This window comes from Oncorhynchus keta, chromosome 9, assembly GCF_023373465.1.
Source record: "Oncorhynchus keta strain PuntledgeMale-10-30-2019 chromosome 9, Oket_V2, whole genome shotgun sequence".
NCBI lineage: Eukaryota > Metazoa > Chordata > Actinopteri > Salmoniformes > Salmonidae > Oncorhynchus > Oncorhynchus keta.
In genome coordinates, this window is record NC_068429.1 from 39,267,647 (window position 1) to 39,382,215 (window position 114,569).

The window sequence follows — 114,569 nt, forward strand, 5'->3', positions numbered from 1 at the left end:
ATCATTTCTATAACCTACTCAGTTCCAAATCAGTGTGCTATTTAGAGCTATCCTATTGAACAGTTACATGGGAATGACCTTAGAAGTCCAACCAGAACCTTCAAGCCCAACCTCATGAGTCCGGTTCCTCTAAATCAGGTTCCTCTTCATGATTTAAAAAGCATCCTGTGACAAATGTGAATTTGAAAGCAAGTTTGGAATTGCCTGTTGTTGGCACAGATCACAAATGCTTCTGTTACTTCAGTGTGTGAGTGTATGCAGTTTTCTATAAGAGCGGGGGCTAAGCAGGATAAAGAAATATTTCATAAAGCCTCCTAAAGACTGCATTGCAACATGAGTTTGTTTGGAGAGAAAACAAGAGAATGAGACAGAGGAAAGGACTGCAAAGCTTTTTCAGGTCTCGCTCATTGAATTTAATTTTCTTATCTCACCTCCTCTCTGGTTTTTTTCCAAAATCCAAGCTCCACTTCTCTCTTTTCTTCTGCAGACTCAAGTCTTTGCACTATGCATTCAAAACTCAAGCTTACTTTCGTTAACTCGGTTCTCTGATATTTTGAGTGAGATATCTCACATGTGGAATTCACCTGAATCTCATAAGCTTGAAGAACCAATTACACATCTGTCGGAGACAGACAGGTCGAGTGGCAAATGAGGTGAGCAGCTTCCCTCGTGATAAGGAGCCACTCATTTTCAAGAATGGCTAACTTTCTCACACTCTTGCGAGTAGGGGAATGCGGTGAGTTCTCGCACTCATAATCTCAGAGAACCGTCTCTGTTGACGAGAGAGAGGCCTCCCCTTGCAGGGAGGTGCCCATGACACAAAAGAGTGTACTGGACACAAACGCTTGAGATGCTCTTTTTGTGTAGAAGTGAAGGGCGGCGGGTGGAAAGCCACAAGATCCAAGGAGAGACAATTGTAGTTGTCACTGACCTTAGGCAAAAAGGCAGGGTTGGGAAACAAGGAAACCTTGGAAAAGCCCAGGTCAAACTGTAGGCACGAATTGTGAACTGAAAGTTCATGCAGCTCAGTCACTCGCTTTGCAGACCTAAGGGCGACCAGTAAAAGCAGGGCCGGAACCAGAACAAATCAGCTGGACGGGCATATGATTCCCACACATGCCAGTGTTTTTTTCACGGGACCTTTTATACGTGCACGCACTTGCTCGTGCACAAATGTTTTTAAATGGGTTTTATAGTAAAGATATGTAATTTGACTGTAAAAATATATTACCTTACGTATGAAAACAACCAGTCATCATCTTTTCATCTGATTGTCAAACAAATCCCTTCATAGAGTTCCAAATTTGCTTACAATTTATCCCACCATTTCTACAAATCTGAATTTCAATTTTCATAACGCGCATTTTAGTGGAACAGTTTCATTTCAATAATAAAATCATTGTTGGTTAATGACCAACTGGCTTAAGTGTCTTCACTGACATTTTCAACCTGTCCCCAACTGAGTCTGTAATACCAACATGTTTCAAGCAGACCACCATAGTCCCTGTGCCCAAGAATACTAAGGTAACCTGCCTAAATGACTACCGACCCGTAGCACTCACGTCTGTAGCCATGAAGTGCTTTGAAAGGCTGGTCATGGCTCACAGCACCATTATCCCAGAAACCCAAGACCCACTCCAATTTGCGAATCGCTCCAACAGATCCACAGATGATGCAATCTCTATTGCACTCCACACTGCCCTTTCTCACCTGGACAAAAGGAACACCTATGTGAGAATGCTATTTATTGACTACAGCACAGCGTTCAACACCATAGTGCCCTCAAAGCTCATTACTAAGCTAAGGACTATAATAATATTTAGAAGATAAATACACAACGCAGAGGACGAGAGGACTAGAATTAAAGATCAATAGGAGTTGGTTTTCAGTTCAACATCTGTTTAGAATCTGTGGGGTGTCAGTCCTGGACTCAGAGTGTGACATGTTTTCATTGGTCTGTACTGTACATTGAGTCTGGAGCAGGACAGTTGTTATTTGGCCATTGGCCCAGTTGTACTGCAAGGACTTCTGATTGATCATCCCCAGGCTATGGAGGGGGTTATAAATAGCATCCTGTGTCTTTGTTCTGTGGAGAAAAGCTGAGAACAGGAGAGACTGAACATCTACCTCGCAGCATAACACCTATGGTTTGTCCTTCTCAAATGGATCTATTTTTCTCCCCCTGATTTTCTTTGGAGTTTGTGTTATTGAAGAATAACATCAACTACTAACATGACCCTGGGACGAAACACCTCCCTCTGCAACTGGATACTGGAATTCCTGACGGGCCGCCCCCAGGTGGTAAGGGTAGGTAACATCACATCCGCCACACTGATCCTCAACACGGGGTCCCCTCAGGGGTGCGTGCTCAGTCCCCTTCTGTACTCCCTGTTCACCAATGACTGCATGGCCAGGCACGACTCCAACACCATCATTAAGTGTGCAGATGACAGAACAGCCTGATCACCGACAACAATGAGACAGCTTATAGGGAGGAGGTCAGAGACCTGGCCGTGTGGTGCCAAGACAACAACGTCTCCCTCAATGTGAACAAGACAAGGGAGATGATTGAGGTTTACAGGAAAAGGAGGGCCGAGTACGCCCCCATTTTCATCGACAGGGCTGTAGTGGAACAGGTTGAGAGCTTCAAGTTCCTTGGTGTCCACATCAACAACAAACTATCATGATCCAAACACATCAAGACAGTCGTGAAGAGGGCACCACAAAGCCCCCTCAGGAGACTGAAAAGATTGGGCATGTGTCCTCAGATCCTCAAAAAGTTCTACAGCTGCACCATCGAGCGCATCCTGACTTGTTGCATCACTACCTGGTATGGCAACTACTCAACTTCTAACCTCAAGGCACTACAGAGGGTAGTGCGTACGGCCCAGTATATCACTGGGGCCAAGCGTCCTGCCATCCAGGACCTCTATACCAGGTGGTGTCAGAGGAAGGCCCGAAAAATTGTCAAGACTCCAGCCACCCTTGTCATAGACTGTTCTCTCTGCTACCACACGTCAAGCGGTCCGAAATACTTCTTAACAGCTTCTACCCACAAGCCATAAGATGCCTGAACAGCTAATCAAATGGCTACCCAGACTATTTGCACCCCCCCCCCTTTCACGCTGCTGCTACTCTCTGTTTATTATCTCTGTATAGTCACTTTAACTCTACCTACATGTACATATTACCTCAATTACAATGACTAACCGGTGCTCCCGCTACTGCATTTACAGTAGCCTCACTATTGTTATTTTACTGCTGCTCTATATAATTTTTTACTTTTATTATTTTATTTTATTTATTTTTTATTTATCTATTCTTAATGTTATTTTTCTTAAAATTGCAATGTTAGTTAAGGGCTTGTAAGTAAGCATTTCACCTGTTGTATTTGGCGCATGTGACAAATAACATTTGACTTGATTTGATTTAATCGTAAAAATTGGAATTCTAATTTTTTAAATCTAAAAGTACAAATTCAACTAGAGCACCAGCCTTTGCTATATGGACACATTGATACACCCTGATCCATTGGAGGCTAAACAAATGAGTGCATGCATAGAACTCATAGAGATAGCCTATAGGCCAACACAGGAGTAGGCCTATAACTTCCATTGTCAACTAAGTGCTTGCCTACGGAGCTGTGAGGGGAACGGCACCTCAGTACCTCCAGGCTCTGATCAGGCCCTACACCCAAACAAGGGCACTGCGTTCATCCACCTCTGGCCTGCTCGCCTCCCTACCACTGAGGAAGTACAGTTCCCGCTCAGCCCAGTCAAAACTGTTCGCTGCTCTGGCTCCCCAATGGTGGAACACACTCCCTCACGACGCCAGGACAGCGGAGTCAATCACCACCTTCCGGAGACACCTGAAACCCCACCTCTTTAAGGAATACCTAGGATAGGATAAAGTAATCCTTCTCACCCCCCCCCCCCCTTAAAAGATTTAGATGTACTATTGTAAAGTGGCTGTTCCACTGGATGTCATAAGGTGAATGCACCAATTTGTAAGTCGCTCTGGATAAGAGCGTCTGCTAAATGACTTAAATGTAATGTAAATGTAAGTAAAAATACATAAAGCCGACAAATGAAAACCGTAGAAAATATCCAGATGAAAATTTCATTCATCTCTCTACTCTCCTTTCTATCTGTCTTGACTTGAACTATTGCTAATGAAGTGCAACATTGTTCAAATCTATCAAATGGGTCAGGACCAAAGCTGTCGCTAGTGAACTTGCAACATTGTATCAACTAGCCTATCACTGGCCTTCAGAGTTTCCAGCTCCCTCAACGTTAACGTTACATTGTAGAATAATAGTGAAGACATCTAACTATGAAATAACACATACTGTATGGAATCATGTAGTAACCAAAAAAGTGTTAAACAAATAGCCACTCTCTGCCTTGATGACAGCTTTGGACACTCTTGGCATTCTATAATAATAATAATATAATAATATATGCCATTTAGCCGACGCTTTTATCCAAAGCGACTTACAGTCATGTGTGCATACATTCTACGTTCTCTCAACCAGCTTTACCTGGAATCCTTTTCCAACAGTCCTGAAGGTGTTCCCACATGTGCTTAGCACTTGTTGGCTGCTTTTCATTCACTCTGCAGTCCAATTCATCCTAAACAATCTCAATTGGGTTGAGGTTGGGTGATTGTGGAGGCCAGGTCATCTGAAGCAGCACTCCACCCTCTGCTTCATAGTCAAATAGACCTCACACAGCCTGGAGGTGTGTTTTGGGTCATTGTCCAGTTGAAAAACAAATGATAATCCCACTAAGCGCAAACCAGATTGGATGGCATTATAGCTTCAGAATGCTGTGGTAGCCATGCTGGTTAAGTGTGCCTTTAATTCCAAATAAATCGCTGACAGTGTCACCAGCAAAGCATCCCCACACCATCACACCTCCTCCTCGCTTTACGATGGGAACCACACATGCGGAGATCATCCATTCACCTACCATGCGTCTCACAAAAACACGGCGTTTGAACCAAAAATCTCAAATTTGGACTCCACAGACCAAAGGACAGATTTCCAGATTTGCTGCACAAATTGCGGGCTTCCCAAATAGAAACGACCCACATCTATTTTTTTTCGCAGCTAATGATCCTCTGTGGCTAAGTCATGCTCTCTGGTGAGGTATGATTTTATTTATTTCTGTACAGACAGGAGTAAATACACTGAGTGTACAAAACATCATGCTCTTTCCATGACGTAAACTGAATTCAGGTGAAAGCTATGATCCCTTATTGATGTCACTTGATGAATCCACTTCAGTCAGTGTAGATGAAGGGGAGGAGACAGGTTAAAGAAGGATTTTTAATCCTCGAAGCAACTGAGATAGAGACTGTGTATGTGTGCCATTCAGAAGGTGAATGGCCAAGACAAAATATTTAAGTGCTTTTGAACGGGGTACGGTAGTACTGTTTTTGACCAGACAGCATCAGATACATGGGCTCCACATACAGTGGCTTGCGAAACTATTCACCCCCCTTGGCATTTTTCCTATTTTGTTGCCTTACAACCTGAAATTAAAATGGATTTTTGGGGGGGTTTGTATCATTTGATTTACACAACATGTCTATACCACTTTGAAGATGCAAAAAACAAACAAGACAAACAAGACAAAGAAAATGGAAAACTTGAGCTTGCATAACTATTCAACTATTCATAACCTCTGTCCCAGTCTCAAATCTCTGGAAGACTGAAACAGATACCTAAGTATAATAGATTCATTTAAAAAGGCAGGTAAATTTATTTTGAGGTTCCTTGAGAATTTGGATGATTTGAATGGTCTGTTCTTTTAGTTAATGTTTTTATGGATCTGCAGGTCTACAAGTTTGTGTCTCTGTGGATATGTCTTTTCTCTGTGAATTTTCTCTGTGGATGTATTTTCTCACCTCCACTCATTTGTGGTTTGATAAGATGTCTCCAGCTGCGTCTCAGAGCAGTCTCAGAGCTCCAGGTCCATCTCTGCGCCTCTAATCTGCCTGAAGCCTCCCACCCCCCCCTCACTTTTACAAGAAAAGCACACTCAGCCAGATGTACACAATACCAATTAAGTTTATCTTACCTTTGCCAGCCTGGCTTTAATGGACGTCCTCAATTATGAGTAGAAAAAAATAGTCAATGGCGGTGTAGGGTCTAACATCAAAACCAAAGACCGCTGAAGGGAAAAGAGTCTGATAAGAGTCTAAACTGAGAGGAACAGAGGTTAAGGCCAAGGCCTTTAATATACCAAATAATTAGCTTTTTAAATCTCAAGTAAAAGTTGTTAATTCCCAGGTAGAAAGTTTATAATTCTATGTGAAGAACTACCCAATGTAACCCAGAGCAAATCCTATCAGAAGTTCATATTATGTATCCTGGCACAGTCATCCTAGGCGTATGAAACTTGGCATAACCTTAATCGAGTTTATCTCTTCTCCCCTGTGTCCTGGCAGTAACCTGGTATGTGTACGCGTAAGTGTGTCGTATGGGTTTGCGTAGGCAACGGATTGCTGATTAAGCAAGCAAATGAGTAGACCTAAGCCTCATTCATTACTGTCTAAACATTCTGACTCCAGGAGTTGATTGAATTACCCCGCAGTTGTCAAATATATTTAACAAGATGGTAGAGCAGTAACCAGAACAGCTTGTCTTTTTTTTTATATAGAGAAATAATGAGACTTATAGGCCATTATCAGTTCATTTAACAGGAAATTAACAGTTGTTTTCTCAAAAGGCCAATATGAGCCTTTACATTCAATTTGTTTTGAGTAATTGTGGTTTTGAAGTTACAATCCTCCAGAGCACTCAGAGGGCCAAAAGTCTCATTTGAGATCCAGCAGTTAAGGTCAATGTTTCTCTTGTGATACTTTATGGCACCATATGGCAAAACATTATTCATTAATAAGTAGAAACTAAAGAAAATGCCTGGCAGACTATCAGAGTGTATACTGTATATATGTAGATGCAGGGCTTGGCTACTGTCATGGTTAATGATAAATTGTATGTATAAGTGAGCCAAACACTAGTCATGACCGAAGCCCAAAGTTGTATTCAGTAATATCAAGTAATACAGTACATTACACTAAAGAGCAATACAATACATTTATGAAAAATAAGAAATCTTTAATCAAAGGTTTTTGGCAATGCTGTCCCAATGCATGTCATGTTCATTCAAACTATATTCCCAGAGAGATACTGTAACAGGGCAAGCAAGAAGCAACTGTAGTAGTTCAACTGTCAAATAGTCCTTTGGTCTTCAGTCTATTTCACATTCACATACGTGACATTCGGCACTTGCTATCTCTGCAACATTATGTCTCTTTTTTTTAGTTAAAACAGCATCCCATAAATAGTATTTGAATTTTACCTCAAGGGCATATTCCAATAACATTCTCACTAATAGAATGACTGGTTAAATTGTTGCCCTTTTAAGTGATGGACAAAGTGAGTTTCTGTTCATTCATTTCATTGCACATTTCTCAGGTTTCCAGGCTGGTGGTGAATGCCAACAGGAACTCAACACATCTACCACACTAGTCTAGCTCAGGGTAGACTCTGCTGCTGAGGAATTAATGCAAGCATTCGGCACATTCCTTTGTTTCAGAAACACATCAAATTGGGTGGTTCAGTAATCTCAGGTCTCCATTATTTCCAAGCCCAGATGAAATTGGGTCCAAGCCCAGATAAAATTCATTTTTTTGCTCATGAAAAGAGAGAGAGAAACCACTGTCAATGGATGTTGCTGAATCCATCATCCCTTTAAACGTTCAGGCTACGCTTTTCACATTAGCAGTCTTACATATCTGCATGCAAATATTGCTCAACAACTACCAATTTATGCATACCTTTATGTGATTTTGTGTGGTTGAATTTTGATCTTGTAAAGGTGTTTGGTGGTAAAGTTGTGTGTTAAAATACCTATTTAAACAGGAGGAATCAGGAATCTTACAGGTAGGCAGTTTTGAAGCTGACAGACTAGTGGAAAACAAGAACACCTTTTAAAAACAGGTATGGTTTAATTACCCACGTGGGAATCACTTGCTTAGTGACCAAGTCATTACACGAGAGGGAAGAAGAGGGGGAAGAAGTAGTCATGGACACATGTCTTTCCTGTCTGGGAAGACGGGACATGGTACAGTACAACGTAAACTGGGGAGAACCTGTTAGCAGTTACACAAATTTGTTGTGCTCTGTGTTTTGTAGGTCAACATGTCCTCCTCCTCCTCCTCCTCCTCCCCATTAATTGGTGTGTCGGTCTATCACGCGAAGAGAGAACGAGGAGCAGCCTAGCACAGCTGGTTCTGATTAGAACTGGGCCAGGGGGACACAGACAGAGAGGAGAGGAAGTTGGTACGGGTATCTCCTGTTGGAACAGGTTATGTGAGCCCATTGGTGGTACAGTATACCTTGGCACCGTTTTATTATCTTACTACCCATTACACTAGGATGGCAGGACTTTACATCTCAAAATCCACTCATACTGTCAATCAACCATTAAACAACCCAAAAAGCTAACAAAGGGTTTGATTGTCCAACCTGGGAGATAACGTCTCATCACATAATGTCACTTATTCCATTGTCTGTCCAAGAAGCACATCCCTTTCTACAGTATGTTGTCATTAAAATGGACATTTCTACTATTTCCACATGTCCCAGACCAGGATTGACCAGAGGGCCAAGTCCATGTCTCAATGACTCATCACAGGGAGAGAGGATTTACATGAGGACTGATTCCCCCCTTGTTTACACCCCACTTGTATTTTAGTGAGCAGTGTCAGGTGGAGTAAAACAAGTGGTGTTTGTGGATAATCAAGGGTGTAGTAATTTAGGGTTAATGTGTAATATCGGTTCTCTTGATGACCCAACTCACAGGGCTGCTACATATACAGATGTATACAATGTATACAGAATTTAGACACGTCAGTTAAAGGATCAATATGTAAGTACTCAAAAGCAAATGGATCACATTTGTACTGTAACTATGTTATCACAATGTTTTTACAGACTATATATTTAATCACTTCAAGTACACGATTTTGGTGCCACCTAATATAAAGGGGCATCCAGCAGGGTAAACCACATTGTTGTTGACGTTGAAATAATGAATTGTTTGTTTCAGCTTCATTTGACTGAATTTAGTCATGGATAACATATTAGTGTATACAGACCTATATGTAACTAACTACACAGTACACATTGTCTTAATTTGTTGTGGTCTTGCATCTTTGCTACGTTGTTGTTATCTGGTTGCTGCATTTCAGCCCTGAACCCGCAGGTTATGGAAAGCCTGGCATAGTTGGCAACAACACCCAAATGTGTAAAGCACCTGCTAGTTTATGTTGCGCAAAACCCAGACTGTAAAACACACAAACAAATAATGTAGTAATCACCTTTCAATCAGTCTCAAAGAGATGACGTCAACCACACACCCGCAGTTTGACTGCTTTCATACTTGGCCACCCAACAATCAGGGGCTAAGAGTACGGAGTACAAATAAAGCTTTTTGTTCCTGGCCCAAAACGCAATGGGGCTGGGGTGAAACAACTCACACACTTCACGTTCTGTCAAGCCGTAAACAACAGATCGTTGAAAAGAGTTATAAAGATTGAGCAATAATTGATCGCTTGTCTCTGGAATAAACAAAAATACATCAAGTTGACCTTTATCTCTGTAAAACGACCTTTTAGACAAGTAAATGTGACCTGAGTAGAGAATAGGTTTATACAGGGAGAGCAACCCAACCTCAAAGCTACAGTTCCTCACCCACCCCAGTCTCTTCATTAAGCCAGCCCACAAAGGCTATGGCCCAAGATGGGGAGAAAATTAGTAAATGTATTGCTTCCAAATGAATGTAGGACACAATATATCAACAGAAACTTCTGGCGGAGTAGTTTCCATTGGTTTCTTGGGGGGGGGGCTAATCCTTTTAAGTTACTAGACTGACGACCACATAGACTGCCATTAAGAGCCTTCAAGGGAAATGCACTCTATTCAAGTAAAAATAGTGTTATTGTAGGAAATACACCAAAATATACATTTGACATTTTAGTCATTTAGCAGATGCTCTTATCCAGAGTGATTTACAGTTCGTTCATTCATCTTAAGATAGCTAGGTGGGACAACCACATATAACAGGCAGAGAAAGTACATTTTTCATGAATAAAGTGGCTGTAGGGGGGATGGTCGAGGTGAGGATTATTTAAGATACTGTTTGAAGAGGTAGGGTTTCAGATGTTTTCTGAAGATGGGCAAGGACTCTTCTGCTCTAGCTTCAGGGGGAAGCTGGTTCCACCATTGTGGTGCCAGGACAGAGAAGAGCTTGGACAAGGCTGAGCGGGAGTTGCCCTCCCGTAGGGTTGGGAGGGCCAAGACACCTGAGGTGGCAGAAAGGAGTGCACAGGTAGGGGTGTAGGGTTTGAGTATAGCTTGAAAATAGGGAGGGGCAGTTCCTCTTGCTGCTCCGTAGGTAAGCACCATGGTCTTGCAGTGGATGCGCGCTTCGACTGGAAGCCAGTGGAGTGTGCGGAGGAGCAGGGTGACATGGCAGAACTTGGGAAGATTGAAAACCAGGCAGGCTTCAGCATTCTGGATAAGTTGCAGGGGTTTGATGGCACCAGCAAAGAGCCCAGCCAACAGCGATATTCAGTAGGAAAAAAATACAAAACATTAACAATATTACATACTTTCATCCTCGTAAAAGCTGATTTATACTAATGCATTATTTTGTGAGTGGAAAATGGAAAATTACCAGATGAATGGCAACCTGCATCACAAGTATCTACTCTGTTTGGCAAAGTGTGAGGCTTCAATGTGTCATGCTTCATAGCAAGTTTATGCAAGACATCACACCCTTGATGAACCACGAGTTGCCAAAAGCTGCTATACATTTTTATGTCAAACTCTAAGTCATCTTTATGATAACTGTATTGACTTGGCATCATGAATGAACACTGATACCAAATGTTACAGATATAGCCTTGGTGTAAAGTAAAGACATACAATCATCATGTCGACACGTGTTCAGCTTAACATTTGACAAACTCACATCTCCTGTTTGTGTTGGATTGGATTTTTCTGATGGAATGAGAAAAATGGCCTCCCACATGGCTGGATCTACCCTTTTCACCACAAATGGGTGGCATGATCAGCAGAGGAAAAACGCATCTCCTCAGAGAGAGATGAAATAATGTTCGCACAGAGGGGAAAAAAACACAATCGACTTCCAAAGAATGAGCAGCAAAAACAGGCTAGCTGTATAATATGTGACCTGGAAAGTACCCTTCAAACAAAGGGCTTTTACAAAAGACCAGGCACCGAAAGTATTGAAAGATATTTTAAACATATCGCTACTTTTCCAGCTCAACAACCACACGATAACACCAACTGTTGATTTTTTTAGGCAAGACATAACTTAATACATTTAATACCGAGTAGTAAAATTAGAATGTGTCTAGGAATATCCTTGGCCCTTTCCTAATCCCAGAAAATAGCCAATGGTAATACTTCTTACACCTCAAGCCACCGTAAACCATGTTATTTCATATGGGTATTTATTGATGGGAGGGAAGGGGTATTACATCAAGTTCGAGTCACAACTGAAACAAAGCGAGCCAAGGAAAACCACACACAATGGAATCTCTAGTATGTTTGTTTTGTTTCATTCCAGGCCCTCAGGAACAGAACTGACAGAACATTGTGGAACAGGAGCTGAGCGCTGCCCAGCAAAAAGACATGGCTGCCTGCGGTCACTGGAGGTAGAGCAGAAATAAGATGTGGCTCCCCGCATCAAAACAGACAGTGTGGTAATGCTAGACTTGAAGCAACAAATTGGTTTCTTCATCCCACTCTACTCTATACAGCAGACAGAGGGAGGTACTGGTGGTCCTGCGTCTCTATCGTTAGGATGCTTAATTATTGTGACTTGTATGAGTTGTAGGAGTTAGAGCACACTCTCAAGTAGCAAGTGACTGGTTATTAGAATATTATTACAAACCCAAGGAGCAGGCGAAGGAGCTGATTACTGGCTCATGTGGGAGGCACAATTTACCAGGAATGTAGAGAGGCGGAATGGGAATGAACTGCTTGGAAGTAGCGTGGCACATTGGGTAATTACCTGGTCCAAAAAGGAACTGAACGGAGCACTCTCAGATCATATCCCAATCTTGTTTAGATTTCTGTCCCCATTAAGTTCGGGAGAAATTAGCCAAAACCTTGCCATTATTTATTCCAAGATTTGCTTTGTTCATTTAAAAGGGTCACCGACTTCCACCTAGTGTGGTCCTGCACCCCCCACAGTGACAGGAAAGGGAGAACATTGAGATCAATCAGACCACAAGGAATGTCTAATATGGAGTCTTTCAAAGAGCCAACAAAATATTATTGAATAAAATATTGCTTATTTTCTTTATGCTGTATAATTCTACTGGAAAATGCATTTAATTTGAGTCATTGTACAGTATATCTCACCTTCGCTCAAATGTCCCCTACCTGACACACACAGGCACACTCACGCATGCGTACACACACACACACACACACACCTACCAACACACAAACACACACACACACACCACTCCTGTGCCACAGAGATGCAGGGGGAGAGAGGCAAGGCTGCTGGGCTCCTTTAATTTGCTATTGTTTGTACATTTGCAAGACGTGTAAATGATGAAGGAAGCAGGTGGCCCTGATCATCTGGTCTGCAGCTGTGGCTTTATGACTCACTTATACCTTGACCAAGCTCTAGCTACATCACACACACACACACACACACACACACACACACACACACACACACACACACACACACACACACACACACACACACACACACACACACACACACACACACACACACACACACACACACACACACACACACACACACACACACACACACAGCGATGTGTCCACTAAGTCAATCCTGAGTCAAAAGAGAGAGAGAGAGAGAGACAGCTGGAAGGGCACTTGCCCTCTGGGGCTTTGTAGAGTCCTCTAGAGCTAAAGCACTTTTTCCTTTCATTTGACTTTGATTCCTGGAACCCTAAACATGGATAATTTACTGACAACAAGTTGGGCAACAACTCAATCTCGCTGCATTCAATGAAATAACAATCTACAACACTAACATTCTCTGCTGAGTCTTTCCAAACTAGAGATCTTTAATTTCCTGGATTTGAATCAGATTTTGATAAGATACAATCAATGATTGTTCCTGAGATCACAAAGGTATATCAATACCTATGCCACATGCCAAAGTAAGCTTACGTTTAAAGTAAGCATGCTATGACTAAACATGTAGGCGGTACACATTATAGCTTTGCAAAGTCCAAACACATGCCAAATGACTGGGTTAATATAACAAATCTGTTACATTTACAATTGGTTACAACATCCTGAGTGATAGGACGCTTGACCAATCAAGGGACTTCCTGGGTCTTTCTTCACACTTCAAACAAAATCATTTGTAGCACCAGACCAGAGCCAATTTGCTGCGTCAGATGTTTTACGGGAAAGAAGGCCTGAGTGCTTCATTAAAACAGCCCTCTCACACTCCTGTGAAGGTCTTTCTTGCCCATTTATTCTTTCTTTTTCCATTCTTCATGGCTTATTGGGATTCCTTCTTTGGCATTTGTGTTTTGGCTGTACCGTTATGGTCATTTCTTCTTAACTGCTCATAAATTCATTTGATTTCACTGAAGGTATTTTGCCAGTGTGAGCTAACTGGCTGAATAAAATGTGCTATGTTGGCCATACAAAGACCATCAAGTGTCAAATGTCAACCTTACAGGAAGTTGTACCTTTGCTACCGTGCCAAAGCATATGTGTTTGACGGGTGAACGACAGCCAATAACCTAACTAAGACATGACGAAACCTGAAATATGGATACATTAGCATTAACTGGCCTACTATTCCTTATTGTATGAAATCACTTCTAACACCCACTGACCAGTGCACTGCCAAATGACCTTAACGATGAGCCTCACAGTAGGTTTCCCCTGCGGAACCATTTCCACCATGGGGGATGATATGGCGGAATCAATGCAGTGTATCTTTGGCCAGTTCTACTCTGGATGACAGATGAAGTTCAGCAGCTCATGGAGGTTCAGAGAGAACGCTGTAATCTTGCATCTTTGGCTTTCCCCAATTGATATGTTTACCCTGCCTAAACTGTGATGGGCATGTAGCTGATGGGAGTCCAAACAAACATTCCCCCACGCAACATGGTGAATACAATCAATATATCCTAATAGGTAGATAAAGGTCACATGGACTATAAAATGTTGGACTTAATATGTATGTAAAGAGTGCCCACTGCCCAATTCAATCAAAACGTGTCACGCCCTGACCTTAGAGATCCTTTTTATTCTCTATGTTTGGTTAGGTCAGGGTGTGACTCGGGTGGGAAAGTCTATGTTTTCTATTTCTTTGTTTTTGGCCATGTGTGTGGTTCCCAATCAGAGGCAGCTGTCTTTTGTTGTCTCTGATTGGGGATCACATGTAATTTTCCTTTTGGGTTTTGTGGGATCTTGTTTTCTGTTTAGTGTCTGTACCTGACAGAACTGCGGACTTTCGTTTTCGCGTTTGTTATTTTTGTTTGAGTGTTTTTGAATAAAGTATCATGAACCCTTTCCACGCTGCACTTTGGTCCACTCTTCCTTCTACCAACGAGAGCCGTTACAAAACGGGTGATCAGGTTACTGGAATAAGTCAAAAACAATATTATTCACGTGCTAAGTGACTGGAGCCTGTTTTGAATTCCTGATATCAAATCAAACAATGTTTACTGTATGAAAAATAAGAAACTCAGCTGCATAATTATTCAAATATTCTTCTGTTGAAATAGGATGCTGTTTATGACGCATGCATGGAACTCAGTTCCCACTATTTATGGTGATTCATATTGGAATTCAAACCACAACTAATGACACTCCAAACGACACCGATGACAATTAAAATTCTCAAAATACTTCCTGAAATGTGATGTCAGTGTGAGGCATACATACTTTAAGGCACTTGAAGTTGTACAAATACTGCACAAGAGCTCCAATATCACATCAATCACGTTAGCATAATTAACACAATTCAAGTTAAAACTGGGAATATAGGGGGATTTGATATCCCCCCATGCCAAACACCTCTGGATGGGACAAGACTGAACATGTTCCTGCTGCTGAGACTAGTAGTACGGTTCAGGCCCTCACTCCCCCACACATGAGTACTAATCTATGGCCAAAACGTTAACTCAATTTGTCAGTGTTATCTTCATGTCAACAGTTCCCCTCAAATATTTATAATAGGCCCTGTGCTCAGACGACCAGTGAGAGCAGGATGAATCTAAGAATGTTAACATGTAGGGCCTAGTTTTTCCACAGGCTGCTAGTCTAGTACTGAGAAACGGTAGTCACGCCCCAAACAACATGTTTTATAAGACAGGCCTCTTCAGGAGAGAATGAGTCATGCTAATTTATAAAACGACTCATATCATACATCTGTGATTATTACCCTATATAGATATAACATAATTCATACCATATATCAGAACCACTCACAGCTGCACTGAAGTTGGGAGATGAGACAAATGCATGAATGAGATGAGCAGTGAGTTGGAGCTAGCTGTCACACAGACTGTCCCACTGATGGACAGTTCCTGTGGGGTTGGTGACCCTGTGTAATCTATGGAACAGAGCAGCCATGGCCCTAACGCATCACAAAGGTATCCTTTATTAGTCGAAGATCTGCAGCAGTAGCAAACCCAGGGAAACCACAAATGTAAACAGAGCAGCACTTTCTGCTTTACACACACACACACACACACACACACACACACCACAATGTGTCCACTGAGTCAATCCTAAACCCTGACACAAACAATTTATGGAATGCTGTGTTTATTTGATGATTCTTTCTCATTTGCCTCTTTTGGCCGATCTTTAGGATAGTAACAACCTCACTTTTTTATTTATTTTGAAGTTCTGGCTCTACTGGGTATTTCAGGGAAACACATTGCCTAATAGATGCAGGAAATGGGGCAACACAATGTTTGCTAGGTCACTTCTGACGTGCGCTGCATCTCTTTTCCAATATTCCATTTCCATTGCTGAGTCATATCCTTGAAGGTCCAATGCAGCCATTTTTATCTCAATATCAAATCATTTCTGGGTGACAATGAAGTACCTTAAGGTAAATCCACACACTACGGAGACGGAAGGTAAGGAGTGTAGCGTAGGGTTGCAATGGCATTTTTTTCATCACAAAAGGGGCGGCTCCTTGTAATACGCTCTAGCATTTGTTATAGTTTTGTACTACATGAAAATAGTTGTTCTGCAGCCATGGGGGCAGTGTTGTCACATTGTTCCTTGATCTGATCTATATACAGTATACAGTATAGGCTATTCATCAAAGTAGCCTATTTTGCATTAATAACCAAATATAATCTCAGCGACTGTTCAAACAGTAAACCAAACAGCAAGAATCCACCCAAAAATGTATTTTGTTTAGAAGTAGAAGTAGCTAGTGATTACTGGATATTGTGAAATGGTATTACCTGCGCTTGCCAACTAGTTAGCCATGTGCTTTTTTTTCTATGACCAAAACATGATGAACTCTTTTAGCTGATATGCGAATGAATACACAAGCAGCATATCAAACAGGGATACTGTTTTAGGTTACATAGGCAAGTATAAGAATTCCTGCCAGAGCATATTTTCATTTGTTTAAATCTGATTATTTCACATGGAGATGTGGGAAACTAAAAAGGTTAACTAGCTTGTTATGTTTTTAGCTAGGCTAAAGCCAGCTAGCTAGACCTCCAGCTAGCGACTCTTCCTTGATTTTACCAAATTCAATTTATATATAGTATATATATATATATATAGTATACATATATATAGTATACATATATATATATAGTATATATATATTAATATATAGTATATATATATTAATATATAGTATACATATATTAATATATAGTATACATATATTAATATATAGTATACATATATATAGTATACATATATATATATAGTATATATATATATATATATAGTATATATATATATATTAATATATAGTATATATATATTAATATATAGTATACATATATTAATATATAGTATACATATATTAATATATAGTATACATATATATAGTATACATATATATAGTATACATATATATATATGGCCCCCCAATGGTGGAACAAACTCCCTCACGACGCCAGGACAGCGGAGTCAATCACCACCTTCCGGAGACACCTGAAACCCCACCTCTTTAAGGAATACCTAGGATAGGATAAAGTAATCCTTCTCACCCCCCCTTAAAAGATTTAGATGCACTATTGTAAAGTGGCTGTTCCACTGGATGTCATAAGGTGAATGCACCAATTTGTAAGTCGCTCTGGATAAGAGCGTCTGCTAAATGACTTAAATTAAAAAAATAATAATAATTTAATTTAAATATATATATATATATATATATATATATATATATATATATATATATATATAGATGCCCAATCGCACAATGTTCCCTCTAAAATGCGGGCAGGCGTGCAGCTCCCCTGGGACTGCCGCATAGAATAAATAATAGCCTGCACAGAGAAGCAAGAGATTGAACTTGGGGTGAAAAATACACTCAACTTTCTAGAGTTTTCCCCGTTAGTTAACACCTATCAACATGTCCCTTTACTGTGGGAATTGTGATCGAATCAATGCAATATTAGCCACTTTCAAAGCAGCATACCGAAACAAAATGAACTATGCAAGACTTAGTCTGTAAAACTAACTATGCAAGATATTTTGTTGTAGGCATCAGAGTAGACTTCTATTGCATTGACAGGCATGACTTGGCCCGTACTCTACACAGACTGGTGTGCCATAACCAATCAGAGATGCAGTAGGCCTATATACAAATAGACCATTGTCAAATATGGATCCGTGCCATTCACTTTAAACTGGACTAGGTTTACAGCATGAACGGGCGTGAATAGATTATTTTGAGATCAAAGTAAGAGCTACATGTAGTGACATGTGCACATATGTTCATATCCCTTGCTAGTTAGTGAGTTATTAACCCAGTTATAGATCATTTGTAGTCAGCAATGGGGGAGTGATTCCGGCGCTGACAGAGATGGCTGCCTCGCTTCGCGTTCCGAGGAAACTATGCAGTTTTTTTTTTTTTTTTTTACATTGGTACCCCAGTTAATCTTAGGTTACATACAGTCGGGAAGAACTACTGAATATAAGAGCAACGTCAACTCACCATCTTTACGACCAGGAATATGACTTTCCCGAAGCGGATCCTGTGTTCTGCCTTTTACCCAGGACAACGGAATGGATCCCAGCCTGTGACCCAAAACAAAGACGTCGTAAAAGAGGGAAACAAAATGGTCTTCTGGTCAGGCTCCGGAGATGGGCACATCGCGCACCACTCCCTAGCATACTTCTCGCCAATGTCCAGTCTCTTGACAACAAGGTTGATGAAATCTGAGGAAAGGTAGCATTCCAGAGGGACATCAGAGATTGTAACGTTCTTTGCTTCACGGAAACATGGCTCACTCGAGAGACGCTAACGGAATCGGTTCAGCCAGCTGGTTTCTTCACGCATCGCGCCGACAGAAACCAATATCTTTCTGGTAAGAAGAGGGGCGGGGGAGTATGCCTTATGGTTAACGAGACGTGGTGTGGTCACAACAACATACAGGAACTCAAGTCCTTCTGTTCACCTGATTTAGAATTCCTCACAATCAAATGTCGACCGCATTATCTACCAAGGGAATTCTCTTAGATTATAATCACAGCCGTATATATTCCCACCCAAGCAGACACATTGATGGCTCTGAACAAACTTTATTTGACTCTATGTAAACTGGAAACCACATATCCTGAGGCTGCATTCATTGTAGCTGGGGATTTTAACAAGGCTAATCTGAAAACAAGACTCCCTAAATTGTATCCGCATATCGATTGCGCAACCAGGGCTGGTAAAACCTTGGATCATTGCTATTCTAACTTCCGCGACGCATATAAAGTTCTCCCCCGCCCTCCTTTGAGAAAAGCTGACCACGAATCCATTTTGTTGCTCCCTGCCTACAGACAGAAGCTAAAACAAGAAGCTCTTGTCTGTTCAACGCTGGTCTGACCAATCTGAATCCACGCTCCAAGACGCTCCAAGACTGCTTCCATCACGTGGACTGGGATATGTTCCGCACTGCGTCCAACAACAACATTGACGAATACGCTGATTCGGTGAGCGAGTTCATTAGAAAGTGCATTGAAGATGTCGTTCCCATAGCAACTCGGTCCCTACATCAAAGCAGGGACCGAGAGACTGAAATACAGCTTCTATCTCAAGGCCATCAGACTGTTAAACAGCCACCACTAACATTGAGTGGCTGCTGCCAACACACTGACTCAACTCCAGCCACTTTATTAATGGCAATTGATGGAAATTGATGTAAAAAATGTATCACTAGCCACTTTAAACAATGCCATTTAATATAATGTTTACATACCCTACATTACCCATCTCATATGTATATGTATATATGGAACTCTATATCCTCTACTGCATCTTTATGTAATACATGTATCACTAGCCACTTTAAACTATGCCACTTTGTTTACATACCCTACATTACTCATCTCATATGTATATACTGTACTCGATACCATCTACTGCATCTTTCCTATGCCGTTCTGTACCATCACTCATTCATATATCTTTATGTACATATTCTTTATCCCTTTACACTTGTGTGTATAAGGTAGTAGTTTTGGAATTGTTAGGTTAGATTTCTCGTTGGTTATTACTGCATTGTCGGAACTAGAAGCACAAGCATTTCGCTACACTCGCATTAACATCTGCTAACCATGTGTATGTGACAAATACATTTGATTTGATTTGATTGTTCCCTACAAAGCACAAAACGTGTGCATTTCTAGCCATCTTTGAAAAGCGAGTCAGGTAAAGAGCTTTTTTGTCTTAAAGGAGAAGGAGTTGTATTTTGAGACAGGCTTGAAATCAAATCAAATCAAATTATATTGGTCACGTACATGTATCTAACAGATGTTATTGCGGGTGTAGCGAAATGCTTGTGTTCCTCCAACAGTGCAGTAATATTAAAAAAGTCACAACAATACACACAAATCTAAAAGTAAAATAATGGAATTAAGAAATATATCAATATTAGGATGAGCAATGTTGGAGTGGCATTGACTAAAATACAGTGGAATAGAATACAGCATATACATATGAAATGAGTAAAGCAGTATGTACATTATTAAACATTATTAAAGTGACTAGTGTTCCATTATTAAAGTGACTAGCGATTCCATATCTATTCATATAGAGCAGCATCCTTTAAGGTGCAGGATTGAGTAACTGAGTGGTAGCCGGCTAGTGATGTCTATTTAACAGTCTGATAGCATTGAGAAGCTGTTTTCAGTCTCTTGGTCCCAGCTTTGAGGTTGGAGGAGACCAGTCGGAGCTTGCCGAGGAGTTTTGTTCTTTGCACAGACCGTGCAAGCGGCAACGAATGCAGAAATGTCAGGAACCATGTAGGGCCACCAAAAGCGGTGTCGCACAATAGCCAGGGCCCAACGGGAGCCCGGCTGGCAGGCAAGCCTGGAGGAGTGAGCCCACTCCAGGATCGAGGAGCGGACTTCGTCAGGAATGAACATCCAGTTTTCTGCCCCCCCACCTCATAAACCGGCTTCCCGATTCCCCAGCTGAGTGCCGTCGCCAGGCATGAGGTGGGAAGGATGGTCACAGGTTCTGGGGTAGTAGCCGTGGGGCTATAGCGGCGTGACAGCGCATCTGGCTTGACATTCATGGATCCCGGCCAGTAAGAGTGGGAAAAGTTTAACCGGATTAACAGAAGGGCCCATCTAGTTTGCCTGGAATTGAGACACTTGGCAGTGCGGAGGTATTCCAGGTTCTTGTGGACGGTACACACAATGAACGGATGTTCCACCCCCTTCAGCCAGTGCCTCCACTCCTCCAACACCATCTTCACAATGAGAAGCTCACGATTCTCCACATCATAGTTCCTCTCCATGGCATTGAGGCGGTGGGAGAAGAAGGATGTATCTTGAGGTCCAGGGCAGACCACTGGGACAGGACAGCCCCCACTCCGACATCCGAAGCATCAGCCTCCACCACAAAATATCAGGATGGGTTAGGATGAACCAAGAGTGGAGCCATGGTGAAACGGTGTTTGAGATCCCGAAACGCCTGGTCCGCAGCTGGGGACCACGTGAACGGAACCTTGGGAGAGGTGAGTGTAGACGGGGAGATGCCAGGGTGCTGTAGCCCCGGATAAAGCGGAAATAGAAGTTGGTGAAACCCAGGAAACGTTGCAGCTGTACACTGGACGTAGGCTGGTGCCAATCCACCACCGCTCACACCTTACCGGGATCCACATGTACACTCCCTGCAGCGATGATATAACCCAGAAAGGGGATGCTGGAGTGATGGAATTCGCACTTCTCTGCTTTTACAAAAAGCTGGTTCTCCAGGAGGCGTTGGAGAACCTGTCGGACATGGAGCATATGTTCTTGGGTGGAGCAGGAGAAGACCAGGATGTCTTCAAGGTAGACGAAGACGAACCGGTTCAACATTTTGCGGAGAAGGTCATTAACCAGAGCCTTGAAAGCAGCAGGGGCATTGGTAAGGCCAAAGGGCATATCCACATACTCGTAGTGACCGCTGGCCATGTTGAAGGCAGTCTTACACCTGTCCCCTTCCCGTATCCGCACCAGGTGAGGCGTTCCGTAGGTCCAGCTTGGAGACCACAGTGGCCCCCTGGAGTGGCTTGAAGGCCAAGGAGATGAGAGGTATAGGGTAGGGGTTCTTCACCGTGATGTAGTTGAGACCCTGGTTGTCAGTGCTTGGGCGCAGGGTTTTGTCCTTCTTCGCCACAAAGAAAAAACCCTGCACCGGCGGGGGAGACAGGAGGACTGGGTCCTAAGGGAGTCTTGACGTAGCAGTAGCAGCTTACAAGCAGCCTCTCTTCCGGACAACCGAGAATCAAACACCTTTTGAACTTCCTCCATGAACTCCTCCAGACTGAGGTAGACAGTGGATTGTTGGTCCCACACCGCCATGGCCCAGGCGAGTGCCCTCCTGGACATCAGCGTTATGAGGTACGCTATCCTTGAGAAGTCCGAGTGGAACGAAAAACGAAGAACTCGCAGCTCAAAAATGAGGGAGCACTGGGAGAGAACATTTCGGCAGGTTCCAGAATCTCCAGCGTAGCTCTCCGGAGGAGGTAAGCAGTGTCCTCGGGACACTGGGGTAGGCTGGGCAATTACGGGTGTGACCTGTTGCCCAGTGGGGAATCTGCGGAAGACCCTGAAGTAACTTGTGTCTTCCAATGGTGGCGCCTTGCAGGGAGGCAGCATTGTGGAGCTGGTCTGAGTCTGCTGGGTCAGTCATGGCCAGTTCATACTATCAGGTTTCAGGTATGACTCAGATGCAGACAGTGTCGATGTAACAAAAGTTTATTTCTAGTACAGGGGCAGCCTAACGACAGGTCAAGGGCAGGCAGAGGTCAGTAATCAAGACAGGGTGCAACAGGTCCAGAATGCCAGGCAGTCTCAGGGTCAGGGCAGGCAGGGGCCAATAATCTAGAGAGATGTGGCAAGGTAGAGAACGGCAGGCAGGCTCAGGGTCAGGACAGGCAGAAAGGTCAAAACCGGGAAAGACGAAAACAGAAACAAGAACAGACAGGAGCAAGGGGACAAATGCAGGTAGGCTTCACAAAACAAAACGAACTGGCAACAGACAAACAGAGAACACAGGTATAAATACCCTGGGGATAATAGGGAAGATGGGAAACAACTGAGTGGGGTGGAGACAAGCACGAAGACAGATGAAACCAGGGTGTGACATTCATATTCATAAGAGGACACAAATTACATTTAGCTACAATTGATAAATTGCTGATTAGTTACATTTCATATGTAAGTATCATTTACATAACATTTTTTAAGTAAAACGTATTCAGTGCTCTTTCATATCACACCTCATCCTCAGCAATGCTGTTCACAGCCAAGGCATTCCAGAATTGCCTTCGATTTCCAGGCATCAAATGACACACCTTGGCATCAAATGACACAACCGACTGTCAGCTGGCTAGAGATCGTGTTGGTGGTGTAACGTTAGGGATTCAAATAACTTATGGAATGTCTGAATAAAATTATAGGGATTATATTAATTATAAGAATAATAGATTGAAGCTAGTATAAATTGCTGATCGCCTCTAATCCTCTTAAGGGAGCAGGTTGCACAAATCTATTGCATCATAATAATGCTAGCTAGGTAGGTTTTTACATTTTGGTAGAGCTAGGTGGCTGTCGTTGGCTAGAAATTGTGTGTTTGGCACACTGATTCAAAGAAACCATCAGATTAAATTTCAGAATATAATTAATTATACTGCTAATAGATTGAGGTCAGTATCAATTAGCAAGTAGCAGATCTCCTCTTATGGGAGCCGGTAGCATTGTTAGTCTATGCTTTCAGAGCAAGTCAGCGTTTCAGAGCAAGTCCAACCATCATGCTGTGCCATACAGGTCCGATTGTACCACTATCAGAATAAAACAATATGATACCAAGGTAAAATGCAGTAAGTTCAGTTACTGACGTTTACCTTGATTTCACAGTAACTTTTCCTCCAAAACACAATACAATTGAGGCAGGATACTTTCCCACATGATTAAGCATGTATTTGTATGGACAGGCGCTTGGAGACAAGAAGCAAGTACAGGGAGTGAACATTTAATTAATAAACAGACATGAAACAATACAGGACAGCGTCTGGACAGGAAAAACATAATGATATTAATGCACACATGGGGATCAAACTGAAGAACAGACAGATATAGTAATGAAGTCCAGGTGAGTCCAAAGAAGCGCAGGTGCGCATAACGATGGTGACAGGTGTGCGTAATAACGGGCAGCCTGGCACCCTCGAGCGCCAGGGACGGGGAGCGGGAGCTTACCTCCTTCGGATAGCTACGCTGGAGATTCTGGAACCTGCCGAGGTTTTCTCTCCCAGTGCTCCCTCGTTTTTGAGCTGCGAGCTGCGTGAAAATCTGACGATCCTGATGTTGCGTGGGAACCTGACGATCTGGCTGAGGAGTGGGAGCCTGATGAGCCAACCGAGGCAAGAAAACCTCTCGAACCAGCTAAGGCCTGGAATCCTGACGAGCCAGCTGAGGCATCCCCGGTTCCGTCGACAGCGGCACCTGGACCCGACATCAACAATCAAAACAAAAAAAACAAAAAGAAACTCCCCGATGCTTCCAATATTGGTGTAAGCATTCTGTAAGGAGACGAGGGAGACGAGAAGCAAGTACAGGGAGTGAACACTTAATACATAACTGAAATGAAACAAACAAGAAACAAACAAGGACAGCATCTAAACTACAACAATGCGGATCAAACCGCGAAACAGACAGATATAGGAGGGGCAATCAACAAAGTAATGGAGTCCAGGAGAGTCCAAAGAAGCGCACGTGTGCGTAACGATGGTGACAAGTGTGCGTAATGATGGGCAGCTTGGTGCCCTCGAGCGCCAGGGAGGGAGAGCAGGAGCAGGCATAACAGTATTTAATGTAACTGCCTTTCTTTAAGTTTCTGTCTTTCTGCTTGGTAGGCAGTATTGGTAGATGGGTAAAAAAAACTTTGCGTGAAAAGAAGGAAGCCTGTACAGAATACAAATATTCCAAAACATGCATTCTGTTGCAACAAGGCACTACAGTAATACTGCAAGAAATTTGGCAAAGTAATTCACTTTTGGTCCTGAATACAAAGTGTTATGTTTGGTGCAAATCCAATAAAACACATCACTGCATATCATTCACCACATTTTCAAGCATAGTGGTGGCTGCATTATGTTATGGGTATGCTTGTAATCTGGGGAGATTTTCTGGATAAAAAAATGTATGGAATGGAGCTAAACACAGGCAAAATCCTGGAGGAAAAGCTGGTGTTCAGTCTGCTTTCCATCAGACACTCGGAGATGAGTTCACCTTCAGGCAGGACAAAGGTGGTCCTGTAGCTCAGTTGGTAGAGCATGGCGCTTGTAACGCCAGGGTAGTGGGTTCGATCCCCGGGACCACCCATACGTAGAATGTATGCACACATGACTGTAAGTCGCTTTGGATAAAAGCGTCTGCTAAATGGCATATATTATTATTATTATATTATAACCTAAAATGCAAGGCCAAATCTACACTGGAGTTGCTTACCAATAAGACAGTGAATGTTCCTTAGTGGCCGAGTTATAGTTTTGACTTAAATCTGCTTGAAAACCTGCTTGAAAATCTATGGCAAGACCTGAAAATGGTTGTCTAGCAATGATCAGAAGAATTTTGAAAAGAATAATGGGCAAATGTTGTACAGCACAGGTATGATAATTGCTGCCAAAGGTGATTCTAACATGTATTGACTCAGGGGGTTGAATACTTACAGTTGAAGTCGGACGTTTACATACACCTTAGCCAAATATATTTAAACTCAGTTTTTCACAATTCCTGACATTTAATACTAGTAAAAATTCCCTGTCTTTGGTCAGTTAGGATCACCACTTTATTTTAAGAATGTGAAATGCCAGAATGACAGTAGAGAGAATGATTTATTTCAGCTATTATTTCTTTCATCACATTCCCAGTTGGTCAGAAGTTTACATACACTCAATTAGTATTTGGTAGCATTGCCTTTAAATTGTTTAACTTGGGTCAAACTTTTCAGGTAGCCTTCCACAAGCTTCCCACAATAAGTTGGGTGAATTGTGGCCCATTCCTCCTGACAGAGCTGGTGTAACAGTCAGGATTGTGTAGGCCTCCTTGCTTGCACACACTTTTTCACTTCTGCCCACAAATGTTCTATAGGATTGAGGTCAGGGCTTTGTGATGGCCACTCCAATACATTGACTTTGTTGTGCTTAAGCCATTTTGCCACAACTTTGGAAGTGTGCTTGGGGTCATTGTCCATTTGGAAGATCCATTTGCGACCAAGCTTAAACTTCCTGACTGATGTCTTGAGATGTTGCTTCAATATATCCACATAATTTTCCTCCCTCATGATGCCATCTGTTTTGTGAAGTGCACCAGTCCCTCCTGCAGGATGCTGCCACCCCCGTGCTTCACGGTTCGGATGGTGTTCTTCGGCTTGCAAGCATCCCCCTTCTTCCTCCAAACATAACATTGGTCATTATGGCCAAACAGTTCTATTTTTGTTTCATCAGACAAGAGGACATTTCTCTAAAAATATGATCTTTGTCCCCACATGCAGTTGCAAACCACTGTCTGGCTTTTTTTATGGCGGTTTTGGAGCAGTGGCTTCTTCCTTGCTGAGCGGCCTTTCAGGTTACATTGATATAGGACTCGTTTTACTGTGGATATAGATACTTTTGTACCTGTTTCCTCCAGCATCTTCACAAGGTCCTTTGCTGTTCTGAGATTGATTTGCACTTTTAGCACCAAAGTGCGTTCATCTCTAGGAGACAGAACGCATCTCCTTCCTGAGCGGTATGACAGCTGCCTGGTCCCATGGTGTTTATACTTGCGTACTATTGTTTGTACAGATGAACGTGGTACCTTCAGGCGTTTGGAAATTGATCCCAAGGATGAACCAGATTTGTGGAGGTTTACAATTTTTTTCTGAGGTCTTGGCTGATTTCTTTTGATTTTCCCATGATGTCAAGCATTGAGGCACTGAGTTTGAAGGTAGGCCTTGAAATACATCCACAGGTACACCTCCAATTGACTAAAACAATGTCAATTAGCTTATCAGAAGCTTCTAAAGTATGACATCATTTTCTGGAATTTTCCAGGCTATTCAAAGGCATAGTCAATTTAGTGTATGTAAACTTCTGACCCACTGGAATTGTGAGTGAATTATAAGCTAAATAATCTGTCTGTAAACATAGTAAACACAAAGTAGATGACCTAACCAACTTGCCGAAACTATAGTTTGTTAAAACAAGAAATGTGTGGAGTGGTTGAAAAACAAGTTTTAATGACTACAACCTAAGTGTATGTCAACTTTTGACCTCAACTGTATTTACTGAAGATATATTAATGTTTTATTTTTCATAATTTTGTTTTTACAAAATATTATACTTTTTTGTATTTATTTTGTGTAGATCGTTGTCAAAGAAATAACAATTAAATACATTTTAATCTTACCTAGTAACACAACAAAATGTGTAAAAGTCAAGGGGTGTGAATACTCTCTGAAGGCACAGTAGATATGTCCTAACGCATGATTTTGTCTGCCTTTCCCCCCTGAGAGAGCTCTTTAAAGTATGGAGGAACAAACACGAGTGTTACCTATCGCATTCATGTGACAGCAGTTGGAACCACAACCACGGAGGCCTAGAAAGATGTAACAAAGTGGGATACTTTTAGCCCTGCAGCATAATTACAACCACCTCAAACAAGAGTTACTCTTAGATCAATGTACCTTTCATTGACTGCCCATGATCTGGTCACAGAGCTCTAGGACGGGTGTAAAGGGATTGCATTTCAAAACAGACAGAGTTGAGGTCAGAGTCAGGGGATACGGTAGCCGTATATGGACAACACTCTACAAGCCAGTCACAGGAGGGTTTCAAACAATCTGAATCAACGTGAGAGGAAAATGGTCATTTTGCATTAGAATGTAATAATCAGTCCGTAAAGAGGAGGGATCACATTCTCTGCTCAGATTGATGCAATATTGTGTAAATAAATGTAGAAATAGAGGGAGAGTATGATTTCTAATGTATTATTTAAATGTACAGTTACATTACTCTTTTCATTTGCTAAAATAAGCATTTAATAATGAGATTCACTTCATCGGGTCCTCGTTACATTCTGGCTGTCACGGTTTTCATGTGGTGAAGGAGAGTCGGACCAAACTGCAGCGTGTATATTGCGATCCATGTTTAATAAAACAACGTAAACACAAATAAACACAAACACTACAAAACGTAACAAAAACCGAAACAGCCTAAACTGGTGCAAACTAACACAGACTAAGGACATCCAGACACTAAGGACAATCACCCACAACACAACCAAAGAATATGGCTGCCTAAATATTGTTCCCAATCAGAGACAACGATAAACACCTGCCTCTGATTGAGAACCACTTCAGACAGCCATAGACTTACCTAGAACACCCCACTAAGCTACAATCCCACTACATACACACCACATACAAAAACCCATGTCACACCCTGGCCTGAACAAATACATGAAGATAAACACAAAATACTTCGACCAGGACGTGACACTGGCTCAGTGACCTGTCCAATACCTCTAGATTAGACCTATCATAATCCTAGAGCTGGGGTCTAATTCAAAGTCATTGAATCATTTTACATCCATATTGCTAAAAGAGTCTGAGCAATACTTTATATCAAGGTAGGTGTTTGAAGAATTTATAAAGGGATTAAAAGAAGCTAGTCAATTTTTATTTGTTACGTAATTACCTAAAAATGGCTACTACTCACTGGGTAAAAACAGGTTTAATCAACGTTGTTTCCATGTCATTTCAACACAAAAATTAAAAATCATCAAATCAATCAAGTCATCAACGTGAGGGAATTTCGTATTTTTTCACCCAACTTTTAACCTACATGCAATAACATGGTGACATTTGTTTGATTTTGCGTCGAATTCACCTTAGTTGACAACTCAACCAAAACGGACGCCATACCCACTGATGCCTGTGACCAGTGGGTACAGCCTCCTACAAATGCTTTGTAATTGCATCATTCTCAAAAGAAATAAACAAATATTCCAATGATAATTGTACAGATGACAGATTGCTCTGCACTTCGATTTCTATGTCAGGACAGTTTTCATTCATAAAATCTCCAGTGATTATAAATATTGTGGTAATATTATGGTCATTGCGCTATGCTCTCTTTGTAACTTCTCAAGAGGGGTACTATAAACTGGCTGGTTAGAGCCCTGAATGCTGATTGGCTGACGGCCGTGGAATATCAGACCGTATACCACAAGTATGACAAAACATTTATTTTTACAGCTCTAATTACGTTGTTAGCCAGTTAATAATAGCAATAAAGCACTTTGGGGGTTTGTGGTATATTGCCAATATACCACAGGCTGTTCTTATCCACGACGCAATGCAGAGTGCCTGGATACCACACCTCCTTGTGCCTTATTGCTTAAACATACCACACTTAAACTGTTGATAACTAATATATTGTAAATCTTTCCGCATTACATTGGCTCCAGAAAGACCCCAGAGTTGGTTTGTTTTTGAAGATTCCGTTGTTGATCCTATTTTCTGTGACTGTTCCATCATATGACTGTTCCATCACAGCTAGTTTCTAAGCAAGCCGGCACTTTTGCTCTTGTTTCCTGTTGGTGTTATGGCTAACTTTGTGAGTCTGTGTGCCATTTTTATAATAGAATATACTAGCATATTCATACTTGAATATATCTACCATTTAGTCTTTCACATCAAAATCATAATACGCCATGACATTTTCTCCCCCACATTGTGAATTATGAATTGGTTGATTGACTGTGTCGATTTAAGGCTGATTGGTATTCTTGGTTTTCATCCTACTACTCAACTATATTTTGGAAATTGTGACCTCTACAACAACAACCAAGACAAGACATTGCTCTGGCTGAAATCCCCTGTAAAGCTCTCCATTGCAAATAAACACATTTCCCATACTCCAGTAACTCCACCTCAAAAAAAAGCATCTAGGCCTGGCTGGGAATGACAGGAACAGGACCGACTCAGGTCGTGACCTGTAATTGGGCTCTTGGCATTGCCTGCTCTGGTGTGTGGGCTGAGCATATACTACGTTTTCTCAAACCACTAAATTAAGTTTGCACTGCAGTTCCAGCAGAGGGTGAGTCATTGGACAATCACACTAATGAAGATTTCCTTTTCTCTGTGCTGCCCCCCCGCTCTCTCGTTCTACCGCTCGCTCTCTTCCTAGAGAGGTATACATCACTGGACGGACCAGCCTTTTAGACTATCTTCCATGTGGATAATCAGATAAGTAGGTACATAGTTCAACATTACGCCAAAGGGTAAATCGAATTAGTCAAAGAATGTTTCAATAGCGATGGGCTTGTTTGTCCATAAGCATGAAGATAGGACAGCGACCATTTCTATGTAATTGCATTTTGCTGTCGTTGCAGCGTACATGGATACAAATGCAGAGCCATGTACCGTACGTACTTGAAAGAAGACCTTTCTCAAACTTGTTATGACTTAATAGCCTGTGATGCTATGAAATATTTGATAGGATGTCTATACAATCCCCTTCTGTGATGAAGGGTATACAAGTCAAGTATGAGTTCAGAGTTTAGAATCGTTCTGCATATGTCCAGTTATATAATCAAGAATAATTGCCACATTCAAGTCAATGTTTACAGTTGAAATGTATTTTTTAAAATTTATTTGAGGGCTATGCCTATCCTAAGGCCCGGAAATGAAAAAGCCTTTTGAATCCAGTGCAAGGAGGAGAATAACTGCCTTATAGTGTTAAATTTGATCCATACTGAATTTAACACTATGGGACAGTAGGCCAACAGAAAATAACATCCATCCTTAAAATTTCAGAGATGAACCCAATGCTCAAATCCCTTCTCTTTAACCATGAAAGTGGGGAAGGTCAATAATGATGACATCTCAAGTGGGAAATGAGATTAGATTGGGCTGTATCATTGGCCTCCATCGCATCGGTTACATCAGACCATTGCCCCTTTTCCTGTTACCTCAATAGTCAGATGCTGTATTCAACAAAACCTTGTTAAGATACTCAGATAAAGGTTATGTTTGACTTTTATTTATGAGAGATACAGGCGATAAGGCAGCTATGGAAGTTAAACGCAACAGATTGTGCTGTTCTGCAGTGTAAAACGTTGATTGGTATTTGGTGTTTTGTTTGTGGTCCGTGGCCGGGATTTTTTCCCCCCTGGTACCAGGGAAACTCACATAATATACAAACAGTCTGTATGTCTCGGTCTGACTGGGAGTCTTAATCCTGTTTGCAGGTGTAGAATCTGTCTCTTTGTCCCATGTTCCTGACCCAATCGTCGCACGCTCAGGGATGACTGTAGAACCCTACACCCTCTCCCCGTGGCACGGAAAGGTATTGTCTGTCCCCCACCTTTGAAACGCCCCGCCAGATAACCTCATCGTGCACAAAGACGTGTGGGATGAGGGCAACACAAGACCGGCGTGATTCCAAGCCTGCCTTGAGGCTTCCTCCGCCGCCCACAAAAACAACAAAGGGAACCCCACCACGATAAGAGCAGGACAGGTGTTGTTTTTAAATCATTTTAGCTAATCTCCCGCGTGCTTCATCAAAACCCCACTTCTATGATTAGAAGCTGCTTCGCAAGACCATCTAATCACTGAGGGAGCCATTCTAGCAGGGGGAAAAAGTGTTCAAAGAAAGTTCAAGCAAAAGTATGCTGCTCCTGTGACTCTTCAGAAGTTGAAATACCTTCAGCGGTGACACATTGTTGCCCACATGAGGGGCTGATTTGTTTTTTTTTTGTAGCTTTCAAACACAAAAGAAAAAGAAAGTGAGTGAGAGATAGAGAGAGAGAGGGAGAGAATGTTTTCCTTTTTATGCCCAGGCTCTGAAACTCCATCCCTCTTTCATGGTGTCAGTCATTCTTTTGTGTATGGCAGTGGCGGGCCCCTTTGACACTGCGGTGGTTATCCTCTTGATACCCGACTCCCATTGAAGCTATGCTCCCTCACTCCTTTGTTCGCTCGTCACTTCTGTGCTACCTACCCAGTCGGAGACAGAGAGAACACACTGGTAACACCATGCCAAGGTCCAGGCCCCCTCCACAGCTAAACAGGCTCTCAGGTAGAGCTTTCTAAAAGGCCTTACGGCATTCTGGACAGGTACGCCTGTAGAGTCTGATCAGAGTGTGTGTTCTTAACTCTCACCCTCAGAATTCTGAATGAATAGTCTCTATCTGTGTCACTCTCTTTTTCTCACACACACACACACACACACACACACACACACACACACACACACACACACACACACACACACACACACACACACACACACACACACACACACACACACACACACACACACACACACACACACACACACACACACACACACCTGAGTAGCCAGCAAAAAAGGACTCTCCAGGGCCAGGCCTCCCTAGCTACAGGATACCAATGTCAGATCATTCCTATAGGATTTCAACTCCATTCCAAAGGTTCCTTTAAGGCATTTCTTAGGAGATTCTCACGGAACTCTTCAGAACTCCCCAGATAAGAGGCACCTCTTGTGACAACCCAAAGTGGCTGCAATGTGATGGGGGAGATAAGGGCTGGGGGAGGGGCACTGAGTAAAGCAACATTCTGGTAAGACTGAAACAGCTCACAGCTGTTTCATACCAACACAACTCCTCACTGTTTAATGGAGTCTAATAAATGTCACTAAAATGGAATTTGCAGTGTTATGTATTGACCTAGAGAAACATTCTCTTATTCAAAAGGTCAAAGAATCAAAGTAGTGGATGACTTAATAATATTATTTCAGAATTTACGGTAATGGTTGAGGGTATTTTCCATCATTATTTTATGACAGTCTCATCAGAGATTAGACTAGTAATAAAGTTGGTATTCAAAAACTCTTAATATAAACATTGATGTTTAAAAAAATACAGAGCAAAAAATGTTTCACAAATTATCCCAGCATTATTTGATAAAAATTGCCAATGTCAGTAGATTATCTTAATTGCAATGTAAATAGTTGTGAAGACATAGAGCAAGGGTACAAATTCTTGTCATGGTTTCCATATTTCCCATTAAAAAAACGGAAATATCACATCTACATACGTATTCAGACCCTTTACTCTGAATGTTGTTGAAGCACCGTTGGCAGTGATTACAGCCTCGAGTGTTCTTGGGTATCACACTACAAGCTTGGCGCACCTTTATTTGGTGAGTTTCTCCCATTCTTCTCTGCAGCTCCTCTGTCAATTTGGATGGGGAGCGTTGCTGCACAGCTATTTTCAGGTCTCTCCAGAGATGTTCGATTGGGTTAAAGTCCGGGTTCTGGCTGGGCCATTCAAGGATATTCAGAGACTTGTCCGGAAGCCACTCCCGCATTGTCTTGGTTGTGTGCTTACGGTTATTGTCCTGTTGGAAGGTCAACATTCGCCTCAGTCTGAGGTCCTGAGCGCTCTGGAGGATCTCCCTCTATTTTACTCCATTCATCTGTCTCTCGATCCTGACTAGTCTCCCAGTCCCAGATGCTGCCACCACCATGCTTCACTGTAGGGATGGTGCCAGGTTTCCTCCAGACGCTTGGTATTCAGGCCAAAGAGTTCAATCTTGGTTTCAGAAAATCGTGTTACTCATCTCATGGTCAGAGTCCTTTAGGTGCCTTTTGGCAAACTCTAAGTGGACTGTCATGTACCTTTTACTGGGGAGTGGCTTCCGCCTGGCCACTCTACCATAAAGGCCTGATTGGTGAAGTACTGCATAGATGGTTGTACTTCTGGAAGGTTCTCTTATCTCCACAGAGGAACTCTGGAGCTCTGTCAGAGTTACCATCAGGTTCTTGGTCCCCTCGCTGACCAAGACCCTTCTTCCCCAATTGCTCAGTTTGGCCGTGAGACCAGCTCTAGGAAGAGTCTTGGTGGTTCCAAACTTTTTCCATTTAAGAATGATGTAGGCCACTGTATTTTTAGGGACCTTCAATGCTGCAGACAGTTTTTGGTACCCTTCCCCAGATCTGTGCCTCGACACAATCCTGTCTCGGAGCACTACGGACAATTCCTTTTACTTCATGGCTTGGTTTTTGCTCTGACATGCACTGTCAATTGTGGGACCTTATATAGACAGGTGTTTTCAAATCATGTCCAATCAACTGAATTTACCGCAGGTGGACTCCAATCAAGTTGTAGAGAAATCTCAAGGATGATCAATGGAAACAGGATGCACCTGAGTACAATGTTGAGTCTCATAGAAAAGGGTCTGAATACTTATGTAAATGAGGTTTCTTTTTTTGCCAGAATGTGTAAAAAAGGAATGTGTTTTCGCTTTGTCATTATGGGCTATTGTGTGTAGATTGATGAGGAAAAAACATTTTTGGAATAAGTCTAACATAACAAAATGTGGAAAAGGTATTTAAAAAATGTTCAGCAGTGTGACTGTCTCTGTAGGCAATTCATCTGATTATACTGTAGTCTTATCTACTGAATAGATAACTAAGGATGACCCCAATACGGATAACAGTGTCTCTAAATAGAGTATGCAAAAAATAAATGCAAACGATGCAGATTCAGAACAACCAGCCTTCTTGCTATGGTCCAGCAATGCAATAATACCACAGGCAGCTAAGAATGTTATCGTTCCCATTGTGGAGGAGTAGAGCGACGTCAGACCATGCAGCATCATTAATTCTCCAAACATGTCTCGAGATGAGGCATTTTACTCGTCCTGGAACGCACTCAGACTGCTGGGGGCTTGGCACTGGGATCCATGCTAAACCCTTGACCTTGGTGCAGCAATGCTAGTCAACAAGTTAGGTCTGGGCCCTGACCACAAGGAATATGAAATGCAGGAAGGGTCGATGATGTCATATCTAATGCCACACTGAGAGCCAGATTTTAACCAGGATCTGCCGGGCTCACCACTAAACACGGGCAGCAGATAGCCTAGTGGTTAGAGCGTTGGGACAGTACCCAAAACGTTGCTGGATGGAATCCCCGAGCTGACACGGTAAAAATCTAGCACTCTGCACCAGTTCTTAACCCACTCTTCCCCGGGAGCCGAAGACGTGGATGTCAATTAAGTGAGCCCCATGCACCTCTCCGATTCAGAGGTGTTGGGTTAAATTCGGAAGGCATTCAGTTGTACAACTGACTAGGTATCCCCCTTTCCCTAAACCTTTGACCTCCGTGGCCGTGCAACGCCAGGCTTGAACTCTGCTTTTACTGTCTAGTATAGGTCCCTGAGGTCTAGATCCCTATGTCTGAGGAGAAACATCATGTCATCAGTTCCACCACACCCAGCAGAGACACACACAGGCAGGCCAGACCAGAGGGGAAAGATCTGGACGGCACCCTAGCTACCCTGTTGTTAACATCTCATCATAAGTAACACTTCACAGAGAGCTGAGCGCTGTTGAACTTACAATTCATCAAGCCTGATGTTTCTCCACCAAAATGCATTCTTTTTTTTTGGCTTTGAGTCAGCGTCATTATGCAGTGAGCAAGCAAGCTGTGTGTCCATAAATGACCTCTCTGGCTGTTCCCACTGAGACGTGGAAGGGTTTATAATATTTGACATGTTGGTTAAATATGATGAGTTGATGGAAAAGCTCTGGGGCCTTGATGTAGGGAGACTGTCAGCACTATTGGTGGTCCACTTGGTTGAGGACATCAGCCTTTAGTTGAGGACACCTGCCCTTAGTTGAGGACACCAACCTTCTCACTTTCTAGAAAGTGTATGCGCACGCATACACATTTTAGACTCTGGTAAGCGCTTTAGGGTTACGCACCTGTGTGGCTGCCTGGGTTTAACCTCAAAGAATGCAATAGCCCAGAGTGGTTTTGAATGCTGAATAACATGAAAAGCCAGACCACCATTCATTGTATCAACCCCTTAATTAACCCTCAATTATAAATGACAATAGATGATCCAGCCCTGTTTTCTTAATTAGTTTAAATGTACTCGTAAAGCGCTGCCATTTGTTCTTCAGTATTAAATAAACTACTAAAGCTATACCACCTATACTGAGAACCTAGGGCATGGTAAGGACCTCCTCTGTGTGTGGTGTGTGTGTACACGAGGGCGCCCACGTGTGTGTGTGTGCCCACTCAACCTTTGTGTCCTGGAGGTTTTATTGAGGTTGTAATAGACTTCCTCCAGACACAACAGCGCAGACCTTAGCCACATCACACATCACTCCACCATTTACCCATCTCTCTCAGTTGGAGACGACATTCTGCCACATTCCTTTGATGCTCGTAAAAATGGAGCATCTTATCTCACAGGAAAAGTAGACAGGTAATTTATGGTGTGATCTATGTCTCGTGTTCCAAACTGAGGAGTTTGGTGATTTTGCTGGACACAGATCCTACACATAGTTTCTGGTCCAGAAGGAGTGTGTCTGTCTAAATGTCTTCTTATACCCACGGTACTGAGGTGAACAGTAGAAGAAAGTCAACTTACTCTTGAAGAAGACCCAGCAAACCGGGAACGTTCCCAGAACATAAGCTAAGGTTTTCATATAACATTAGGAAGATAACATTCCAAAAACGTTCCAAAAATGTTTTAAAGATGCACTATGCAGAAACCCCTCCACTATCTCCTGGTTGCAAAAAAAAAAAATAATTAGCCTAATTTCAGTTTATGTGACAAAACAAGCAATTATAGGTTAGAGAATCACTATACCATCTAAACTGTTGTGAAATATATTTTCCAAAAACATTGTATTTTCAGTTGTTTGAAACTGGTGTACAAAACTTATAAGCGGGATGCATAGAAATGGAGCACATAGAACCTATCTACCACTTCTTAGACTTGCTTTCAATATAAAGTCGCCCAAAAAGTTACATATTGAAGCTTTCAATTAAATATCATTGGAATGTTCTCCTTACAATGCATAACATCTGTAACAACCACCCCAGAACATTCCCCAAACATTCTCATTAGGTTTCCAGGTAATGTAATAAGACAATGTGCCAGTAATGTTTTCAGAACACGCTGTCACAACAAAATGTGAGAGCAACATTCTGGGAATGTATGCAACATCAGACAAATGTTTTATTAAAACATTGTATAATCATCAGGACGACTGGACAGTTTTTGTGTTATGAGAACATTTGCCACAATCTAACAAATGTTCTGGGAACTTTCACATAACCAATTTTGGTTTGCTGGGGACATGCTTCAAACTCTTAAATTGCATTCTCACTTAGATCAGTGTTGCCTCTGCCATTGATTCTAACATGACTAAAGGCAGCCTCTTTCTTGAGGCATATACTTTATGCAGTCACTACAGCTCTTAAGACTCCTACAATGCTTCAGAGACAAACCCCCTCGATCTCGCATATTAACCACCCCAAAATTCCCCCAGCCCAACATTTACATTCAGAGCAGCTGGTCAATAAAAGTATCTTAAAAAGGACACTCAAACATGTTTATGTTATTCAACTTCAAGCTTAAGGAAATTGAACAGTAAAAGCAGGGGTCTAGCGTGTCTTCGTTTATCTTCATCTTCACAGTGGAACAGTTTTGGCTAGGGCTTTTAAAGAGAATCCCCAATACATCAATTCTTTAAACAAGCTGTTTTCAGATGAGATACTGTCCAAGCACATTATGGATGGGCATTGAGTGGAGAAGTAAAATAAGAAAAATGATCAAAGGAATCCTTCTGGCAGTAGAGCTTTAAATGCTTACGTTGGCTCAGTAATGTCCCATTAAAAGTAGGTCCAGGACAGGAGGTATAGCGCGACAAATACACGGATGAAATACTGAAGTAAAACATGCTTTGGTAGAAGAAGTATTTGAGGCCAAATGTATACAACTAGACCTATTTCATTTATCCTTTAGAATAAAGGGCTGATTTTATTATAGCAAATACTGAAGTAAAGCTTGATTTGAAGCAGTAGGGGACCAGATGTACACAAATACCTATTCCATGTATCCTTTGGACAAAAGGCAGCATGTATGATCATTTTATGACGTGAAAAGAGCTGTTCTAAAGATGACGATACTCCCCCAGTATGATGGTTGGTTGACGAACAAGGCCCAACAGAGAGCAGCCGCGTCCTCGGTGTCCACGGAGACAAACCACAGTGCAATCCAGTCACATTTGTGATGAAGGAACCATGTACTCCTTCACTCCAATCACACATAGTTCCATCTGGTGCTGTCCCATTCTCTTACAAGGTACTATACAAGGCTTGGGGACTGTTATCTTCCAGTGGAATCATACGCACATCAGAGAACTCATTTACGTAGACTGCTGGCCAGAGTCACTGCAGAAGGAACCAGTGAGCTACTTTTGCGGTGATGAAGGATTCCTTGGCTTTGGGGAGGAGAGAATTCATGCGATAACTGGGGTAACTTTATATTGTGTGTGCGCATGTTGGCAAGAAAGGGGTATCATTGAACTGGACTTGAAATTGAAGGTCCCAAATAACAATAGACGGATCCAGATGTTGCAGATTTTAAAAAAACAACATAATTTGCTTATCATACAGTGCAAACATACTGTAACGCAGCAATACCCTCTTGAGAAATCGCATGCTAGGCCAAGGAAAACAAATCAATTGGCTTTCAACAAGACAGAAATGAAAGGCAATCCCAAGTGGATGGTGAGGATAAGGGTGGATTGTCACCATAGAACATGTTGGCTATCCTCTTATCCTCAGTCCCTGGAAAAATGCTGCTGGCCAAACAAAAGACAGACTTAAAGTAGAGGAGGTACAGTACGCCCCCCACCTAACCCTTATTTCAGTAGCATCACTTCTCCCCAAACAAGAGGTGGTTTCCCCCTGAACGCCCTCACATGTCTGTCAGGAGGATCAGCAGAGATAGCAGGGTGTCTGAGTGCTACTTGTTATACGTTGAAGTGACCCTCATAGCAAACACATGCAATCCTATTCATTTGAAATCGTCACTTCCATGCCAGCAACTCCACCCATGTATTCGTCTCACACATCACAACACACACACACACACACACACACACACACACACACACACACACACACACACACACACACACACACACACACACACACACACACACACACACACACACACACACACACACACACACACACACAATTCCTCAGTGTCTATTACAGCTTTAAGAACTTCTAATTGCATATGTTTGAGACTAGCTATGAAATGGGTATATAAAGCTATAACAACTTTGTGAAAGTGCGGAGACTTGACCTTCCAAGTTCCATAAATGTGCTCAGATGATGCAAGCCTCAAACTGTTGTAGTGTGTTTGAGAGAAGAACGAGCAAAAACATATTTTAAATCAAGGTTTATTGAGGGATGAGCTTCCATGATAAACCAGAGAGGAAAGCACTCACTGTATCTCCCAACCATGACACTATACATTTTCTGAAAGTTTTTTTGTGCAGCAAAGCCTGCTTAGCCTTAACAATTTACAAATAGGGTCTTGTCTAAATAAAAGACAGACTTAGACTTAAAGTAGAGTATATATATATATATACAGTGCCTTGCGAAAGTATTCAGCCCCCTTGAACTTTGCGACCTTTTGCCACATTTCAGGCTTCAAACAAAGATATAAAACTGTATTTTTTTGTGAAGAATCAACAACAAGTGGGACACAATCATGAAGTGGAACGACATTTATTGGATATTTCAAACTTTTTTAACAAATCAAAAACTGAAAAATTGGCCGTGCTTTAGGGATGATCAGTGAGATACACCTGCTGGAGCGCATGCTACGGGTGGGTGTTGCCATCGTGACCAGTGAACTGAGATAAGGCGGAGCTTTACCTAGCATGGACTTGTAGATGACCTGGAGCCAGTGGGTCTGGCGACGAATAAGTAGCGAGGGCCAGCCGACTAGAGCATACAGGTCGCAGTGGTGGGTGGTATAAGGTGTTTTAGTAACAAAACGGATGGCACTGTGATAAACTGCATCCAGTTTGCGGAGTAGAGTATTGGAAGCTATTTTGTAGATGACATTGCCGAAGTCGAGGATGGGTAGGATAGTCAGTTTTACTAGGGTAAGTTTGGCGGCGTGAGTGAAGGAGGCTTTGTTGCGGAATAGAAAGCCGACTCTTGATTTGATTTTAGATTGGAGATGTTTGATATGAGTCTGGAAGCAGAGTTTACAGTCTAGCCAGACACCTAGGTACTTATAGATGTCCACATATTCTAGGTTGGAACCATCCAGGGTGGTGATGCTAGTTGGGCGTGCGGGTGCAGGCAGCGAAAGGTTCAAAAGCATACTTTTGGTTTTACTAGCATTTAAGAGCAGTTGGAGGCCATGGAAGGAGTGTTGTATGGCATTGAAGCTCGTTTGGAGGTTAGATAGCTCAGTGTCCAAGGATGGGCCAGAAGTTTACAGAATGGTGTCGTCTGCGTAGCGGTGGATCAGGGAATCGCCCGCAGCAAGAGCAACATCATTGATATATACAGAGAAAAGAGTCAGCCCGAGAATTGAACCCTGTGGCACCCCCATAGAGACTGCCAGAGGACCGGACAACATGCCCTCCGATTTGACACACTGAACTCTGTCTGCAAAGTAGTTGGTTAACCAGGCAAGGCAGTCATTAGAAAAACCGAGGCTACTGAGTCTGCCGATAAGAATATGGTGATTGATCGAAAGCCTTGGCCAGGTCGATGAAGACGGCTGCACAGTACTGTCTTTTATCGATGGCGGTTATGATATCGTTTAGTACCTTGAGCGTGGCAGAGGTGCACCCGTGACCGGCTCGGAAACCAGATTGCACAGCGGAGATGGTACGGTGGGATTCGAGATGGTTAGTGATCTGTTTGTTGACTTGGCTTTCGAAGACCTTAGATAGGCAGGGCAGGATGGATATAGGTCTGTAACAGTTTGGGTCCAGTGTGTCTCCCCCTTTGAAGAGGGGGATGACTGCGGCAGCTTTCCAATCCTTGGGGATCTCAGACGATATGAAAGAGAGGTTGAACAGGCTGGTAATAGGGGTTGCGACAATGGCGGCGGATAGTTTCAGAAATAGAGAGTCCAGATTGTCAAGCCCAGCTGATTTGTACGGGTCCAGGTTTAGCAGCCCTTTAGAACATCTGCTATCTGGATTTGGGTAAAGGAGAAGCTGGGGAGGCTTGGGCGAGGAGCTGCGGGGGGGAGCTGTTAGCCGAGGTTGGAGTAGCCAGGAGGAAGGCATGGCCAGTCATTGAGAAATGTTTCTTAAAGTTTTCAATAATCATGGATTTATCGGTGGTGACCGTGTTACCTAGCCTCAGTGCAGTGGGCAGCTGGAAGGAGGTGCTCTTGTTCTCCATGGACTTTACAGTGTCTTTACAGTGTGATTGGGTTAGGAAGCTATGAGGTAGGGATGTTGTCATAGTCAGTTTCTCTATAGAGTTGCATTGTACCTGGTCCCAGTAAGGAAGCATTAGACAGGGATTCCATCTGGATGAAGACATAAGGAAAGAGCTTGGCACAGACATGGCAGGACTTGCACTCCAACCATTTGACAAAATCGGCAACTCATAAACGTATAAATGCTAAATCAAGCCCATCATCTCATAATTGATGATAAATTCTAACAGTTATATTATGGTGTCCATTTCTTATTAAAGTCATTTAGCTTTACTTCATATCTGCTCTGTTCTTTCAACGTCCCTCTAGTGCTAAGAGGAAGAGCTTAGCTGTGTGGCAGAGGGCCAACTGGAGCCACATTCACTAAATCTTTCTTATGAAAGGTTATAATCACATGTAACATTAGTGCAACATCACAAAGCTAGTCATTACACTGTGAGCAGACATGTTGCACAAAAAAAGCATACAGTTAAGAGTTGCCATTGCTGAATATGGCTTTACATTGTACTTAATCACCCAACAGTTGCTGCTAAGCCAGAAGGAGCTAAACGCAAACGATTTTGATACTTGGTCAATTACAAAAATCTAACTACGGTATAAAAAGCGTGACACTGTTTTGGACCGCTGCACGACCTCTCCATCCCACCTACTGCTCAGTCAGACAGGCCCGAGCCCTACTGGACCAGCCACGGCTCACTAGCTGGCCCTGTGGACTTTAGCCTGCAGCGCATCGCAGGTCGTCTTGGCATCTCCAAGCAACATGGCTGTGTTGGGCTTGAAGGAGATGGGGTTGTCCAATGCAGCATAGCCCACTCCCAGAGAACGCTTCATTACAACCACCTAAAAAGACATGGACACGGGGGCTCAGCATAGACTGCAGCCGTTTACACAACCGAGAAAGAACGTCTGATACATTGTTCTATCCTACAGTGCTTTCAGAAAATATTCATACACCTTGACTTATTCCACATTTTGTTGTGTTACAGCCTGATTTCAAAATGTATTAAATATATATTTTTCTCACCCATCTACGCACAATACCCCATAATGACAAAGTGAAAGCATGTTTTAGAAATTGTTGCAAAATGCATTGATTAAATACCTCATTTATTTAAGTATTCACACCCCAAATCAAATCAAATCAAATTGTATTTGTCACATACACATGGTTAGCAGATGTTAATGCGAGTGTAGCGAAATGCTTGTGCTTCTAGTTCCGACAATGCAGTAATAACCAATAAGTAATCTAGCTAACAATTCCAAAACTACTACCTTATAGACACAAGTGTAAAGGGATAAAGAATATATACATAAAGATATATGAATGAGTGATGGTACAGAGCGGCATAGGCAAGATACAGTAGATGGTATTGAGTGCAGTATATACATATGAGATGAGTATGTAAACAAAGTGGCATAGTTAAAGTGGCTAGTGATACATGTATTACATAAGGATGCAGTAGATGATATAGAGTACAGTATATACGTATACATATGAGATGAATAATGTAGGGTATGTAAACATTATATTAGGTAGCATTGTTTAAAGTGGCTAGTGATATATTTGACATCATTTCCCATCAATTCCCATTATTAAAGTGGCTGGAGTTGAGTCAGTGTGTTGGCAGCAGCCACTCAATGTTAGTGATGGCTGTTTAACAGTCTGATGGCCTTGAGATAGAAGCTGTTTTTCAGTCTCTCGGTCCCAGCTTTGATGCACCTGTACTGACCTCGCCTTCTGGATGATAGCGGGGTGAACAGGCAGTGGCTCGGGTGGTTGTTGTCCTTGATGATCTTTATGGCCTTCCTGTGACATCGGGTGGTGTAGGTGTCCTGGAGGGCAGGTAGTTTGCCCCCAGTGATGCGTTGTGCAGACCTCACTACCCTCTGGAGAGCCTTACGGTTGTGGGCGGAGCAGTTGCCGTACCAAGTTTGTGAGTGCTTTTGGTGACAAGCCGAATTTCTTCAGCCTCCTGAGGTTGAAGAGGCGCTGCTGCGCCTTCTTCACGATGCTGTCTGTGTGGGTGGACCAATTCAGTTTGTCTGTGATGTGTACGCCGAGGAACTTAAAACTTACTACCCTCTCCACTACTGTTCCATCGATGTGGATAGGGGGGTGTTCCCTCTGCTGTTTCCTGAAGTCCACAATCATCTCCTTAGTTTTGTTGACGTTGAGTGTGAGGTTATTTTCCTGACACCACACTCCGAGGGCCCTCACCTCCTCCCTGTAGGCCGTCTCGTCGTTGTTGGTAATCAAGCCTACCACTGTTGTGTCGTCCGCAAACTTGATGATTGAGTTGGAGGCATGCATGGCCACGCAGTCGTGGGTGAACAGGGAGTACAGGAGAGGGCTCAGAACGCACCCTTGTGGGGCCCCAGTGTTGAGGATCAGCGGGGTGGAGATGTTGTTGCCTACCCTCACCACCTGGGGGTGGCCCGTCAGGAAGTCCAGTACCCAGTTGCACAGGGCGGGGTCAAGACCCAGGGTCTCGAGCTTGATGACGAGCTTGGAGGGCACTATGGTGTTAAATGCCGAGCTGTAGTCGATGAACAGCATTCTCACATAGGTATTCCTCTTGTCCAGATGGGTTAGGGCAGTGTGCAGTGTGGTTGAGATTGCATCGTCTGTGGACCTATTTGGGCGGTAAGGAAATTGGAGTGGGTCTAGGGTGTCAGGTAGGGTGGAGGTGATATGGTTCTTGACTAGTCTCTCAAAGCACTTCATGATGACGGGTGTGAGTCCTACGGGGCGGTAGTCGTTTAGCTCAGTTACCTTAGCTTTCTTGGGAACAGGAACAATGGTGGCCCTCTTGAAGCATGTGGGAACAACAGACTGGGATAGGGATTGATTGAATATGTCCGTAAACACACCAGCCAGCTGGTCTGCGCATGCTCTGATGGCGCGGCTGGGGATGCCGTCTGGGCCTGCAGCCTTGCGAGGTTTGACACGTTTAAATGTTTTCCTCACGTCGGCTGCAGTGAAGGAGAGTCCACATGTTTTAGTTGCGGGCCGTGTCAGTGGCACTGTATTGTCCTCTGCCTAGGAGCAAGACATCCTGGTCCGTGACGGGGCTGGTTTTCTTTTTGTATTCCGTGATTGACTGTAGACCCTGCCACATACCTCTTGTGTCTGAGCCGTTGAATTGAGATTCTACTTTGTCTCTATACTGACGCTTAGCTTGTTTGATTGCCTTGCGGAGGGAATAGTTACACTGTTTGTATTCGGTCATGTTTCCATTCACCTTGCCCTGATTAAAAGCAGTGGTTCGTGCTTTCAGTTTCACGCGAATGCTGCCATCAATCCACGGTTTCTGGTTTGGGAATGTTTTAATCGTTGCTATGGGAACGACATCTTCAACGCACGTTCTAATGAACTCGCTCACCGAATCAGCGTATTCGTCAATGTTGTTGTCTGACGCAATACGGAACATCTCCCAGTCCACGTGATGGAAGCAGTCTTGGAGTGTGGAATCAGATTGGTCGGACCAGCGTTGAACAGACCTCAGCGCGGGAGCTTCTTATTTTAGTTTCTGTCTGTAGGCAGGGATCAACAAAATGGAGTCGTGGTCAGCTTTTCCGAAAGGAGAGCGGGGCAGGGCCTTATATGCATCGCGGAAGTTGGAATAGCAATGATCCTAGGTTTTTCCAGCCCTGGTTGCGCAATCGATATGCTGATAAAATTTAGGGAGTCTTGTTTTCAGAGTAGCCTTGTTAAAATCCCCAGCTACAATGAATGCAGCCTCCGGATATATGGATTCCAGTTTGCAAAGAGTCAAATAAAGTTCGTTCAGAGCCATCGATGTGTCTGCTTGGGGGGGAATATATACGGCTGTGATTATAATCGAAGAGAATTCCCTTAGTAGATAATGCGGTCGACATTTGATTGTGAGGAATTCTAAATCAGGTGAACAGAAGGACTTGAGTTCCTGTATGTTGTTGTGGCAACACCACATCACGTTAACCCCTGAGACAATACTTTGTAGAAGCATATTTGGCAGCGATTACAGCTGTGAGTCTGTCTGGGTAAGTCTTTATGAGCTTTCCACACCTGGATTGTGCAACATTTGCCATTATTATTTTCAAAATTCGTCATGCTCTGTCAAACTGGTTGTTGGTCCTTGCTACACAACCATTTTCAGGTCTTGCTATAGATTTTCAAGCAGACTTAAGTCAAAACTGTAACTCGGCCACTCAGGAACAAGCATTGTCTTGTTGGTAAGCAACTCCAGTGTATTTTATTTTTATTTAACCTTTATTTAACTAGGCAAGTCAGTTAAGAACAAATTCTTATTTACAATGACGGACTACCCCGGCCAAACCCTAAGCCGGACGACGCTGGGCCGATTGTGTGCCGCCTTATGGGACTCCCAATCACGGCCGGTTGTGATACAGCCTGGAACTAGGGTCTGTAGTGACGCCTCTAGCACTGAGATGCAGCGCCTTAGACCGCTGCGCCACTAGGGTGCCCAGTGTAGATCCGTCCTTGTGTTTTAGGTTATTGTCCTGCTGAAAGGTGAATTCATCTCCCAGTGTCTGGTGGAAAGTAGAAAACCAGGTTTTCGTCTAGGATGTTGCCTGTGCTTAGCTCCATTCCGTTTCTTTTTTTTCCCAATTACAAGCATACCCATAATATGATGCAGCCACCACTATGCTTGAAATTATGGAAAGTGGTACTCAGTAATGTGTTATATTGGATTTGTCCTAAACAGAACACTTTGTATTCAGGACAAACATTTAATTGCTTTAGTACCTTGTTGCAAACAGGAGGCATGTTTTGGAATATTTGTATTCTGTCCAGGCTTCCTTCTTTTTACTCTGTCAATGAGGTTAGTATTGTGGAGTAACTACAATGTTGTTGATCCATCCTCAGAATTCTCCTACTGTATCACAGCCATTAAACTCTAACTGTTTTAAAGTCACCATTGGCCTCATGGTGAAATCCCTGAGCGATTTCCTTCCTCTCCGGCAGCGTAGTTAGGAAGGACCACTGTATCTTTGTAGTAATTAAAACAATTTAAAAAAACATAAGTCCACTTTGACATTATGGGGTATTGTGTGTAGGCCAATGACAAAAGAATCTCAATTTTAAATTCAGGCTGTAACACAACAAAATGTGGAAAAAGTCAAGGGGTGTGAATACTTTCTGAAGGGACTGTATGTTTACAAATAATCAAAAGCAATCAGTGTTTTTTCTGAAACTAAACATGCTATAGTAAATAAGACAACCCCAACTGTGATAGCACCTCTTTTTGTCTAATTTGGTAAACATTTAACACGGATCCATGAACATACCTCAACAGGGGTTTAAATGTTGCATGCACCTGCATGTAAGTGGAAGATGTAGGGGGAAGGGCTCCATTTGGAGGAGAAGAGTAAGTTTGTACCACAACTAATGGGCATTTAAGTGTTGGCCATTTACAAAATTAAGCATCATTAGTGTCTGTAGAGAAAAGAGAGAGAGAGAGAGAGAGAGAGAGAGAGAGAGAGAGAGAGAGGGAGAGAGAGAGAGAGAGAGAGAGGCCTGGGAAATGTATTGGAGCATCCCGTGATTGTGAGCATGTGTTTTTGGAGGCACAGGACGCAGCACAATAATTTAATAAGTAAAACCAGAGCGGTGCTCTCACCACTAGACTTTTATTCCCTGCTATCTGACACGCTGAAAGATACTTGGAAGAGAACCTCTGTCATACTGAGACCCAAAAATCAACAGGAGGACCGTCCGAATCTACTCAGAGAGGCAGGAAAGGGTCAGTAGTGGCTAGTGTTCCCATGGTGCGGCCCCACCCACAAACACTACTCTTAACACAAAACACACACATACAAGCATACACTGACTCAAACACTCTCCTGTGAGAGAAGAGTGTAAATCACTCCCACTATGGTTGTGCTTCAGGCCGGGGTTAGAGCAAGGGTCTGGGACACCCAGGCCTACCCTAGCCAGCCTCTCTAGGCAGGGCATCCCAGTCCAGACTCCCCAACCTCCTCATCCATAATACATGGGACAGATGGTTTTATTTGGGACAGGGGTAGGGTGCAAACAGAGGTAATCTTAGTCTGGCAATCAGCACCAGAGGATGTGGCTATGACACGGTCGTGCTAGGCCTGGACCATTGAATCACCAGCCACCTAACCGTCCACCAGGCGAGGCAAGGATACTGTACCAGAGGAATGCCCTCTGTATGCTCTGACAAGCTTGGCTACGGTGGCACTGAGGAGCCCCTCCTGGTTTGTTTATATCTACAGTTAGACTACACACACAGCCCGGCCCAGCACACCCATCCGCACCACAGCCTGACCGGCCCCACACAGCGTCATATAAACATGAGCCACAAGTGGAAGGTTATTAATTCAAGTGTCTGAGTCACTTTAAGAACAATGAAAATAACATTTTCAACAGTCCAGCAGGTCCGAGGGATATAAACACACACGTCATGTTAATACAGCCCAGTATAGTAGAGGGCTGGGGTGCTGGTAGTATTAAGCTCACAAACTCTGATTTCCCAAGGGAACCTCTAGAAATGAAGGCGTTTTAAAGTGGGGTGGTGAGCAATATGAATCCCACATTTAGGAAAAGTTCCACTCGGATGCTCCAAAATGTCATCATTCCAGAGGGAGCGAGTCACCGCTAATGGAAGCCGTGTGAGATCTGTGCCTGCTGGAGCTAGTACACCTGGGTAAGGGCTTTGTTGCCTCAGTAACAAAGAGTACAGGGTGCATGCGTGTGTTCAAACGCAAGTGTTTGTACGTAGAAAGAGGCCCTTGAATCTGGAAGTCTAGGACTTGAACAGAACTAAAGACGAATAGCTTCCTTCTGAGCCCATGTTAGATACCCGCTCCAGTATTACACTTCACCATTTGGAGTGCCGGAGTAAATCAGCTCAACTTCCAACAAGCCCTTCTGTGACAGTCAACATTTGACAGGGGCTGCAGTCCCATTCCCTACCTTTTCTTCCCCCTTGAAGTGTATACTCGTTCACTCTTCATGGATTCGATGATGGAGTTGGGGTCCTCCTGGGCTGCAGTGTTCACTGTGTCGTTTGCACCAATCACCAGAACCAGGTCCGTTTCTGAGACATATAAAAAGCACGATGTCATAGGGAATGCCCGCCTCGGCCAATAGCACGTTGAGCTGCCAAGGCATTCTGGGTGGATACCAAACTGGTAAGAGAGAAGGATTAACATCTTATTCACCTCCATCTATATGGCATATCACAAGGATGAGAAGGGTGAGAAAACCCTTGTGGTTTAAAAGTATCATAATATTTTGGATGTTGACAAAAGTTGAGTCAGAAGTACAAGATGGAGGGGCCATGATGTTAGTGCCGGGGGCGGTTTAGGTTAATGTCAGAGGTCATAAAGGGCCTGAGAAGCAGGGGAAATGGGTTAAGGATGGAGGACGAGAGGGCCCTACGGATACACACTGGAGCAGCAGGTTTATGACCAGAGAGTAAAAGCAGAGATCAGAGCAGCTGCACTCTACTCATACTGCCTGAGGTGTCTCGTTCCCCCTCTCCTGCTCTACCCAGACCCTCTGTGATCTCCTGCCATTATGAATCAGTCCCCAATTTACACACACGGCTGTTACCCACAGTAGCCTTAGGAACTTTGAATACCCTCGTGTGTAGCAGTGTGTGGAGTTAACCAGTTAGGTACCTCATGTAATGCAATGCAGTGTACATGTTGCAGTGTTGAAATGTGTGAGAGAGGGAGGGGGCGTGGCCTTTACAAGAGAGGCTAACCAGAGCAACACCACACTGTGTGAATTACATTACATTACAAATACATTAGGAACAATATCCACCTCTGAGGCTCCAAACAGTGGCAGCCCCATGCCCCGCCCTCATAGCAGCCTAACACCCCCACCCAATTATCCAGCCGAGAGGGAAGGGGAGGGGGGACAGGACTACCAAATCTGGCCACTCTCTGGCCACCCACTTCCCCCTCTAATCAACTGCAAATGCTCTAAGTAGCAGCAGCTGCTGGAACCTCAGATCAAACGAATGAAGGAAAATTACACAAGCTTCCGGTGTGCCTTTTCCCTTCCCTCCTCTTTCCTCTCTCCGGTGTGCCTATTCCTACTTTTGCGCTGCTCTCATTCACTCTCCTCCCTTTCACCTTCCTCTGTTCACTCCACAGTTAGCCTCAACCCTGTCCTTTCCCCTCCTGGCTTTTTTCACCCCAGTGGTGCCTTGGAAAGGCAGGGGTAATGAAGGGGTTATGGCAGGGGTGGGCAATCATTTTGGCTTGAGGGCCACATCGCGATTTCAAAATAGCGCAGATTTGTTCGTCCAAATCAATTTGCAGGCCAGAAAAACATACTGTATACAGTAGGTCCATTCCCAGCTAGCACATAACGTTCTGAGAACCATAGGTTTCTTAGGTGGGAATTTCAGTACTTCAGCATAACATTTCCTACAGGTTTCCTCATGGATCTATTTAAAGTAATGTTCTTAAATTGTTCCGAGAACATTAAGAAACAACGTTATTTTGGGGGAATTTCAGTACTTCAGCATAACGTTTTCTACAGGTTTCCTCATGGTTTTAAGTTAATTTCTCTGAACATTAGGAAAACTTTCCATGAAACATTAGTAATGTTCAAAAAACGTTCTGAGAATGATTTAAAGAGCCACTGAACATTCTAATTGGCACGTGTCTTTTCTGTTGCGCATTAGTTGAGAATTTCAATAAGCATTTTTTTACGGCTGGCCATGCTTTCCACCTGGCTACTCCTACCCCGGTCAACAGCACTGCACCCCCAACAGCAACTCGCCCAAGCCTTCCCCATTTCTCCTTCTCCCAAATCCATTCAGCTGATGTTCTGAAAGAGCTGAAAGATCTGGACCCCTACAAATCGGCCGGGCTAGACAATCTGGACCCTTTCTTTCTAAAATGATCTGCCGAAATTGTTGCCACCCCTATTACTAGCCTTGTTCAACCTCTCTTTCGTGTCGTCTGAGATTCCCAAAGACTGGAAAGCAGCTGCGGTCATCCCCCTCTTCAAAAGGGGGGACACTCTTGACCCAAACTGCCACAGACCTATATCTATCCTACCATGCCTTTCTAAGGTCTTCGAAAGCCAAGTCAACAAACAGATTACCGACCATTTCGAATCTCACCATACCTCAGCCACGCTCAAGGTCCTAAACGATATCTTAACCGCCATCGATAAGAAACATTACTGTGCAGCCGTATTCATTGATCTGGCCAAGGCTTTCGACTCTGTCAACCACCACATCCTCATCGGCAGACTCGACAGCCTTGGTTTCTCAAATGATTGCCTCGCCTGGTTCACCAACTACTTCTCTGATAGAGTTCAGTGTGTCAAATCGGAGGGTCTGCTGTCCGGACCTCTGGCAGTCTCTATGGGGGTGCCACAGGGTTCAATTATTGGACCGACTCTCTTCTCTGTATACATCAATGAGGTTGCTCTTGCTGCTGGTGAGTCCCTGATCCACCTCTACGCAGACGACACCATTCTGTATACTTCCGGCCCTTCTTTGGACACTGTGTTAACAACCCTCCAGGCAAGCTTCAATGCCATACAACTCTCCTTCCGTGGCCTCCAATTGCTCTTAAATACAAGTAAAACTAAATGCATGCTCTTCAACCAATCGCTACCTGCACCTACCCGCCTGTCCAACATCACTTCTCTGGACGGCTCTGACTTAGAATACGTGGACAACTACAAATACTTAGGTGTCTGGTTAGACTGTAAACTCTCCTTCCAGACCCATATCAAACATCTCCAATCCAAAGTTAAATCTAGAATTGGCTTCCTATTTCGCAACAAAGCATCCTTCACTCATGCTGCCAAACATACCCTTGTAAAACTGACCATCCTACCAATCCTCGACTTTGGCGATGTCATTTACAAAATAGCCTCCAATACCCTACTCAACAAATTGGATGCAGTCTATCACAGTGCAATCCGTTTTGTCACCAAAGCCCCATATACTACCCACCATTGCGACCTGTACGCTCTCGTTGGCTGGCCCTCGCTTCATACTCGACGCCAAACCCACTGGCTCCATGTCATCTACAAGACCCTGCTAGGTAAAGTCCCCCCTTATCTCAGTTCGCTGGTCACCATAGCATCTCCCACCTGTAGCACATGCTCCAGCAGGTATATCTCTCTAGTCACCCACAAAACCAATTCTTTCTTTGGCCGCCTCTCCTTCCAGTTCTCTGCTGCCAATGACTGGAACGAACTACAAAAATCTCTAAAACTGGAAACACTTATCTCCCTCACTAGCTTTAAGCACCAACTGTCAGAGCATCTTACAGATTACTGCACCTGTACATAGCCCACCTATAATTTAGCCCAAACAACTACCTCTTTCCCAACTGTATTTAATTTATTTATTTATTTTGCTCCTTTGCACCCCATTATTTTTATTTCTACTTTGCACATTCTTCCATTGCAAAACTACCATTCCAGTGTTTTACTTGCTATATTGTATTTACTTTGCCACCATGGCCTTTTTGCCTTTACCTCCCTTCAAACCTAATTTGCTCACATTGTATATAGACTTGTTTATACTGTATTATTGACTGTATGTTTGTTTTACTCCATGTGTAACTCTGTGTCGTTGTATCTGTCGAACTGCTTTGCTTTATCTTGGCCAGGTCGCAATTGTAAATGAGTTCTCAACTTGCCTACCTGGTTAAATAAAGGTGAAATAAATAAATAAATGAATTAGAAAAATGGGATTTCGGTCTTGGAGGTATGTTTCCTGGACGATTTTGCATTTGGTTAATGATGTTTGTCCCCAACGAGACACTGTAGATGCGGAAGCTTCACTTCATTTCCTAAAAATCATTAGAATGAATCTAAGCTAAATCTGAAATCTGTAATTATTTTTGATGTTTTTGCAGAGGATGCTTTAGTTGCGCAATTTTAAATCTAACAAAGGTGTTTGGTGCAGTATTTCTCAAGTTTAAAAAAAGCGCAACGTATTGTCTTATGTAAACAAAGACGGGGTGGCTGGGCAGGTCTATTTCACGGTCTATGCTATTGGATAGAGAGCCATCACTAAAGCTGTTCACCCCATGTTAGTGGGCAAATGTACATCGTCAAATCAAAACCCAAACTCAATGTACCCATTGTGACGCACGTATGTTCCTTGCTCAGTTTTAGACGAGACTGACTTTATTAGGAAAATGATCCTATTTACACGCATTTGCATTTCCAGAGCTCTAGATGGGACGCCTGCGTGCCAGGTAGGACCAAGAGGTTAAAGACGGTCACTTTTTAAAAACATTTACATTCCGTTCTCAGCGTCAACAAAACTCTCGATCCTTCATCTTGTTAAGTGTGTTCAGGTGGGTTGGGTGCCCACTAATAGGCCACACCTGATCTTAATGAGTGCTTGTTTCTTTTGAAATGGGGTTTGGGGTATGAGTAAAAAGTAAAACATGGCAAGCTAGCTCCATCCTGGTGGTGCAGTGGACTAATTCCATGGATAGGGAACAGAAGAGCATAAGTTTCAATCTTACAGACGCTGTGCCACAAGAAATAAATGTGTTTGCATGATTACTGCCTAAGAAAATTCCTTTCCATGTGTACTAACTGTACTTGGAGTTTAACCTGTCTCCTCCCCTTCACTGATTGAAGTTGATTTAACAAGTGACATCAATAAGGGTCATTGCTTTCACTTGGATTCACCTGGTCAGTGTTTGTCGTGGAAAGATTAGGTGTTCCTAATGTTTTGTACACTCAGTGTATATTGACTCAGGGGGTTGAATACTTATCTAGTCAAGATAGTGTTTTAATAAAAATAACATTTACACATACATTTTTTCCTGTAAATCGTACAATGAAATCAATTAATCTCACTTTATAATACAACAAAATATGGAAAAAGTCAAGGGGTGTGAATACTTTCTGAAGGTCCTGTATAAAGTGGGTAAGACAGTATGTAAAACAGTATTGCACCTGTACTGTCTCCACCTTCTAGATGGTAATGGGGTGAACAGGCCATGGCTTGGGTGGCTGAGGTCCTTGACGATATTCTTGGCCTTCCTGTGATTCCGAGTGCTGTAGATGTGCTGGTATGCAGGCAGTGTGGCCCAGATGATGCGTTGGGCTGACCGCACAACCCTCTGGAGAGCCATGCGTTTGTGGTTTGTGCAGTTGCCGTACCAGGCGATGATACAGCCTGATAAAATTCTCTCGATGGGGCCTCTGTAGACGTGCATAAGGGTCTTAGGGGCCAAGACAATTTTTTTCAGCCTCTCTCTGCTGTTTCCTGTAGTCCAAGATCAGTTACTTCATTTAATTGACATTGAGGTTATTTTCCTGGCACCACTCCCTGATGGTAATCAGGCCTACCACTGTTATGTTGTCAGCAAACTTGATGACTGAGTTGGAGACGTGTGTAGCATGAGTGAACAGGGAGTACAGAAGGGGGTTGAGCATGTACCCTTGAGGAGCCTCCGTGTTGAGGATTAGCGTTGCGCAGATGTTGTTGACTGTTTTCACCACCTGGGGTTGGCCCGTCAGGAAGTCAGACCAGGGCACTGAGCTTAGTGACTAGCTTGGAGGGCAGTATAGTGTTGAAGGCTGAGCTGTAGTCAATTAGCAGCATTCTTACACAGGTATTCCTCTTGTCCAGGTGGGATAGGGCAGTGTGCAGTGCAATGGCGATTGCGTCCTCTGCGGATTTGTTGGGGCGCTATGCAAATTGTAGTCGGTCTAGGGTGTCGGCTAAGGTGGAGGTGACATGATTCTTAAACTAGCCTCTCAAAGCACTCCATGATGGAAGAAATGAGTGCCACATTTTACATGCAATTTTAGTAATTTAGCAGACTCTCTTATCCAGAGCGACTTACAGGAGCAATTAGGGGGGTAAGTGCCTTGCTCCAGAGCACTGACAGATTTTTCACCTACTCGGCTCGGGGATTCGAACCATTAACCTAGCTAGCTAACATTAGCTGGCTCGCTAGCTAACATTACGTGTATAATCTGTGTAGTAATATTATTCGTATCTCAGAGCCATTTGCTTTGCAAGTTAAAGCCTAATGTTAGCTAGCTAACATTGAACCTGGTAGGTTAGCTACCTGCCGATTCATTCAGGGTAGTAATGTCACGAGTTGGGATTATGGTTCATTTTTTAGCTAGCTAGCTACATGTCTTAACAAAATACTCTTCTATGCAAGTATCCATTTCAATAGAATGTTCATGATGTCACTGTGACAGCTGTTGATAGACGTAGCTGGTAAATTCGCTCTGGCTATCTACTCCGATTTCAGTGCACTCCCGTCTGAGTGTGCCAGAGCTCAGAATAACTGAGAAATGTATGAACGCTCAACAAAAAAAAGTGTAATTAAATTGTTGCCATCAGTACAGTTGCAGTCACCAATGCTCTGGATAACATAAAATATCCTAACCAGCTCTGATAGGGTGAGTAAAATGGTCAAAGTGAGCTGTTCTCTCATTTGTGTCTGGAAGTAGCTAGCAAGCTAGCCAAAGTTAGCCAGTTAGCTTGGGTGCTTGAATGTTGTTAGGACAGAACACTCAAATGAACCCTTAAAGAGATGGGTGAGGCTAAAGCTTAAGAGAGAGTGAATGATGCTGAATGGGTGTAGACAAAGAAGAGCTCTCCAGTAGGTGTACCAAAACATTCAAAGGCCATTTTTTCAAAAGTGAGGTTACAAGTTCATCAACTTTCAAAGCAGAATGACTTTCCCATTGTTCCTCAATTGTGGTGTATGATATACCATTTTCTAGCCCTGAGTCTCTACTTTTACTTGCTATGAAAACCTGTCAACTGCTGTCTGTATAAAATGTCTGAAAAAATGAAGGAACACAATAAAACTTCAGAACACAGTCTGCCTGGACTTTGACTGGCACATCTTGATAGAAGTCCAAAACTGACTACCACCTGTGAACAGTGATCAAAAATGCTTGTATAAATAGCAAAAAAAATCTGACAATCCCAGAGATTCTTACCTGGATATTGATATTATGATGCTAAAAACACAAACACTTACATAAAGCCCTATGAAACGTGCTTCAAAAAATAAAATAATCCTTATAAAAACACATTTAACATTTAGGAAATAACCAATAACCAAAAATATTTGCTTAAATGTTATTTCTCCGCTTTTAGTTTTGACACACCAGGTATTTAAAATCTAACAAGAAAAATATTCAAACCAACGTATCCCAGCAATAGGGAAGTCCAGAGTTTTTCTGTAGAGTATCATTTTAAAGGACCAGTGAATTCCCATAGGAACAGAGGATGTCTGAGGGCTCAGGAGTAAACAAGTGTACTAACCTAGTTTATCTGCATGTATTGTCTCAAATAGCAGAATATGGTTTTGATAATAATCCTAAATACAAGTGGGAGCTCTTTCCTCTCATTTCAACAAGACCCGGAGGTGAAATAATTGAGCCTGTTATTTTAAAACACAATAAACAAACACCGTAAAATAAATAAAGGACATCAAGGCTGAAAAAAAAGAATCAGTCGTGAAATGATTTCAATCCTTTTATCTGAAGCAGTAAAGTGGGAGCATGTGCAGGATTCTGGAGCAATCAATCAATTATGTTACTCTTAAAGCAAGAATCCTTAGTTGTTACATCCATTTTTAGATGTATAAATAAATTATATATTGAGTCTGGAAGAATATAACTTATAAATAATTCTGATCTCATGATGGTCAGTGCTTGCATCCATAGCTCTGCCTATACATTTGAGAGTGGTTCCATTTCTCCAGCTCCATCCCAAAAACAACTGGCATGGTGTTGATTCTGTTCTTTTTCCAACTGCCAACTTCCAACCCCTTTAAGGATGATCGTACTTACAATTAATGTCTGAGTGCACATTAATTGCTCCAGTACATGTGGTAGACAGGACATTTCTAACTCAAAAGACCAAGTTAGCCTTTATTCACTGGTCTTCACCATTCCAAAGCCAATCTCGGCCAGTCAAACACAACAAGGACCATCGACACTTATCTTTCATCTGCCCCGTGCAGAGTTGAGAAGCCTCTTCCTGAAATGACCACCATCCAAGAAAGAGAAACAATAATTCACAGCAAATGGATCATCTAAAGCCTCAATTGCTGTTTACAACGTTTGATAGGCCTGTCACAACAGCCGTCAAATACTCTGCTTTCAACACAGCATGTTGCACTGAGCATAACTACGGTTCACACTAGCACCTTAATGATTTTCAACTTTTTCATGCAGACTCTCAAACACAAGCTTTTCTCCTAACGAAAACAACCCCGTCCAGACAAGGCCAGTGTTTATCAAAAAAAAAAGTCTTAAATGTTTCCACTGATGTCAATCAAGCAAAGTGACTGTGACTGGTCCAATTATAGGAAACGTGAAAAGGAAAACAAGACAGCTCCGGTTCCAGCTCGGCCCTGGTGTAGTGTAGTGCACTGCAGTCAGCAGGAGAATCTGGGACCCACTGACAACACAGAGAGCAACTGTGGAACAGTGCACCATAATACCAGGCCTTGGAAGCTGAGGATCACCTTTCAGTCTGGCAGGACTACCTGGCACACAAACACCGGCTAATTTGGTTACATTTGGAGAAGATGCTTGAAAATGTTTGGATACAAAAACAAGTCTGGGTTTGCAGTAGTCAGTTAGACAACTGTGTACTTTAGAAGTTCAGAACATCTTCCACAATAGATATAGTAACATCTCCCCCACTGTCTACATGGGTCCAATCGTGTACATCCATGTTAGATAGGGTCTAACCGTCTACTGTCTAGGTCCATGGCTGGGTCAGGACACCTTAGGGTTGAGCCCTGCTGAATGGCTGGAGGCTGGACTGCCTGCGGCGGTGTGTTTTAAATGAAGGAGCCATCTCTGTTGTGCTTGCCCCCCACGCCTGTTTACTCTGGAGTGCCACGTTCATCATCCTTTCTCCCCTTCTCTTTATTCATCCTCCCACATCTCATCACCCCTCCATCTGTTCGTCCTGTCTGCCCATAATGGTCCAGTTCTCTGTTGTAGAGAACAAAGTGGATGCCGAAGCAGACAGAGGACAGACAGAGCCATAAGCTTTGCTGGAGGCGATTACACTTACTGGCCCAGGAGGTCAAGCCGAGCCAGCAGAGCAGAGCAGAGCCAGCCACTAGGTTGGGGTTGTGTCCCAAATGGCACCCTATTCCCTTTACAGTGCACTACTTTTGACCAGGGTCCCCATTTCCATGTATAGTGCACTACTTTTGACCAGAGCCCCATGGGTACCGCATATTAAAGCCCATAAAAAAAGAGCCTTCTTTTCTACTCCTTTATTTTCTCTGGGAGCAGCATACTGTATGGACCAACGCAGGTTGAGGCTGCACTGCCAGGCAGGAGAGATAAAGCTGACTTCTCACTCAACAGTTCACTTTGCCACTAGGTTGGAGAAGCCATGTGCAGAGAGCTGTCGTCAGGGGACGGGTTTTCAGACAGGGTGGGAGAGCGGAAAGACAGAGAGTGAGATTATACAGAGGTCTGTCAAAGTTTCAATAAACCCTACTCCAAAACACGACCCAGGCTCTTGGACCACCTCGGGATAGAGTGGGCCTGCATGCCTGACGGGCCCTACTTGAAAGGTGCCCCAATGAAGTTGAGCAAATTAACTGGTGATGTAACAAGGTCAATAGAGGTTAGCTAAACATAGAAAAAAGTTTGGGAATTTCTGAAAAATGTGGATTGCAAAGGACCATGTTTTCTACTTTCTGCACAAGACCTTTGCCCACAACGCACTTACTCTCTAGGTCTTAAAAACATTTGTCAGTTGAACCCTGTGTACGTGGGTGGTTTACATGAACCTACCCTGTCAGTGCTCCAGTGTGTGTAAGTATCACTGTGTTAATGCTGTGTGTGTGTGTGTGTGTGTGTGTGTGTGTGTGTGTGTGTGTGTGTGTGTGTGTGTGTGTGTGTGTGTGTGTGTGTGTGTGTGTGTGTGTGTGTGTGTGTGTGTGTGTGTGTGTGTGTGTGTGTGTGTGTGTGTGTGTGTGTGTGTGTGTGTGTTGTTGGGTTTTTACTTTACCTGGAGTGATGATGATGTTGTGGGCGTCTTCGATCATTTTGACAATCTGGTCCACCTCCATGGGCTTGCCTGACCCAGTGGATGATGTACGTTGGCAAGGGAACGGTTCATGGCCTAGCCCCTAGCCAGGGGGAGAGGAGGGGGAGTACAGAGATGGATAGGATTAAAAGCTGCTCAGCCTTTTTGAGTCAACTGCATTTTTCAGTGAACCCAGTTTCTTTCAGGCAGTCAATGCCGCCAAGAAGGTATTTAAGTACAGTTAGAGTTCCTCCTAGTGGAGAATGTTGGAAGCACCGAAACTGCCTCTTGCACATTTTAGCATCTTCAAGGTTTATATGTAGGTTATGAGCTGATGCGGCCTATTTATCCCATACTGTCTGATGTATGACACTTCCTAAATACAGACAGACGGAAGAACTATAGGCTCCATACTTTAATCATTCTATAGCCCTCAAACTCAACTCTGGACCTCGACGCCAGTTCCACTGCATTTTTTCATTGTTCCCCTCTACATCAAGGACCTGGGACACCAGGTATGTGCAATTAATTATCAGGTAGAACAGAAAACCAGCAGGCTCCAGACATTGTAGGGTATGAGTTGAATACCCCTGATCTATGGGATGTGTGACACTTCGAAAATACAGACCAACGGACTTCCTTACCACACACGACGCAGGAGAGAATGGCCCCTGAGGAGCCGATGAGGGCCCCTGCGATGTTGAGCAGGTTGTTGCTGAGCAGGAAACCCTCAGCAGACAGGGCCCAGCCGGAGTAGCTGCTGAGCACCGTGATGATCACCCATGGCTGTTGTCAGCGTCAGGCCCTAGAAGAGAAAGACTACCTTTTTAGACTGAAGGTTGATATGGCAGTGGGCATAATGAAACAAGACAATTCATTAATGTGTTGCTAAATTCAATACATTGTCCATACAAAAGAAGCTATACATAGAGCATGTGTCATGTGTGTAGTAGGCCTGGCCTATATAAACTCACAGGTCTGCACTGTCCTGAAACACGTGGGCATAAGCAGACAACCTGTATTATTGAATGGTAAATAGAGAAATCTGATCAGGCAGTAGAAATGTAGTGTATTTAACCCCTATCAGGTCGTGGTGGGCCTCAGTCAGTGCATTAGGTGTTTGTTAAAACAAGGAGTATTCATTTCAAGTGCTCTCTATGATATCATCCTAGTGTTACTCTCCAAGATCCCTAACTCAGGGAAAGGCTCTAACCAGAGCCAGCTACCTCACATTATGCAACGATACACTCCATCAAACAAACAGTGAGGGCAGGACTTGAACAATATCAGATCTCCTTTTAAAGACATTCACGCTCAAGGCACAGGTGATTGTTTAGCTACACCTTATCAGTCAGAGTGGTGTGATATTATATACGTAAGAAATGAATATCCGTTGATTTATCCAACGTCAAAAACCACACGGAGGCCTGAGCAGCCAACATTCACAACAGTTTTAACCAGAACCACCTTCTCTCAGCGCTGCTTCAAAACCTCATCATCTTAGTTTACCTTCCATCTATCATCATATTATGGATTGATCCTATGGTTAATGCTTCCAATGAAAACTCTCCTTAAGGGCCAACAGTGGAGCAGGATTGTGAGCAGAGTGCTTTTTATTGAAGGATAGCTGAACTTACCTAAAATGGGCCAGAGCACAGGATTTCAAAAGGAGATACGACTTCCATCGTATTTCTAAGAATCAGTTCAACGATTACAGGTCAGTCCAGGTTGGTGGATATTAGGGCCATAGATATAGAATTATTAGAACAGGAAAAGACTCTCAAAAAACACAAATGTCACTTCACCATCTTAACTTAAAACATTGATTTGAATGGGGATGTCCGTCCCAGTAAATCTATTTATTTGATTAGGGTAGAGGCGGCATGTAGGTCATACCATGACGGCCGAGAGAGAGAGGACACAGAGCCTGTTGTGTAGCTGGGGTCCAGCATGTAGGGGATCATCAGGCCCACACTGGAGACTTATCAGCCCAGCATTCATAGCATCAGCACACCTGGAGAGAGGAGGAGAAGAAAGACTGTAGGCATGGACATATAGAGCTAAATGCATATCAGGACATTACTATGCGGTGCCCATCTAATTTATTATGGCCTTCAGTTACAAGTATTCAGTCCTCATCCACTTTTGAAGAACAATCTGAAAGTGAGCATTTTAATTCTTATCCAAGGATGTTACTATCACACACATTCTAAGGATTAAAAAGGGAGTTTATCCTTGAACTAATTCAATCCTTGGCGGGCAGGTAGAAAGATAACAGAGAATTGATTTTCATTTCAGAGACTGAAATGTGTTCATGAGGCTGTTCCATGCTAAATTGAAACTGAATACACGTTGATAATCAAATGAACAGAGCCAGCATCTGGATTCCACCGCCTGTGACATGGGACGCATTGTGATGTTTCATTCACTCTTTTCCTCATTTGAAAGCCTTCCAATAACAAACCCACGACTGAAAAACAAAATGCAAAAAGAAAATAACAAGAAAAACGTATCTAGCGTGAAATGTGCATTTTGCGGAAAATAGACGTTTTAATCTTTTATCGGAGCAGGTTTTCCAGGTTCCAGTGGGACTGTGGAGTGGGAACGCTCCCTGGGATAATGCGTTCCAGCTTTCGGGAACAAGTGGAAAATGACTGGGGGCGGAGGGGCTAATTAGTGCCAAACTGGGAAAGGTTCCGCCTGGCCTAGCTTGGAGCAGGGGGGCCTGGGTGGCACGGCTGGGACAGGGGACTGAGAGGAGGGGTGCAGACTCGGGTACAGACGCTCAGGCATCAACCTGAAGGACCCAGACCACTACTGGTCTACTGGTCTACTACTGACCAGAGGGTTATTGGATCAAACCCAAGCTGTTTAAATTGAGATGTGGTGCCCATGATTAGAACATTCCTGAAAACGCAGTAAAATGTATGCATGTAATATATATATACTACGTGACCAAAGGTATGTAGACACCTGCTCATTGAACATCTCATTCCAAAATTATGGCCATTAATATGGAGTTGGTCCCTGCTTTGCTGCTATCGAAGCCTCCACTTTTCTGGGAAGGCTTTCCACTAGATGTTGGAACATTGCTGCGGGGACTTGCTTCCATTCAGCCACAAGAGCATTAGTAAGGTTGGGAACTGATGTTGGGCGATTAGGCCTGGCTTGCAGTCAACATTCCAATTCATCCCAAAGGTGTTCAATGGGGTTGTGGTCAGGGCTCTGTGCAGGCCACAAACCATTTCTGTATAGACCTCACTTTGAGCACTAGGGCTTTCTCATGCTGAAACAGTAAAGGGCCTTCCCCAAACTGTTGCCACAAAGTTGGAAGTACAGCCTAGACAGAACCATGATAAACAGCCCCAGACCATTATTACTCCTCCACCAAACTTTACAGTTCGCACTATCTATTCAGGCAGGTAGCATTCACTTGGCATCCGCCAAACCCAGATGCGTCCATTGGACTGCAAGATAGTTAAGCGTGATTCATCACTCCAGAGAATGCATTTCCACTGCTCCAGAGTCCAATGACGGCAAGCTTTACACCACTCCAGCTGACACTTGGCATTGTGCATGGTGATCTTAGGCTTTTGTGCGGCTGCTCAGCCATGGAAACGCATTTCATGAAGCACCCGACGAACAGTTGTTGTGCTGACGTTGCTTCCCGAGGCAGTTTGGAACATCGGTAGTGAGTGTTGCAACCGAGGACAGACGATCTTTATGCGCAACACACTTCAGCACTCAGCGGCCCCGTTCTGTGAGTTTGTGTGGCCTACCACTTTGCGGCAGAGCAGTTGTTGCTCCTTGACATTTCCACTTCACAATAACAGCACTTAACAGCACAGTTGACCGGGGCAGCTCTGGCGGGTCAGAAATTTGACGAACTGACTTGTTGGAAGGGTGGCATCCTATGACAGTGCCACGTTGAAAGTCACTGAGCTCTTCAATCTACTGCCAATGTTTGTCTGTTGCAATTGCATGGCTGTGTGCTCTATTTTATACACCTGTCAGCAACAGGCATGGTTTAAATAGCCGCATCCACTCATTTGAAGGGGTGTCCACATACGTTTGTATATAGTGTATGAATAATAACATCTATGGACAAATTGATCAAGTCAATGGGCCGTGATGATGAATATGTATAAGGAATATACGTATTGCTTTAACTGCCTCATTTGCTGACAGGAAATGTAGGTCAAAGTGGAACCGTAAAAACTCATGGCGTGCTTGGCCTAGGATTTCCTACCCCTTTTCACTTGCAGCTCCCAACAAAAACAACATCCCACGTCCACCTCCCCACTCCCATAGAATTACATAGGACTCAAATACAATGCATCACTATTCCCAATCACAATCGTCCGTCCTCACCTTGTGGTTTCCCATAAGCCACCAGGGATCCGCTGAAGGTGACCCCGCTGAAGGTGACCCCTCCGATGAAGGTGTCCAGGTAGGCGATGATCTTGGTGAGGTTGGCAGCCGGGTCGGTAGCAAAGTGAGGGTACTCGATCATGTACTCTGCCACATAGGTCAGCACTGTAGCCAGACCCACCAGGCTGTGATCTGGATCTTCCTAGCGATACCCAACTCTGGGGGGCAGAGGGGATGAGGACCGGTCAACACACACAGAGACGTGCGCAAAGACGCACACCCTAAGGATTGCTGGGGAACGGGTAGTCCTGAGGCACAGGTATGGCTGATGTTTGGGGGAAATTCCTTGTTTGTGAGTGCACCTCCGTGTGTGTGTTCTGGTGTGTGTGTTCTTCTTAAAGCCCCGCAGACATGGACGGGGTTAATAGGAGCATTTGGAAGAGCAAACAGGCTAAGGTCTGAACGGATGGCTTAGTCTAGGTTCCAACTTGATTCCAGGAAGAATTACCATGTGGATTGACTTGACTGGAACATGCTTAAGACATGATGGTGACCATTACCTCAGCACAGCTGCAGTATGAGCAGTAAGCAGTTACTTATATGATTGAAGGAGACAACATATGTAGACTACAGTAAATAACATATGTTGTTCAGATCATTCAGGCATGCAAATCCAACACACACACACACACACACACACAGAGTACAAAACATTAGGAACACCTTCCTAATATTGATTTGGCACCCCTTTTCGCCTTCAGATCAGCCTCAATTCGTTGGGGCATGGACTCTACAAGGTGTCGAAAGCATTCCACAGGGATGCTGGCCCATGTTGTTTCTAATGCTTTCCACAGTTATGTCAAGTTGGATGTCCTTTGGGTGGTGGGCCATTCTTGATACACACGGGAAACTGTGGAGCATGAAAAACCCAGCAGCATTGCGGTTCTCGACACACTCAAACAGGTGTGCCTGGCACCTACTACCATACCCAGTTCAAAGGCACTTAAATCATTTGTCTTGCCCATTCACCCTCTAAATAGCACACATACACAATCCATGTCTCAATTGTCTCAAGGCTTGAAAAGACTTATTTATCCTGTCTCCTTCCCTTCATCTATACTGATTGAAGTGGATTTAACAAGTGAGATCAATAAGGGATCATTGCTTTCACCTGAATTCAACTGGTCAGTCTATGTCATGGTCAGTCTATGCCTAATGTTTTGTACACTCAAGCATGCACACACTTACCAGCGATGCCACCCATAGCCATGGCGGCACTCATCTGTGCCAGGAGCTCAGGGGTGGGCTTCAGAAAGCCCAGGGTGATAGCGATGCCCCCTGCCACACCAATCATGCCCAGGGCATTACCCAGGCATGCAGTGGACTGGTTGGACAGACCAGCCAGGATTCCCACACAGCACATACCAGAGTCCAGGTACATCATCTACAGACAGACAGACAGACAGACAGAGAGAGAGAGAGAGAGAGAGAGAGAGAGAGAGAGAGAGAGAGAGAGAGAGAGAGAGAGAGAGAGAGAGAGAGAGAGAGAGAGAGAGAGAGAGAGAGAGAGAGAGAGAGAGAGAGAGAGAGAGAGAGAGAGAGAGAGAGAGAGAGAGAGAGAGAGAGAGAGAGAGAGAGAGAGAGAGAGAGAGAGAGAGAGAGAGAGAGAGACTGTTAGTGCCTTAGACCTGGGCCATGTTCAGTAGGGCACAGCGTAGCAAAAAGTTGTGGCAAAAGTTTAAACCTGTTCGAAATTAAAAAGTTCAGGTAATACATGCCCATTTCAGTCACGTTTTCTGCCTACTTAACACAACCGAATGAACACAACGCCTGAGCCCACCTGATTGGTGGTACATAGTGTAAGGGTTAGGTGATGCTCACCTGTTCAATTTTGTAGCCAGCCTGCATGGCGACTCCATAGCCCCCCACAAACAACCCGGTGGGCAGTAGGTACAGGTAGTTGTATTCTGGAGGGTCAGTGGGATGCTTGAACATGTCCAGCATCTTCTTGGTGACCAGGAAACCACGTGCGAGAGAAAGAGAACAAAACCAGTCAAACTCAACCTGGTAGACAACGGTCTGCATATACACTCTGTTTGGAACGCTTCAGGCATAACAGGGTGAAGACGGTTATTTCATATTTCAAATATTTATAGCACCCTTATTTGATATTTGAGTAACCCATTAAAAGTGTGCGCACAAAAGGTTCCTAAAAGCCAACTTAGTGAATGTAGTAGCCGGGGGTTTTCTTGGTGGAGTCGCTCCCCTGATATAACGACCAGATGGAACACTTCATTCTGCTGGGGCGGATCATATTACATTCCAAAAGCAACCTCTGGGTTCTCTACATCGCCACTACACCCCCACACTCAGACAGGTTATCCAGTGGCTAACATCTGTCACTTCACTGTACGCGCTCATTTTAGCCCAGCCCAGACCTCAATCACTTAAACACACCAATATTTTTTTTTAAATATTTCAGACTTGAGGCTTTAGAGTCAATACATTCAGATTCAAGAATGCAAAGGGCAGGTATTGAAGAGAAGCATGGACAGGATTTGTCCGTGCTGCCGCTGTAAAAACACATGGCAATACAAAAGGCAAGAGCCAGAGGAAGAAAAAACTATTCATCAACCCGTTGTATGAGGAGCAGGTACTCTATAAATTTCAGGGTTAGTTTATTGAAACTAAATTGGAGGGCAATTTTTTGGTGTATTCACTTATATAAAATTCACAATATAAAAATTGTAGCAGAAGGGCTAGGAAACAAATGGTGGAACGTCCGTTTTTATGTTACTGAAGGTTTATGGATGGTGTGGTAGACCACTAAGAAATGTTGCATGTGGAATGGAAACCAATAGGGACTTTAAAACTAAATTAAACACCTGCTCTTTAAAGAAAATGAATATATATATATATATATATATATATATAAAGAGGTGCACTTTAAGCACACTGGAACATATGCACAAAGAGATCTGAGAGAGTCATAATAACTGGTTATTACAGAAAATGAATCCCTGCCATGATCTTTGACCCTGCTCAGTGTTCTGGCCTGTTGGAGCGCCCTCGCACAGACTGGGACCTCTGGACCGCTGCAGCGGGTTGCCTTTGAATGAGTGACTCAGCGGCTGTCTAGAACGATGCACCAAAGACTTTCCCGACACTACCATTAACAACGTTCCCTCATTTCTTCTCAGCAGAGACTAAGCCTGGTTTATTGCATGACCATGGCCCTTTTGAAGACCACTCAGTCATTTCCAGTTCCTTATTTTCCACCTAAAGGGAGTAAAGGAAGGGCACGAACAGCGTCCATGGGCCAACTAATGGTCAAAGCTGAGGAAGAGGGCACAGTGGAGCAATAAGCAGTTTCTTAATAGATAGTCAAGTGAAATAAATGGCCCTAAAGGGGTCTGATATCCACGTATCTTACGTATTCTAAGATCTTATATAAGGTCTCCAAAAGGGTTACAATTTTGAGGTAAGGGGAGCTTGTCTGCTCCATTCACTATCTGTTTTCACAGTTACTGTCTGGTTTAGTCCAGAGTCACTCGCCAGCGATGTTGACCCCCCCCCCTCATGAGAGACAGACCGCCCACAGCAGTCAGACCTGGAATAAACACACACACACAGTAAGCACAGCTTAGATCACATTACAGACATGTTTTTCAATTAGTCCCACATGTGTTGAACTGATGTCAAATGTCAAATGACAATGACAAAACACTGAAACATTATTGCTTCTCTGCCCTGTCAGACAAACAAAGCTTTATAACATTTGATGTGCCGTACAGAGAGGCATGTTTCTTACAAATTGCATTCGAGCGCAGCAGCACAGCTTAATGAGGAAAATGTCAGAGCGCAGAGGGAGTCCTGATAGCCATCAGCCCTATAATGACTTACAAATGCAGCCTGCTGTACAGCAGTGAACAACACAACAACAGGCTGGTCAGACAGAGCCAACCTGCTCCCAGTCATGTGTTTATGTGTCTGACTGAATGAGTGAGCTTTTCCTGGCTGTCCCGTTCTGGAACTCCACAGTAACAATTAGTCACAGAGACAGGCCAAGGTTTGAATTAAAAGGTGACTGCACGCTACCTCAGTGTCACAGGAAATACATACAGCAGACAATTAGGCTAGAAACATCACCTCGCACACTCTGTCAAAAAGAGAGACATGGTGTCGTCGTCCCCCGAGTGGCGCAGTGGTCTACGGCACTGCATCACACTGCTAGCTGTGCCACGAGAGATCCTGGTTCGAGTCCAGGCTCTGTCGCAACCGGGAGGCCCATGAGGCGCCGCACATTTGGCCCAGCATCGTCCGGGTTAGGGGAGCGTTTGGCCGGCCGGGATGTCCTTGTCCCATCGGGCTCTAGCGACTCCTGTGGCGGGCCGGGCGCATGCACGCTGACATGGTTGCCAGGTGTACGTTGTTTTCTCCAACACATTGGTGAGGCTGGCTTCCGGGTTAAGCGAGCACCGTGTCAAAAAGCAGTGCGGCTTGGCTGGGTTGTGTTTTGGAGGATGCACGGCTCTCGACCGTCGCCTCACCCGAGTCCGTACGGGAGTTGCAGCGATGGGACAAGACTCTGACTACCAATTGGATACCACGAAATTGCTGAAAAAAAGAAAGGAAAAAAAGTTCATAAAAAAGCGAGACATGCTGCTCACAATAATCTACACACCAGGTGAACTTTGAGCCCTTAATGCCATCAGATCCCCGCCTGAAGTTTCCCTCCCTTGAAAAGAGGGCGAGTTACTTTTGGAAAACAAAGGCGTCATACTCAGGCCATAGAGATCACAGACATGCCAAATAGACCAAGTAGACACCAATACCACCTACATAGCACTGACTTATCAAGACAGCTCTTAAATAGTCATGTCTATATTGATCACACACACACACACACACACACACACACAATAAAGGTGAAGTCCCATGGGATGACAGTTATCCCAGAAGCGTCTCTTCGTCACATCCCACGCAGTGCGGACTTCAGAAGGGAAAGACTTTAGCTAATTGTGACTCAACAGTTTCAGGTAGATTAAAGAGCTGTCATGAGGATGGTGCCAGCCATTGGGCAAAACCAAGGGCTCCTCATCAAAAGTAACCCAACGCCCCAGACAGAGATTGACAAAGACTTCTCTCTCTCCCTCTTAAGAATCTGAAATTCCAATATACTTCACTAACGTCTTGGGCTCGAACAGCTCTTTCAGCTTTATTACATTTGGCACAGCAATAACCTTAACTCCAATGGCTTCAATGTTTCCACTTCTTTGCATGACCAAGATAAAAGGAATGGTTTAGGTAATGCCAAATATGTGGGGAAACACCTAAGAGACAATGTGTGAGCAGAGAGACTGAGAATGACTAGGGTGGTGCGGGGACCAGAGGCAAGAAGAAGTATGTGAACCCTTTGGAATTACCTGGATTTAGCATAAATCTGACATCAAATTTAATCTGATCTTCATCTAAGTCACATCAATAGACAACCACAGTGTGCTTAAACTAATAACACACAAGTTATTGTATTTTTCTTGTCTATATTCAATACATCATTTAAACAGGTTGGGGAAAGTATGTGAACCCCTAGGCTAATGACTTCTCAAAAGGCTAACTGAAATCAGTAGTCAACTAACCTGGAGTCGAATCAATGAGACGAGATTGGAGATTTTGGTTAGAGCTGCCCTACTCCATAAAAAAACATTCACAAAATTTGAGTTTGCTATTCACAAGAAGCATTGCCTGATGTGAACCATGCCTCGAACAAAAAGATCTCAGAAGACCTAAGATTAAGAATTGTTGACTTGCATAAAGCTGGAAGGGGGTTACAAAAGTATCTCTAAACGCCTAGATGTTCATCAGTCCACGGTAAGACAAATTGCCTATAAATGGAGAAATTTCAGCACTGTTGCTACTCTCCCTAGGAGTGGCCGTCCTGCAAAGATGACTGCAAGAGCACAGCGCAGAATGCTCAATGAGGTTAAGAAGAATCCTAGAGTGTCAGCTAAAGACTTACAGATATCTCTGGAAGATGCTAAAATCTATGTTGACGAGTCTACAATACATAAAACACTAAACAAGAATGGTTTCATGGGAGGACACCATGGAAGAAGCCACTGCTGTAACAAAAAAAACCATTGCTGCACATCTGAAGTTTGCAAAAGAGCACCTGGATGTTCTACAGAGCTACTGGCAAAATATTCTGTGGACAGATTAAACTAAAGTTGTGTTGTTTGGAAGGAACACACAACACTATGTGTGGAGAAAAAAATACAAAGCACACCAACAACAAAACCTCATCTTAACTATACACTATGGTGGAGGGAGCATAATGGTTTGGGGCTGCCTCAAGGCCTCGGCAGCTTGCTATCATTGATGGAAAAATGAATGAATGAATCCCAAGAATATTGTGGAACTGAAATAGTTTAGTAAAGAGGAATGGTCCAGAATTACTCCAGACCGTTGTGCAGGTGAGTAATTGTGTCAGACAACCCTAACTTTCATCATTTCTGGTCACAACTTGCAGACTTGTTTACGTGCTGCTGTGCCTTTTGTTGCTAACCTTACTTTGCTACCAGACAACTTTACGATTTTTACTTTTTAATTACCGTTTATATTTTTTGTTTTTTTCATTCAACCTTTTCACTCCGGACGCTTTATCTGGACGTGGTTCATCAGGACCTCCACCAGCCGAAGCTAAGTAGTAACATTAATAACATGATGCCTTCTAATTGCAGTCGCTGTACTCATAATATAATATACAGGAGAATGATCACCTTACGGCCAGGATAGCTGTGCTGCAAACCCAGCTTCAGACACAAACATTAGACAAGGCCAATCAGGCCCAGAAACTAGAATATGCATATAATTGTCAGATTAGGATAGAAAACACTCTAAAGTTTCCAAAACTGTGAAAATATTGTCTGAGTATAACAGAACTGATATTGCAGGTGAAAACCTGAGGAAAATCAAACCAGGAAGTGCTGTTTTTCCTGAATGCTCTCTGTTCCATTGGATGCCTTGCCTCCATTTAAAGGGATATCAACCAGATTCATTTTCCTATGGCTTCCTCAAGGTATCAACAGTCTTTAGACATAGTTTCAGGCTTTTATTTTGAAAAATGAGCGAGAAAGATAACATCGCGTCAGTGGATAGCTGGGTGTTCACAAAGTTTTGCTTGCGCAACAGAGTGGGGCAGCCATTGACTCTCGCTCTCCTATTGAAAAAGCGTCAGTCCCGGTTGATATATTATCGATTATATATTTTAAAAACAACCTGAGGATTGATTATAAAAAACGTTTGATACTATTTGGAATTTTCGTCTGCGATGTCGTGACCGCTCAAGCCTGTGGATTTCTGAACATAACGCACTGAACAAATGGAGGTATTTTGGATATAAAATAATCTTTATGGAACAAAAGGAACATTTATTGTGTAACTGGGAGTCTCGTGAGTGCAAACATCTGAAGATCATCAAAGGTAAGCGATTTAATCTATTGCTTTTCTGACTTTCGTGACCAATCTACTTGGCTGCTGTGTTTGTAATATTTTGTCTACTGAGAGAGATGTTCTTACATAAACGCTTGTTATGCTTTCGCCGAAAAGCTGTATTGAAATCTGACACGCCAGGTGGATTAACAACAAGCTAAGCTGTGTTTTGCTATATTGCACTTGTGATTTCATGAAAATTAAATATTTTTAGTAATTTGATTTGAATTTGTCACACTGTAATTCAGCGGGTGTTGATGAAAATGAAACAGGATGGGTGCGTCAAGAAGTTTTAACTTTCACTGCTATGCGGATGACACACAGCTGTGCATTTCAATGAAACATGGTGAAGCCCCAAAATTGCCCTCATTGAAAGCCTGTGTTTCTACTTTTAAACTCGCACAAACAGAGATGCTTGTTCTAGGTCCCAAGAAACAAAGAGATCTTTTACTAAATCTGACAATTAATCTTGATGGTTGTACAGTCGTCTCAAATAAAACCTTGAAGGACCTCGGCATTACTCTGGACCCTGAGCTCTCTTTTGACGAACATATCAAGACTGTTTCAAGGACAGCTTTTTTCCATCTACGTAACATTGCAAAAATCAGAAACTTTCTGTCCAAAATGATGCAGAAAAATGTATCCATACTTTTGTTACTTCTAGGTTATACTACTGCAATGCTCTACTTTCCAGCTAACCGGAAAAAGCACTAAATAAACTTCAGTTAGTGCTAAACACGACTAAACACAAAAAAATCTGATCATATTACTCCAGTGCTAGTCTCTCTACACTGGCTTCCTGTTAAGGCAAGGGCTGATCTTACAAGGTTTTACCTGCTAACCTACAAAGATTTACACAGACTTGCTCCTACCTATCTTTACGATTTGGTCCTGCCGTACATACCTACACGTACGCTACGGTCACGAGATGCAGGCCTCCTTATTGTCCCAAGAATTTCTAAGCAAACAGCTAGAGGCAGGGCTTTCCCCTATAGAGTTCAATTTTTATGGAATGGTCTGCCTACCCATGTGAGAGACGCAGACTCTTCAGTAGGTCCTATGATTGTGTGTAGTCTGGCCCAGGAGTGTGAAGGTGAACGGAAAGGCACTGGAGCAACGAACCACCCTTGCTGTCTCTGCCTGGCCGGTTCCCTTATCTCCACTGGGATTCTCTGCCTCTAACCCTATTACAGGGGCTGAGTCACTGGCTTACTGGTGCACTTCCATGCCACCCCTAAGAGGGGTGCGTCACTTGAGTGGGTTGAGTCACTGACGTGATCTTCCTGTCTGGGTTGGCACCCCCCTTGGGTTGTGCCGTGGCGGAGATCTTTGTGGGCTATACTCGGCCTTGTCTCAGGATTGTTGGTGGTTGAAGATATCCCTCTAGTGGTGTGGGAGATGTGCTTTGGTAAAGTGGGCGGGGTTATATCCTGCCTGTTTGGCCCTGTCTGGGGGTATCGTCGGATGGGGCCACAGTCTCCCGACTACTCCTGTCTCAGCCTCCAGCATTTATGCTGCAGTAGTTTATGTGTCGGGGGGTTAGGGTCAGTCTGTTATATCTGGAGTATTTCTCCTGTCTTACCCGGTGTACTGTGTGAATTTAAGTATGTTCTCTCTAATTCTCTCTTTCTTTCTCTCCTCTCTCTCTGAGGACCTGAGCCCGAGGACCATGCCTCAGGACTACCTGGCCTGATGACTCCTTGCTGTCCCCAGTCCACCTGGCCGTGCTGCTGCTCCAGTTTCAACTGTTCTGCCTGTGGCTATGAAACCCTGACCTGTTCACCGGACGTGCTACCTGTCCCAGACCTGCTGTTTTCAACTCTCTAGAGACAGCAGGAGCGGTAGAGATTCTCTGAATGAACGGTTATGAAGAGCCAACTGACATTTACTCCTGAGGTGCTGACCTGTTGTACCCTCGACAACCACTGTGATTATTATTATTTGACCCTGTTGGTCATCTATTAACATTTTAACATCTTGGCCATGTTCTGTTATATTCTCCACCCGGCACAGCCAGAAGAGGGACTGGCCACCCCTCATAGCCTGGTTCCTCTCGAGGTTTCTACCTAGGTTCTGGCCTTTCTAGGGAGTTGTTCCTAGCCACCGTGCTTCTACACCTGCATTGCTTGCTGTTTGGGGTTTTAGGCTGCGTTTCTGTACAGCACTTTGAGATATCAGCTGATGTAAGAAGGGCTATATAAATACATTTGATATTATCCTCAACTATAGAAAACATTTTGTTGAGGTTATTGCTGCCAATGGAGGGTCAAGCAGTTATTAAATCCAAGGGTTCACATACTTTTCCCACCCTGCACTGGGAATGTTTACACGGTGTTCATTAAAGACATGAAAATGTATAATTGTTTGTGTGTTATAAGTTTAAGCAGACTGTGTTTGTCTATTTTTGTGACCTAGATGAAGATCAGATCAAATTTTATGACCAATTTATGAAGAAATCCAGGTATTTCCAAAGGGTTCACATACTTTTTCTTGCCACAGTATGTATAGTGTGGACTAATAAAGTGGTTCACAGGAACTGTGCAGTAGGTCTAGGGAGATAATTGCTCCATTGGATGCCACCACCATGCCTCTTCTGAAGTTAGCGTCTGGGGCGACATGAAGGATTTAATTTTGGACCACCATGGGCTCATTAAGACATTCAAACCTTTCCTGGTTCCTGGACCCAGACCCATGCCCTGACTGCAGTGCCCTACCACCGCCCGGAGGAACAAGGAAAAGCTTAATGAGGCACATCGCCCTCGAAAGCAGTAGATATCACAGCCAGCGTGTCACTTCCGCCCGTGTCAAGAGTAATCAACATGATGCGAACACACACACACACACACACACACACACACACACACACACACACACACACACACACACACACACACACACACACACACACACACACACACACACACACACACACACACACACACACACACCCCGTCTGTAACACTTCCTGTTAATGAAGTAGATGTGGAAGGTGGGAAAGGGCAACAATGATCAGGAACTATTCATTTGCAATGGTGGCAAATTAATGTATTTTGCAACTAGGACTGAGTAATCATCAAATTTCCTCTCGCCACTATCTAAACATTGATTTACAATTGTATCAGCCTAATAATCAGTCTCTCTTTTATTTACAGAATAAATATTCAATTACAGATTCCTCTTCTATAATTCATTAGCCTATGTTCTTCTGCATACGCAGAGTGGAACCTGAGACCTATGCTTCCAGTTGCTTGAAGAGGATCCACACTCTAGAGTAGTACTTTAAAATCACCCAGACTACAAGGAGCATGAATCATTTCCTGTTCCCTCTAGGTCCTACTCATCACTGAGAGGAGAGCACCTACGGGTGTGGAGGTGGAGGGAGAATCAGCTGCAAGTTCTGTGCAGGAATCTCCTCTGCACAGTTACAGCAATGCCTTTTAGAGATTAGTAAATCAAATGAGTAACATCTGGGTTTTAAAATGTGATAAATTCTCATTTGAAACCAAATCCTAAGTGATGCATCTTAGGCCTGGATGCATTTTCTTCAGTAGTTTTACCTCATATATATTTTACCTCATATATATATATATATATATATAAAATATATATATATATATATATTTTACCTCATATATATATATATATATATGAGGTAAAACTACTGAAGAAAATGCATCCAGGCCTAAGATGCATCACTTAGGATTTGGTTTCAAATGAGAATTTATCACATTTTAAAACCCAGATGTTACTCATTTGATTTACTAATCTCTAAAAGGCATTGCTGTAACTGTGCAGAGGAGATTCCTGCACAGAACTTGCAGCTGATTCTCCCTCCACCTCCACACCCGTAGGTGCTCTCCTCTCAGTGATGAGTAGGATATATATAGAAATACATTCCTGAATATACTACTTTACAAAATAATGACGTGCCTCTGTTTAGTCTTCTGTATCCAGTTCATTAAGATTAGTCTTCATAAACACACACCAGAGAGGGCGTTGGTGACGGACATGAGTGGGGAGTGAACTGCTGGGCTCACCCACCACACCACAATGGTAGCCAGGGCCGAAGGTGGTTACCATCTGAGTGAAGGCTGCATTGGGGGAAGCCAGGCCCAGGCCTAAAAGGGTGCCAAGACCTGAGAGGGAGAAAGGAGGGAGAGAGTTAATTAATAACTTAATAACACTACACCACACCGCATATCCAATGTCCATACTGAATAGCAGGTCTCTAAACCCCATGAGATGTTGACATGAATTTAACGAGGCCTGTGAGGCAAACTAGACTCTTTCTATTGTCTGCTAATTTTCTTAAGTGAGGACAAGAGACAGATATGATGCCATTAGCATTTCAGCTAGGCAGCAATTGCAGCAACCAAACTGTAGTGGTGGCGACGCGCCGACAACAGCCAACCCAGAACGAGCTGCTGGGGGGAATGTGTGAACGGGGTTTACAGGCCTGCCATCTACAGTCTCCACTACCAGAGCAGGGGTCTGTGGGAAACAGCTACAGCACCACTTCAGACAGACACAGCAGGGGGAGGGAGGGCTCGTCATCTCACATTTTATTATACCTAGTTTCCTGGCACTAAGAGGCTGCTGGTGGTGGTTTATGGGATGGGGGGGGGCAGGTTAGGGTGAGTTCTAATTAGGTGACCAATCCTCATTTCAAAGGAGCCCTCAGCCATTTTGCCTTTCTGGCCTCTCGCATGGTTGATCCGGTGGTCAGAAAATCAAGATGTTCCAGCAGCACCTTCCATCCTTGGCTTCATATAGGAGAGACAGAGATACGGAGCAAACTCACTCATGAAAGGACATAAAGATAAATGTGCCTGTTTGTTTATCTCAGGGTGTTTATTTACGTGTGAACCCAGTTTGTGGCTCATTTATCTGAATGTTGGGGAAGAAGGCTGTGTTCTCTGGGTCTCTTTGATCTGATTCCAGAACAGAACAGAGCAGAGAGTTACTGCCTGCCTGCCTGCCTTCTCTCTCTCTCTCTCTCTCTCTCTCTCTCTCTCTCTCTCTCTCTCTCTCTCTCTCTCTCTCTCTCTCTCTCTCTCTCTCTCTCTCTCTCTCACAGACTAACCTCTGAGCTGCCGCCTGTAACCAATAGAATTAATCTGCACAGATTTCAGTTCAGGGTAGCGTTTATGTCTAATCACGGCTGATGCTGCTCTCAGAACGGGGTTACAGCTCACCTTTCCCACATTAGTCAGCTATGCGGATGACTTGCTAGTGTTAGTAGAGAATAGAACAATGTAATGAATGTGAAAGGTAATAAAACACTAACAGGCTGCTTTAACCCCCCACGATAGTCCTGTTAACCCAGGTCAGGGTGAGCGAGAGAAAGAGAGAGAGGGAGACCACCATACAAGCTCACAGAGACTCATGACATGGCTCAGTTTAGGAGGCCATTATTCTGACAGCCAGCAGTGTTGCTCTGGATCCTCTGCTTTCTGCTGTGTCAGCCATTTTATTCCCCTTAAGTTATAATTAAACAACTGACTTAGATCCGGGTGGTGTTCGTTAGGGCACACCGTAGCAAAAATTGTGGAACAGAACATGAAAATGAGCATTAAGTCCAGGTAGCTTCAAATAATTTTACTACATTTTCCTCCATTTGTTACCTCCTGAACATGACCCTGGAAGGCAATGTAAGTATAAATGAATGAAGTGTCTAGGCAGTCAGTGCAGTCAGTGCTGGTGTGTCTCACCTCCAGCGTACATGCCAGCGGTGGTCAGGGTGGCCTTGACGGGGGACATGGCAGCAGCCTTCTCCTTGGCCAGCTCCTGCATGCTCTTGGGTTTGGGAGGGGCTGCCACTGTGATATTATCGGGCAGAGGAGCTGGGAAGAGGTTGTTTCCATTCTACAGCAGATAGAGAGGACAACATTGTTAGAACTACCAACAATCCTCAAAAAACTAAAGGGAGCCTATGGGTTCAAAATTCACATTTTACCAATATCTTCCAAAACAATTTCCATACGCAAACATTGAGACCCATTTCATTTGCCAACTGCAGAGGTAGAGCAAGTAAATGCATCATAGATTCCCTGATTAACCAGTCTTCCCCTGTTGTGCAAGTTTTTTTTATTTTACCTTTATTTAACTAGGAAAATCAGTTAAGAACCAACTCTTATTTTCAATGATGGCCTAGGAACAGTGGGTTAACTGCCTTGTTCAGGAGCAGAATGACAGATTTGTACCTTGTCAGCTTGGGGATTCGAATTTAACCACTAGGCTACCCTGCCGCTCCTGCCGCTAATAACAGATGTAACCAAACCCAGCTGCTTCACATCACCTGCATGACAACGGATCCTCTGATGATGTGGTCCATAGTGCCATACTTAAACTGCTCCTTGACCTCATAGTGGATGTTCTCAATGGAAGGGCTGATTGCACGGATGAGTCCGGTCAGGTTGTTGGAGTACAGGGTGCTGGACTGGGTAGGCAGGCGGCTGGGCAGGTCAGCAAAGCCTATGTGGGTCACACCCTAAAAATAACAGAAGCAGCTATTTTACTGAAAGACAAATTGTGGATTCTTCTCTCATCAACCTTTGAGAAAAGGATTTAAACTATTTTAGTCGGTAGCCTTGCGGTACCAGGTCTAGGCAATCCAAATGATACGGACATAAGCAGGTTCACCACGGTGTCAAAAGAGAAACAAATGATGAAACTGAAGATGAGAATAATAATAGATTGTCTTGACTGACCTTGTGTACAGAGAGTTCTCCAGGCACGGTCCACCACCACAGAGCCATCCTTCATGCTCTCCACCATGTTCTTGTTGATCAGGATAGGAGCCTGAGGACACAGCACCATGGTCAGAGAGGTCAACACCATGTTGAATAAGCTTCTTGTCTGCAGTGCCAGCAGGGTGCTCAATCAGCACAGCAGTTTGTCTACTTTTAGTCAGCATTTTGTACAACAATGTCTTAAAGTCTAGATTTAAAGACAATTAATCAAACCCTGGCAAATAAACAAATTGCAATTTGTTGATCTCGGTTTATGCTAGGCAATGTTTTCGGGTTCTTTCTGAAGTTTAAACTAGCTTCAAAGTAAACGGATGTCATGAAGACACAGAGAAACTCTTCCAAGGTTAAGTTGAACTGGTCAGAATATGACACAGCAGTACAGATCAGGCCAGGGTAGGCTTGTGTAGACCAGACCAAAGGAGTCAGCCACTCCACCCACCTGTGTTGTGTTCGAGACCACCTAAAGCGAGACCGATTCAAGACCGGGAGGGAGACGAGGGGTCCAAGACAAGACCAAGACCAGAAAAATGAGAGTCCAATTCAAGACCATGACAAGACCATGAATGTAATTGTCAAATCACCACCATAATAATAAAAAAAAGTCCAGTATTTCTGTGTTCCTATTTCAGAACATATGGATTCTTTAGACATTCAGAATAGTAAATAATGGATGTTGAGGGAAAATAGAGACACTCTACAAATGATTACCAACTTCAAACACTTTGGGGAACTACGTGGACTTACTACGCCTTCAGAGAAAGGCTAAGGATTTATCAAATAATAATATTATTATTTTCAACGATGTTCCGATTTTATCTCTTCAGTTGAAGAAAAAAAATATCCCAAAAATAACCAATCAGGATTTTTCTTTGGTGGACTCTGGGGAGATAAATCTAGCTAGCTAGCTAAGTCAGCCATTGGCTCGGCCATTAGACGCTTGATATAAAAGCATCTGCCAATCAATTGATTTAACTTGGAAGGTTTTTTGAGCAAAGCCTTTAGAAATGCTCATGCAAACACTACATTATGACTGAAATTACTGAAAAGCGCTTTGCGAATAAGACTACATACAAAATTTTCAATACCTGGTTTGCATACCCATTGTTGCCTCAGTTAGCATTTACTGGTAGATATACATTGAAACGTCTTTCCTATCGATGCCATTCTTCTGTGAGCTGCTCCATGTGACAACCAGTTGAGAGTGCACTGGTATTACGGTTGCTGTCCTTTCAGGCATCACGAGCCTGTCACACACAGAAGGCCCAATAGGCTCCGCACTGCGCAAATCTGTCTATAATAGATATAAATACTGTTACAATCCCCCCGTCTCTCCTTACTAATGGTGAACCTGCAACTTCCTCAACATTTCCCCCATTCTTCCCTAGTAAATTAAAGTAAAGTTACGAGAAAAGTAGGAATCCCAGGTTTCAATAGGCCATAAGATGAATATTTCAAGAAAGGAGTGTATTTTTTTTTGTTGCACTGAATGAATAGAAACAGATAATTATGTGTTTTTTACTCCGCTGGTCTTGGCTGGTCTCGAGTCCTCACTGTCCGAGACCATGTATCCGACACAGAGACACTCAATATGTGGTCTCGAGTACTGCATCACTGCTCCCCACCTAACAGAACCTGTAGTGCTAGTTATCCTGTCCCCTATACATGTCCTAGACATGGGACCATTACACAACATCAATGACTTTGACACCACATGCCATGTCAGTGGAAAGGAAAATGTCATTCCCAACTTCCAGCTGCATATCTTATCAAGGCCGTCTACCAATGTAAACAACGCATGACAAGAGAGAGTGCCTTCAGAAAGTATTCACACCACTTGACTTTTTCAACATTTTGTTATGTTACAAAGTGGGATTAAAAATGTCTTATTTTTTTTGTCAATGATCTACACACAAAGTTGTAATGGCTTGGCATTCTAAAATATGTCGCATAAGGCTTACTTTATTATTACATATTTTTTATTATTTTCACTGCATTAGCGATTGCGTACACAGATGTTTCGGCTTTACAGCCTTCCAGGTACAATTTTGTTTAATTCAAAACAGCACTTGTACAGAACAACTGATGAGCAGCAGGTGCTTCTAATCAGGTTTGTCACTCCTCTGCCAGTCAGGGATGTGGCTTTTCTGGTCTACCTGTACACAAATGAGTTACAAAGAAATACAGAATTGTAGGGTATGGGAGCGGGCACGAAAGGCAACTCACAAATCAACTGCCTCAGGTGTCCTCTCACCTAAATACATGACATCGATTAATGAGATAACCCACCACAAATCATTTTTGTTTGTCTGAATTTGTGGGTTTTACGCATCAGCAAGCTTCTGGGAGAGTACGGTGGTTCTCTTTTGATTAGTCAACAATCTAAACAAAATATTCTAATGTCAAAGCAGAATAGAAATTCAAAACATGTTAGATTCACCTTTGGCAGCGATTACGGCTATGAGTATTTCTGGGTAAGTCACTAAGAGCTTTCCACACCTGGATTGTGCAACATTTGTCCAGTATTCTTTTCAAAATTCTTCAAGCTCTGTCAAATTGGTTGTTGATAATTGCTATACACTCATTTTCAGGTTCTGCCATAGATTGTCAAACAGATTTAAGTCAAAACTAACTTAGGCCACTCAGGAACATTCACTGTTTTCTTGGTAAGCAACTCGGGTGTAGATTTAGCCTTGTGTTTTAGGTTATTGTCCTGCTGAAATGTGAATGAATCTCCCAGTGTCTGGTGGAAACCAGGTTTTTCTCTAGGATTTCCATTCCATTAGGTTTATTATCCTGAAACTCCCAGGTCGATTTACAAGCACACCCATAAAACTGAATTGATTTTAGAGGTCGACGGGTTAATCGGAATGACCGATTTCAAGTTTTCATAACAATCGGAAATCGGTATTTCAGGCCCCGATTTACATTACATTTTTTACATTTAAGTCATTTAGCAGACGCTCTTATCCAGAGCGACTTACAAATTGGTGCATTCACCTTATGACATCCAGTAGAACAGTCACTTTACAATAGTGCATCTAAATCTTAAAGGGGGGTGAGAAGGATTACTTATCCTATCCTAGATTTCCGATTATTAAAAAAAAAAATATATATATATACCTTTTTTTAAACTAGGCAAGTCAGTTAAGAACATATTCTTATTGACTGCCTAGGAACTGTGGGTTAACTTCCTTGTTCGGGGACAGAACGACAGATTTTCACCTTGTCAGCTCAGGGGTTCCAATCTTGCAACACAGTTAACTAGTCCAAAGTTCTAACCGTTGCACTCCACGAGTAGCCTGCATGTTACGCAAATGTAGTAGAAGCCAAGGTAAATTGTTAGCTAGCATTAAACTTACCTTATAAAAAACAATCAATCATAATCACTAGTTATAACTACTGATACAGTTTAGCAGGCAATATTAACCAGGTGAAATTGTGTCATTTCTCTAGCGTTCATTGCACGCAGAGTCAGGGTATATGCAACAGTTTGGGCTGCCTGGCTCATTGCAAACTAATTTGCCAGAATTTTACGTAATTATGACATACATTGAAGGTTGTGCAATGTAACAAGAATATTTAGACTTAGGGATGACACCCGTTTGATAAAATACCGAACGGTTCCGTATTTCACTGAAATAATAAACGTTTTGTTTTCGAAATGATAGTTTCCGGAATCGATCATATTAATGACCAAAGGCTCGTATTTCTGTGTGTTATTATGTTATAATTAAGTCTGATTTGATAGAGCAGTCTGACTGAGCAGCAGCAGGCCCGTAATCATTCATTCAAACAGCACTTTTGTGCGTTTTGCCAGCAGCTCTTCCCAAGCACAGCGCTGTTTATGACTTCAAGCCTCAGCCTAATGGCTGGTGTAACCAATGTGAAATGGCGAGCTAGTTAGCTGGGTGTGCGCTAATACTGTTCCAAACGTCACTCGCTTTTAGATTTGTTGATCCATCCTTAGTTTTCTCCCATCACAGCCATTACACTCTAACTGTTTTAAAGTAACTATTGGTTCAAAGTGAAATCTGTGAACGGTTTCCTTCCTCTCCGGCAACTGAGTTAGGAAGGACGCCTGTATCTTTGTAGTAGCTGCTTGTATTGATACACCATCCAAATGTAATTAATAACTTCACCATGCTCAAATGGATGTCTGCTTTTTACATTTTTGTACCCATCTACCAATAGCTGCTCTTCTTTGCAAGGCATTGAAAAACCTCCCTGGACTTTGTGGTTGAATCCGTGTTTGATATTCACTGTTTGACTCGGGGACCTTACAATTATCTGTATGTGTGGGGTACAGAGATGAGGAAGTCATTCAAAAATCATGTTAAACACTAAGGAAGGGAATAATACCAACTCAGCCTTGAGGGGCAGAGTTAACCAGATGGATAGGGCCTAACCACTACCTTAACTACTACTAGGTAACTGAGCTGATGAAGCCTTAAAGCAGCTTAGAACCTGAGAGGATTGGACAGATAAAAGCTGATGATAGCAGTACATGCACTTCGTACGTGATTGAGGAAGAACAAAGAAGGGGTGAAATCGGGGATGACAACAAACTGGTTGCCAGTCTTTCTGCTCTCTTGCCAACTCCTTATGGCTTGACGATGACAATGGAGTAGGCCAGAACACAAACAGATCAGACTAGGAGGACAGCAGTGCAGAGGAAGATGTAAAGCAGGTCGAAGAGGACAAAGAGATACAGATTTGTCTCTATGGGAGGGGATAGTGGTAGTGAGGTGTGTGCTTGGTGGTCACAATGCATATCAGGGATGAGTGCCGTGCTGAGGGGGATGTCTACTTCCAGACATTGCTTGGCAAACAGCTTCATTTCAGCCTTAATTAACTCCTTGGACATCTCCTTAGAGTATCCGCCTTGGCCGTCCCCGGCCTCCTTAATGTCCACCTCCAGAGTCTGAGCTCCCAGCGACTTGAACTGCTCTTTGGCTGCCGCTCTGGGAAGGGGCACAGGGGACGTCATGGGGGCACTGGCAGTAGGGTGTGAGGGCGCTTAATGAAAGCCCCTGATACATTCTACAGCATCACTGCAAGAGTTTAGGCTATATCGATGATTGTTTTAAGATATCCAGGTAGTAAACTATTTGTTACACAATGGTTGGGCTGGTGAGATTTAAATCTTTGAATCTGGAGAGAAAAAAATGAAGAAACACAGTGCTTTGTCCTATTATCCCACCCTTTGAATTAAATGGAAGATATCTACAGTCCTCAAGAAAATCTGCTTCAAATTCTAAATGCAGCTGCTGCCACCATCTGGAGAATTAGCTACATCACACTTTCAAATCTCATTAAAGGATTGGTTCACTATTTTTGAACCAAATCTTTACTTTTGATGCAAATGGCATGTTATGGAAGGGATTTCACTTGGATTTGAGACACTTAGACCACCTGCAATAGACTTCCTCGTTGCTCGTTCTGCAGTATGGGAGCTATGGAAAACATTAACAAATAGGTCATTTTTAGAAACAGCAGAGCTTTCAGTGTAGTGATGCTGGTCTTTGGATGTTGTGAAGATGAAATTGAGTAATTCCTAACTTTATCTGCAACGTTATATTCCATTTTGTGCAACTCGAATGGTTTCTCCAACCAGCTGTGTTGCACATTATACACACAAAAAACAAGCACAGCTGGTAGGAGAAACTACCTTAGTTGATATTGACCCAAACACTTGCAAAGCATACTGGATATTATTATGACCTCTGCCCCTAAACAATTACACATTTGGTCGGTCAGGACCAGGCCAAATCTCATGAACAAATCATAGACATCTAGGCTATGTTTCACAAGTTTGAACAGCACAGTACAGTACGGCACATTTCAGTCCAGTTGAGCATAGTAGAGTACAGTATGGTACATAACCAGACAGTAGAGTTGTATTTAGTAGAATACTGTACAGTATGATACAGTACAGGAGACTTTAACCCGTGTGTGGTGTTTGGGTCTGTGGGACCCATTTTCAATGTTTACTAAAATAAAAATAATACAATTAATACTTATTTTCAACCTGAGACTCATTGGTCTTGGTTTATTTTCTGTGAAGAACATGTTTTCATTGAGTGCACACTGTGCACCCCCCTACACATTTATATTACATATGTGGTGTTCGGGTCCACTGGTAATAAAAGTGTGGGAAACTGTGTGTGTGTAGATGAAAACTAGTACAAATTAAACTAAAAGGTTTGCTGTGTGCCACTCGCTTCCTCCTCCCTGGGCCTGCTGTTTCAACATAGCACCAAGAACTTCTCTGACTTCCTGCCTGTCTTCTGCTTTTCTCACACCCTTCACCCTTTGTATTGTGTGAAACTACACAATGTCTTGCGGGAACCTGTACAATGTTATTACAATACATTATTTCGCTACATTATTTCAATATAATGTAAAAAAAATATATAATAATAATAATAATCTGTATTTTCCCACACTCTACCACAGCCAGGTGCAAATTGTGGGAGGGACACAAATAAATAGGTTTGCATGCGTGGCTTCTTAGCACAATCAATCAGTTTGGAAAAAAATCTCTGCTCAGAGGGCCTTAGAAATATTTTTTTGCGGCGAGAGAAGCTAGTGTGGAAGACTGTCTCTGTCAATTCAGAGTCTGATAGGGAGTTGGAAGAAGATGATCAGATTGACCCTCAGCCAGCCCCAGGGCCAGCCCGTCAGCAACCAGCTCATCAGCAGCCTGCAGGAGGAGAAATATGGATGTAAAAAATAATGTGCAATTTAATGGTCTTATTGAGTGGCAGCCATGCGGGGTGAATGTGATAAGGATGCAACCAGGGCCAACGTGGATGGTGGCTACTCATGTGCGGGACTTAGTCTTCTTTTGTACTGTTCATCCCAGACACCATCCATAAAAATCATTCTGAACTGCTCTAATTTGGAGGGAAGGTGTGTTTTTGGAGAGAGATGGAAGGACCGCTCATTTAAATACATACTTTGAGGTTCTTATCCTTGCTGGTGTTTTCAGATCCAAAGGGGATTCCACAGAATCCCTGTGGGATGCAGAAACTGGCAGAGAACTTTTCCGTGCAACAGTGTCTCGGGAAAACTTCCACATTACTTCCAGGATTATCCACCATTTCCAGGATTATCCATTATCCGCAAATAAATGACATTGAACTCGGAGATGGCCAATGCAGAAGTAGGCCTATAACTTCAATCATCAACTAGGTAAAATACATAGGCCTAAAGCCAACAAATAAAAACAGTAGAAAATATCCTGATGAAAATTCTGTTTCTTTCAATCACATGAATCTCTCTGCCTGTCTGCCTTCCTTTCTATCTTTCTTGACCTGAGTTGTCGATAGTGATGTGCAACATTATCTAGGTTTCCATTAAATTGGCAACAGATTTTCATGCAAAAATGTACAAATCCATATAAAAACATGCACATTTTTCCCCCAGATTTTTCAGGGGGTGCTGCAGCACCCTCAGCACACCTACTTCCCGCGGGTATGCATCAAAATACATGTTGCAGCTAAATTCCCATGTACTGAATAAAGAAATACAAGTGAACTGAAGGTTTTCTGACAAATGCAGGTGGTGTGCACATTGCGCAGATGGCCTTACATGAGAATATTTTGGACAAAAGAGTGAGATTATTTATATTTGTCAAACAGCAGCCAAGCATCTATGATCATGTCACCAGAATAAGACCCTCGATATTTATTGGAAGGGTGCATCAAGCTCATCAATTGCACTTTTACCACCCTGTGAAGTTCATCATAACTTATTTAATTTTCATTTCAAGTTTCAGTGTCACATGCACAAGTACAGTGAAATAACTTTCATGCCAGTTCTAAACCCAGCAACGCAGTTATAATTTATTTAATCTGAAGCCTAATAAACTGCATGTTTACTTTGATATGATGGTTATTATATCAATATTTGCGGTCAGAGGCCGAGCAGTTGCCTTACCAGGCAGTGATGCAACCTGTCAGGATGCTCTCGACGGTGCAGCTGTAAAACCTTTTGAGGGTCCGAGGACCCATGCCAAATCTGCCGAATACGTTTTGTCGTGCCCTCTTCACGACTGTCTTGGTGTGTTTGGACCATGCCCTGATTGACTGGTCACCACTGCTCATATGAAAACTGTGGATTGAAATGTGGTTTATGAGGCCCAAATATGGATGTCTGTGGTATTTGGTGTAAGATATTATATCTCCAGCAGGTGGTAGTGTCGGACAGTTTTACGTACTCGAAGGTCTTTAAACTGGGCCTGTCCAGTCATCTGCTGATGTGGAAGCTGATGTTGCAAGATTTGAGATTTGACTGGGAAACATAAAATGCAAATGTAGTGAATAAGCCAAATAGTAAAACCCTGCAGTTTCTCTCCATACACATTGTTTTCTTGTATTCATGCTAGTTGTAGGTCAGACATGGGTCTGGTGCCATTAGATCAAATTCCCCAACCAAACTTGGTACGGTAATGACTGGAGAAATAGAAGTATGTGAATAGATAACAGCACATTACCTGATGCTAATTGAGACCTTGAAGTTGAAATACTGTAGCTTACAGTCAAACTCAGCATGACAAAGCATGGAGATGATACAATTTCTTTATGTCTTTGGTTTTATCTCTCCTTACATGTAGTGCAGAGTTGGTTCCTGTTTTTTCTTAACTGTCTCTATGTTAGGAATGTGTGGTTACCGCGGGTGTTAGATAGTTCAGCTTTAAAAGGATGTTGCCTTTAAATAACCAATAGCATTTTTTTGTACTACTTTCATTTATCTGCTTGTTATGCCCTAATATTTATCCTCACATTGAAGTGTTTTACCATTTTCCTTTCTTGACAACCAGGGTTACTAGTGCAACACAAAACAGTTTTACATAAACAGTTGCATTCATGAGTTTTATTGACAAATGTCAGTAAAAAAAAAAGAAGGTCTGCCAAGCAAAAAACCTGTTTAAAAATGGAATTTGTAAGAATCCAGAGAAATGATTTGCACAGTGGGAAATAAATATCCAGCTGGTCAGTGACAACTGTGCGGAATTTGGAGTTTGTGACAGCTGCTATGTGAACTTATTACAGTATTATAGACACTTTGTCCTGGTATTTCCTTGCCCTTACCTTCTAACAAACTTCTAACTGTTCAGATGTTCTCTTTCAGATACTCGCTTCTATGTACAGTAAAACAAATCAAATCAAAATGTATTTGTCACATGCGCCAAATACAACAAGTGTAGACCTTACTGTGAAATGCTTACTTACAAGCCCTTAACCAACAGTGCAGTTCAAGAACAGTTTGGTCGGTTGAGGTAATTTGTACATGTAGGTGGGGGTGAAGTGACCATGCATAGATGATAAACAGCAAGTAGCAGCAGGGTACATAACAAATGGGGGTCAATGTCCAGTGGCCAATTGATTGCTGAACAATTAATCTTAAGGCTTGAGGGTAGAAGCTGTTAAGGAGCCTTTTGGTCCTAGACTTGGCGCTCTGGTACCGCTTGCCGTGTGGTAGCAGAGAAAACAGTCTATGACAAGGGTGACTGGGGTCTCTTACAATTGTATGGGCTTTCCTCTGATGCCGCCTATTATATAGGTCCTGGAAGGCAGTAGGCTTGGCCCCAGTGATGTACTGGGCCGTACACACTACCCTCTGTAGCGCCTTACGGTCAGATGCCGAGCAGTTGCCATACCAGGCAGTGACGCAACCAGTCAGGATGCTCTCGATGGTGCAGCTGTAGAACTTTTTGAGGATCTGGGGACACATGCCAAATCTTTTCAGTTTCCTGAGGGGGAAAAGGTTTTGTTGTGCCCTCTTCGCGATTGACCTGGTGTGTTTGGACCATGATAGTTTGTTGGTGATGTGGACACCAAGGAACTTGAAACTCTCGACCCGCTCCACTACATCCCTGTCGATATTAATGGGGGCCTGTTCGGCCCGCCTTTTCCTGTAGTCCACGATCAACTCCTTTGTCTTGCTCAAACTCCTTTGTCTGGCACCAGTTCTCTGACCTTCTCCCTATAGGCTGTCTCATCGTTGTCAGTGATCAGGCCTACCACTGTTGTACACACCCCTGAGGGGCCCCAGTGTTGAGGATTAGAGTGGCAGATGTGTTGTTGCCTACCCTTACCACCTGGGTGCAGCCCGTCAGGTAGTCCAGGATCCAGTTGCAGAGGGAGGTGTTTAGTCCCGGGATCCTTAGCTTAGGGATGAGCTTCGTGGGCATTATAGTGTTGAACGCTGAGCTGTAGTCAATTAACAGCATTCTCACATACCTGTAGGTGTTCCTTTTGTCTAGGTGGGAAAGGGCAGTGTGGTGTGCAATAGAGATTGCGTCATCTGTGGATCTGTTGGGGCAGTATGCGAATTGGAGTGGGTCTAGGGTATCCGGTAGAATGCTGTTGATGTGAGCCATGACCAGCCGTACAAAGCAGTTCATGGCTACCGACGTGAGTGCTACGAGGCGGTAATCATTTAGGCAGGTTACCTTCGCCTCCTTGGGAACAGGGACTATGGTGGTCTGCTTGAAATATGTAGGTGTTACAGACTTCAGAGAGAAGTTGAAAATGTCATAAGTCACTTGCCTGTTGGTCCGCGCATGCTTTGAGTACACGTCCTGGTAATCTGTCTGGTCCCGCGGCTTTGTGAATGTTGACCTGTTTAAAGGTCTTGCTCACATCGGCTACCGAGAGCGTTATCAGACAGCCATTCCAAACAGCTGGTGCTCTTGTGCATGCTTCAGAAGCGAGCATAAAAGGCATTTAGCTCATCTGGTAGGCTCGCGTCACTGGGAAGCTCGCGTCTGGGTCTCCCTTTGTAGTCCATAATTATTTTCAAGCCCTCCACATCCGACGAGCGTCAGAGCCGGTATAGTAGGATTCAATCTTAATCCTGTATTGACGCTTTGCTTGTTTGATGGGTCTAAGGGCATAGCGTGATTTCTTATAAGCTTCCGGATTAGTGTCCCGCTCCTTGAAAGCAGCAGCTTTAGCCTTTAGCTTGATGCGGATGTTGCTTTCATTGATGGCTTCTGGTTGGGATATGTACATACGGTCCCTGTGGGTACGACGTTGTCGATGCACTTATTGATGAAGCCGATGACTGAGGTGGTATACTCCTCAATGCCATTGGATGAATCCCGGAACATATTCCTGTCTGTGTTAGCAAAACAGTCCTGTAACGTAGCATCCACGCCATCTGATTACTTCCGTATTGAGAGAGTCACTGGAGCTTTGTATGCACCTCTGTGTATAGAGTAAAGGTGGTCTATTGTTTTTTTCCCTCTGGTTGCACACTTGACATGCTGGTAAAATTTTGGTTAAACTTATTTAATTTTGCCTGCGTTAAAGTCCCTGGCCACTAGGAGCGCCACTTCTAGATGAGCATTTCCTTGTTTGCTTATGGCCTTACAGTTGGTTGAGTGCGGTCTTAGTGCCAGCTGTTATTGACAAATACACACACACCCCCACCCCACTTCTTAACAGACGTAGCTTCTCTGTCCTGCCCCTGCACGGAAAATCCTGCCAGCTCTATATTATCTGTGTCGTTGTTCAGCCATGACTCTGTGAAATATAAGATATTACAGTTTTTATTAATGTCCCGTTGGTAGGATCATCTTAATATTAGGTCATCATTTTTATTTTTCCAATGATTGCACGTTAGCCATTAGAACGGATGGCAGTTGGAGTTTACTTGTTCGCCTACGAATTATCAGAAGGCAGCCCGACCTCCGCCCCCTTTTCTCCGTCTTTTCTTCATGCAAATAATGGGGATTTGGGCCTCTCCCCAGGAAAGTAGTATATCCTTCTCATCATACTCATTAAAGGAAAACTCTTCTTACAGTTTGAGGTGAGTAATTGCAGCAACATTATGTATAAAATAAGTTTAAAAAAATAAGTTACAAACAACGCAAAAAACGAACAAAATAGCACAGTTGGTTAGGAGCTGTAAGGGTTTTCTTCTGGTGAAAGAGAGGCGGACCAAAATGCAGCGTGGTGGTTATTCATGTTTTTAATAAAGACTACTATACATGAACAGACTATACAAAACAAGAAAAGTGAAAACCTAAACAGTCCTATCTGGTGCAAACACAGAGACAGGAACAATCACCCACAAAACCCAACACAAAACAGGCTACCTAAATATGGTTCCCAATCAGAGACAATGACTAACACCTGCCTCTGATTGAGAACCATATCAGGCCAAACATAGAAATAGACAAACCAGACACACAACATAGAATGCCCACCCAGCTCACGTCCTGACCAACACTAAAACAAGGAAAACACATACGAACGATGGACAGAACGTGACAGGAGCATGTAAAACACACCTACTCATTCCAGGGTTTTTCTTAATTTTTCCTATTTTCTACACTGTAGAATAATAGGGAGGACATCAAAACAATGAAATAACACATATGGAATCTTGTAGTAACCAAAAACGTTTTAAACCAATAAAAATATGAGATTTTTCAAATAACAAGCCTCGATGACAGCTTTGCACACTCTTGGCATTCTCTCAATGGTTTTTGCGACTGCACTTGAAGAAACTTTCAGAGTTCTTAAAATGTTTCAGATTGACTGACCTTCATGTCTTAAAGTAATGGACTGTCATTACTTTTGCAGTCGCAAAAACCATCAAGCGTTGTGATGGAACTGGCTCTCATGCGGATCGCCACAGGAAAGGAAGACCCAGAATGACCTCTGCTGCAGAGGATAAGTTCATTAGAGTGAACTGCACCTCAGAATGCAGCCCAAATAAATGCATCACAGAGACACATCTCCGCATCAACTGTTCTGAGGAGACTGCGTGAATCAGGCCTCCTTGGTCGAATTTCTGCAAAGAAACCACTACTAAGGGACACCAATAAGAAGAAGAGACTTGCTTGGGCCAAGAAACACGAGCAATGGACATTAGACCGGTGGAAATCTGTCAGTGATTTATTTAGAATTCAAGGCACACTTAACCAACATGGCTACCACAGCATTCTACAGCGATACACCATCCCATCTGGCTTGCGCTTAGTGGGACTATCATTTGTTTTTCACAGGACAATGACCTAAAACACACCTCCAGGCTGCCTAAGGGCTATTTGACCAAGAAGGAGAGTGATGGAGTGCTGCATATGATGGCCGAGCCTCCACAATCACTTGACCTCAACCCAATTAAGATGGTTTGGGATGAGTTGGACTGCAGAATGGAGGAAAACTAGCCAACAAGTTCTCAGCATTCAAAGCTGTCATCAAGGCAAATGGCTACTTTAAAGAATCAAAAATCTAAAATATTTTTTGATTTGTTTAACACTTTTTTGGTCACTACATGATTCATTGTGTGTTATTTCATAGTTTTGATGTCTTTACTATTATTCTACAATGTAGAAAATAGTTAAAAAAATAAAGAAAAACCCTTGAATGATTAGGTGTGTCCAACTTTTGACTGGTACTGTATCACAATGGGATTCTCTCAAGGCAGATCACTACAGACAGGTTGAGTAGCGAATTAATCGAGCCCCTCCCTCTGGTCATTCTCACCTCTCTTCCTTGCGGAACATCACTGAAGCTTTCCTCAGCTCCTGAAGCTCTCATCAGCACAACTTGAAACTTGTCTTCTTATTTAACTCTTCTCAGGTGAACCTCAATCTTAACACTGCCGAACGTAGGATCTCAGCTCTCGTCCTTTGTGTTGAACAACTGACTGAAAGGAAACATTTTGCGTCGTGTAGAAATAGCTATTTTGATTTATCTACCCCCCTAAGTCTCATGTGGTAGCTATTGTCACACAATTGTCACTACTGAGACTTGACTAGCTATCGCCGCAAGGCTTAGTTAACTTGGCTAGCTTGCCACAAGGCCAGCTATATCACTAAACTGGCTATTCTACCGGGAAAGGTACAATTTCTAGCTCCCCTCTCTCGTTTAGATCAACCCACATTCCCTCATGCCGTGTTGACTAGACTGACTGCCCTTACATCACAGCTCGACGGTCGAAACACTTCATTCGTTGAGAGACCAAGAAAGCACACACTTTCTCAGGCTAAAATTTTGATAACTAGCTAGGCTATTAGCCCACGAGGCGAATGCTAGCTAATTTATGCTTTGCCAGAGGAATACAGTTATTGAAGCCATGGAGTCTTCTGATCCTGCACAGGGAGAATCGAGCAGGGCTCCTGCCCCAGCACCGACATACCCGTGTACATGCGGGACTACGATAGCAGGAAAGGATACACACTGCGTGTACTGCCTGCTTGTGGCTTCTTGAGCATGCTAAGCCAGCGCTTGCTAACCATGTGTGCACTGTAGGGAATTTCCCCCGACCACCCCCAGAAGGAGAATGTGCAGAGCATCCCTCCCCGAGGCTCATCTTCCTCACAGCCTTTGGGCTAGGAGGCTACCCCAAAACCACAACTGACCTGGGCCAAGGTGATGGATGTGTACCCCGAGGACTTCCACCCACGGTTTCAAGATATAGCAATGAGTGAGCATGGCTAATCTCTTCCACCTAGAAGAGGATGCTTAAGTCAGCAGCTCCGGGTCCTCTTCCACCCTCAGCAGAGCATCATTGCCCAATGATACATTTGTTTACGATTATACACAGGTGTTCGGCGACGCAGATAGCTAATTTGCACAGGTACGCCTTTGTGTTCAGTAAACAAACACTGTAACATGGACATATGGCCATGTGGGAACCCTAACCCTATAAAGGTGTGTAGTAATTTAACCGTTTTGTTAAAAATAAAAAAATTCTTGCTGATATGAAAGATGCATTCCTTAGTTTTACAAAACCGTACCTCATCAGGGCTCTTAACAAAAGTCCCCCAGCCAGAAGACCCTATCGTCAATTGGCGCTAAAGGTAGCTAGCGTCAATAAATGAGTTAAGACCTTAAGACCCTACACCTCGTGCAGTGGCAAATGTCTATGCATCCGCTCACAGGGAAGACGGAGGGGTCTTAATCTACCCCTAGGTGCCCTTCGGGCAACAGCTCTCCCTTCTGCTCTTTTTCAAGTAGTAGGGGCAGGAAGACACATTTTCATTGCACTGTCTCCCATAAAAAAGCACTGACACTACCCATAAAAAAGTCTCTGTCCAATCCAAGTGTCTTGCCAAGGCAGTGTAAATGTTGGTCCATGTCATTTTGACTAAAATGTAATCAAGTTCACATTTGAATAATGATTTAGTCTAGTTATTGTTAAAATTTTACATAAACAGTGGCCCATTTTAGTCAACTAAATGCCCTTTCATTTTTAGCCTTATTTTAGTCACATCACATTTGTATTGCTTCATTAACCTTTAGTAAACATAAATCACTGACTTCCAAACATACATAACCTTGTCCTACCACATGATTCTCTTCCCAACAGCCAAATTGAGAGAAGAACACATTACTCTGCGGCAGATAGGGAATCCCAACCCTTGACTGTAGCTATATTGTAATCAAAGTTCTGTCATAAGTAGTGGTCTCATAGATTGTAGCAAACTAACTAGCTATTATCAATCTGTTATTTCCTAAGCATAAGGACAGCAAGTGGCCTAGCATGAGGGCAGCAGATGGCGCTAGCAGTTAGGTGTTAGGCCAGTAATCGAAAAGGTTGCCAGTTTGAATCCCCGAGCTGACAACATGAAAAATCCATCTTTCCGCGATTGAGAAAGGTAGTTAACAACAGCTCCCCGGACGCCCAATGTGGGTTTGGGTTAAAAACGTCAAGTTTTGGTTGGTGGTGGTGTGCAATTGATGATAGAAATAAATGTAATCCTTTAATTTAATCATTTTAATATACACTGTACAAAACATTAAGGACACCTTCCTAATATTGAGTTGCCCTCCACACAGCCTCTATTCGTTGGGGCATGGGCTCTACAAGGTGTCGAAAGCATTCCACAGGGATGCTGGCATATGTTGACTCCAATTCTTCCCACAGTTGTCAAGTTAGCTGGATGTCCTTTGGGTGGTGGACCATTCTTGATACACACATGAAACTGTTGAGCTGGGAAAATGTAGCAGTTCATGACACAAACAGGTGCGCCTGTTCAAAGGCACTTAAATCTTTTCACCCTCCGAATGGCACACGTACACAATCCATGTCTCAATTGCCTCGAGGCTTAAAATCCTTCTTAAACCTGTCTCTTCCCGTTGATATACTCTGATTGAAGTGGATTTAACAAGTGACATCAGCAAGGGATCGTAGCTTTCCCCTGGATTCACCTGGTCAGTCTATGTCATGGAAAGAGCAGGTATCTTTAATGTTTTGTACACTCGGTGTGAATTGGGGATGATGCACTTTTAGATGTCTGTTGAGGCTGGTAGTAATTTTCCCCATGAACTTGTGTTCGGTCTGGTTTGTATCGATACAATAGGAAAAGTGGCTCCAAACATCATCCCTTTTTCTACCAGAAGCTTGTACAACCAGGAGAGTAGCCATGGCTGGTGCCTTATTTGCATCAATCATTTGTTGCCTCCAGATTGGAGAACGGTTTGCCGGGCGGAGAGGTGACTCGTGAATGACCTGGGCATGGTTCATTTATTTCCCACCAATAAAACTATTGCAACATTGCAATGAGAAAGCCTTACAATTCTGCTAATGTTATGCATGCTCTTGATTGGACCAAATAAATAACATTGAAAGCTCTCGATCTCTCAAAAGAACTCTTGTTCAGTCCATTTACTAGTCAGACTTTAGTCACAGAGATCATTTTGTCTCGTCTTGTTTTCGTCAATCGAAATGAGAAATATATTTTCTTTAGTTGTAGTTTTTTTCTTGGTCTGTTTAGTTAGTTATTGTCTTGCCACTGAAAAGTAGGTGTTTGACTAACATTTTTGTTGACGAAATTAACATTGAGCAAAAATACAACAAAGGGAAACTCGGTACAATGCTGCCAGAGGGAATTCTATGACCACTGGCGAGCGAGAGTCATCTAACATGTGGGCGACTCTCTACAAGAGAAGATAACTGGCGCACATGAAGCCATGCGAGCCATGCGAGCTAGTATGCTAGAGCTGGAAATCTCCCATCTATTGAGCAAGGTCGCAATAAGAGTAATACCAGTGGAAGATTCTACCCCTTCTACTTCGTGGTTCCCATGAAGGAGAGGGAGGTTGAAAGGGAGCGTGCGCCCCATTCTGGACCTATGGGTCCTCAACAGCCATGTGAGGAAGATTAAGTTCCATATGCTTACGCTCAACGTGATCTCTCTATTCCTCGTTGTGACTGGTTCTCTTCAGTTGACCTACAGGATGCTTATTTTCAATATAAGTATTCTGTAGCACACATGGTGGTTTCTCAGGTTTGCCTTTCAGGGCACAGTCTACAATTACCTCGCTGTCCCCTTCGGGCTAGCACTAGCTCCTCTGATGTTCTGAAACTATTTGGAGGTGGTTCTAGCATCCCTGTGGAGGCGATTCTGAGAATCAGGGGACTGAGAGTCTCCGCCTAAATGGACTATTTCCTGCTTTGCTCCCCATCACAGGAGCAAGCAGTGCGAGACACGGCTTCCCTTGTAACCCACCTCACCGAGTTAGGGCTCAAGATCAACCAGATAACGAGCAGAGAATAGAAAACCTAGGCATCTGGCTGGATTCTCTCTCTTATCGGGCTACACAGACGGACTGCTACACGGACACCTGTTCCACAGGGAGAGGCACTGTGGTTCAGGCTCCGAACGTGTCTCCAAGTGTTGGGGTTGATGGCGTCCGCCATTTCAGTTGTACCACTAGTTCTTCTGAGAACAAGAGACTTCCAGCATTGGTTATCAGCCCCATCGTCTGTGTACACGACGTCCCCTCGCTCGAAAGATAACGGCAACCTCTGAATGTCTCTCGGGTCTTCGTCACTAGAAGAGCCCCTCAATCTTTGTTTCTGGCACTCTTCTTCTGGTTCGTGTCAAGAGACGCATCCCTCAAAGGGTGGGGCGCAGTCTACAAGGTAAGAGCAGGAAACGCAGTGTGCTCCCCACAACTCTGCCTCGCTCATATAAACTACTGTACCTCGAACTGCTGACAGTGTTCCTTTTACTAAGACGTTTTCTGCCCTTCCTCCAGAATGGTCACATCCCAGTCAGGACAGACAATACAATACATCTGTTGTGGCATACATCAACCGCCAGGGTGGCACTCGCTAGATTATTAAACAGCAGTCTGTAGCTCAAACACACAATGTTTAAAAGGGTTAGGAAGCACTAAATCATGCCACCGTTACTGTAGGACTCATTGTCTTGGCTCTTATCATTGCTTCACATCAGAAGAAAACAATGTGAAACATCTTTTTCTTTTCTCAGTCAGTACCAGGAGCACAAATGTTTCCATGCAAACGTCGTGTTCTTGAACTCATCTTTAATGTAGGTGAATGACATATCTGTTGCCTATATCCCTGCTATTGGCAGAGGATGCGTGTGCTTACACTCATTTCAAAAGTTCTGACCACTTCCTCTTTTTGGGTGATTTCTGTCCTCCATCTTATAGTGGAGTCTTCATTTGCATGGTGCAGTGTGCTGAGTAAGATATCTGCAAAGACAAACTGCAGACCTGTTCCCTTCTGCACCAAGAGTCCAGAAGGAGTATACAGACAGACCAACGCTGATATGACATACAGTTGGAGGCATGTTGACATTACTGTTGTGCTGTTCACCCTCATTTGAAGTGTAAGGTCATTACTTTCACTGAACAGTCTTACTATGTCTTTCCTCCTTTCAATTGAAAAAAAAATGGAACTTAAAAAAGACACTCGACATCTGAAAGATCCATCAATTTCACACCAGTCAAGTGAAAGAGATACTGTAGCACCCCTCGCAAGATTGAGCAAGAAATTATCTTTATCATAGTCTGGACAACACTTGCTTTGGTGTGTGGTGTGAGTGTCAACCTCTCCAACTCATGACTGAGATCATGAATTAGTAAAAACAATGCATTAAAAAGAAAAACATGAATCAAGAAAGCTACTTGTTGCTATTTGTCATCTACAATATAAAGTCAACGGTTGAATATCTGACAGATGTTGGAATCAAAACTATAAAATGAAACTATTCTCTAAATCTTAGCAATAATTGTCTCCCGTCTGTGTCTATTTAAAGCCTTCTCCCCCCCCCCCCAGGCTAGGTCCTCTTATACACTCTTAGAAAAAAAGGTGCTATCTAGAACCTGAAAGGGTTCTTTGGCTGTCCCCATAGGAGAACTCTTTGAAGGACCCTTTTTGGTTCCAGGTAGAACCCTTATGGGTTCCATGTAGAACCATTTCCACAGAGGGTTCTACATGGAACCCAAAAGGGTTCTCCTATGGGGACAGCTGGTGAACCCTTTTGGAACCCTTTTTTTGTTTACGACTATTGAGGAAAATGTGTGTTCCTGTGCAGTGCATGATGTTTACATGCGTTCTAATTGTCAGGAAATATATCCTGTGTTTATTTTAGATGTACAATACAGATCGATGTTTGTTTTGTTCCTGCACTGTTTGATGTTAGAATCTGTAAAAGCTCAGGTTTCAGTACCCCTCCCGCTCGCTAAAACCTCTTCTCTCATCCTCTTCTTCTCTCCTCCTCTCTGCCGCCTGGCCGAGAGGGACACCGTTATCGTCACCATCATCCAGAACGCAATGATGGAAGGCAGGATCCAGAAGACCACCTTCCAGGGAGAGGCCACTGTGGAGAGCATGGGCCCAGGCATGGTCACAAAACTGATGCACTACCACTACCTGGAGCTGGGGGACCCAAGGCTTCTCCGTGCTAGTCAGGAAGAAGAACCTGAGGGTGAGTGAGCGGTTCCCTTACCCCGTCCATGTGGAAGCCGTCCTGAAGGTCATTGATCAGTTCCCCATACGCAAGCTCGAAAAACTCACTAGGAAGTGCTCCATTCTGAAATGTAAAATCATCAAGAAGAGGATGGATGAAGAAAAAGATTCCTGTGATTAAGAAGGTACCCAGTCCCGGTATGCAGGCAAACGTAAGGAAGCCCGTGGACAAGAAAGCTGCACTGAAGAGCAAAATTCAGGACATCCTCAGTGGTCGCTCCAGGTTCGTCATTCGAAAGACACCCCTTGATTCAAAAGGAACACAAATATTAATCACAGGGAAGGCAAACTCCAAAGCTGTGGGAGAGGACAACCCAAAAAATATGGAAATGTTGCTACAGACAGAAAAATATACCCCTCTACTGTGGAGGCAAGAGAAAAAAAAGACTATAAACAACTTTAGTGATAATAGGCCAAAATCAGAGAACGTTGGTGGGGGAGGAGAATCCTTGGAGAAAAACACATCCAAAAGAAAAGGCAAAGGGAAGAATGATGGGCAGAAGAAGAACAGAAAAGGCAAAGGGAAGAATGATGGGCAGAAGAAGAACAGAAAAGGCAAAGGGAAGAATGATGGGCAGAAGAAGAACAGAAAAGGCAAAGGGAAGAATGATGGGCAGAAGAAGAACAGAAAAGGCAAAGGGAAGAATGATGGGCAGAAGAAGAACAGAAAGGGCAAAGGGAAGAATGATGGGCAGAAGAAGAACAGAAAAGGCAAAGGGAAGAATGATGGGCAGAAGAAGAACAGAAAAGGCAAAGGGAAGAATGATGGGCAGAAGAAGAACAGAAAAGGCAAAGGGAAGAATGATGGGCAGAAGAAGAACAGAAAAGGCAAAGGGAAGAATGATGGGCAGAAGAAGAACAGAAAAGGCAAAGGGAAGAATGATGGGCAGAAGAAGAACAGAAAAGGCAAAGGGAAGAATGATGGGCAGAAGAAGAACAGAAAAGGCAAAGGGAATAAATCCCACAGAGATGTGAATGAGAACAACCAGGAAGTACTGATGGCCTTTGTAGAGCAGTTGAAGGGGAACAGAAGACTTATGGTAAATGCTTTTATGGGTAACTTTTAAGTCTATCAATAAATCTGTTTGTTTGTGATAGATGTGCTCCTTAATTTGTGATACAGGTGATAGCCACGCCCAGTGACAGTACACCTCAGTATGTCCAGCAGAGGGAGGAGAACGAGCTTCATTTCTGTGACCTCGCCCTCAGGAAAGTTACTATGGCAAACATCCTGAGCTCAGGGTCCGATACCACCCTCACCCTGCATCACTACCAACTTGGCACTGCTATGTGTGTGTCTGTGTCTACAGAATCCATCTCTCTCAGATTGAATTGATCCTAAATAAATATATCTTCAGGATTATAGTGTCGTTATAATAACTAAACATCTGGTTTTCCTCTTTGAGCTTCCCTGCCGTAAAACTCTGCATTTCTATATTTGTTCCAGATTCTGAGCCTCAATTCACCTCCCTACCAGAGAAGTTCACTGATCCAGATCTCATCTCTCATCTGATAATGGAGTAAGGGATGTCCTTGCAAGGATTTCTCCGTGACTGTGACTGACTACGACCCAAAGCTCAATGCAAGGGTCATCTCTCTCACCTTTGCGCTGAAACAAATCATTTGGTTACACAGATGACCAAGTTTAGTAGTTCAGTAGTGAACAATTGACACATTCATTAAGTGATATTTGTGTCCTGGTGGGTTATGTATTCTAGGAAGTATGTCATGTACCTCCACCCTCATCTGCGTTGATGGATTATGTTGACACCTTTCCATCATGACGGTCTGAAATGGAGAGGGAGGGAAACTCCTGTCTCCTGCTCCAAATCCCAACAACAGGGTGGGCCACTGCTGAGGTATGTGATTAAGTCAACATGGGAACCTTACATAATACCCCTGATAAAGCATTATCATGTGACTTGTAATAGTTACAAAGCAGGGCATAGATAATAATAGAGCCATTTACCCCAACCAGGTTCATGTCTAAAAGGAGACTGCTGATCATCTCTACTTCATCTGAGGATGACTACTCCTTTCAACAGTAGCTCCAGGGGCTGAGAGGGAAAGCCTGTCCTATGGGTCAGGCTCCCTGTTAAACATCTCCAAACAGACCAGATTAGTCTAAGAATGATTGAGTGTTGTTAACCTCAGAAACATTATGCCATTATCACAATAGTCCTCACTCAGAAGTAATGGGAGGATGATGACTAAATACTTGATTTCCATTGTTGGTCTTTCCAACAGGCGTCCGTCATTTTGCTGTTCGGAACACGACCAACAGCCTCAGGCTCTGTGGAACTGTTTCCACTCAATGGTGAGTTTGTTTTTTATAAGATAATACTGTGTACTGACATGTCAACATGTCATGCATTGTATGTTTTTGGACAGGAAATAGAATCCAAATCCCTTTGAATGATCCAACCATTCCTGTACACAGACCTTACCCAAGAGATATGCCACAGAAAAAAAATATTTATATTTCCTTCTGTCATTTCCCACACTGATTCGATCCCACTTATTAACAGTCAAATGTTGATGGAAATAATTGGGAAATGGCATGACAAACACCTTTCCTTTATTCTTCTCAGGGAAGAACCAAACTGAGAACGAGCGTTTTGTCATGGGATGTGGTCAACGGTCTCCGGGATCAGCTGAAGATCAACTGGGAGTACTTCAGTGGGGAGGGGAAGGACGGGGATATGAATGACTGGTTCACCTCGCCTATGTGGTCTCTGGCCAACATCTAGGACCTATTGGACTCCATGGAGCTGCGGCAGCAAGAGGAGAAGCTGCAGAGGACTTTGGGTATTCACTGTCCTGAGGTTACTGCCGATAGTTACCAAGGTCATGATGAGGAAGCAGACGAGTGCTACTTTTACCACAGGTCAGAGGTCAGAGGAGTGAAAGAGAGAACAGCCCAAAGACCTTAAACACCATGGCAGCAAGCTCAACATAATGGTTAATGGTTGTGGGTAAAACACTTGACATAATAACAGATGGAATCATAACCATTAAAGGAATTTTATTCGAAATGTCTTTGCAAACTAAATCAATTTATCAGCATTTTGTACTTTGAAATGGATAACATTACCCAAAAAATATCTACAAATACTTTCTTGAAATTAAGTTATTTTCTATAATTGTGAAGTTGACATCTGGTTTCTTTTAACTCTATAGACCTGGACAGCTGTAAAAAGAGAAAGTCATTAAAAAAACAATGCCTGAAGGTGTGCTTCGAAAGCTCCGCTTTTTGGCTACACCAATCACACAAGACCACATTGTTATGAAAAATAACTTGCACCCTTACAGTTAGACTTGTAGACTAACGTTAAAATCCAGGTAGTAGAATAGGAATTTGTTTGACAAGAGAATGATAGGTGATTAGCTGTAGGCTAATAGTTATCTGTGTTTCATGTTTTACGTCAAATAGAATAGGAATAAGATGGGTCTAATGAATGTGTTTGTGTTTGACCTGGATTTTTGTCTGTTGTCTTTGAGCTATGCTGGGTCTGGACCGGGATTAATGGGGAGAAAAAATATGTTCAGCAGCTTTGAACTGGACACAGATGACTAGGTGCAGGGCAATTCCACGGTAACAGAATAATGCTGAGTCTCTGACTTTTCACTTTGAAAGTATTCCAAACAAAAACCATAGATTTCAAAGTTAAACAACCATACAACTCTATGCACATGGACTACATTGAGCAATTTCCACAGAAAATGCTACAAAACACATTTAATTGAAGAACAGTGCAGGTGTAAAGTTTGGTGACAGAATGAAAGTAGAATCTCCCTCATTTTTTTTTAAGCGGCCACGTTTTCCAAAAGCTCTTAAATATTTACTCCAAATGAGAATTTAAAGATGTCTGCAGAATGAATAGGGCTGTAAGCAATGACATGACACCTTGAAAAAAAACCCCATCTATTTTGGTTATTGAACAACAGTAAGTGAAGTGGATTAACACCCGTTAACAGAATGATGGTAACAGAATGACATCATGGGTCCCTGATCTGTACTGGGTCCCTGATCTGTACTGGGTCCCTGATCTGTACTAGGTCCCTGATCTGTACTGGGTCCCTGATCTGTACTGGGTCTCTGATCTGTACTGGGTCCCTGATCTGTACTGGGTCCCTGATCTGTACTGGGTCCCTGATCTGTACTGGGTCCCTGATCTGTACTGGGTCTCTGATCTGTACTGGGTCCCTGATCTGTACTGGGTCTCTGATCTGTACTGGGTCTCTGATCTGTACTGGGTCCCTGATCTGTACTGGGTCCCTGATCTGTACTGGGTCTCTGATCTGAGCTTTTTTCTGTCTTAAAGGGGAAGTGTTGTATTTTGAGACAGGCTCGAATAAACTAAGTGGCCAATAGGCACAGGGTAGCATCATTTGTTTGATTCTCTGTGATAATGATATGGGAATAATGATGCATTTTGTTTTGTAAAATGGATTCTTCCATCAAACAACACAACATTTTCAGTCACCTCCTTGTCTGAAGGATGATATATAACATAAACATGTTATTGTCAATCCCCACATGGTATTTTCAAAAGTCTCATGGAATGTAGGCCTACATTGAACACCCCACATTGGCTGCTACTGTAGGCTAAATGATATAACAGCTATTTCCATGTTAACATGTTATGGGATGCATTTTCTCCATTTGTTTTTGATGGTAGGCCACTCTGGTAGGCCTACATTATGATCAAATAGCCACAGTAGCCTACTTGGCAGCTGTTATAACTGTAACTTAAAGAGGGTACAGCCTCAGTGCCCATATTCAACGTGTGCCAGAAGTTGCACAGAATTTTCAGAATGTTTGCACTCAACAGACCTGAAATTTGCTCCGTGCCAAAAGAAATTAGAGGGAACGTTGCTCATTTGTAGGTGTCAGGGAGAGCCGGGAGAGGGCACATGGGAGGGAGAGGGGGGTTGGACAAACTGTTTTCACACTCTTGCTTTGACCACCATGTGCCAGAAAGAAAACATGCCAGTGGAAGGGAGGAGAGCAGGTGACCCGACTGTGCTTTGTGACTTCTATGAACTCCAATTGTAACCAATTCGGTTGCAGTCCTTCTGTTACCGATTTTGGAGCAGAATTACACATTTTACTCACTTAATAAATCACAAACCAAATTATCAGTAAAAACACAATAATTAATTGGTAGGTCTACCTTTACTTGTTACTTCTGCATGTCCATTATCCTCCCTCCTCATGAAGGGGAGAAATGTGAAAATATTTTAAAGACGTGTGGGTTTTTGATAACTGAATGACAAGGCCAAATCATTTCAGCATTATGGTGGTTTGATGCATTTCTAATGCCTTTTAAGACTTTTTCTGCTAGATGTTTTCTAAGACCTCTTTTTCATCTATTTGACCAGAAATCAAAGCCTATGCTTATTCCTATTTCTTACGTTGGAAATGGTAGAAAAATATTATATATGCCTTCGTTTCGCAATAATTTAGACTCTTAGCTTTCATTTGACACCAAATGTGATGTGCTTGAAAATGCTATGCAGCGCATAGTAAACAACAAAAAAGGTACAGACCTTCCTCCCTCCTGCCATTATTTTACTTTGGACGAGAAAGTTGTAACTCTATTTTTGTTCATTTCAGGTCAATATTTTTCACAAACGATCTGAGACAGCTCATATCTAAAATATCAGACCGTATTCATCCAGAAACATTCCATTTTTATTCCCTCTCTACAATCAACAACAACATCGATCCCTCATTTACTTATTGGCTAACCCTCAGGTTTGACTACATTAGCCAGTAGACTTTGTGTCTCTGACACCCCCCCCCCTTATGTAATTCAGTACATTCTATTACAGGGTTTTGTATACTAGTTAACTACGTATGTCCAGTGTGAGGAAACAGGTTGTATTTCACGACAGTTCTGGGGAACTACTGTGGAATTGTGACGCTGGTGGTTCATTGGAGATGGAAAGAGCAATGTACCTGCTTGAAATATGCAAATACAGCAGATGGACAGAGAGAGATAAGACTGCCATGCTGATGACTACACAGGAGTCATTTAGCAGAGAGGGGAAGTAGCCAATAGCACACAGACACTGAGGTCACAAATGCTCAAACACACACACACACACACTCACTCACTCTCTCTCTCTCATGCCATCGCTCACAAAAAAACATTCAGTACACACAGAGAAACTCTCTCCTACCTAAGGGCCGCCAGCCCACGTACATGCTGGGTAGATTCCCTGGGCGCTGACTGTTGCCACTATGGTGAGTACCTGCCTTACAATCATATCCTCATGAGTTGTGACCCTGAGAAGTTAATGGTGCTGTATCTTTATTGGCTGTATGGCTAACTTGGGAAAGTGTTTGTTTGAATTCTTTGTTGTACACCGTCGTGTAGTAGCAGTTGTTAGGCCATTTCGCTGTATTTTTTTATTTTTTATGTGCAAGATCCTATATTCATTGTCTTATTTGTTATACAGGGCCCTGTTTTCTTTGCACATTTTTCTTGGGAAGTTTTATGAAAGTGCTATGAGATGGGGATTCTGTACTTGATTACTATTAACCTATACTGTCTCTTTTAGAAGGGTTTGTAAATGTAGTTTTGATTTGGATAATTAAAGTAGCGCTTAACCTCTGTATTCGAGAAGTACCGTTTCATAACGGGTTGGTGACAATCTAGATTGTGTAATACAGACTTTTTAACTTGTTTCACCACATTGAAAAAACCCGTGGTTCCTCTTTGCTTTTACTCAAGGCATTTTGTTTTGTCTCTCATTTCTCTCCAAGCTTAACATCTAAAGGACATTGACCGTCGTGTGTCAGGAGATTCGTTCTTTTGTTGGAGAAGTCATTAATTGATGAAAAAAAGAGTCAACGTGTTACCTTCGACCCTCGGTTGTTGTCTGTAATTTAGTCTTGCTAGGCATACAGCACATCTCTGGTGAAGTGACTGGAGACAGTAGGGCACTGAAAGTCTCTTTTTCACTGTTTTGGTGACAGTCCACGTCACATACAGTAGCCATATAGACAAGTGAAATCCACTGTATCTGTGAAGTCGTAAACATGACATAGCATTGTCACGGTTCTCTGTGTCTGAGTGGCGGAGTCCCTGCTTTGAATATCGTTAAATGGTTTGTACGTCTCACAGCCTTCAACACATGAATGACAGGCAGACAGTGTCTTTATAACGTCGATGCATCATAATCATTAGCTCAGAAATATCTACATTTATTAGGGACATAAACTAGTTTAGTGGAATCCAGCTGAAGTTGTGGCCTGTGTGGTTTCTAAGGAGAAACGACAGTTCAGAAACAGCCACGAGAATAGGCTATACATTTACCCCTTAGTAATCTGGATGCTCACCAATGAGACTAATGATAAAACAAAGTCAAGTGACATTGACTGCCTTAAGCAGAACCAGTGTGAACTACTATAATCTCCCTACATTGCTCTTTATGTGACGCGACACACTTTATTAGGCTATATGTGTATTCATAAAGAGTGGCAAGTCCAATACACTGTGAAACAAGTATTAACAAGTATTATGTTTAATTCATTGATGAGTTAATGCCACTTTCAATGGACACTCCTGCCCCTTAGCTGTCTCCATTGTTTGTCCCCTGAAGTCCAACAACAGCACAGTTTGTTTCTCCCCAGTCTGGCGGCCATCAGTGTTGTGCAATCGGAACGCCTGTCCTTTGCACTTCCTCATGATAGGACTGCTATGTCTCGATTTCGAACAACCCTCATTACAGTGAGGTGTGGTGCTTACAAAAGGAGAGCCATCCACCACATGTCCTCTATTATCAACAACATGAGGCATAGATTTGTACTGCAACTATCACCAGTGTGGCTAATAACAGATACATACAGTATTCTAACCTTTCACCAGAGAGCAGAACCTGCGGTACCTGCTCACACAGTGCACAGATAAACAGCTTTTTTTTGTGCCCCAGAGGGTAATTTGCATCTTGGCTAGGGAAAAACAGAATGTCATAATACAGAACCCTTTCATCATAGAGGGGTAATCTGATTCATTAGGTCATATTAGGTCTTCATTATATTTACACGCCTCTTTTTACAGCCAGGCAATCGAGATACCTTTTTTCCCCCAACTAGTAGTAGCAGAACCATTATCGTTAGAATGACTATATTGTCTATGAAAAACAAAGAGTGTAAGTTAATCAAACAATGAGAGCACAGAACACGTATGTACCCAGTTCCTGTTTAGCGCCATTACTTTGTTGCATTTCCTCTGATCTGTTACACCTACTTGGACCCTGAGGAGCTTATTGCTCTCAGCACAGCAAGACACGGAGAGGTAGGTGAATCGTTGTGGGCTTGATTTGAGATTGAGGTGAGATTGAGGTGGTTTAAATACCAACGTGGTGAAAACATCGTATAGTTTACTCAGGGTTAAGCATCCTTTTCAGAGGCCATCCTTTGATGAAATGTCAATCTAAGCTGTAAAATCATAGAACAACTTTTCTCTTCGATGACCCTGACCCAATAAGAAGGAGAAGTTGTACATGTGGAGGTTGGAGTCATTTCTAAATGTCAGTTATAAAGCATCTGTTACAACCTGTTTTCTCCCTGTTTTCTATTTTATCCCTATATCTCTCTCTCTTTCTCCTTTCCCTAGTTCCCCTGTTAGATATGTCTGTGAGTTTGTATAATAGAGACATAACCAACAGTGTTTAATGAATGACTATTGATGTAAATTGCATTTATTTGTTTTCGGTCTTCCCCAAATTAGTATTGATTAGGGGAAACTGTGTATCCATAAAGGACACTTCCTCCTCACTAGTCTTTTGTTTGTTTGCTGCCAGCAGAACAACAAGTCTGATGTGAAGGCCATGACGGCTCGCTTCAACACGGGGGGAAACTCCACAGAGGGCACCTCGACAGGACGTCCCAAAGCTGCAGTGCACCCCACCCTGTCCTCTGGACCCCCCATCCAGCCTAAGAAACCTGTTCTGGAGACCAGCCTATCAGGCAGTGCAGCATCCACCGTGCCAAAACCCAACTTCCTCAAGAACACTGTCTCCACCAAGAGCGCTCCAGAAGTTAGGGAGTTGCCCAAAACCAAAGCGATCGCTAGTATGTTTGAAAGTGCCCAAGAGGACAGCCAACCCTCTGCCAAACAGTACCCATTTAAACCCAAACCTCCTGGCCCAGAAGTATCCCATGACGCTGAGGTCAAAATTCCTCTGCCAAAACCCCCTCTCCAGAAGCCCTCTCTGAGCTCGACCCTGTCTGGCACCAAGCCTGCCTTCCCCAAACCACCCCTGTGTGTGGCCAAACCCACCTGGGGCAAAGACAGAAGCTCCAAACCTGACGACAGTGGGGGTACGCCGAACAAATTACCCCCTTCCATAAAACCCATCAGCTCCATTGCAAAGATGCGGCTTCAGACAGAGGATAGTGTGGCTGGCGCTGTGGATTCTACAATCAAACCGCTCACACCAAGCACTACCCTCAAGCCCACAAACTTCAGGACTGCTCAGAATGCATTCAATCGAGGAGAGACACTATCTGAGGAAGGAGTAAAAGAAATAACCAAACTCCCCCTCACCTCCAGTGACTCTTGTCCCCCCAAACCTATAGCCAGTAAGAAACCCAGCTTCACTAAGAAGCCACTGGGCCACACCATTCCAGTCGTGGGGTTGAACCCTTCTGCCCTTACCAGTAGCTCTTCTTTCCCCAAAAGGAACCCACTGCCTAATATCCTGGCACTGGGGACTGCCCCAGCCAAACCCAACCGGCCTCCTAGGGTCAACTTGGAAAAGTTCAAGAAGGGCGCAGAGGCTAGTACTGATGGTAAGTGTTTTGTCTTTCACTTACCACTAATAAGCCACATCCTGATAAGTCTATCAGCTGCTAAGATGCACCTGCTGTGGTTTTCTAAGAGTGCTCCAGTTCTGCAGATTGACGGGCCTTTCACCCAGTCTAGTGGTTTCTGTGGTTTTGTATGCTCCACTGATCGGAGACAGGTGGTAGAACACACACATCAGCCGTGTCCCAGGTTGTCATCACAATAGACAGACCGATTAGAGGGGATGACCTTCCAAAAGCTTTATAAAAGTCGTTACACACAGAAGTACAATTCCACGTTGAAATGTGAAACCAAAGACGCAAACATTGGCTTCCTCTATTCAAGTTCCCGCTCTAGTTTCTGTTTTACCTTCCTCCTTTTTACAGCTGATGTTTGCTCCCTAATTGCGGAGTTCCTCTTACAACAGGGACACATTCAAGTGAAAGGTTTCCTTTTTTTGGATCCACGTGTGAACATGGTTTTGACTAAAGATAGACTTCACCACGGTTTGCATTACTGTAAGTCCGCAGACAGAAGAGGGGTCCAATGTGAATTCCACACTCCCTCTGGGGACAGTGTCGTTTTGAGTTACAGGCACTATTCGTGTATTTTTTGTAAGGATTGTTGTCTACATGCAGGATGAAATTCAACATATTCAGTAACCAGATATTTTCTGCTGGACACGTTGTAGGGACAAGGATTATTATTATTTTTTATCTCAAACTCCGCTACTGTGCAGTCCCTTTCAACTACAGAACAACGTCCATAGAACACGGAGGACTGAGGTCTTATTCAATTGCTATATTAAGAATCTGCCATTGATTTCAAAAGGAAATGTTTTTGTTCACTAATTTCTGAAAGGACCATCTAAAGATTTGTGATTTTACCCTGAAGGTCCTGCTGGGTTTAGAAAGGGAAGTGTTCCCCCACCTCCTGCCTCTCACCCCAGTAACCATGTGGCCCCACCCCTGCCCTCTAACCCCATGGCCCCTAGCCTGCCACCGCGACCACCAGGAGCCATGTGAGTATCAGACTCTGATAATCAGGAGATTGTCGTGTGAAATCCGAACAATATTAGACTAGGGTGATTGGCACTGAGGTACATACACAAGTAAAATACACATTGGCCTGTAGAGGCACAATGCACTTTCTTCACAGCATAGAAACATCAAATTGAATACTTGTGTACTGACTTTATTTTCATGGATGTGGTGGGTCATTTTGGCCAGTTGACTGACTGACTGTCTCTGCCTCCAGAATCCAACCTGACCCAGATGAGAACTATGATGATGTGGGGTTAATGAACAATCCTCCCAGTCAAAGGAATGAGGTGACTTTAAATATTTGTCACTTTGTCAACATTTCTGATTTTTTTATTATTATTTTTTTTTACAAACTATTGCCATGTATTCGTACAGTATTCTAACTTAATATTTTTCCTCCAATAGGACAGTGAAAGTGATGAAATGTATGAAGATCTTGATGAAAGATGGTGAGAAATATTCCCTCATAGAGATGTTAAAAGGTCTCATCTTTGTATCTGTGCCATTACGGCACCTGTGACAGCTTGGGCAGCGCAATTGAGGATATCTCCATTTTAAAGTAGTAAAAAAATAAAAAATTAAATAGTGTAACGCTAATATTGGTGGTTTTACCACCCCCTGCAGGGCTGGAGTCCTGAACCAAATATTGTGTGTCATTTATTTTGGCCATTAGATAGATGGTGGTGAATATTTTAAAATGTACATTTTAGCAATTTCAGATGCTCTTATCCAAAGCGACTAATAATACAGTAGTGAGTACATATGGCGGTCATACATTGTCTTCAATGACAATGTCCAGGGGTTACATGGATATCAAATGGGTTATATAGCAAATTCAGAAGCTCTTATCCAGAGTGACTAACAATACAGTAGTGAGTGCATACATTACCCTCAGTGGCGTACATACATTGGTCTTCAATGTCCATGGGGTATATGGATATAAAATGGGTTATATCCAAGTTGAGTCCTCTATCCACAGTATCTCTATGGATTCCCTCCAGTTTCTATTCAACTGTTATTGTACCAGGTTTTAAATGAACACTGCCCTCTAGTGAGCATTAACACCACTGACACTTATTTTTTACCAGGGAATCGTCAAAGGAACAAGAGAAAAAGCGAGAGAGGGAGGAGAAAAAACGACAGGTGGAAAAGAAAGAACAGAAAGAACGCGAGAGGAAAGAACAGGAGACCAGAAAGAAATTCAAAGTGAGTGTTTGCACTGCAGAAGCCTGTTGTTCAGTGGTTCCCCTAAGTCTTGCTATATTGTAGTTATCATGGAGTCCATCCTGTAGAATATTTGGGAAGTTAATGTGTATTACGTTGCATCCTCTATCATGTTTTTATTTCTCCTTAATGTGGCAGCTGACTGGTCCACTGGAGGTCATCCACAGGGCCAAGGCCAGGGTGGACAGTAAAGGGAGCAAGACGGACCTGGTGCTGAAGCAGGGAGAGTCTATTGACATCATGCGTGTTTTGGACAACCCAGAGGGCCGCTGGCTGGGAAGGTCACAGGATGGCTCCTGTAAGTGACAGCTGTCTCCTCCTCCTCCTCCTCGACTCCATCTCCTTTCTATGTGTCTTACTTTTCTCCCTCACATCCATTTAAATGTTCCCCATGTGTGAGACTTAGACATGTGCTTTGTATATTTTCAGATGGCTATGTGAAGACGGAGTCCGTTGCGATTGACTTTGACACTCTGAAGCGCCAGGGTGGGTCTACACCCAGTCAGATGGAACACGAACCGGAGGTATATGATGACGTGGACTTTCATAATAACCTCAGCAGGTAAAATGTCCACTGACACTATCAAAACCTTTGAGACAGATAACCATTGGAAAGATATGAATACCTTATTATGAAAAATGCACTGCATCAATCCCTTTCACTGTCTTTAGTTTGGACTGTGTGATTGTGTGCTCCATTGAAATCATGTTCTCCTCATTCCAGTGGGATCAAGGGTCCAGGAAGTAAGTTTCAAATGACCACAACTTAATATTGAAAGTGAATAACACAATATGGCAATGTGGTCACATGACCTGAGTTACATCGACAGTAGCTTCAATCTTCCTTTTGCCATTCCTAGTGGTTCTTCCTCCACCACCTGAGGAGGATGGGGACGTATATGATGATCTGGACGAGTCAAGCTTCAACGTCAGGTGAGAATACCGTGACTTGCTGCACTCTGATGATGTAGATTCATTGGCGTGCGTTCATCTGTGAGGGGATACTTTCTATGCATGTGTCTGTGTGTGTGTATGTAAATAAGTGTGTGTGTGTGTGTGTGTGTGTATGTGCAACCCTAGCCTCTCGGACACCAGATTGCCTCCTAAACCTCGCGGCCTCTCTTGGGTGTTAAAGGGCTTCGAGGAGTGGAGAAAAGGCCCAGGCAGCAAAATTGAGTAATTCTCTCATTTAGTAAGATGGATCAGGAAAATTCACTGTCATTAACTCCTAACCCTATAACCCAAAATCTCAACGAACTAAACAGGAGGGACAGAAGGGATTCATTAACTCATTACTGAATCATTTAATCAGTCTGAAATCATTCGTAAAACATCAATAAAAATACTGTTTTTGTATGTCCTTCAGTTAATTAAAGGTCCAATGCAGCCATTTTGATCTCAGTATCATATCATTTCTGGGTAACAACTGTGATCGTGTTCAATTAAAAAAAAATTTTTTTTAAAGAAACAAACATTGCTCTTTTCTAAGCAATCTCTCAAGCAAGAATTTTGCTAGAACTGTCAGGAAGTGGTCTGAGTAGGGAGGGGAAAACTGAAAACTAGCTGTTATTGGTAGAGAGGTTTGGAACTTTTTCTTATTGGTCTATTAACTAGACCAAACTCCATCCCACCAAAACAGGCTGAAATTTCAGGCAGCCTTTTCAAACAGCTAAAGTGGCGTTATCATAATTTTCACAATTTCACAGTATTATTCCAACCTCGTGGTGTGGAAATATATATAAAACACAGTATTCACAGTTTTGACTGCACTTGGCCTTTAACAACCGTTTCATTCTGTCTATAAACCTATATGTACCCACAATGATATATGTACAGGTGTGAGTTAAATCATTGTAATTGTTGGCATTTGTTGACTTTCTGTGTGGTTGTTCAATTATCTGTGTTGATTCATGTCCATTTGATCAAAATTGACCTACAGCACAAGCAATCCAATCAAATTACACCAGAGACAAGGCATAACATAGACTAAGATTTGAATTAATTTTTTTGGTCATTTTCAGAGTACCTCCACCTTCTCAGTTTGATCAGGAAGGAAATACTGGTAAAGTATTATGTTTAAGATCTTGGGTGACTGTGTGCTCTGTGTCAGTGGCATTACAAAAACGTACATTTTCAATGTGTTTTTACTATTCTTTCTTTGTATCTCTTGCTGTTATAGAACAATTGGCTGAGGTCATTGACGAGGAAATCTATGATGATGTGGATGTCACTAAGTTCCCTCCGACTCCATCTATCAGCAGGTAATGAGCGAGAGAGAAAAATGGACCCATGGTTAAAGAAAGTTGCTGTAATGACATAAGAATGTCCTAATCCCCCACTGGGAAAAAATGTTGTTAATGTCACGTTCCATCTCTCTCTTTTCAGTCTCCCACAAAGTAAAACCAAGGATAAGGCTGAGGACAAAGATCCTAAAAAGCTAAAGAAATTTGAGAAGGAAGAGAAGGATTTCAGAAAGAAGTTCAAGGTAAGTAGTATGCTATTACCATTGACATAGATTTGACATTTTATGTGTTTGTTTGACCCTCAATCCTGTTCTCTCCCACCAATAGCATGATCGGGAGATCCAGGTTTTGTATCAGGTGACCATCGTTTCCACCTTGGCCAATAAGAAGTGGAGCAGTAAAGATCTACCGTTGAGACCTGGGGAGACTGTGGATGTCATCGTTGAGCCTGTAGACAACAAGCTCATCTGCAGGAACGAGGAGGGCAAGTGTGAGTAACAATGAATCCACACATGGGCATTCTGTAATAAAAAACACTTTTGCAAGGGGGGCTAACTTTAATGATGGTCATCTCTCTCTCCTTTAGTTGGCTACGTCTTGACTAGCCATATTGCAGTAGAGTAAGTACAACACAAAAACAGATCATACAAAAACATCCAGAAATACACACCATCTAAAGTATGTTATTGACCAGTTCACCAAAACTGCAGAGAAAATGCTTAGATATGAAATGCCCTGAATTTGATATAAATGATCTGTTTTGCTTTTACAGAGATTCTGATATCTATGATGACATTGGTGATGGTACGTTTCAGACTTTTGACATGAAACAATTGCATTTATACAAAGATCAAGTGATCAACTAGATCCATTTTATTCTTGCAGTATGGTCCTGGTATGTTTTTTTTTACGTCAGAGGATTTTTATTCATGTATTATTTCTATCATTTCTAGTTCGCCTAATAATTCACATTTCTTTGCAGATTGCATCTACGACAACGACTGAACACTGTGTGCCAATATCTTGTTTTTTTTGGTTTGTTTCTTGTTTCACATCAATAATCTTTATCTTATTTATTGTGGTTATTTTGGGGGTGATATGACATTTTCATTCAAGAACAATTACCGTCCTTTCTCTATGTTTTCCCTTTATGAATAACTGTGACTGCAATGTATAGGCCTAAATGACATACAATGTTGCATTTTTATATTGAACCTATGGGTTACATAGCATGGCTTAGTCACATTGAATACTTGTATTCGATATTTAACAAGACACATTACACACTGATTGACAACAAAGGTGTGACGATGATGAGGATGATAAACTTAAATACTCATCGTAAATGAATTTCAGATCAGCATTTCAGATCAGTTGTCATAGTTGACAGGTGTGTTACCTATGTCATATTGTACTGAAAGTCCATGACAACCTTAGGTTTTATGCAATAGCTCTGACCTTTCTGACTGAGAGTGTGAGGGAATAAAGGCCTTGGTTTCTTAAAAAGCCCATGTCATAGAAATGCATTTGATTCACATAATAACAAATACAATAAAATAAATGATTTGCCCTTGTTGTTGCATTTTTCTGCATGAGATTCATGACTGCTTTCTCTGAATAATGATATTTGCTTATATGGCAGTATTTCACTGGGACTCTATTTGCCTAGAACACACACAGACTATGTAGCCTATCTAATGTTTTCTTTAGATAAAAAAGAATGGTGACTAAATAAATCCCATGTGGTAAAAAAAAAAAAAAAAAAAAGAAGATGTATGTGCATTCAATTTTAATCTGCTATCAAAAATCACTGAACAGGTTAATAAGAAACATCTTATGAGTGTTGAGTTTGGTCAATAACAAAAATTGTTATTGTTAATTTGCTACGTGAGGCTTATTTAATCAAATAGAAGTTTCGTAATGATTAGGTTGTCAGAAATGCTATTAAATATTCAAATTCCTAGTTCTGTGCACTGATATAAGTGGATGCACATGGCACACACCTACTCCCATTGCCTGCTGCACTGCTGCTTGGATTCCACCTGGCGATCTGTTCACCGTCTGCCCTGGTCTGTCTCCCCCTGTCTGGTACAGGTATCTCCACCACACTCCCCCCTCTCTGTTCACCGTCTGCCCTGGTCTGTCTCCCCCTGTCTGGTACAGGTACCCCCACCACACTCCCCCCTCTCTGTTCACCGTCTGCCCTGGTCTGTCTCCCCCTGTCTGGTACAGGTACCTCCAACACACTCCCCCCTCTCTGTTCACCGTCTGCCCTGGTCTGTCTCCCCCTGTCTGGTACAGGTACCCCACCACACTCCCCCCTCTCTGTTCACCGTCTGCCCTGGTCTGTCTCCCCCTGTCTGGTACAGGTACCTCCACCACACTCCCCCTCTCTGTTCACCGTCTGCCCTGGTCTGTCTCCCCTGTCTGGTACAGGTACCTCCACCACACTCCCCCTCTCTGTTCACCGTCTGCCCTGGTCTGTCTCCCCCTGTCTGGTACAGGTACCTCCACCACACTCCCCCTCTCTGTTCACCGTCTGCCCTGGTCTGTCTCCCCCTGTCTGGTACAGGTACCCCCACCACACTCCCCCCTCTGTTCACCGTCTGCCCTGGTCTGTCTCCCCCTGTCTGGTACAGGTACCTCCACCACACTCCCCCTCTCTGTTCACCGTCTGCCCTGGTCTGTCTCCCCTGTCTGGTACAGGTACCCCCACCACACTCCCCCTCTCTGTTCACCGTCTGCCCTGGTCTGTCTCCCCCTGTCTGGTACAGGTACCTCCACCACACTCACCCCTCTCTGTTCACCGTCTGCCCTGGTCTGTCTCCCCCTGTCTGGTACAGGTACCCCCACCACACTCCCCCCTCTCTGTTCACCGTCTGCCCTGGTCTGTCTCCCCCTGTCTGGTACAGGTACCTCCACCACACTCCCCCTCTCTGTTCACCGTCTGCCCTGGTCTGTCTCCCCCTGTCTGGTACAGGTACCCCCACCACACTCCCCCTCTCTGTTCACCGTCTGCCCTGGTCTGTCTCCCCCTGTCTGGTACAGGTACCTCCACCACACTCCCCCCTCTCTGTTCACCGTCTGCCCTGGTCTGTCTCCCCCTGTCTGGTACAGGTACCCCCACCACACTCCCCCCTCTCTGTTCACCGTCTGCCCTGGTCTGTCTCCCCCTGTCTGGTACAGGTACCTCCACCACACTCACCCCTCTCTGTTCACCGTCTGCCCTGGTCTGTCTCCCCCTGTCTGGTACAGGTACCTCCACCACACTCACCCCTCTCTCCCGAGCTTCCGCTCGCCTCCAGCACACATGCACTGTTGGGGCTAGTGACTCTGAACTTACAATGGCTCGCCCAAAGTCGTTATATGTATATTTTTTTAAATCTTGTGCATTTAGCTATTTTCCTCGTGAAACCTGCATACTTCGTTGGCTACAAACTTTCTTTATGGGACAGACTATGTTAGTTTCCACACTCGGAACTCTGACTCTCTATTGGTTACACAGACTTTTGGCCTCCCATCCTCTTCTAACCACCTCTCGCCGGCTTTGTATTCATGTTACCTGATGAAATTGCTGTATAATATGATCTTGTTGCCATCTGATGCACATTGATGCAGAGCTCTCCTTGTCCTCTGCCGTGCCTTGATTGTATTACTGTTGATGATATCTGGAAATGTGCATGTACACCCAGGCCCACCTACTGTTGCTAGCCCCAATTCTGACTTGTGCTCTGATATCTGCCTCACTGTTTTCTGTTCTCGTAATAGCCTGGGTTTTCTGCATGTTAATAACATTAGAATGTATC

General features: G+C 43.2%; 2 protein-coding genes and 1 pseudogene across 5 annotated transcripts; 2 read left to right on the forward strand and 1 right to left on the reverse strand.

The window, feature by feature from the left end:
* Nucleotides 1-41,762: 41,762 nt before the first annotated feature.
* On the reverse strand, nucleotides 41,763-81,688 carry LOC118388118 (NAD(P) transhydrogenase, mitochondrial-like; annotated as a pseudogene).
* A 14,236-nt stretch (nucleotides 81,689-95,924) lies between these two features.
* Nucleotides 95,925-99,679, forward strand: LOC118388016 (protein qua-1-like). 2 transcript variants are annotated; one of them, XM_052525826.1, is made up of 7 exons: nucleotides 95,925-97,490; nucleotides 97,574-97,740; nucleotides 97,898-97,970; nucleotides 98,169-98,309; nucleotides 98,429-98,532; nucleotides 98,698-98,767; nucleotides 99,042-99,679. In XM_052525826.1, the coding sequence occupies exons 1-3, from the start codon at nucleotides 96,546-96,548 to the stop codon at nucleotides 97,902-97,904; spliced, it is 1,119 nt and encodes a 372-aa protein (XP_052381786.1). In that variant the 5' UTR covers nucleotides 95,925-96,545; the 3' UTR covers nucleotides 97,905-97,970; nucleotides 98,169-98,309; nucleotides 98,429-98,532; nucleotides 98,698-98,767; nucleotides 99,042-99,679. The 2 variants fall into 2 exon arrangements, with proteins under 2 accessions (XP_052381786.1, XP_052381785.1); XM_052525825.1 differs by having other exon boundaries at nucleotides 97,574-97,970.
* A 2,825-nt stretch (nucleotides 99,680-102,504) lies between these two features.
* On the forward strand, nucleotides 102,505-112,336 carry fybb (FYN binding protein b). Of its 3 annotated transcripts, none has more exons than XM_035776428.2 (18): nucleotides 102,505-102,703; nucleotides 105,268-106,258; nucleotides 107,148-107,274; nucleotides 107,511-107,583; nucleotides 107,702-107,745; nucleotides 108,385-108,502; nucleotides 108,659-108,818; nucleotides 108,950-109,082; nucleotides 109,245-109,264; nucleotides 109,381-109,453; nucleotides 109,601-109,696; nucleotides 110,542-110,582; nucleotides 110,700-110,781; nucleotides 110,906-111,005; nucleotides 111,091-111,253; nucleotides 111,350-111,383; nucleotides 111,536-111,567; nucleotides 111,746-112,336. In XM_035776428.2, the coding sequence occupies exons 1-18, from the start codon at nucleotides 102,701-102,703 to the stop codon at nucleotides 111,766-111,768; spliced, it is 2,313 nt and encodes a 770-aa protein (XP_035632321.1). In that variant the 5' UTR covers nucleotides 102,505-102,700; the 3' UTR covers nucleotides 111,769-112,336. The 3 variants fall into 3 exon arrangements, with proteins under 3 accessions (XP_035632321.1, XP_035632322.1, XP_035632323.1); XM_035776429.2 differs by having other exon boundaries at nucleotides 102,506-102,703; nucleotides 105,271-106,258; XM_035776430.2 differs by lacking the exon at nucleotides 109,601-109,696 and having other exon boundaries at nucleotides 102,506-102,703.
* Nucleotides 112,337-114,569: the final 2,233 nt, after the last annotated feature.

Bases quoted from the DNA above. Each gene is read 5' to 3' on its own strand.
- LOC118388016 (XM_052525825.1), top strand. From the start codon at position 96,546: ATGAAGAAAAAGATTCCTGTGATTAAGAAGGTACCCAGTCCCGGTATG. The intron at 97,491-97,573 runs GTAAATGCTTTT...TTTGTGATACAG, and splicing joins AGGGGAACAGAAGACTTATG to GTGATAGCCACGCCCAGTGA.
- fybb (XM_035776428.2), top strand. The intron at 107,275-107,510 runs GTGAGTATCAGA...CTCTGCCTCCAG, and splicing joins CCGCGACCACCAGGAGCCAT to AATCCAACCTGACCCAGATG. The intron at 111,254-111,349 runs GTGAGTAACAAT...TCTCTCCTTTAG, and splicing joins CAGGAACGAGGAGGGCAAGT to TTGGCTACGTCTTGACTAGC.